This window comes from Rattus norvegicus, chromosome 19, assembly GCF_036323735.1.
Source record: "Rattus norvegicus strain BN/NHsdMcwi chromosome 19, GRCr8, whole genome shotgun sequence".
Lineage (NCBI taxonomy): Eukaryota > Metazoa > Chordata > Mammalia > Rodentia > Muridae > Rattus > Rattus norvegicus.
Window position 1 is genome coordinate 41741261 of NC_086037.1, and position 144179 is coordinate 41885439.

The 144179-nt window shown below is 45.4% G+C and overlaps 1 protein-coding gene and 3 long non-coding RNA genes across 7 annotated transcripts; 2 read left to right on the top strand and 2 right to left on the bottom strand.

Annotated features, from left to right (window-relative positions):
• Window positions 1-5471: 5471 nt before the first annotated feature.
• On the bottom strand, window positions 5472-114664 carry Tbc1d9 (TBC1 domain family member 9). 3 transcript variants are annotated; one of them, XM_039097678.2, is made up of 21 exons: window positions 114522-114664; window positions 62330-62440; window positions 52234-52352; window positions 42897-43125; window positions 42231-42492; window positions 40940-41147; window positions 37851-38051; window positions 36270-36440; window positions 35320-35470; window positions 28297-28511; window positions 24348-24465; window positions 23162-23447; window positions 22240-22369; window positions 18987-19085; window positions 18763-18831; window positions 16991-17231; window positions 13595-13660; window positions 12273-12359; window positions 9192-9266; window positions 9002-9105; window positions 5472-7513 (listed from the first exon to the last, which is right to left on the bottom strand). In XM_039097678.2, exons 1-21 carry the CDS (start codon window positions 114631-114633, stop codon window positions 6797-6799), a joined length of 3771 nt encoding a protein of 1256 aa, XP_038953606.1. In that variant the 5' UTR covers window positions 114634-114664; the 3' UTR covers window positions 5472-6796. The 3 variants fall into 3 exon arrangements, with proteins under 3 accessions (XP_038953606.1, NP_001402001.1, XP_038953607.2); NM_001415072.1 differs by lacking the exon at window positions 114522-114664 and adding an exon at window positions 105574-106423; XM_039097679.2 differs by lacking the exons at window positions 52234-52352; window positions 62330-62440; window positions 114522-114664 and adding an exon at window positions 45735-46798.
• Window positions 46871-53985, top strand: LOC134483334 (uncharacterized). The gene is made up of 2 exons (XR_010060189.1): window positions 46871-46995; window positions 52171-53985. It is a non-coding gene; the product is annotated as an uncharacterized LOC134483334 (long non-coding RNA).
• Window positions 72891-89035, top strand: LOC108348918 (uncharacterized). 2 transcript variants are annotated; one of them, XR_010060187.1, is made up of 4 exons: window positions 72891-80282; window positions 82168-82262; window positions 87208-87356; window positions 88877-89035. It is a non-coding gene; the product is annotated as an uncharacterized LOC108348918 (long non-coding RNA). The 2 variants fall into 2 exon arrangements; XR_010060188.1 differs by having other exon boundaries at window positions 72891-73275; window positions 77340-82262; window positions 87208-89035.
• Window positions 114665-116142: 1478 nt separating the features above from the next.
• Window positions 116143-123731, bottom strand: LOC102554553 (uncharacterized). The gene is made up of 4 exons (XR_361759.5): window positions 123496-123731; window positions 120366-123196; window positions 119368-119434; window positions 116143-118767 (listed from the first exon to the last, which is right to left on the bottom strand). It is a non-coding gene; the product is annotated as an uncharacterized LOC102554553 (long non-coding RNA).
• Window positions 123732-144179: the final 20448 nt, after the last annotated feature.

Genomic DNA, 144179 nt, shown 5'->3' on the forward strand with positions numbered 1-144179 from the left:
TGCTGGACCGTTAAAGGGAACCCTTGGGGTGTGTGTGTGTGTGTGTGTGTGTGTGTGTGTGTGTGTGTGTGTGTGTGTGTGCGCGCGCACTCGTTGGTGCATGAAGGTTGACTATCAAAATTGTACAAGGCTATCAGGAAGATGTGTCATAGTCAGAAGCCACTGGATTCTCAACTCACGGAGATTTTTTGTTTTTTAAACTAAAAAGCAGCTGGACTTGTCCTGTTGGGCACCCCAAGGCTGGTCAACCTTCCTAATTCTGACTTCCTGATACAGTTCCTTACGTTGTGGTGATTCCAAACCATAAACCTCTTTTCATTGCTACTTCAGTGATGGTTATGTTGCCATTGTTATGAATTGCAACGTAGATCTCTGTGTTTTCCCATGGTCCTGGGCAACTTCTACGGAAGGGTCGTTTGACTCCCACAGGGGTCGTGACCCACAGGTGAGAGCTACTGGTTTAAGTGTGGGCATCGATGCTCATCAATAAGGTGAATGGATGATAAAAAATGTGTTAGATTTTTATTAAAAATGAAAGATTTAATAAAAAATGAAATTACATAATTTGCAGCAAAGTGAATGGAGCTGAAAAATATTAAATTAGGTAGTCCTAACTCACAATTAGAGCTCAGCTTCTAATTATACACATGTGTATCTACGTGGCAGAAATTACGTATAGAGCCAGAGACTAGCTAGCAACCATGACAGGGAGGGAAGAGAGGATTAAGGGAAGGAGGTTGGGGAGTGAGGTGTAGTGGGTTAGGCTTTGAGCTGTTTTAACTGACATCCCAGCCGATGTCCCTTGTTACCTGTTTCTCCTGGCCATGCTCACAGCCCATCTCCTCTCACGTCAACTCCTCCTCCTCTGGTCTCTTCTCTTCTCCCTCCTGCTGGTCTCTGCCTCCAACCCCAAGCCTGAGAGCCTTTGCTTTCCCCCTTTCTTCTGCCCAGCTCAGGCTGTAGGCATGCTTACTAACCTATCACAGGTTACCTGGGAAGGCGAGGTTTATACAACAAAAGCTGGTATACATGAGGAGCTGCTCATCAACTTGGATTACAGAGTCTAGCATTTAAATGCAAGCAGCATCAGGCCGACTCCTTACAGTGTAGCACAACACACGATATAAAACTGGAAAGGAAGTGGGGGGTGGGGTGGAAGCTTACACGCCATGGGGAAGAACAGGCAGATAAGGAGGAGAGGGGGGTGGGCCAACAAATATTACATATTTGATGTAAGAGGGCTGAAGAGATGGCTCAGTGGTTAGGAACACTGACTGCTCTTCAGAAGGTCCTGAGTTCAATTCCCAGCAACCACATGGTGGCTCACAACCATCTGTAATGAGATCCGATGCTCTCTTCTGGTGTGTCTGAAGACAGCTACAGTGTACTCATATAAATAAATCTTAAAAAAGAAAGAAAGAAAGAAAGGAAGGAAGAAAGGAAGAAGAAAATGACCTAAGAAAACCTGTTACTTTATATGCTGACTAAAAATTAAATAAAGCCAGCCTGTGAAGTAGAGTATCAGACTATTCACTGCATAAAGGCATTTGCCACACAGGCTTGGCAACCTGGATATGATTCCCGAAACCTATGATGTGGGGGGAAAGTTCGCACCTGAAAGTTTTTCTCCAACTTTCATATAGTCTGCCTGGCATTTGTGCACCCACACTCAAACATACACATCATACACACACCAATGTGTATGCACACACAAGCACATACACACAATGATAAAAGATAGAATGAGGTTGAAAGTTTGACTTATAAATAAAGTTTGACATACAAGAGAGTAAAGGGACATGTTAAATATGATGGGTTACTGTTACCTGCTTGGGCCCATCAGCAGCTACAAGGCTGAGCTCAGTTGTGTCGCTGACACTAGGGGAACTGTGGACTCAAGGAAGAGAGGAAGAAATGGCGACTGGCTCGGTAGCTAGACGTGGATATCCTAATTCCGTTTCTGTTGCTTTCATAAACAATCCTGACAAAACCAACTTATCGGGAAAGGGGTTTGTTTGTCTCAGCTTTCTGGGGAAGTCAAGATTGGAAGAGGACATGGCTGGTCATGTCACATGCACTCAGGAGTAGAGAGAAATGCATGAATTCATGCTTTCAAGTCAACTAACATTCCCCACTCTTACAGTCCAGAACCCAACCTAGGGAATGGTGCTACCCACAGTGGGCAGGGTCTTCTCACATTAAGATAATCAGGACAAACGCACAGGTCAACCTGCTCTAGACAGTCCCTCACCGAACTCTCTTCCCAGGTGATTCTAGGTTGTGTCAAGCTGAGGAGGGAGACTAACCACCACAGTGGGCCATTTGCAATCAGGAGGTACTAAGAATGGTGCCTGGGTTCAGGTGTCAAATGGATACTGACTTTATTAATTCGGCGAAATGTTATGGAGAGAAAGCAGTGTTAGCTTTGGGGGGGTACATGTGATTCAGGCAGGGAGAGCAGATACTTTTTCTATTTCGTTATCATCACAGGTGTTAACAGTGATTGGAACACCCACTCTCTCTGTGGCACATTGAGGAGAGAGCCGTTTTAGGGGGGAGGGGTGGGCTGAGAGACATTGGAAGTCAGTGGTACTCAGAATCGTAAACATCACAGTGGGCTTGAGTGGGCAAGTCCCAGGAAGGGAGGTTGAGCAGATCTCACAGCGCCATCACCAGAAGGCAGGTGGAGGAATGCATCTTACAGGAGGCACGGGGGTATCTGTGCTCACAGATAACCATTAGGGGAACCCAGAATGTTAGGCACACAGGGTTGTTCCTCCAAGAGTTGTGCCCAGAAGGCTGATGTGGACTTGTTTCATAGCCTGGTGACGTTTGAGCTGTGAGGTCAGATCCTCCCCGAGACCCTTATCGTAAGCTTGTTTTACTCAGTCTACAGAACCTAACCTCTGTGGACCTTACAAGAGTTTCAATGTAGTCATGTCTGATCTGCAGTTAGCATGGTGTGTTCCCCAAGAAGATCTATGAACGCCTGTTATGCACATGGAATTGAGTCGCCCATCCCCAGAACCACTTTCACCAAACCATGCCATTAAATAAATATGCCTAAGAGAAATGGCTCGGAGTCAGACTTCTGAAGTTTGAACCCACACCTGTTTTACTGAGTGGAACTGAACTGCCTCCTTGCTTCCCGTTAAGGTCAGAGACCCCCTGGCAATGGCTCTCTGAAATTAGCAAATCATCCAGATGCAGGCAGGGAAAGGGGTTTCTCAGGTCGTTCTGACACAGTGATAAGACAGAAACTGCTCCAGGGCTGGGGGCTCCTCCTCGGGTAGTTCTTTACAGGAAAACCCCAATACCAATCACCGTTATGTAGCACACTGTTGCCAGGAGGGAGAACACTATGATGTGCCTGGAATCAGAAATCCAGCTCACAGCAGAGTTGTTCAGTCAGATGAGGGCTGCCCTGCTTTAGTCTTCATTCAATTGGAGGGAGTCCCTTCCCCCATCCCTTGGCTGTGCTGGTCAAGTGGGGTCAGATCTGAGACTCTTTCTTGAGGTATATTTAAATGATCTTTACAGAGGCAAACCCATGGGATTATGGGGCAAGAACCTTAGAGTTAATGTCAAATACTGACTCAAAATGACTCAGTTAAATTCGAGTCAAGGGGCACTGAAGTGTCCGGATAAGGACTAGACATGGGGATTTCTGCTGTTTTGACATATATAAAACAAGCATTTAAAATTCTTTTTTTTTTAAATTGTGGCATGAGTGGAGGTGCTCTGAGGTCAGAGGACTTGGATCCCCTTGGAGCCAGAGTTACAGGCTGCTTAAACAATTATTTATTTTAGAAATTATAAGTACATACATCTTTCCTCCTTTTGTTTCCTCCCTCCTAATGCTCCTATAAACACCCCTCTGACCAAATTCATGGCCTCCTTTTTTCACTAATTGTTGTTACACACTCAGACATACACATCAACATACAAAATACACAAGGACAACTCGTTCAGTCTATATAATGTCACTTGTGGGTTTTCAGAGCTAACCAGTTGGTACTGGAGAACTGATTTGTGTGCTCTTCCCTGGGGAAGCCTATTCCTCCCTCTCAGCACTCCTGAGGCATCCTATAGGCCAATTCAAGCTGCCCGTCACAGGGGCAGGGAACAGAACTCTGATCCTCTGAAAATGAAGTAGACACTCTTAATTGCTAAACCATCTCTCTAGCTCCAAGCCTTTAAAATGAGAACTGTTATGTGGTTGTTTGAATAGGAATGGTCCCCAGACTCATATGTTTGAATGATTGGCGGCAGGGAGTGGCACTATGAGGAGGTGTGGTCTTGTTAGGCGTGTCACTATGGAGGCGGGGCCTTGAGGTCTGAAATGCTCAAACCTGAAGACTGACATGCTTTCCCAACAGGGAATAAACCTCTGAAACTGTAACTCTGAAACTGTAACTCAACCCAAATTAAATGTTTGCTTTTGTGAGACTTACTGTGGTCATGGTGTCTCTCCACACCAATGGAAACCCTAATATAAATTATCTTACATATTTCAAATATTCTTGGAGTGCACTGTATTTGCTTTTTAAGAAATGCTTCTCAGCTCTATCCATTTCCTTATCTCAAACTATTTGCTCATAAAGTTTTACTTATTAGGAACGGTTGTCTGTTGTAAAAATATAAAAAATATTTTATCCCCAACTGGGTCTGTCACCGCAGTGCCCAAAGGTATCTGCTAGATACCCGGTCTGAATCAGCAGAGCCTCTCACCCGCTCTGCTCCATCCCCTATCACACTGCCGAAGGCCTCTCTCCGAGTCTGGCGGCCATCTCTCTACCTATCCAGTTCCCAAGGCAGGTTTCCATGCCAGAGACACACGTCCCAATTCCTGGGCGGCCCAGTGTCCCTAGTCACCACACGCTTTCTTACACTTAAATCACATAAAAGAACACACAACACAATAACCTCTGATCCAATTGATAAGGTATAATTGCCCCCTAAACATACAAAGCCCAGTATCACCCATCCCTTAAGAATATTCATAACAACCTGTAAAGGTACAGCGTGGGATCTTTTTTTTTTTCTTCTGGAGCTGAGGACCGAACCCAGGGCCTTGCTCTCTACCACTGAGCTAAATTGTCCTGCCCTGGCTTCTCTCTTTGGTGTCTTCCCTCTCCCCCCACATCTCTTCCTCCTTCCCATTCCAGTCTCCTCCTCTTCCTTCAAACTTTTCTCCCACCCACCATCCTTCCTTCTCCTCCAATGACAGGCCTCCTTCTATCCTGCCCCTCACCTGTATTTTACAAATTCAATGGGGAGAAGTTTCTGGTGATGTCACCTGACTCCTGAGTACTTGACTAGGCAGCTGTCCTTGGGGCAGTGGAATTAGCATCAAAATACAGATAACTCCAGGGCAAACCACAACAGTTATCTGCTGATAGTTTCCCTACAAAACTGTCAAAGAAACAAGGTACAGCCTCAGGCAGAAACTCAAGCACAAAGACACCAAGCCATATCTGAAGTATTTTATTTGTTCACATTTATCCTAGTCGAGGTTCATAACTACTTCATTTGACAGTTTAAAAATCATTCTGTAAATAAAATAAAAAAAAATCACAGCTGGGACAGTAAAGAAAGGACTCGGTATGTAATAAAAGAAAGGAGTGTTGGAAAATAACATCGGAACAAGCAGGGGTAACGTGGACATGATTGTGAGGCTGAGAGCGGAGCGGAAAGTCTCCCAGCGTCTGTAACGAACAAAAACCAAGAGCAGTAAACAGAAATAAGAATTCAAAGTGCAGGCGTGCGAGCTTTGATGGCCACGCCCCTTCAGGAGCCAGAACATCCATTCTGCCATATAAAGTGACAGGCTCTGCTTTAAACACTACGTCATCTTGCAGAATCCCTTTGCGGCGAACGTAACCTCTATAGTGACTTAATGGGAAGTTGGTCATACGTGATATATAATTTCTCTACAGAAAATATGGAAGTGGTAAAGACTGTTGTTTTAATTTTATTATAAGTATTTTGCTGTATTTTCAATGAGTAACAAGCATAAAAACCCAGTACGAGAAGTATCAGGACTTCTGGTTCTTCAAAAGCAAAAACTGAAAAAAAAAGCTGGATCCTGTGTCCTGGGGCCTCTCTGTGTTCACATTTGGTTGTCAGATGGATTGCATTGTCACCCCTCCCCCACAGCTAACATAAATAAACAGAGCAAGTTGTCAATGTCCACACTGATCAAATGTGTCCTTCCAGCATCATGTAAAACGATTAATATTTTCATAACCACCTGAAACCCAAACGTGTCCCCCTTGGAGGGGGACCAGCGTAGAATATGATTTTTTGGATAGAGAATTTTTACGAAATATATTTCAAATCTTAAAAAATAGTTTTAAGTCTCACTAAAGTACTTCGAGATTTACCCCCAGCTGACAATTCATTTCCTTCTAAAAACAGTCGTGCTCACGACACTCCATTTTCCTCCCTAGGTCTAATTTTATCTCAGAGCATGGCTGACTTTATTAGCGTCGAACAGAGCTATTTTCTTACTATGGATACAGCAAGAGTACTAAGTTATAATACACATTTCAATGACGGTTTGGTCTTTGGGGAGAAATCACTGAATAAACTAGGTTCTGGTAGCCATGCCTCGTAGGCAGACTGTTAGTGCCTCACTTTGGGGTATCTATTTTTCAACATTTTTCATTGTGTTACATTATGAAAACACTAGGCTTTTTAAGCCAGGACTAATAAATATTTAATTTAAAAGGAAAGAGTCCCCCCACCCCCCAACACAGACAGACATAAAAAAAATCCTTGGCTTCCCTTCGCATCAGCCTGACAGGGCAGAGATGTCGTAGTCACTGGCTGAGGTGAGGGGCTTGCCCATCATACGGATATTCTTCGCACTGGTGACCCTGGTCATCATGCACACCGGCTTGTCAAAGTACCTCACGAGAGCAGGCTCCGTCAGGAGCGAGGCTAGGAACTGCTCGAAGGTAATGGCCCAGTCCCGGTCCAGGCTGCTGCTCCTGGGCAGGGCAGCTCTCCCCTGACTGCTTCGCACCAGGACAGTGTCCTCCCCAATGTCCTCACAGTGCAGTTTGTCCTCCTCGTGGGAGCCGGCACTCAGCACCGAGTAGGATGACATGGAGCTGTCGTCCTTGGTGTCGTCATCGGAGATCAACATGGAGGAGCAGGCCCCGTTGTCCCTGGGTGAGGAGTCCTCTAGTTTAATGTCCTCCATCTGTCCTCCCAGGGAGTGCTCCTCCCTGTCACCCGCCAGGCTAGCTGGGAGTGGGTCTGTGGATTCCACCACATAGGACTGGCTGGACCCCTTCTTGGGGAAGAGCATGCCGGGGATGGCCTGGCTGCAGGGTGGTCCAGGAACCGCATCTTCCTTGGCGGGCTGAGTAATGAAGAACTTGCCGACCTCTCCGATCTCCAGTAGGAGGCTGGTCACCGCAGCCGTGGCGTGGTACAGCTCCTGTTCATTGGGGTCTTCACTGAACATGTTGTACATGGTCTTACAGAGCTCGATAAACTGCCCCTGGAGAATGAACAGGGAAGGTGAGGTGCCAAGGACAGGGACTACACAGCTGTTTAAACTATGACCCCAGGAAATGGCCTACAAAGAAGGGATGAACTACTGTTATGGCCTCTTTATTAGTCTCTGTCTCTCTGTATCTCTCTCTCTCTCTCTCTCTCTCAATTTGAAAATTTGAACCATCCACAAAAATAGCATTGAAATGGTTACAGCCTTCACAGACTCATGACCAAGAGGTGAGGATGACCATGGCAGAGGCTGGGGAGATCGCTCAGTCGGTCTTCTTCTCCCAAGAAGCCATATTTTAAAGGGGGAGGGAAGGTGAGGTAGCGTGCACTTCCTGTCTCAGCATCAGAGCATACAGAGACAGATGGACCCTTGGGCTCACTGACCGGCCAACATTGCCTACTCAACGAGCTCGGGGCCAATGAGAGACTGTCTCAAAACACAAGTGGGTGGTTCCCGAGGGAACCTGATAGCTGAGGTTGCCCTCTGGCCTCCATACGTGCACCTGCGTTTGTGTCTCTGCACATGAAGATACGCCCCTCAAGCACAGTGGATAAGCAGGGCTGTCGGCATGGACCACCAAGCTAGGCACCACATCGCCCTCCTCTCTTTCTCCTTTATTATCTTTTCCTCCATAGCTGAAGACTATTAAGGAAGCATGGAACTCATCGCTCCTCACGTCTTGGAAGTTAGACTTTCCCCAAGGTTAGCTATAATAGTGTCTCCCATGACCTCCTCACTTCCCGGTGCAGAGCAACGCCTTTGCGCTTAACCTGGAATCTCAGCTGGAAACTCACCATTTCGTGACTATGACCACTTAAACCACTCCCCCAGTACACGTTAGCATTCCAGGACGCTTCTACTGCTGAGGCAGTAGAACTTAGCTTCTGATAGCTGAGGGTGTCCTGACAGTTGGGGTGGAGCGTGAGTAGCCTCCAAGCTGAGTACTCTGCTGCTCAGTCTTTCTTTTAGGAGCAGAATTTTGATGCAAAAGAAATGAATCCAAGTGGGACTAGAGATGTAGCTCTATTGGGAGCGCTTGCCTGGCGTGCGTGAGGTCCAGGGTTCAACTCCCAGCACTGCCTAAACTTGATATGCCGGGCACATGCCTGTAGTGTTAGCACTCGGGAGGTGGAGGCAGGAGGATGGAAAAATTCAAGGTCATCCTCAGCTACATAGTCAGTCGGAGGCCACCCTGGACTACATTTTAAAGACATTAAAAAAAAAAAAATCCAAAGGATGGTGGTGGTGGTGCACACCTTTAATCCCGGCACCCAGGAGGCAGAGACAGGTGGAGCTCTGTGAGACAGCCTGGTCTACAAAGTGAGTTTCAGGAGAGCCAGGACTACACAGAGAAACCCTGTCTTGAAAAACAAAACACAAAACAAATCCAAGTAGAGGAGTTAAGTGCCCCCCAAGTCCCCGCAATCTTTTGGAGATATTTTAATCTACATTTACACATGGCTGGAAAGAACGGTCTCTTACCTGATTCAACTTGGGCAAATCTTTGGCATTTTTTGACTTTGACTTATTTTCTGCAGTCCAGAGTTTTAGATAGTGGCGGTTCTCTTGAGAATTTGCCCTTTTCCCTAAAACCCAAAAGTCAAAAGATGAGCATTCGTAGATCAGGAAACAAGAACAGCACCCTGGTAAACAGAGAAGGGGACACCTGTACCTCTGTCCTGCTTCAGACTCACGGTGACGAAACCCTCATCAGCACTCTGCTTGCCTCTGCTGTCCAAGCCAACAACTGTGAGAGAGCATTCAGAAGAAAGGGTGTTACCGTATAACCACCAGCTTAGTGTCAGGAAACAAAGATTCTGCAGGCAGGGCGGCCTGACTTAGCAAACAAATTTTAACACTGGCCGGAGAGACGGCTACAGTAACCATTGAGGCTACAGTGCTCTTGCAGAGAGAGACCCAGAGTTCGAATCTCATGAGCCACATCGGGTAGCTCCAAGTGATCTGATACCTTCCAGCTTCTACACTCACTCACACACACACCCATAAAAACAAATCTTTATACATACATACATACATATACACACACATACACACAAACATACATATACATACACATACATGCACACGAACATACATACACACATACACAAATATATACATGCACATACATATACATACATAAACACATACACACAAACATACATACATGCATACAAACATACATACATATGTACATATATATACATACTTAACAGCATTCCATGTCAGATAATCGGTTGGTCAAAGTATATTTCTAATATCACATGATGTATATTATACTAAACAAGTTATTTTTTAGAAATTTGAATTTCACTGGACATATTTTATCTGACAACTCCACCTCTAGGTGAAGGATGGCCCCAGATTTATTTCTCACAGCTGGGGTGTATTGCACAATTAAAAATTAAAAGGATGATGTCATGCAGTCAGTAGAAGCTACTGGAGATGGCGTTGCTTCTCTAGCACATAAGCCGCCATGCCTCCATCCTGTCTGAGATCTTACAACCTCAAGTATTTGCTGTGACTTGAAACACGATCAAGAACTTATTCTTTCAGGAAAATGGAACTGCTAATAGACGCAAGAGAACTTGTTTTATTTTTCTCATAATTTGGCAACCCTAAAATATGATTTTGAAGAACCCAGTTGCAGCTGTGTTTTCCTCTTGAAACTGGACACGGAAGGACACACAGACACCGGGGGGGGGGGGAGGACAAGAGTTACAAACCCCTCAGACGCTGATGGGGTTGGCTGGCTGTGAGTGTGTCCTGCACTTCCTCCCCTAACCCAGACGCTGCTGGTTTTCCAGCCTGCCTTAGTAGCTTTTTAGTGAGAGGGACAGAGAATCTCTTCCTGCTTCATAAAAAAGTAATAGAAAACAAATAGAAACCCCTAACGTTTAATGAGTGGTGAACCCATGCTGTGGCTATTTTGCAACCATTTAAAAACTAACCTTTTTAAAATTATTCTTTATCCTTTTATCCATTTAAAAACGGATTTGTTTTCCACACTGTGTATGAGATTTATTATTGAGCATAATTTGATGGACATAGGATCAGCACAGTGGGAGCCATTTATCTAGGGGGCTACAACCAGTGATAAGTTTCACCCCGTAGCTATCGGGGAGGGACCTCTCCCCAGCTACCATGTCTTAAAATTCATCTGCGTTAAATTGGTTAAGCCATACTCTTTGGGGATCCTGGGCAACCAGGAAACTTGATCTTGGTTATGTGAAAGGCCTTTTCCCTAGGCCCCTAATGCCACAGTTTGGTGCAGAGGAACAGGGTAACCTGGCTAAGTGAACCCCGGGCACTGTGGCCTGGGGGCTTCTCAGTGGCACTCTGCTTGCTGTCTGGAGCCTGTCAGCCCTGGCACAGAAAGTCCTGTTGATGCAGGTGACATGGAAAGCTGCCGTCTTTGCTACAGCTCTTTATCACGTGTTTGCTGGCACAAGCATAGGTGGCTTCCAAGGCTTAGGGACGTAGTTCCTTAAACTCATCTGACAATGTGTGGTCACAGAGTGGGACTTCATCAACTTCTTCCATACCAAGTCAGAGATTCAATTTTTGTATCAGAGACATCTTGGCAGAAGGACTTAGGGTACAGCTTGTTCTGGTAACACAGTAACATAGGTGTGTGTGTGTGTGTGTGTGTGTGTGTGTGTGTGTGTGTGTGTGTGTGTGATGGTGGGATTGGGAGTGACCCATGGATAAGAGATTTTTGGTGGGCATCAGAGGAAATGAGGTTTTCAGAAAAAAAAAAATCCTAATGACATCATCTTCTCACTGCCTTTTAAGGAAAATGATAATTAACGAAGCACATATATGTGTACACACTTTTATTTCAGAGACTAGCATCTAACATAACAGTAAAAAGGGGGCTGGCAGGCCGAGCTCATTCCTGCGGCCAAGCCTAATGACCTGACTTCAGTCTCTGGGACCCACATGGGGAGAGAAGCAGACTCCTGCAAGTTGTCCTCTGACCTCCAAACATGCTCTGTGACATACATGTGTATGCGCACATGTGATAAAGAAATGTAGAGAAGCCTTCCATGTGTGAGGACCTGGATTCGGTCCCCAGAATTTTAGCTAAACCAAACTCAGACGTTTCTAAGTAGCCAGATCCATTTTTTGATGGTAGACGGAGGGGCTGGAGAGATGGCTCAGCGGTTAAGAGCACCGACTGCTCTTCCAGAGGTCCTGAGTTCAAATCCCAGCAACCACATGGTGGCTCACAACCATCTATAATGAGATCTGATGCCTTCTTCTGGTGTGTTTGAAGACAACTTATATATAATTAATAAATAAATAAATCTTTAGATGGTAGACAGAACGTTACAGGAAAGAATGGAAAAGCAATATCTCAGGACATGAATTATTGTGTGAGTAAGATTTTCAGCTTATCCTGTGTATTTTAATCTATAGTTTGACACATCCAGCAAAGCAATAGGGATTCTGGAATTAGAAAAAAACGCTCCGAAGAAGACATTCCACAGTGTGACTGTGACCGTGACCACTTCAGAAGCATGGTGACCACTTCAGAAGCATGGTGACCACTTCAGAAGCATTTGCATATGAGAAGAACCCTCTCTAAACCGAGCATCTAAGAAGGCCAGGCCGGTTGACATGTGAAGGTCTGTATTAGGCAAACCTACTTACATACTTGTTAGACTGACTTTGGAGTTAAGTCTTCCCCCAGTCACAGCAGGCTCCACAGGAGACAAAACAGTCCCCGTGGGGTGGGAACGTCACCTACCATGTGTGCATTCTGGGGTGATATCTTCAAAGAAGTACTGGGTCGCTTCAAAGGCAGAGTCGGGCTCGTCTTGATCGCAGGATGGCTCTGTGGGAGAGGGGACAGAGATACACGAGGGGTTGGCTCCTCGCTCGGGAAATGACGGGGAGGATGGAGATACGAAGTTGGCAAAGTGGGGTGGAGGCCGGGAGGCCCTGAAGGCTTCGGTGGGGTCACCTTGGCGTTTCCTCTCTATTGGGACAATTTCCCAAAGACGTTGAAACGATACTTTCTGGGTCGATTGTAGGACATTCGTGGCAACTGAAGCCCACATTCATTCCCATCAGGGATGTGAGTGATAATCTGCCTTTGTTTTTATTTTGAACTTTTTAGTGTTCGATAGACCTACCTCAGCTGAGACCGGGCTTACTTAAAACTGAACTCCAAGCCTCAGCGACATGCCTGGCTGTTCCTTCCCATATCAAAACTGCCACTCAGAGGACTGAAGGAGCCAGAAGTAGAGACTTCTGTGTGTGTGTCATGTGTGCAAGGAAACCTACAGAAACAACTAACCTGGCCCATAGGGGCCCACACTGACTGAACTGCCGACCAGAGAGCATGCGTGGGGCGGACCTAGGCCCCCCGTGTAAGTAACAGCTGTGCAGTTCCGTCTTCCGTCTTCATATGTGATTCCGAGCAGCAGGAGCAGGGGCTGTCTCTGACTGTTGCCTTCCTTTGGCTCCCTTTCCCCTAACTGGGCTGCCTTGTTTAAGCCTCAATAGGAGAAGATGTGCCTAGTCTCTTCCTGCAATTTGGGATGCCAAAGCGGGTTGATATTCATGGGAGGCCTGCCCTTTTCTGAGGAGAAAGGGGCAGGAGGAATGAAGGGAGGATAGAGGGGCAGCTGTGATTAAGATGTAAACTAAATAAATAAATTAATGGGAAAACCCCTGCTACCATATGCTACCAAAGGCCTGCTGCACCCTTTCTCTTGGAGACAGCTGTGAGGCGTCAATGAGCTCATTTCTGAGACAGGCAAATGACAATCAAATCAAGGACTGCATTCAGGAACTCATGCGAAGTAGCAATTCAGCCTGGCCTTTGAGGAAGAGTGAATGATCGATCTAACATCTAAACAGGCAGAGAGACGCCGCTAAAGGAAGAGATGTGCAGCCAGGTCCTGTGTGCCAGTGTAAACGTGTACCATCAGTGTGCATGCAGTCACATCCTATGTGTCAGTCTACATGCAGATATGTCCTGTGTGCCAGTGTGCATGTGTGCCAGTGTGTGTGTGGCCAGGTCCTGTGTGCCAGTGTGCATGCTGCCTCTTGTAGTCCACTTACCAGGCAAGACGTGCATTTTGTACAGGAGTTTGAGTTTCTCTGTGAGGTCCCCATGGCACGCAGCACCTAGAAATTGTGAAAGAGTGAGTGTGAAATGTGTCTTGTGAGTTAGGGACACCCCTGCGCCCCCAGAACTAGCAAGTTCTTTTCTTTTAAAATATAGTGTGTGTGTGTGTGTGTGTGTGTGTGTGTTTATAGTTATATAAGTTAAACCAAGACATTGTGTAACAAAAGTTCTGCCCGGGACCTATTTTAGTTAAGACTCTCAAATCAGGAGGCTTGGCTTCAAATGCTTTGTGCTTAACTGTGCACTACAGAAGGGTCCACCTCTCTTTAACCTCAGTTTCCCTTCTGTGAGGTGAAATTGTGACAGAAAATAAACCAGTAAACGACACTAGGACCACACGACACATACGAGAACTACATATATTCATTCATGCATAGATTTTATAACTATATATATTATAACTTAATTTTTAATGGGAAAGACCCTAAACCTGGGCCATAACAACCTAAACAACTAAAAAATCAGAAATAAATGAAGAGTACATATAAGATTTACTCCAAATTCCTTACTTGAGAAATCCTTTCTCAATGCTTTTGAGCTCCCTGAAATACTTGTTTTAACTTGTCTAGCCTTCATTTTAACTTATCCTGCCTCAGTAAGGTTCAGTCAAAAGAATCCTGCCTCTCTTCTTAAACTCTGAGCCACTCCTGGAACCAGAAGAATCTTCTGGAAACATTTACCTAAGTCTGTAACTGGAGATGAACCAGTTCAGGAAGAGGGAAGAGAGGACTTGGAATCCCTTAGGGCTCTTATCTACAGACAGCATCTATGCTAACCCTGAACCGATGTCTCTTGGGGCTGCTCTGGAAGAAATGTCTTCTGCTCAGGAAACAAAGGGCAGGCTTTTGGGCTGGGTAACCTCATTGACACCATGGATGCATGGAACAGCAGGCACCATTCAGTTGGTTTTGATGGTGCCTAAAAAGTGAAGTCTTAGGAAGTGGCTGAGCTTTCGGTTTTTGGCTGTTTGATGGTTTGAATATGCTCGACTCAGGGAGTGGCACTATTTGAAGGTGTGGCCTTGGAGGAGGAAGTTTGTCACTGAGGGATGGGAGCCAGTCTTCTCACAGCCTTCAGATGAAGATGCAGAGCTCTCAGCTCCTCCTGCACCAACCATGCCTACTGGATGCTGCCATACTCCTGCCTTGATGATAATGGACTGAACCTCTGGAACTGTAAGCCAGCCCCAATTAAATGTTGTCCTTATAAGAGTTGCCTTGGTCATGGTGTCTGTTCACAGCAGTAAAACCCTGACTAATATGGGCCATCAGTGGGCAAGTAGATCATACTGTGACCTGTTGGTGTCACCCCACAAGGCCTGCTTTGAAAGTTGACCAACAATATGACGGTGCCGTTGGCTTTTGAGGGGTGAGTAGATCATAACAGCGCTGTCGTGGAATTGGTGTCCTTCCTGAAGGGACTCGAGGGTGGCTTCTTGTTCTTCCACCACACGTAAGTACATGGAGAGAACTACCCACCACAGAGTGGAATGCAGTGCTCCCTTAATCGTGGGCCAGTCTGTCAACTGTGGGCAACGCAGTTCTTTTGTGTAAAAATTACTCAGACAAAAAAGCATTTTGTTAGAACAGCTAGAACTGACTGAGACAGGTGATGGTTTCTCTCAGTGTGACAGTCACCGCACAAACTATGCCTGTGGGCTGTCAGAATTCAAACCTGAAGTTTGCAAGTTTGTGCTTCAGGGCAAATCAATGCATGCATAGAAACCACTGGATCAGTACCTGACATGAAAAATATTGTACGACTGTTAGCTGCTGCCATTAATTCTAAGGGCTGTTTGCATTGTGGATGTACTTTAAGATCCTCCATATGGGTCTATCCCAAGTACGTGCACAAGGTTTCATAGGATTGTGACAACAGACTTAACCTAGGAAGACTTCCCAGGTAACACCCTGCCAGCTTCCTCTGTCCTTCCAGACGTTATTCCTACAGAGGGAGAGTGCTGCCCGGAGCCAGCACTGGCTCTATGCCTAGTCTTGGATCGTTGCCTGGATATATCATTTCAAGCACAGGATGCAAGGCACAATCGGTGACTACAGCTGATTGTCGGTTTAATCGGACCTAGAATCACCTGGGCATCAAGGAGTTTCTAGATTAAGTTCATTGCGATTGCAACGTACATCCTAGATACGAGTGCCACCATGACATGGCTTGGGATCTGAGCTCCAGCATTTATGCCTCTGCTCCTGACTGCAGGTGACCAGGCAGATACTTCACATGCTGCTAACACTGTCCCCACTCTGGTGGACTGTCCCCTCAAACTGTCAGCCAAAACAAACACTCCCTGCTTCAGTCGTTAGCCATTGTTACCGGGGTGAGTAAAGGCATGGCTGCACGACTTAACAGACGGACGCGATTCCCTCAGAAGGCTTGCTACCCTTCCGACCTCACATCAAATGGGACAAGCTCTTACCATGCAACACTTTCTCCATCCAGTTATAAATGGAATAAAAGTCCAATAACAACACGGAGAAGGAAGCAAAGCTGGTAGACAGGGAGCAACCTGTATCCTGCCTGCCAGGCACATGGTGTGTGTGCATGTGCGTGTGTGCACGTGTGTGTCCTAGCTATAGGCAGTCCTTGTGTAAGTGTGTAGACGTCTTAGCTATAGATGACACTCCTCCAGCCAGGAAACAGACAGGAAAGACTTCCATGTATGCTGTGGTTTTCTAGTCTTTTATTAAAATAGATTTAATGTTACTTAGAAACATTAAGAAACCATATATTAGAAGGGTTTAGCTACATGTGATTACTTTATGTAGGATATTTTTTAATTATTATATTGTCTTATAAAACAATTAAATCCACCATCTAGATTTTCCTTTTTCTCTGGGAAACCTGTCAAGGTTGATAGGATAAGTTAGCATTTTACTATCACATGCATTCTCTGTTCATGCATATTTTAAAAAAGCCTACATGTTAGTTATTTATGTTTATGGTGTGTGTGTGTGTGTGTACGTATGCGCGCGCAACACAGCCCTATGTGAAGGAGGTCAGACAATACTCTGTGGAAGTTGGCCTTCCTCTCCACCATAAGGGTTCATGGACTGAACTCAGATCATCAGACCTGGAAGCAGGTGATAACACGTTTTGAACTCAGGTTGACATCTGCTTCATGTCTCAAGTGGGCTTTAGATGACCCTTATTAATACAGCCTATTAACCAGACACAATCTTACAACTAGCATGCCAACCTTGTGTGTGCCCCTCCTTCCTCTATACCCAGTGTAGGGGGCCCTGAGTGCTATCAAGGGGAACCCAGGCGATATCCGAATTGTTCCTGCCCAACTCATGCGAATATTACATCCTTACTCAGCCCAGAGACGAACTCTCGGAAGTTAATCAAGGAGTCCCCATTCTCGTCCAGTAGCTGGAACAAGCGGGAGGCCAGCACATCAGAATGAGTGCCACACGCCCAGGGAAAGAGGAGCACAAACATGCCCTTGAACTGCTCGAAGTCGATGCGGTACTGCTCCAGGTAAGGCAGGCTGGGGTCGTGCCGGTCCGGGGCATTGCTGCTCCCACCCCAGTAGCAGCTGGTCAGATGTTCAGCCTGAAAAGTGTTGCAAAGTGGTTACTGTCGTTCATACAGCCTCAAATCACTGCTATTTTCCTAGGCACAGTTTTTAGTCTGTAGGTGTGTGGGCTTCTCGCTATACACAGGAGAACCTAGCTTATGAAACCGGAAGTCTGGGATATACCATGGTGAGAGTGAAGAGCTAGGCTCAGGGGTGGATTCCTGGTGCTGTGTATAGAAATCAGTGTCTCCTTAGAAGAATTCAGGTTGAGTTGGTAAAAATTGTCACTAATGACAAAAAATTCACCCCCACTGAGTCTGGCTAATTCAGGAGCCTGATTAATTATGTATCAAGTCAATACACATCTGGTCTACCTACCAGGAGAGAGAGGAAAAAAAGACATTGGCGCCCTCTAGTGGTCAAGACGTAGGAGGGCACATTATGGAGACCCTTCAATCCTAAACTCTAAAGAGCCATGTTGAGATCTGTTGGTGGTGGCGTTTGCTTTTGAGACAGGTTTGATGCGATCCAATGATTGCCTCAAATGGTGGCCTCGAACTCCTGATGTTCCTGCCTCCAACTCCTAAGTACTGGGTTAACTGCCACATTCTAACCCGTGACATTGACCACAGATGATAAGCAAGACCTTTTGTAGAAGAATTACATTTAAAACTTATTAGGTTACATTTTTCTTCTTATGGACCAATACCAATAGTGGCGCAGCAAACAAATGGAAACCACAGAAATTTCAACCCGTGATGCTCTTTGCTTGACCTGTAGACAGTTTTTGTTAGGGTTTGGGTATGAACCATCCCCACAACAATGCTATAGGTTGATGACTCGGTCCCCAGAGGAGGATGGGTGTCATCACTGAGAAGTGACTGAATTGTGACTGCCTGGTCTTCCTTCAGCAATGGACTAATCATTTGCTGGCTTTATTGGAGCATGATGGCGACTTCTGGATGGAGCCTGGTTGGAGGACATGGGTCACATAGGACTATCTTGTCATGGGTGTCTCTTAGTGTTTCTGTCCCCAGCAGTCATGCTGTGAGGATTTTCTCCCCTTTACCATGGCATTCTGCATCGCCATAGCACTGGCAGGGCTGGCCAACCACCAGTCGGGAAACTTCTGAAACCGGGAACTCTACCCTGGCCTCCTACACACCACGCTTCTTCTTCTAGCTATAATTTATTTCCCTTAAGGGTGATTGGGGGGTTAGTAGGAGAAATTATAGGGTATAGAAATTTCAGGCAGGATTAGAATTTTTATCACCAATGATCTATGGAGTCTTGGAAATCAAGATTCCATGTTATAAGGTCCAAGAAAACTAACTGTACCGGATGGTGAGGGAGAGAGTTAAAATGTCCACTTAAATTAATTCTAAGAGTTGATTCACTCTTCCTACTGAGTGGGGCAACTTTGTTCTCCCAGCTCTGCCTTCTTATGCATATTGGGGGCCTAGGGAACCCCCAAATCGCCTAACAGAAAGACCAAGAACTCACTGAATGATTAAGGCAAGGTCTTTTCATTCCTTTGAACAGGTATGAGTTTACTTTGAAACGCACCTTGAAAAGCGCATATAGTTCTTCCAGCTCATCAATGGTGAAGGAGGTCTCCGTCACAATGGTCCGTACCTGTAAGAGGGGGAGCACCGTGAGTCCTACAGACCCACAACATGGCACACCGAGAAGGCCTCTAAGTTCTTTCTCAGGTTCTGCAAAGCTGGAGCAGGGGAGCCAGCAAGGAGGGTGAAAGTGAGGTGCCCCCATCTCCCCACTGCTGTCCTTACCACATTGCGTTTGGTGGTGTCCTCCAGGGTTTGGATCACTTTCAGCCTCTGCTTAAATCTCATTTGCTCAATCAAATCTGCCCGGATAGTTCCAAATTTCTGGAAAGGAGCAATATTGAGAAAAATGCGTTCAAGCACACAGGGTCACACACACAGACCGGTGGGAACACTTACAGAATAAATGGCTTCCTGATTTTATGTTGGAAAGCCACTTAGGGACTGTAGATTAGTAATTTAGAGATTGCCCCATATACAGTGGCAGAACTAAAGTCGCATGTGTTTCCCTTGAGTGAAAGCCCATCAGGAAGAAAGCTTGGATATGAGGCTGTGTGAGTAACCACTTAAGGGCACCGGAAGCTCTAAGGTCTTGAGGTGAGGAGGCTGGGAGGGACGGTTGCTGGTCTCCATGCTCCTGTGACAGCATAGCCATGTGGGCAGCACGCCTAGCACTGCCTGCCTGTCCCCCAACTCAGGCAAGAAACGAAGATGTGACATTTAGTTCCACTAATTCAGGAGTTGGTAAGAATTGTCACTAATGACGAAGAGATTCACTCCCACTGAGTGAAGCCATCATTTCCTTCTAGCTAAGTCTGTGTAGGAGAGAAAAGCTCCCAGGGCAGGAACATCTTCTGACCCGAACAGCAGCTCAGGAAGCCGCTGCTTTATAGTGGCTGCCAGGAAAGGGCTTGTGGCTCAGGGTTAGACCTGAATCGTAATCCCCAGAAGCCTTACAAAAACAAAACAAAACAAAGCAACAACAACAATAAAAACCCATAATACCATTACTGGGAAGATGGAGACTGGACGTGGGGTGGGGTGGTTATGGGCCTTTCTGGAAAGGTAGCCAAATTGTGGGGATCTGTGTTCAGTAGAAGAGCCTGTCTCCAAAAGGCAGGAAGCAACTGATGAAAAAAACCCACCTTGCAGAAGGCACATCATCTGTGCTCTCTCTAACTTAATAATTGTTTCTCTAAGTTTTAAGACCTAATGACTAGGAAATAGGTCACTGAGCAGACAGGTACTGAACCTTACAACCCAACTGCGTGCCAGCTCTAAGGTCCTGTGCCTGACTGACTGCATGGTCTCCTGACTCCTAGGCTGGAACACAGCAGTAGTTTGGACTAATTTGAGTGTATCGGGGACTAGAAAGCATCTTCCTTTGTCCGGGCGGGGCAGTCACACAGGAACCCTGTGACTGTGGTCTACTCGGCCCTAGTACACGGTTCTGCGTGTGTAAGCTGATGACCATAACACCCATCAGAGAGGGCTTAGGGAGGAGTGATTAATTTTGGCCTATGGTTTCAGAGAGTCCATTGTGGGGGCAGGACGCAGTGGAACACGGCAGCTCACATCAGAGGAATGCGGGGACCGAGGATCGGGGAGGGGCAGAGCTCCCTGGGAGATGCCCTACAGACCTATTTCCTCCTACAAGGCTGTGCCTTGTACCCTCTATCACCCCCGGTCACGCCAACCCATTGTAAAACCATCCGGGGAACGATCCGTTCACCAGCTCTAAGTCGTCCTGAGCTAACTGTGTCTGGAATGCCCTCAGACACATCCACCCGTGCCTTTCACTAAGATGATAGGTGTCTCTGATGACAGGCTTGGGGTTGCTGCCCAGCCAGCCTAGCTACTGAGCAGTTCCAGGGAGAAAGCCTGCCTCAAAAACAAAGGCAGGTAGCTCCTAAGGAAGGACATGAGGTTGTCCTTCACTTCCTACATGCACAAACACACATGCACTCAAAAGCACTCTCCCCCGCCTCATGGTAACCATCAAGGGCCAAATGTAGCAGCACAGGCCTTCTAAGGCTTCAAGAGGCTGACGTATGAAGATAGACTTTACTTCTGAGACAGGGCAAGGAAGTAAAAAATTCCTCCATATTATTTTCTTGCTAAGGCCATTGTAGGTTTGACTAGAATTGTCACCACTTGATGGAGAATCCGTGAAAAAGTACCCAACTCTGTTCTCAGATCCTAAGATCAAGGTGCCCCAGATAACCTTTCTAGCTTGTCTTAGCCTGTTTGTGCAGAAGCCCCTACAGCTAGCCGCTTATCTTATCTGCTTCTATTAAAACTGCCAAACGAGATACCGGGGTGTGGTTTCTGCCCTTAACGTCACAATGTTCTGGACACTTGGGGCCATATCTGGCTCCCTGAATACCTGGGTGTGGTCCCAGATGGCTGGAGTAAAGATTTTTAATTGATTATAAACTGTCTGCGTAGTCATCTATAGTGGGATAACTGTAACACTTCAAGGAGAGCCCAAGATCTGAAACAAGACTTTTTCTCGGTGAAAAGAAAATTAAATTAAAAACAAACCATTGTCACATTTGAAAATGTCTACTCCGGGTGTTCGAACTGCTTAGTGTGAGAATAGGCAATGATTTATTTGTGACGATTTCCCTGGACTTCTCCTCAATCCACTGAGTGCCGAATCTGACATGCTTCTAGATCAGGTGTCAGAAGGCCAAACCTTACCACACCATTTACAATACAAGTTAAGGCCCATGAGAAATCCTGAGATCCACTCAGCACCCCTCTCTGAGACCAAAGCTTTTAGCTTACAGGCAGTCACCTGCCTCAGACAACCAATGTAAAGGGGGACAGGATTTCTGTCTGTCTCCAAACTCTTGTTGAAACTGAGTGCCCCAGTGTTGCAGGGTTGATGAGAAAGGGCCTTATCTACAAGTCTTTGGGTTAGAAGAATTGCGCTCCTATGGACAAGATGCTAAGATTGACAGGGCTTGTGGAAGCAGGTTTTTTCCTTCTGAACTTCTGTTCCATGAGGACATTGTTCCTCCTGCCTGCAGGGCACATATGGTGTCCAAAAAAATAAAAAGATGTGTCTCTCGCCCATAAGCTCCTGGCCAGCCTTAAGGTTATAAGACTACCTAGAACAATGGCCTTCAACCTGTGGGTCATGACCCCTGAAGGAGTCAAATGACTCTCTCAAAGGGGTCAAATATCACATATTTATGTTATGATTCATAACAGTATCAAAATTGCAGTTATGAAGGAGCAATGAAAATAATTTTATGGTTGGGGTCACCATAACGCGAGGAGCTGCATTAAAGGGCCACAGTATTGGGAAGGCTGAGAACCACTGCTCTATGAGGAGTCCATCCTTAATCTTTACGAAGCAGCTGGATTCTTGTATTCTATGACAACGGCAGAAGCTGGATTGAGGCGGATTAGGAAAGGCAGTATGGTACCTGGCATACCTCTACCGCATGGGCTGGGAAGCAAAACCTACCTCGTAGGATGTTCCTATGAGTCTGAAGATGTCCACCGCAGGGTAGGGCCCCACGTCGTCACTGAGCAGGGAGTGGAGATGAGGGATGGGTGGCAGAGTGCTGTCTTTGTTGGTCACGCTGTCTAAGTACCTTAGACGAGACAGGAACAGGCTGTCACTGGAAATGAACTGGAATGCCTCAGGTATAGACCTCAAATTGTGCACATTAAAACAAAATCTAAGAGTTTCTTGCTTCTTTTGTTGTTTATCCTTTTTTGGAAGCACTAGGGATTGAACCTGGGTCCTTGTGGAGGCTACACAATTCTGTAGCTTCAGCCCCTTCTTACTTTCTATTTTGAGATTGGTCAGGTTGGCTTTGAATATGTAATTCTCCTGCCGTAGCCTTCTGAACAGCTGGGATTACAGTGTGCAACACCAGGCCTTATTAAGATTTTTCTTAAGAACAGAAAGAAACTCCCTTCATTTTTAAAGAAAAGAAATATTGGTCTGGGGAAATGGTTAAAGGCTTAAAGGCACTTGCTGTATTGTATCATCCTCCAGACAGGAGTTTGAATCCCAGCACCCACATAGCACGCTGTAACTCCGGCTCCAAGGGAGGCAAAGACTGGAGGATCCAGGGGACTCAATGGCTTCCAACCTTGCCAAGGAAACATGAGTCCCAGGCTCAGCGGGAGACTCTACCTCAAAAGAACACGTGGAGAGTGAGAGATGATGATACTCCATACCCTCTGTACATGTGTGCAGCTATGTACCACAGATGTATATTATAGAACATATATAAGATACCATAGACATCCAGATAATGAATACACATTAAGAATGAAAAGCATATGAAGGCATGTCCTTGGCCACAGAGACCAAGCCTTTTGCTGAATCAAGTCAAACTCACAAGGTGGGCCCAGAGCCCCCCATAGCACTGTACCTTCCCAGAACAGTCATAGCCTCCCCATCGTCCTTGCAGCCTAACAGTTTATCCACATTGGCATCCAGTACAGCGAGGGCCAGCTGGAATATCACTTTGATTCCTTCATAGAAGAAACAGTCCACGACCACCACGGCACTCTCAAATGGCATCACACTGAGAAAGAGCGTGAGGAACCATGACAGGGAGATGGTAGAGATCACCCCCAGGTCCTGCATGCAGTCATACAGCTGGGGGACATAGTCTCGAGCCAGCTCCTCGAAGACTCCCTGGTCCACCAGGGCACCTGAGTGGGTGACACAAAACGCTGTTAGCACTTCATTCTACTGCAGAACCGAAGCAAACCGATGGACCGAGCTCTGCTTTCCTTTCTGTGCCTAAGGCAAGAAATACCTTGCATGAACTGGTTGTGAACCACAGCAAGAACACGCAGAAAAGAACACATTCATGCTTAGCGCTCAGCTACCTTTCTCTATGCTTGAATAACCCACGGCCCCAACACAGGGAGAGGTGCTGCTGGACCCACTCAGGCTGGGTTTTCTTACGTACGTGAGTTAGGGCAGGAAAGACAATCGTCTACAGACAGGCTCGCCTGAGGAACTAGACAATGCCTCACAGAGAATCTCTTCCCAGGTAATCCTGGGTTATGACAAATTAACAGTAAGAATTGACCTTCATACTTACTAAGCCTTTATTTATATAAACACTCTGTGACTATGGGGTCCCAAGACATGGAGGGATTGACATTGCTGGCATTTTATGCAGATAACACTCGAAATGGTCAGTTTTACTGGGTTTAGAATCACTCAGGAGACACCCCTTTGAGCATTCCCAGGAAGGTGTTACTGGAGAAGTCTAACTACAGTGGTAAGGGCCACCCTGAATGTGGACATGGCCATCCCCGGGCTGGGATCCTGGACTACATTTAAAATAAGAGAGAGCAGGCTGAGCATCAACATTCACTCCCCTTTGCTCGTTGGGCCCCAATGTGACCAGTTCCTTTCATTTCCCACCGACATGTTGTGACTTGACCTGTATGGGCAAATTCTGAGCCACAACAAACCCTTCCTCTCGTAAGTCGATGTTTGGCTAGGTGTCTTGTCACAGCTCTGAGGAGAGCCAATACAATGCTACAATCTTTTTCCTGTCGAGACAGGCTAAGGTGTTTGAGCCAAGCCCCACATACCTACAACCCTGGTGTTGTAGTAATCCGGAAGCATGCGCTCACACAAGGCCACCAGCAGCCAGAAGGCCTCCTCCTCTTTGGCATAAAGCAGCAGCACTGAAGTGACAATGTTCATGGCCTAAAGGAAGGAGAGAGAGGGGACGCCATCAAACACAGTCTGAAGACAGCAAATGTACCCAGTAGCAATCTTGTTAACTGCTGGGGGGCGGTGATCACTCTGTGTTACTCCAAACTATGGGAAACCAGTGGTGTCTCAGGATGGGCCATTTGAAAAGCAGCCTCCACCATCTGTCTGGCATCACCCATGCAGCACAGAATCAAGAAATGAGCTCTTCCTGCGAATGGGTGCCTTATCAATAAAGTGGGCTGAGTTGAAATGAGGCATATGGAAGGATTGAAATTCTATCAGGATAGTGAGGCCAAGAACTGAAGAAAGGGTCTAACCCCCTCACCTAGAGCCACAAAGAGAAGGACAGCCAGGATTGCAGTGGGAAGAGCTGCCACCAACTTGTTTTGTGATACCTAGTACGTGCATGCCACCTAGTGTGTGCACGCCGGACCCATAGGCAGAGAACGATTGATTTTGCAGGGTTATTCCAGGGGCTGAGTTGTCTGGGCTCCTACTCATCCATCTTCCTGTGGGCTTCTTCCTCTCATGCAGGCCTCCCAGTTCGCCTCTGCAGTCAAACTGAGCTCTGTAGCTCTGTCAACCCTGTGACCTACAGCCCCGGATGCTACTGCAGTAGCTTCCTCCTGGCAGTCAGATGAGGTCCCTTATCGATCAATACGGCTCTATTTACATCTGTGCCAGACAGTGTCTGAGACACAGCCTCTTAAACCCTACCTGTCCATTCTATATCCCTGACAGACAGACAGGAAGCAGGCAGAGAGGCAGACAGACAGACTGTATCAAGCTTGACATGGGAAGTGGTAGTTGTAATCAAGGTTGGAATTAGAAAGCTGTATTCAGCTGGGCCAGATTGCCAAGAAAGAGGAAGTGTATGGGAAACTCCTGTCACTGAACCACTGGCACCTTATGGATTTATTGTTATCCACTAACTTCTGGCATTATGGAAAGATATAACTGTGTTTGTCTATTTTTCTGACATAGTTCATTCACAACACTGACCAAAAAAGGGGGGAAAAGTTCTTGTAGGTGCCCAGTAAAAGCCCAAGAAAAGCCAGACAAATCAGCTTCCGACTCCAGGCCACAAAAGCTTGGCGAATATTCTTCTGAGTTCTGTTTGCTTATGTCCCTTTGGAGGGGGAAAGCCACAAGTCCTCTACACCAACTGCCAAGGGTTGAAGATGAAGACAGCCTCACTGGCACTACAGCTGACCGGACTCAAGCGCGTGCAGGCAGGCCAGCCGTTCCAGCCCCTGCCCCAAGCCTGTTTGACAAAGCTGTCAGCCTGCTTAAGTCCCTCCAGTATTCTTAATCCTTAACTCAGAGGAGGAGGGAAGTATTTCCCTTTAACCTCCCATGAACAGCTCTTATAACCAAGCACACAGGGCTCCAGTCTGCCCTCTAAACAAGGAAACCTTTTAGACTTGGAGCTCTCCCCCCTCATGATCCTCCAGGAGAAAGATGCTCACGATAAGTAAAGGTGATTTAAGTTCTAAAGTAACTTTATTTTATTAAAAGATATTATCAGGAATTTTATAACGACTAAGCCGCTCAATGTTTTAACTGTCCCTTAATTAAACAGGAAGATCAAAAGGTAAAAATGAATTCTATTCTGTCAGAAGCCAAGCAGCTCGTGGGTTCCTTTTGATTTTCTAGAAATCAGGACCAATTCATCAGACTTGTACAATAGAAACCCCCTAAAAGGTGTTTGGCTGAAAAGGTTCTTTCTTAAAAGCCTTGGTATTCCAAGTGGTTATTAAAATTCCACAGGAGAATTAGCCTGCCAGGTCTAGTCCACGGTCTCAGTAAAGGTCAGCTCCTTAGCCCTTCCGGCAAGACAGAGTTCCGTGGTTCTGCTTTCTCATGGGTTCTGGGTGAGATGAGGGAGCGGGGGAAGTTCACCAGCCTGACTGCTGCTACCGACGAGAAAAAACAAAATGGAACGGTACAGTTAGTGAAGCAATTGGGGGAACGTATTTAAACTAGGTGCCATCAAAAACAAAAATAATGTGTCATAGGGGAAGTGTGTGTGTGTGCATGTGCATGTATGTGTGTATTTGTGTGTGTGGTGTGACTTATGCTCAAGGTACTAGTACAAGACACTATTTTGATTTCATGTGGGCAATAGTTTTTCTGTTAGTCTGCCTTAAGTATTTATTTTCCTGTATGTTCAGGGACATGACATGTTTGAGAAGAGGCATAGGATCAGAAGAACAATCCCAATGGAAGCTGAGGTGCTCCACTCACAGGCAGAAGGGCAGATCGGTGGTGTGCTGAGAGAAGACCCTTCCTAGCCACTTGGCTAAACAAGGACTGATACGGAAGCCACTGATGCCGTTGGCTCCCTTCTCAGGGCAGAGGTCATCAGTCAGGGAGAGGGTGCTCCTCTGAAGACCTCGTAACATCTAGAGGCGATTTTAATCCTCAGAGTGGTGGCTTCAGCTATTACCTGGGGGGTAGGTGACGAAGCTGCTGAAAATATAGCATCCGGGACATAGAGCTCTCTTGCTATAGAAATAGTACGTCCTCCCGGTGGGCTCTGCACCCTCAGAGGTGGGGGAAGAGCAGTTTATTAGAGTGTGTGCACGGCTGACTGGAGGGACTGCCCAAAACGGATTTCACTTTCAACAAGAGATCTTCCTAACTTGTTTATACCTCATAGACCTCAGGGTTATGCATGTCGCCATCCTAAATCTCCTTCAGGTCCCAGCTCTGGTTACACTTTGAACAATTTGAACAGACAAGTCTGCAAGTCTGGCTGCTGGATGGATACTTAGCACTGACATTGGCACCATTATTTAAACAGTCCTCACCTGGGGTCATCTCCCGATCTGGCTTTTTTCAAGAATAGAATTCGGGGGCTTGTGGTAGAGAGGCCTTAGCATTGGTTGGGACCTGGTGCTGCCCCCCTGAGCTGTCTGTTGGAGATGTGTTCTTGGGGGATGAGCCTGAAGGCTGCTCAATCCTGGTAAATAAATACATCCCATCCCCATAAACTTTGCTCATCTCTAACAGGTCTGGTTGGCACACTAATCTGTGGGGTACCTGGGGGAGAGAGTCCCCTTAGCTAAACTCTACTTGGTGTGATTTAATGTCTCCTGAGCCAAATCTATTCCCCAAACCCTTATAACATCAATCTCGTTTTTCCTACACCACTCGAACCCGCAATGCTGATAGCACCAAGGTTGAGACACCCCATTGCAGTGATCTCCATTACTCAGAGAATTTCCCTGTCTGTTATCTGCTGGCAAACAGAAACAAAGAAAGTGTTAGGAAGGAGGTTAGTTCTGCAGGAGACTGACCAACTAGGCCCCAAGACTGAACGTGATGGACAGCCGGCGGGTCAGCTCGGAGTCCCCCGATAGATGTAAGGGTCAGTGGCTGATGGTGGTGCAGCCTAACCAGGTCAGACTCCTCCAGGAGAAGAGGTGCAGAGTCCTGATGCCACTTCCTCAGTAAACTTCTCAACTTTAGGGATAAACCCTCAGACATACTCTGGCTTCTTACACCTCTACTTACAACAGACTAAAATCTGTTTTGGGAAAAACAGCCCCTTTGCTGTCGATGATGACACCGAGAGAGGTGGACAGAGGGAAAACCGGGAGAAGAGACTTATAAACCTGCTGCCTGCAGGGTTTGGCCCATCGCTGCTTGGCTGGGCCTTCTCGCTTGCTCTAACTAAACTCCTGGCTGGTCGATCTGATGCGGAATCTCATCTGAATTCTCCTCTTTCAGGACTGTAAGGACTGAGGTGGCAGGTTAGGTCTCGATTGGATGATATTTGGAGCCCTCCCTCCCCAAACACAAACTCTTGGTAATTACCTGGCAATACCCTATGTTGGGATTTCGAAAAGCATAAGCCGTTAAGACTCTCCTCAGAGCCGCGATGCCCATTTCGTTCTGGAAAGCTGGGTGCTCTGGAAGGGAACGGTGTAAGTCTCTCTCAATCTCCTCTGTGGCAAGATTGTACTTTCCCATAGACTTCTCCACCAGGTCCTCATAGTACCCGGGGTGTGTGGCCTTTTCATTGATGGCCCCTAGGAAGCACACAACAGATAGGACGTCAAGAAAGGTAAAATTCTGCTTTTCCGGCTGAAGACAGCACAATGTGCCTGTGGCCTCCTCCTCTCTCTCAGCCCCATAGCAACATGGTCACACCTCCTCCGGGCATGAGCAGAGGTCCGCAAAACTGTTCCAAGCTCACACAGACAGTGCTGCTCAGGGACTCAAGAGGAACGCCAGACAGTGAGCCAGGCTAAATTCTCACTCTTGGTTCCTCTCTTGGCTTTTATTTTACGAGAGGATCTTTTAAGTCTCACTTGAGAACTAGGGTTGCCTCTCAAAATAACTTTTAGCCTGTTCCTTAAAGATCTTCTGCAAAGAACGCGATAGTGATGTGAGAGACGAGGGCTTGGGCTTGCTAAAGCTGCAGGCAGCACTGAGTCCCTACCACTGACGGGAGGACCCTTGGGTTGTAGGGATGGGGCTGCAGAACAGAGCCAACAGTTACTGATTTGGGATATTTATGTTCAGGTTCTCAAAGATAGAAAAACCCCCATCTAGGTCAATACCTAAAACTCGATCTCAGAATGACTTTACATTGCCACTGGAAAACGTCAATATCCACACTCGGAAGAATGAAATTGGACCCTCACCTCACAGACATCCCCAGTCAACATAGCATGCATCAAGGGTTAGAGCCTGGGGCTGAGGATTTAGCTCAGTGGTAGAGCGCTTACCTAGGAAGCGCAAGGCCCTGGGTTCGGTCCCCAGCTCCGAAAAAAAAAGAACAAAAAAAAAAAAAAAAAAAAAAAGGGTTAGAGCCTAAGCCATAAGTCAAAAAGTACCAGAGGAGAGCAGGGTGGACATTTCTTACAGAGCAGTTAGGCTCTGCCTATGATCCACCGGGCATAGGCGGTAAATGTAGAAACGGTAAGATCATGTAAGTTCAAAAGCTTGACTGAACAATGAGAGAAAGCAGAGAGAAGAAGCTGACAGGATAGAAGAAAACACAAGTAAACCATGCATCCAATACAAGAGCGCTTATCCAAAATACATAACCACATAACCGTACAAGGGATCTGGGCGTCTCTGTAAAAAGTGTTTGCTCTGCAAGCCTCAGACCCTGAGTTTGATCGCTGGAACTCAGAGTGGAAGAGACAATCAACATTAAATGGGTTGTTCTCTGACCACCGCACACACACAACATATACACACACTAATAAATAAAACAATAAAAACATCGGGGCTGGCGAGATGACTCAGTGGGTAAGAGCACTTCATGCTCTTGCAGAGGACGGGAATTCAGTACTTGGCAACAGAGTCAGGCAGCTCACAACTGCTTGTAACTCCTGCTAACAGAGGATTTGAAGACCATACGGGTGACATACACACAAATAGATGTATGCTAAAACACAATTAATGATAATAACTTTTAAAATGTGCAAGAAAGTCATATAAAACCATAGTAAAGAAACAGACATTACACGAAAAGGAGGCCGACCACTGGGTAGCAGGTACACGAAAAGGCACCCACCCCCTCCATTACTCATCATTAGAGAAGTGCAAATAAAAACCGAGTAGGAAAAAATGAATATATTAAGATTCAGAACACAGGATAAATACACAGAAAGTACATGTGCGTATACGATAACAATCAATGAGCAACTGTTGGATGAAAGGAACAATCCCATTTATAATAGGATCAAAAATTAAAATATTTAGGAGTGTCCTGAAGTAACTGCCAGGCTTAACACAGTGCAGACTACAAACATAGCTCAGAGAAATGAACGAGGACCCAAATAAAGAAAGAGATGCTCTGCCCGTAGATTAGAAGACAATACTGCTAAGAGGGAAAAAACCCTCCCAAACTCACCTATGGATCAAACACAATACCTATCGCACTGGCTGATTTTGTGTGTCAACTTGACACAAGCTGAAGTTACCACATAGAAAGGAGCCTCAGTTGTGGAAATGCCTCCATGAGCCCCATCTGTAAGGCATTTTCTTTTTTTCTTTCTTTTTTTTTTTTTTTTTTTGGTTCTTTTTTTCAGAGCTGGGGACCGAACCCAGGGCCTTGCGCTTCCTAGGTAAGCGCTCTATCACTGAGCTAAATCCCCAGCCCCAGGCATTTTCTTAATTAGTGATGGGGGGAGGGGCAGCTTATTGTGGGTGGAGCCATCCCTGGGCTGGTAGTCTGGTAGTCTTGGGTTCTATAAGAAAGCAAGCTGAGCAAGCCAGGGGAAGCAAGCCAGTAAGTAACATCCCCCCATGGCCTCTGCATCAGCTCCTGCTTCCTGCCCTGTGTGAGTTCCAGTCCTGACTTCCTTTGGTGATGAACAGCAATGTGAAAGTGTAAGCTGAATAAACCCTTTCCTCCCCAACTTGCTTCTTGGTCATGATGTGTGTGCAGGAATAGGAACCCTGACTAAGACACCTATCAATATCACAGGAGCCCTTTGGCTGATTAGCTGATCCTAGATTCTTTGGAAATATAAGTGACCCCAAATGGCCCAAACAATCTTGAAGGGAAAAGAACAATTATTGAAGGGCCCACCCCACATTCCTTACAAAGTTACAGTAATTTTGGCTGTGTGATGCTCGTAGACAGATATAAATCATTGAACTTGAAATCCAGACGTAAATTCCCATATTTATGGTAGTCTCACCACCTTTGAAAAGGTATTGAGACAACTCAATGCAGAGAAGCAGAGTCTTTTCAACAGAAGACGCCAGGACAGCACGGCACTCAAACATGGAAGGAGTGAGGTTAGGCCATCCCCTTTACCACACAGAAAATTAACTTATAACAATCTGAACTATAATCTCAAGTCTCAGTGTCGAGCACAGGTCTAAGCCAGTGGTTCTCAACCTTCCTGATGCTGCGACCCTTCAATACAGTTCCTCACGTGGTGGTGACCCCCCCAACTGTGAAATTATTCCGTTTTTCTTTTTTTTTTTTTTTTTTTTCGGAGCTGGGGACTGAACCCAGGGCCTTGCGCTTCCTAGGCAAGCGCTCTACCACTGAGCTAAATCCCCAGCCCCCATTCCGTTGCTACTTCATCTTTTTTTTTTTTTTTTTGGAGCTGAGGACCGAACCCAGGGCCTTGTGCTTGCTAGGCAAGCGCTCTACCACTGAGCTAAATCCCCAACCCCCCGTTGCTACTTCATAACTGTCAGTTTGCTACTGCTATAAATCATAACTTAAGTATTTGTGTTTTCCAATGGTTGTAGTTGACCCCTGAGGGTTGCTTAGCACCCCTCAAAGGGGGTCATGACCCACAGGCTGAGAACCACTGGTCTAAGTTTTCATGACTTAAAGGTACAGTGAGTGACAAAAGAAAACTCATACCCCAGAATCTTAAAAACTATGCTTCAAGGTCAGCCTTTAGACAGAGAGAACGCAGACAGCAACATGGCATCGTCTGAATATTCTTGTAAGAGTTTTTATCCAAAAGATAAAAGATCCGTACAACTAAATCTTGAAATTATGAGCCAGTTAAAACCAGGCAAAGGACCTCAGCAGATATTTCTACAGAAAAACTATGCAGACAGCCAATAAAATGAGGACATGAACCAAAAGCACAATTAGAAAACTGGTCAAACTTCAGAGGTTAAGTGGGTGTGGAATGCTCAGCTCTAAAGGGGAGTGGGCATTTGAACCCCAAACCAAGCCATCACCTCCCTCCCACCCCCAAGGCTCAGGGAACAATGCAGAACAGGGAGGGACAGGATATTAGGGGCTGGGGAGCACTGCTGTCAAAAGGTGTCTTGATTGGCGCTCACCAAGCCATGACCCTAGCTGGCTCCTACTGACACTAGACAGCTGGAGGTGTGTGTGGCCTCCGGTATACTGACTGCACCAAACGTAAGGTCACAGCATGCCTACCTACAGGTAACACTAACTGGATTCAGCCGATTAAAACAAATGACGAAACCAAACCAACAAAAATAACCTCCCTAAACCAGAGTCTCGACTTAGAAAGCACTTCTCTCCCACAGGGACAGCAGTAGTAGAAGGCAGGGCCACTGAGACACCAGACACTCACCAGTGGGGATGTGACTGGATGAAGCTGCTCTGGCCAACCTCCTAGGGGTCGCTACCACTGATGGGGGAGACCCTTGGGTTGCAGAATAGAGCCAACAGCTACTGATTTGGGAGTCATTAGAAGGGCCAGAAATCGTGCTCCCATGTACACGAAAGTTTCCAAAAGTCACAAGTCAAAAGTACCAGCAATAATACCCAGGGTAGACAAGGAACAGCCTAAACCGCTCATCAGGGGATAAAGCATGAAGTGCAGTTCTGGGCTCTGTGGGAGTGTAATGTGGATACAGGGTGCAGCACGCTTGAAACCAGCAAACGTTATCTGATGTAGTCATTGGTAACGAAATGCTGAGGACTGGGTTCATCCACATGAGATGTCTGCAGGACCTCACTGGGTCACCACAGCTGGGAGGAGTCTTGATGGGAAGTGAATTATAATCAACCAATGGCACGGAGCAATTGTTTGAGAAAGGTGACAACTGTATAAACACTACATGCATGCTGACTACGACACGATTTGTGGGTATTCTAGCTCACTGCGCACACTTCTGTAAATCTTGAGTCATAGCTCCAAAGAGGTTTAATTTAAAATGAGCAGTAGCAAGGTGGTGGTGGCACACACCGTTAATCTCAGCACTTGGAAGGCAGAGGCAGGTGGATCTCTGTGAGGTTGAGGCCAACCTGGTCTACAGAGTAAGTTCCAGGACAGTCAGGGCTACACAGAAAAAACCAATAAAATAAAATGAAATGAAATGAAATAAAATAAAATGAACAGTAAAATGTGTACAGAAGGACAAAGTAAACATTTCCACTTCACTTTAGGAAACAGTGTCAGCAAACCAAGGGTTGGCCCAGCCCTTGTGCCTGACGATCACAGGCAGACTGACATTGGGGACGAACGGAACTTGACTTCAGTAGGTCCAGAGTCCAGCCTAGATCAGATAGATCAACATGGGCTTCGGAACCAGAAGCTGAAATACCTTTATGGGCAGGCTGGCTCCCACATCAATTCGAACACCCAACAAAGGGTAGTGTGTGGACCCTTTGGTCACAGAAAGCCCAAAACACTGAATAGAACTCTCCGCCCGTCTGTCTCCGTCAGTGGGCTGGTGGCTGCTGCTGTGTACTGGTTTCATGGTGAATTCATTTGAATCTGAAATGTGACTATAAATAAGTTCTAAGCTGAAGAAGGAGAGGAGGGAACTTTTCCTGTACTGTCAGCGCTTTGGATCTGGTTGTCAAGGTGACCAGTTCATGAAACACATGGAAGAGTAGGAGAAGGAAAGGGATCTCTAGAATAAGGGTTTTCTCGGATGTCTTAGAGAGCACCACGCTCGTAAGAGCGGTATTTGGTGTTTTCTGAAATATCACCTTTTGAAGCACTTGGTAGCCCAGGCTGGCCTCAGACTTGTAGACAGTGTCCTGCCTCAGCCTCCCTCCCTACTTTTAGGATTACAAATACCTACACCCATGCCTAGCTCAAGAGAGTTCCTGGGTCTGGTCTACACAATAAAATAGGGGGGTTAAAAAATCAAACAAACCAAATTTACACAAAATAGATAAAACCATTTATCTTTAACTTTTGTTTTTAGGATTTGATCTTCTTATTTCTAAGATGTATCTCATGGTAGTCAATTTTACCATTTCTGTCTACTTTTGGAAAGGTCTACAAGCATTAAGGTTTCCTTGTAAAGCCCAGTGACTTTATTTTTAAGTTTCAGTACCATTTGTTTTTAAGTGAAAAGGTGTGATAATGGTACTTGGGTGGGGCCACCTCTGGGTTCAAATAAAAACATATTCCCACGGGCTTAGACTGGTAACATTTCCTGTCTTCATCCAGCTGAGGCAGTGGTCTATGGTTAAAATGAAGATTGGTGATAGCAAGGGTGTGTGTACTCTGATGGTTGGGCTACATACAAGAATCCCGAGGTGCTTAGATGTTTCCAGATGGCAGAAAAATAGCAGTGGCTTCTCTGAAATGACTAAAATACTTTTTAAAAATCGAGTGCAAAAAAATCCACAGAAATTAGTTCACCATTTTAGATAACTTTTATTGTGGCATATTGTTATAACGGCTTTATTTTTATCGTTGTTGATTTGAGTGTGTGTGTGTGTGTGTGTGTGTGTGTGTGTGTGTGTGTGTGTGTGTGTGTAGGAAAATCTATAGTATATACAGGATTGAATACTGTTGCACGTGCTGGCTGAGGGGAAGGGGGTGTGTGTGTCTTGGAAAGCAAACCCTGAGGACAGAGAGTAGTGCAAATAGGAGAATAGCAGTCACTCCTCGCTGGGAGACCGTCCTTCAGTGGTTTAGATGCCAGGAAGTGCTCCATGCTCCGGTAAGTTCCCTCTCCCCCATGCTTGGAAAAAGAAGCCTAATGGAGCTCACTGGCTTGCTAACTAGACTTCAGTGAATTCTCCCTTTAGTCAGCCACTGGTCCCCTAGCTGGGGTGAGCAGAGAGATGAACATTCCCATCTCCACAGGAAACAACTGGGTCCACTGACGTATTCTCAATGATGTCAACATTGCCTGGAGGAGACAGCACTTCTACTCATAAAGCATCACACTTCTACTTCAGATTCTTCCTCCCCCTCAGCCTCGCTGGAGAAGCAGAGGCAGCCACTGGATTGGAGGATGGGAACTGTTGACCTTGGAGACCTCCCTGTGAAGGAAGGTTACTAAGGACAGACTTCAGAACTGGGTGACTTAGGTCTCTTATCTCAAAGGACTTTGGCAGTGTGATGGAGGCTGGAAGGAAGCCCCAGTCATCCCCGCGACGCTGCTCTTAGCTCTCCCTACCTGAAAGCAGCAGCCAGAGCTCCCCGCGCATGCGCTCTGGGATGCCCTTTAGCACCAGCTCGCGGGTCTTCTCCGTGCGGTACATGCAGATCCCCTGCCCATACTCAGCAAAGTGAATCTTCCAGGCTTGTTCTTTCAAAAACTCTTTGGCCTGAAAGACATAGTGAACATGACCCATCCGGTGACCGGAGGTCCTGAGACCATAATGAAAGATCAGACTGTGATCTGGTGAACCGACAGTTGACTCTGAGCAGAACTCCTGAGAGTGTAGAACTCTGGATGTTTAGAGGTCTTTCCGAATTTTATCCAACCATAGCCTGTTCTATCAGCGTCTCCTGTTCAGTATTTACTTACTTGAAGGGAGATTAACCATTAACCAGTAGAACGCTGATCATACTTGTGGTTTTAGGTGTATACCCCTGTGAATGTTTTAGATGTGGACTGAGAAAGCAGTCTTATTTGTCGTTTGGTTTACACAGTAGTTTAAAAAAAAAGTACCGAAGAAAAAGAAAAGTAGTCACACAGGTACTGTGACCCTTATGGTTTCCACAAGTCACTCTGCAAGCCAATGACACACTTAGACAAAAACTGTTTTCCTTTTCTTTTTCTTTTCTTTTTTGAAAAAAAAATGTTACAGGTATCTCTACAAACACTTAAGGCCATTTCTATTGATGGTGGTTTTAATTGCAATAAAAGTATCTACTCAGGGACAGGAGAGATGGCTCAGTGCTCAAGGGTAGACAATCAGAATTCAGATCCCAAGATCTGCATAAAAGGACAGGAATCTTGAAATTGCCTGCAGCTCCACCTCCAAGTGATCCCCTCTGACTTCGATCTGCTTATACACACGCACGCACACACTCATGTACAAAAATATCTAAAATCTTAAACCTTTTTGTTTTCTTTTGTTCTAACACAGCACGTTTCAGGGGACAGAAAGATGTCCCTACCAATTTTGGGTTGAATTCTTCAGGAGATCGCCGCCGGTACATGGTCATGAGGGTTTGTGTGGCTGTGGGGACGCTGTTGCCGTTAAGGTTAAAGGGGCGCTCTCCATCAGCGTCTGAGCTGGTGCTTCTCTGGGGACTGGAGGAAACAAGGCTGCTGGGCCGAGAATACACCTGTCAGGAGAGGGACACATAAGGTGAGGATGGGCCTGGAAGCACAACTTACTTTGCTGTTCTGCACAACACGAACAGCTAGGTGTGTTCTCCTCGTTGCTATGTGGAGAAGCAGGAAGTGCCAGGAAGTCAACACCTCTCAGAAGTCACACTGGGGCAAAGTCTCGAACTGCCATTCCAATGCTCCAAGCCAGCGCTCCAAGCTGCCTTCCCAGGGCCTGGCGAGTAGCTCGGCTGGTAGAGTGTTTACTTACTATGCACAAGGCCACACAAAAATGGAGTGAGGTGGCCTAGGACTATAATCCCAGCACTCAGGAGATGGAGCCAGGAGGATCAAAAGTTCAACAGAGGGAGGGGGAGGGGGAGGGGAAGAAAGGAAAAGGAACAAAAGAAAAACTGTTCAAAGATTTCTATCATTTGCAGAGAAATCAGAGTACTATTGTCCAGTAAACTTAAAACATTTAATAAAAACATTTCCCTTGGTTTATCTCAATAAAAGTGTTTGATTATCCGATTCACTGGTTTGCCTCCATGCATGACATAGCAGAAGCATTGACTGTTTTGCTAGTTTCTGGCATCTCAAAAATGTTACAGATGTGATGAGGCAGTAGCCTGCCGTCTTTAAAAAAGGGTTTAGCTAACTGAAACGTCCTCGGCCACTCCAGCGAGCTGCTATATTCTCAGGGCCCCGGTTTCTCTGGATGGTGGTCTGATAGGCAATCCATCACAGAAGAATCACCATAACGATGCTATATTTCAGGTCTGACCTCCGCACCCTTCCCACTGATGTCACTAAACAGAAGAGTCATTTTTCATGAACAAGTTGCTTTTACTATCTCCAACTTAAAGAGGTTCAAACTGGGCCAGTCCCGGCTGATGGAGAGACTAAAGGATTGTAAGTCAAAGCCTTTGTGGGCTACAGAGTGAGTTCAAGTCCAGCCTGGAGAACTCAGTGAAGGCTGAGGTCATAGCTCTGTAGCAGATCACTTGCCTAGTTTATGTGACGCTCTGTTTGGCGACCCTTTTGGGGGTCAAATGACCATTTCACAGGAGTTTCCTAAGACCATTGGAAAACACATATTTACGCAATGGTTCATAACAGTAGCAAAATTACAGTTATAAAGTAATAATGAAATAATTTTATAGTTAGGGGGTCACCCAAACCTGGGGAACTGCATTAAAGAGTCAGCATTAGGAAGGTTGCGACCCCCTGCTTTAGACTAAATACCAATCCCTTTAACTGAGATACTGCACTGGGCATGGGGCAGGGGGCTTAACACGGCTGTTAAATCTGACAGTCAGACAAGTTGGACAAAGAGATTCACACTCCAGGGCTGAGCATAGGAGTGACCCTACTGTCCTCAGGTGAGCACAGGAGTAGGCCTACTACTCTCAGGTGTCTCCACCAACCTCATCATCTGAGCTGTTGCAGCTTCCTGAGAACTCCGAGTAGATTCTAGAAGTCGTTTGCTGCAAGAAATCTGAGATCCTTTGCACCAGAAAGTCTCTGTCTTTCAAGTTGGCGAACAAGAAGGTCATCCTGTTTCTGGTGCTGATGGACAGAGGGCTGGGGAGCACACTGCAGCTGTCAGCCTTCTCCACGATGGTTACCTGGGGAAATAGGAAGCAGGGGCACTGTGTGGGAAGGACCGGGAAGGCAGCCCCTACTGAAGGAGCAAGCAGTTCAAATCCCACGTCCCTGCAGAAGCCATCCATGTCTGAGATAGATGGAGATCCTTCCAACAATAAGACACAAATCAAACTGGAGTCTCTAACAGAAAATAGAATGATCTTTTTGGGTTTTTCCAAAGTAGGGGACACTTTTCAGCAAGCAGAGGCATATTTGTTTGTCACCAGTGGAAAAGTGACAGCCGCCTGGTTGGGGATGCTGCCAGACATCTTGTGGGGCACAGGCCTGCAGTAATAACTGGTCCAGGATGTCCAACGGTGCCAAGACTGAGAATTGAAAAGGAATTCCCATTTTTCATTAAAATTTCATAGAGCCAAAGGAGACATCTTTCCTAGCTGCTGTATCATCAGTAATGAAGTAATTCCAATGCTGGCTCCTTTTACTAAGTAGAGGCTATGATGGCTTTCAAAATGCCACCAGTCTATTGGATACATCACTCAGATGCCAGGGCTTGGTATCTAATGCTTTCAAGGACTCATCCCTGAGCAGACAGGATGTGAACAACCATGTACCTGCAGAGTCTCTCTCATTCCCTCTCTCTCCACCCACCACCTCCCTCTTCTCTTTGTGGTGTGTGTGTGTGTGTGTGTGTGTGTGTGTGTGTGCATGCATGTGCATGTATGTTTGTGTGTGCTCACTCAAGTCTACTACAGTGTGAAAGAAAAAGAAAAGAGAAATAGCTGTCTTTGAACTGAAGACTCATGTCTCTGTGCGTGCGTGCGTGCATATGCATGTGCATGTAGGCGCATGCTGTATTTGTGAATATGTGTTTTATGTTTGTACATGTGGGGATGGTCAGAAGTGGATTCAGAGGACTATCTCCCTCAATCACTTTCTACCTTACTTTCTGAGGCAGGGTGGCTCGCTGAACTGGGGAGTTCGCCAGTTTGTCTAGCTTAGCTGGTCAAGGAGTGCCAAGGACCCTGCAGCCTTTGCCTTCCAAACAGGAGCATAAGCCATGCCTAGAATTAGAGATGGGTCCTGGGGATCCAAACTCGGATCTTCATGCTTGCAAAGCGCTTTACGGACAGTCATCTACCAAGCCCAATACCAATGGTTTTTAACAAGGTTTTCATCAACCCCAAACAAATGCAAATGTACCAGAAGTATTTTCCTTAGCACATTAAGAAAACAAATCTTAGGGCAAGCATTAAGTGGTGTGTTTGCCATAGCTCCAACTTTCTATCTAAAGCTAGAATCTCCTCTACTCTTCATCCTGCAGTCTGGCCACTGCACGCTGCACGCTGCACGCTGCACGCTGCACGCTGCACGCTGCACGCTGCACGCTGCACGCTGCACGCTGCACGCTGCACGCTGCACGCTGCACGCTGCACGCTGCACGCTGCACGCTGGCATAACTGTGTCAGTTCTTGATCCCAAAGCACATTTCACTTGCTGTTCCAGGTAACTGCTGAACCACATTGGGTTGTGGCTGGCACACACACACACACACACACACACACACACACACACACACACACACACTTTAAAACAAAAAATATTATGCTTAGAACTAAGAACTAAGTGAATTTGCATAGGTTTTTATGAGGCCCATTTAATTGATCTTCTCAGATTCGCCCTGGTAAATTATCCTGGCCTCAAAATATGTTGTAATACTACTCAGCTAAGCCTTTGATAAAGTGAAGAGCACTTTATCTGTCAGTTGTTTGATATTTTGTGTTCTTCCTGACTGACCAATTCAGCTTCATGGAACTGGTGATCTATAACCTGAGGGTCATACATGTGACTGGGGGGATCCAGCAGCATGGAGAGCTGCGGCCACAGGTCAACAGAGGAATGCATTATGTACGTACCCTTAATGGAATAATACACAGTCGTTAAATTTTATGCTGTATAAAGCGACTCAATGATTAGGAAAATAACTTACGGTATAGTTACTGAATGATGAAATAGAACTAGCTCCCTACACTTATTCTAAATTATATGACCATCCACAGTGACACAGGAAAGCTGAAAAGTCCATCCGGTCGGTTCAGCAGGGGTTGTCTCCAAATGGTGGAGCTAGGTGGGAATTTTGTCTTATTATCTGTACTTTTGCAAATTTGCTAAGACGATAACACATTGCTCTTAAAATATAAGGAAGGGGGGAGATTATTCAAGTAATACTTTAAAATCAAAGAGAGGAGCAGCACAGTGGAACGGGAACCTTTTTACCACAGGGCTCTGAGCATGGTGGTGATGAAGAGCCCAAAAGCTTTGATCACCTTAACTGAAAAGGATTGAAGCTCACAGGGCCCACCTCCTACACCGCCCACCTCAGCACAACCAGTAGTCACTGATGACAACAACCTGACCCATGCTTATTTAAAGAAAGAAGCCCTGGAGAGATGGCTTGGTGTGGGTAGAGCACTTAGTGTATATATAAACACAAGGACCAGGATTTGAATGCCAGGAACCCACATAAAGCTGGTCTCTGTGCAGCCGCATCTGTCTATAGCATGAGCACAGGGGGTGCATCTCAGGAACTGACTGGCAGCCAGTGTAGCTGAACTGGAGAGCTGTCAGTTTAGTGAGATACACTGCTTATGGCAGTCAGGCAGAGATGACGGGGAAAGCCAAGCGACAACATCTTGTGGTCTCCACCTGTGGGCATGGTGCACGTATCAGCATGTGCACACACATGTATGCACAGGCACAGGCATAGGCACAGGCACATGTACACACACACACACACACACACACACACACACACACACACACAGTGAATAAGGAAAATAAATCCCTGGTGTTCACACACAAGAAAGTATAGGCGGACATCCTAAAACATGGGTTTCCACTTGACACTTACTTCCCGGAGTGGAATTATGAGGCTGCAGAGGTTTTCCTCCTTGCTGGTAAAGCAGATATAATTTGTGGAGACAAACATCTGACCCAAAATGTGCATCTTGTTAAACGGGGTCCAGAGGGTGCAGTCAGTGTGCCCGTCCAGCTTTTCATCTTTGGGCAGCCGAAAAAGGGCGCGGTATCGCTCACTCTTTGCCCTGGCATCCAGATCACTGCAAGGCGATAACTTCTGTTCAGGTCACCGTGAAAACACAGTGATGCTGTCTAGTCACGGCCATGGAGGGACCCCAACCCTTGCCGCTTAGTCTTTCCAGACCCAGTCCTCCCATCCTTGGCTGTATGTATATTGGTGGGACCCCAACCTCAGAGGACATAATTTTACTAGAGTGAAACCTAGCCATTTTACAGTAACTATAAATGTTTTTTTTTTTTTGCTTGTTTTAAAATCTGGAGCTAAGTAGGACTTAAAAAGGAAGCCATTCTCTTTGTAAATAATGCAAGAATTCTGAAAGAGGTCTTTAGATTTTATCCAGCGTCATTCGTGGAGATTTAACCTTTTTGGTTGGTTAGTTTTATTTAAATTTTGTTTTCCCAATCCAGGGTTTCTCTGTGTAGCCCTGAAAGACCGAACTGCAGTGTGAACAGCAAAAACATCTGCTGAGTGTCACTCTCCACCCTGAGCCACAGGGCGAGGTGACCTGGGAACAGCATACTTCCAGACACCGAGGTTCTGGAAGTTACCTGAGGCTTTGACTGACTCCAGTATTTCCCCTGGCGGTGCCCTTCTCCTGCTCAGAACTCTCTATCCCACCTGTGCTCCACTGAAGGTCTAGCTTGACCCTTGGCTTTGTTCCCCACAGACAGTAAATGCAGAAGAGCCTGCAGCCTGCCTCTGCTCTGACTGTCTCCTCAGCTCTGGAGCTGCACATATCATACATCATGCAACAGCATACTTCATGTCCTACAAAGATCTTATTTGAAAACTTCTTTCTTATGCTTTATCCTTAGACTTCTTCATTATGGTACCTACCCTCCCCAACAAAGTTTTCCTATCAGAGCCCTTTTTTTGGGAGGGTAGGGGGTTATAGCCACTTTCCCTTAAACTGCAACATCCAGAGGGAGGAAGAAGACTCCTAAGGCTCAGGAAGTAAACAAAACATACAGGACCCAGGAAGTAAACAAGACTTCCAGGCTCAGCAATCTTACTACACTCAGGAAAGCACTGAGGATCTGGAAGTGAGGCAAGTGAATTAAAAGGATTTCCATTCCTGAGTTCTAAAGGTTCTCTCACCCACCGTTTCAGAGCAGACACTTTCTTGGGTGATTTCTTCTTGAGTTTTGGCAGGGACCGGTCTTGTTCAAATCCTTCATTGTCCAAGAGCTGCCTCATGGCTATGTTGGCAAGCTGTTCCATCAGCTTGAATGTCTCATTGATGTTGAGGAACACAGAGAAGAAATGCTCACTGGACCGTGTGCTCACTTTGATCATATCCGGCAGAAGCAACGTGGCGTTCTTCTCCAGCTGAGTGATGTCCACCCACCGGATCACCAGCTTGGCTGAGCACAGGCAACAAGGGTAGGTCAGTACTTAGCAAAGTGTCTTTCAGATGCGATAAGCTCACACAGCCCTGCCCCACAACCTGCCCCACTCTTTTGCGCTCCCAACCCTGTCTTTATTGTCACATTGGTAGTTATAACTTGTATTAACTGAACTCTGGGATCAGAATTATTAGACTTGAAGTCAAGTCTACTGAAACAAGTATTTCTTTAGTGAACCTCTAGTACTCAAGGAATTGCTGTCAAGTTGCTTACAGTTGCTGAACTGGACCTAATTGAGTTCACTCATTAAATAGTCAGGAAACAGTCTTGACTCACCTCTACATACCTGGTTTTGCTATTCTGATTTGGTTTACGAGCTCAGGGAAAACCTCGATGAAGGTTCCCACTGACAGACCACTCACCTTCCCTCCCCATCAGGAAGGAGGAAAAACACAGGTGGTTGATGCTTAAGTACATCCAGCCCTGCCGGGGGACCTTCCCCTTCCAGTAGCTACAGGAGTAATAGTTGACGAGTTTCTCTTCCTCGGGCATCCCAAACAGTCTATGGAACTTCACGATGGCCTCTTTAAACTTCTCTGTGTCCTCATCTTCTTTTACATCGTTGATCTTGTTGTATTCTGCAATGATGCCCTAATTGGAGACAAAGCAAACAGATGGGGTTATGCCTGCACTGAACATACTGGAAGGAAATACTTCCTAAGACCAGATTTGTTTTAAGGATTGATTCTCTTCAAAGGCAACCAACCCATCAGACTCTGGGCTCCTCCCTAGTTCCAGCTTGGTCTGGAACCCAACTCTGCAGTCCAGCTTGGCTTTCGATTCATTGGGATCCTCCTGCGTCTACCTCCTAAGAGCCTCCATGCCCAGCCGACTAACCAGTGGTGTTTGTGTACTAAAAGGTCATCAAAGGATTTTATCGCATGACCATTGTTACTCGTTAGTTTCTTATGTTCACAAGAAATGAAGCTGTTTTATTTTAAAATAAGGGGGGTTGGGGATTTAGCTCAGTGGTAGAGCGCTTGCCTAGGAAGCGCAAGGCCCTGGGTTCGGTCCCCAGCTCCGGAAAAAAAAGAACCAAAAAAAAAAAAAACCAAAAAACAAAAACCAAAAAACAAAAAACAAAAAAAACCAAAAAAACCAAAAAAAACAAAAAAAAAAAAAACACATCGCCGCACACGGTTTATTTTAAAATAAGGAAATATAAGCATCTCGCTGCTTAATTTTTACTAGCGTATCAAGACAGAGTCAACTTCTAGCTTTCTCAAAAACAAACAAAAAAACCCAACAAAACCTTCCAAACAAAATAAAAAACAACAATTCACCATAGAAGGCCGGGGGGGGGGGGGGGGGGGTGAGGCTGGATATATATGTCACTGAGGGACGTCTGTCCCGAGACCCAGTGCCCGAGGAGTTATAAAGGCAAGTGAGGATGGAACTTAGACTCAAGATTCTTTGACAGCTGCCCTGGAGGTAAAATATTTGCATAGCAAGCGACTAGTTGTAGTTTGAATGTGCTTGGCCTAGGGAGTGGCACTAGGGAGGTATGGTCTTGTTGGAGTGGGTATGGCCTTTTTGGAGGAAGTGTGTCACCATGGGGTGGGCTTTGAGACCCTCCTCCTAGCTGCCTGAGGACAGTCTGCTCCTAGCTGCCTTCCTGTTAAACTGCAGAACTCTGCAGCGCCCTGCCTACCCGGACACTACCAAGCTTCCCACCAGGATGAGAATGGACTGAACCTCTGAACCTGTAAGCCAGCCCCAATTAAGTGTTGTCCTTATTATATGAGATGCCGTGGACATGGTGTCTTCAGAGCAGTAAAACCCTAAGACACTGGTCTAATCTGTTATTGAATCATCTGGTAGTCTGAGAAGCCATTTTGTTGTTAGCCAGATCCTCTGTAGTTTCCTGAAGATTGTCTTTGTGCATCCCTGTGGAGAAGAAGCGGGAGGAATGGCTTGGTGGCTACAGGCACTTGCTGCCAAATCGGATTACCTGAGTTCAAGCCCCAGGATACACATGGTAGAGGGAAGTTGTCCTCCAACTTCCACAGGGGCACTATGGCATTCGTGACAGTGCACATATGTGTGTGGGTTTTCACACCCAAGCGTCGGTTTCTCTGATGTCACTCTCACTGGAAAGGCCTAAGCTTCGGGGCAGGGCAGCTGTGGGTTCAGGTCCCAGGGTGCCACTTGCACCTGTGTGAACTTGGGAAAACCCTGGGATTTTCCTAGACAGAACTGAGCCCTTCGGCATCCTTAGGATAAAAAAAGAAAACTTAACAGGATCCTTATTATCTAATTCCCGGCCTTTGGGTTCTGTCAGGTTCACATTCCTTCGGCACAGCCTGGAGTCCCTCAGACATCTTCTTAAGACAAATTTGGTTGTGGTCCTGGTGTGTGTGTGTGTGTGTGTGTTGAGGGGGGGCGTTGGGTGGCTATCTAGGGCAGTTAGCACAGTGGTCACTGAGCAAACATGAGGACCTACAAGGACCTGAATTTGACTGCCCAGAACCTACGTGGAAACAAGCTGTGAAAGCCATTCCTGCTGAAATGATGGGGCGACAGGAAGATCGTGCTGCTTTAGGGTCAACCTGCCTACTGGAATCACAGAGCTCCAGATTTCTGTGGAAGATGTTGTTTCAAAAAATTAGGTGGAGAGCAATTGAGGGGCATAGGTAGCATGACCCTGTGCTGCTTCCACACATGCATGCATCCCTACACATGCACCCTACTCACAGGTGGTGTGTGTGTGTGTGTGTGTGTGTGTGTGTGTGTGTGTGTGTGTGTCCCTCATGGTGCATACACCACCAAGGAAGCTGACTTTGGAAACTCGAGCCATAGCTCAGCAGTGAAGAGCACTTGTGTTGCAGATGGCCGGGGTTTGATTCCCAGACCCTTCATGGTGAACCACAAGTATTCGTAACTGTCATCCCAGGAGACCCAGCTTCCCCCTCTGGTCTCCACACACATCAGGTACACATATGGTGCATAGGACACACACTGGCATATTCACAAAACAAAACTGATTAAAAAACCAATTTGACTACATCATTTATTATCCATAACCCGAGTAGTTCACCACTCCTGTCACAGCACAAATACTGGGTCAAATTCAGTTTGAATCCAACTGACACTGTAACTTTTTCCTTCCTTGTGCAGTATCTGAGTAATTTCCCATGGGAATTCTGCCCCAGCCAGCCCAAGGGAACCTCTGGGCCTACATGTGTCCTTTTAACTCTCACCTTCTCCTCTGTGGCCCTGGTCATTGCCACACCTTGTGGCCTGCAGCGGTGGCCATGAGTGATGGTGACTGAAGGGAAAGCCTCAGTCTTCCAAAAGTCACCATTACCATTCAAGTGACTGAACATCTTGGACACACAGCAAACAGCCAACAGTGGAATCCCCATGTGAACACAACCCCCCCCCCCCATCTTTAATCTAGTCTACCTTCAGAATCTATTCTACCTAGACACTCAACACAGGGCAGAACTATCACAGTGGCTTCCTGTCAAGATTCTCTTGCATTCAGGTTTTCCTGAAACAGAGACTTGATAACATTCCTACCTAAGCCTCTGCTGAATCCACTACGCCTTAGGACCGTTCCCTGACCATTACCTCCCAGGGCAGCCTTCCCCGCTCTGTGAAACCAAGCAACACTCAATTCCATCTAAACGTTCTCAGTTCCACACTCTTTCCGTTGACATCGACGGGCAGATTCTGTTTGTATTTATATCGTATATAGAGATGATATACATCAACCATTAAATAAAAGTTCCAATGCTAACTCTAGCGTCTTGAGCATTTTACCAATACCTAACATCGAAAGGGTATTCAGTATAATATTCTTAGAGGAGAATATGTTGTCTTCACAAATTAGAATATATCTGAGCATATCTTACAGAGTCATATTTTGTTTTTTTATTGTATGATACCAGTTATGGATTGTGTAATCTGCCATGTTTCATACAAAGTTTTCAGTTGAGGACTCTGTCACCACCCAGGGTAGTTTTATGACTGACATCAGAAGTAGCAACCATTTTCCCTGGGAGACAAAAATAAGATTGCTTTCCTCTGCTACTAACCCTCTGAGAAAACAGAGATGTGGAGCTCCAGCCAGGCCAAGGATGTGGACCTGGGTTATTCTGGGAATGAACATAGTAGAACGTTACATGAGGGACATCAGACAACCAGAGGCACCCCAATGATACTGGATTACTGGCTGAGAAGAGTTCAGAAGGATCTTGATGAGGCCAGCCTGGGATACATAGTAACTTCTGGGTCAGCCTGTGCTACAGAGTTAAACTGTTTCCAACCCCCCACCCCCAAAAATACAGCTAAGAGAACGAGAACGATACAGCAATAGGAAGCAGCATCAGGGTTTCCTAGGCAACCACTGTGGCCTGGAATCATCAGGGAAACCTCAAGTGGGCTTATATCTGTTGTTCTAGACCAAAGTCAGAATGGGGAGAGCATTAAAACTAAGTGAGGTACATCAGGCCACAGGTAAGGCCCCATAATCTTGGTTACAAAAACTCGATGCTAAATACCAACATCTAGAAGGTTCACTTAAACTTAAAAATGTTTTAAAGTTTGAATAGACTTATGAATGTAAGAAACTAAAAAGAAAAAAAATGGTAGCTGTAAACGTGATAAGGTCTAATGTACATTTTCTAACAGACCAAATCAATGGCTCCCACAGAGCCATTCCCTGCCTTAGGAAAAGACAGTCTGGAATGCTGAGGTCTTCCTTGGCTTTTGTGTGAGTGTTCAGTCAGGAGCCCAGGTCAATGGGGCACAGGGGTGGAATATTTCTCTCCTCTAATCCCTATGGGGTCTACTTAATCTAAAATAAACCACTCTGATTCACAACAGCTCCTCACAACATCAGAAATTTGATACATCTGACATGTTAGATGTCCAATGTCAATTTAAATATGTAAAAGTTGTATTTAAAAAGTGAAATTAGCTTGGTAAACCAAGGGCTAGACATTGTGTCTACTTTAATCTCAGCACTTACAAGGCAGAGACAGATCTCTGTGAGTTCAAGACCAGCCTTGTCTACATAGTGAGTTCCAGACATTCAGGACTACAGACCTAGTCTCAAAGTGAAACAAAACAAATCCACATAAAACAAACAAAACTTGGTAAACAACAATGAAATATTTAGCTTCATCATCGGAGACAAAAACATTAAGATGTTAAACTTCCAGGCAATTTCAACAGAAGGCTGGAAGGAGGGCTCAGGTTCTGTTCTCGACCCACAGCAGGTGGCTGAGAAAATTATTAAAATGATAAAGTAAGTCTGTATAAAATCGTAATCAAGAAAGCAAGCATATTCTGGTGTAACAGCATATACTTAAGGTCTGTTAAAATATTGAACTAGTAAGATTTTTTAAAATTAATTTAGTCTATTAATCTCTATCCCAAAGGAGAATGGAGAAATAAAATTTGTGGCAAAAAGTCATGTGTCTGGTCATCCCCTGTTAATTTAGGAACAGAGGTAACTTCTAGGAGGGCAAAGCAAAGTCAGTTATGTAGTTATATTCTGTTAGTGTAGCCATGCTGGATGCGGGTCAAGCAACAAAAGGAGCAGAGGATTATGACCAACATGGTGAACATCCAGGAGGCCCCATACAAAATGCTCTGGATGGCACTTGAATTCCCGTTCCCTGCATAGTCATTGCCTGTATAATTTATAAAGTTAATTAGATCTCATAACAAATAAGCCCGCTGGTTCCCTTGATTACTGGGCAATTTGTGAAGCAGTAAGCCATTCATTTACACACAAATGACATTCTTTCACACATAACTGCCTTAGTGGGAATTCCCCCTCACAAACGGTTTCAGGGGAAATAAACCTGACACTTTTAATGTAGTGTGAAGGAAAACTATTTGACATAATTTGCCCTTCCTTCCTTCATTTGTTATCTAACTACTGTCCCTCAGAAGCTTCCTCTACCTCTGTTGCTTTGCATTAACCAGAGATGACAGTCTTGGAGACAAGGCTGGTTACCCATGCTGCTCCATGTCTGCTGGCTGCACTTTTTCATCCAGGCCCCCATATGTGATATAATTAGAAACTCTCCTGATCGCTATATTCACATGCATGAGTATACATAGAAACATTGAGTTCATCTCGCTCGCACCCCCCTACGCACGTACGTATGCATGCATGCACGCACGCACGCACGCAACCTCTAACTGGGCATTACCAATGCATTATCCCATCCCTTTCCTACGTTTCTTCTAGTCTCTGATAGGGAATCTCTTTTTTTTTTCTTTCTTTCTTTTTTTTTTTTTCTTTTTCTTTTTCCGGAGCTGAGGACTGAACCCGGGGCCTTGTGGTTGCTAGGCAAGTGCTCTACCTCTGAGCTAAGTCCCCAACCCCCCTGATAGGGAGTCTTAAACAGAGAACTGTGCATTCCTTCTGAGGGAGGCTGAGCGTGAGAATCAGGCTGTGGTGACTGTCTGTGCTTTCCTCAGTCTATTGTCAGAGTTGTCCAATCAGCTCCTCGCTTCAAACGCCTCAGACCCTGCTTCCAGTATTATGTGCTGGTGGAAGAGGTTAGTCAAACAGAAGAAAGAGAACACAGACCATTCTACCAGTAGTATTCTGTCAGACCAATTCCTGGAATCCTCCTTACTTTGGGTCTAAAAAGGTTTTTTGTTTTTGTTTTGTTTTTGTTTTTGTTTTAAACATGTCTCAAAACACACTTGCTAAGACAGAAAGAATTGATCATTTAGAGCCTCTCCTGACAGACAAAAAAAAAGTCACCTTACAACCTTTGCATGACAGAAATTGTGGTGAGCAAAGTTTGCTGGCCAACGGCTACAACGCGTGTGTGCCACCAAAAAAGCAAACGGCCTTCCGATAATAATTTTTGCATTAAAATACAGGGCTGGGAAGATAGCTCATGTGGTAAGGCGCTAGCCTTGCAGGAACAAGGGCCCAAACTCATCCCCTAAAACCCAGTGAGGCAAAGCTGAGCATGGAGCAGCCCGCGATCCCCGGGGCTGTGGAGACAAGACAGGTGGATCCCTGAAGCTTGAAGGCCAGCAGCTTAGTGCACATCCAGGTCCCAGGCCTGAGACAGATTTTGTCTTTAAAAAACAAAAGCAGGGTTGGGGATTTAGCTCAATGGTAGAGTGCTTGCCTAGCAAGTGCAAGGCCCTGGGTTTGGTCCTGAACTCCAAAAATAAACAAACAAACAAACAAACAAACAAATAAAAAACAAAAGCAAGCAAACCAAAAGAGGTAGACAGCACTTGAGGAATGACCCCGAAATATCCTCTGGTCTGTACAGAAGTGTACACAAGCATGCGCGCGCATGTGCGAGTGCGTGTGCACACAACATACAAATTCAAGAAAAGCACTACCCCAAAATCTATGAAAGAGGAAGAGGAAATGCACACAGCAGTGTATGGAAGCGAACTGTGTTCCTTAACCATGGGAAGGACAGCCCATGTTCTTGTACAAAGATGTCAGCCACCAGGTAAGCCACCTTCCTCCCCTGTAAGGCGGCGGAAGCTGAAAGCTAGAGACTCTACACTACTGGAGTTGCTGTGGGGAAGATGGTGCTGGCACACACACCAATGGGTCCATAAAATGATTCTGCACCCCGAGGGGAACTGAATACTTAGGAAGACAGCACACACATTTACCCTTCCATCTAGCAGTTCACCCTAAAGATAGAATCTCTGTCGTGTGCAAACGCAGATTCAAGCAGTAATAAATGGAATTTATAGTTGCAAAATGTTGGAAGGCATCTAAATATCCAAGCACAGGTAGCGGCTGAACCAACCGGTTTCAGCACACACGCCAAAGACAGAGAGCAGGAAGAACAAGGAGACAAGGAAGCCTCTGATCCTGAGGTAGTCTGTGATTTGAAAAAGGACGTGGAATTTTCAAAAATGATAATGTTAAAATAGAGTCTATAGTTAAGCTAATAGTAGTCTGTTGATGCCAATTTTCTTAATCAAACCACCATTGGCAAACTAGGACATTGAAAAACTATTCAGACTTTTAAAAGTCAGTAATGGATACTGTACCGACAGGGAACTTTTGACCAAAACGAGGGGGAGGGGGTATTTGTGGTTTAAAATATTTCTTGTAAAAATTTCATTATTTGTAAATATAAATAAATGTATGGATTCTACAGCAGAAAGAGTGGACGATGCTTTGAGTGGATGTGTAACACCAGTGAGAGGCATGTGAGCAGCGTGTGCTACAGGACACAACAGGCTGAGGAGGACACAACAGGCTGAGGAGGACACAACAGGCTGGGGAGGACACAACAGGCTGAGGAGGACACAACAGGCTGAGGAGGACACAACAGGCTGAGGAGGACACAACAGGCTGAGGAGGACACAACAGGCTGAGGAGGACACAACAGGCTGAGGAGGACACAACAGGCTGAGGAGGACACAACAGGCTGAGGAGGACACAACAGGCTGAGGAGGACACAACAGGCTGGGGAGGACACAACAGGCTGAGGAGGACACAACAGGCTGGGGAGGACACAACAGGCTGAGGAGGACACAACGTCGCTAGTCTAGGAAGGCAAAGTTGAATCTGATCACAGAGAGACATCTGACAGAACCTCAAATGACATGATATCCGTCTATGAAAACCAGAAGTGCACACACTTTAACATTAATGTCATGAGACATAAGGCAAGGCTGTGGAAATGTTCCAGACTGAAGGAGATTAAAGAAATACAAGCTAAATTCAATTCCCTCCTAGACAGAAAAAAACCCCACCAAAGCTATGAAGGGTCCACTCAAGCCCGTTTAGATTAGACTATATGGGACTAGGGGAATGGCTCAGTGGTTAAGAGCATCTGCTCTTGCAGAAGACCCAGTTTGGTTCTTAGCACTTTTTTTTTTTCCGGAGCTGAGGACCGAACCCAGGGCCTTGTGCTTGGTAGGCAAGCGCTCTCTACCACTGAGCTAAATCCCCAACCCCGGTTCTTAGCACTCACATGGGAGCTCATAAGCATCTGGAACTCCAGCTCCAGGGACTCTAGTGCTCTCTTTTGACCTTAGAGGGCATCAGGCACACACATGGTGCACGTACGCACATGCAAACAAGACACTCATATGCATAAGACAAATAATTCTATTTTAAAATTATAATACATGCTAAACATTAAAGCAATGTAATAATGATACAGTTATAGTCGTTGCTAAATAATGTTCAGTTAGTTTTTTTTTCTCATCAAGTATCACTATTGGAAAACACACACCAAAGGATTTCAGAGGAAGCTCCTCTCAAATGTTAGCCTTAAGAATCCTAAGCATGGGGCTGGAGAGATGGCTCAGTGGTTAAGAGTACTGACTGCTCTTCCAGAGGTCCTGAGTTCAAATCCCAGCAACCACATGGAGGCTCACAACCATTGGTAATGGGACCCGATGCCTTTTTCTGGTGTGTCTGAAGACAGCTGCAGTGTACTCACATACGTAATATATATATATACATATATATATATATATATATATATTTAAAATAGATAAATTTTAAAAAATCCTAAGCAAGTGGGCTGAAATGTTAGCTAAGTCTGAGCAAAGGGGACACAGGTGGGTTATATATAGTTCTTATTTTTGCAATATTTCTGTAAATTTTAGATATTTTCTAATTAAAAGGCTTTGGTCTGTTTAAGAATTTTTTTAATCCTTCAGGAATTTTTACACATGCATACTACGTATTTCAATAATATTCATCCAGAACAAAGAAGACACTACCTGTATTTTTCCTCTTACAAATGTGGTGACATCATTCTCGTTCTCAAAGATGGAGAGCGTCTGCAGTAGATTCTGCTCGAGCCATTCCCAGTGCTCGGTAACCTCCTTCCTGGAACCACCTGCATGGACGCACAGAGCACAGCAACAGATGTCAAGTTTCTTGTGAAACACATTAAGAACCAAACTTCCTTCACCAGCTTTCAACACCAGCCCGGGAGACTGTTCATCATTCCTGGAGTTCTGACTTTAATCCTCCGGAGAAGAGATGCACAAGACAACAGATACAAGGACACCCAAGAGCAAGGACTGTGTTCTAGATTATTTGAATGAGGTCAGTCCAGAAACTGAGACTGATTCAGAGTTGACATGGGCCAGTATATGACATAGGTTCATATACTGCTTGGACCTTTAGGAGCTTGGAATTTAGCTCTTTTCTTCTCTCTTCTAGAGTGCAATTTACAGGGTGACATAGATTTTGTCCCAATGTGAGCTTTCCACCCATGATCCGCAGTGTGCCCGTGGAGATATAGAACCATCTCATATAATGAGTCTTGCTCAATTATGAATGAGATGTGAAAATGGACCGGTGGCCGGAGGACAGCAGCCACCCCTCCCTATCAGCTGCTTCGAAACACAGAGATGAGGTCATACTTGTGGCTTCCAACCTAGTCACCACATTTCTATCAGTTGCTAAGAAACACATGTCACCTCACTTGGAAATCTTTTACTAAGCCATCCTAGCCTTGTAACATATGCAACTATCCTGCAGGGCTTAACAAGATGAGTGTCAGGATGAGGTTAGGCAATGCGAGAATAAATTCATTTTATCGTGATCTTATGGGGAGGGGGAGCTTTATAGATAAACTAACTGCCCACAGTTACACATCTCGATAACGTGTGCTTCCTCTCTCCATATTGAGGAGAGAGCCTGCGGTTTCACTGATCCTTTGGGTGTTGCCTACGATCCCAAGTTATCTTTTAATTGAGATCTCAAGAGCGTCCGTTTTCTCCGTTCTTTGTCACAAGGAATTCAAGATATCGCGAGTGATTTCTAACAAAGAAAGGTGAGGGATGCGGGTGTTATCTGCCATTGCACTCAGATCTCTGGTCTCCAGACTAAAGTATCCTTGACTGCTGATAGGCGTGCTCAAGGGACTTCAGGGCTACTGTTTGAGGAAAAGCAAAAAAGAAAAGGGAATCCAAGTTCATGTTCTTTTAATTTAGGACTAGATTACCAAAATGGCTGGAAACAGATGCTTACATGGGGCTGAGGCAGGTGTCCAGTGGCAAGGATTTCGGTAAACGGTGAAATGGTAAAAGTGATGCTCTCATAAACGGGAATGAGAAGGGGTGTCAGCAGAGCAGTTGTGTGAGACCCTAAAAACAGACCTTCTGCATCATAGGTATTTCCCGTGGCTCTGGACCAAGGGCCAGCCCATGTAACCATGCAACGCTGTGGCAATGTCTGGAACTTAACCTGGGGCCCTCCACTTGGCTACCATCACTTGGCTATGTTTAAACAGTTCTTTGAGTCCACCTCAAATTCGCTACATGTGAAATGGACAGCTATGTACAACAACGGCACCTCTTTCCCACCTCAGACCAGCCCTGTGGGAAAGGGCGTGTTTCAGACACAGATTAGAGAGCAGGAAACTCGTTCAAACACAAAGTGCATTGACAGAGGATTTCTAGCCCTTTGCAGTAATAGATTAAAATAATGTAAATTTTTCTTTAAAAAATGTTTAAAACAAACCCCCGGGCTTCTGTGGTCATTTCTTAAAATTGCATGAATTTCTCACTGAAAACCTGAACCCTTCTTTGTTGAGGTCACTCATCCCATGAGCTGGAGATGCTCTAGTATCAAGGACACCTTGCAGGGCGAGAGCCAACCAAGTGCCCGCCATCCCACAGGTCCATCTGTGCTTCTTGGCATGGCCAGATTCAGTGAGCCTTAGAAAAGAGGCACACTGAGAGGTGCGCAGGATTACGGGGCCTCTTCACATCCACACTGTACGGCTCCTTAGCCTCTGCCTTTTCACATCCACACTGTACGGCTCCTTAGCCTCTGCCTTTTGCCTCCTATGTATCTTATGCCCATCATGAATGTGCCAGAAGCTGGCCGTGGCTTGGCAACTGAGGTCTGCTTTTTGAATGGCATTATTACCAAAATCTGCCCCTTACAAAACAAAACAGAGTGACCTTTATAATATTCTCTCTCTCTCTCTCTCTCTCTCTCTCTCTCTCTCTCTCTCCCTCCCTCCCTCCCTCCCTCCCTCTGAGTGTGAGTGTGAGTGTGTGTGTGTGTGTATGTGTGTGTGCAGGTGAGAAGTTAACTACACACCTCTGGCCATCACACCTCTGATATCATCTACATTAGTTTTGAGATAGGGTCCCTCCTTGGCCTGGAAGAAACTTAAGTTTCTCCTCCTACTGGTGTGGCAAAACTTGAAACTTGAGAAAGAAAGCTTATTCTGGCCCACAGTTCAAGGGCACGGTGACACATGGCAGGGAAATCAAGGCTGCAGGAACTGAAGCCAGTTGACCTGAGTCCCATCAATAATATGAAACGGATCGGGATAGATGCAGGGGTATGACTCTGGTCCCTTTCTCTATTTACACAGTCCAGAATCTCAGCTAGGGGATTGGGCCACCCGTAATGGGTGGGGCTTCTCACCCCATTAAAATCATCAAGAGAGTCCCATACAAATATACCTAGCTAGAGGTCTGTCTCCCAGGCAATTCTAGACCTTCTCAAGCCATCAAGTTGACTAAGCAAGGAAGCTCAGCTAGGGCTCTTCTCTTCTCCTCACTGGATGCTACCGCACTTGGTTTTAATCCCATGGACACTGGGGTTAAATTCACATCATCAGGCTTGTGCAGTAAGCACTTTATTGACTGGACTATCTCCTCAGCACAGCAGTTACACTCCCGTTACACCTGCGTGATTCAACCCATTGGCTCTGCTCAACCCCAGTACTCCTTGGTTGTCATGGGTTGAAACAACTTACCAGGTTTACGGTTTAGGACGGAACAGATACATCTTAGCTTTGCACTGGTTTGGACTGCTCTTTCTTTCTTTCTTTCTTCCTCTCTTTCCTCTCTTTCTTTCTTTCTCTCTCTCTCTCTTTTTTTTTTTTATAGAGAGAGTGTTTCTCTGTTTTCACTCTGGCTGGCCTTGAACTCACAGAGATCTGCCTGCCTCTGTCTTCCCAGTGCTGGGATTAAAGGCTGTGCCACTACCACCTGGCTTCCCTACTGTCTTTATAGAACTCTCTATACCCGACTCTACCACACCCTTACCTACAGCGGGAATGGTGTGTGCGTGCACACACTAACTGGACAAGCATCTACCTATCCCGCATGATGCCTTGCCATCCCTGCTGAGAGCCAGATTCAAGCATGGTTGTACATGTCTGTAATCCAAACACTTGAGAGGCTCAGGCAGAAGGGGTGGTGTGAGCTCGAGGCCAGCCTGGACTACACAGTAAGGCTGTCTTGAAAAGTGTGCAGATGTGCGTGCCTGGTGGCTCAGCAGGTGACGTCACTTGCTGACAAGCCTGATGGCCTAAATTCCATCTCTAGGACCCACAAGTTGTCTACTGATTGTGACACACACCCACGACACGCTCATGCCCAGTCATCACAGTTAGCACTGTTTGGAGGGGCCTGAGAAGGAGCCCTTCCACCGTGAGTGACAGGACCTGGTCTATCATGGAGTACTTTGTGCAAGATATGTCTGTGAAGTCAAAGGAAGATCCCTTTTACTAAAACAGAACAAGGAAAAAAAACAAGCTGAGCTGTCTGAAAAAAGCTAGGAAAACAAAGAAAGCCAGGGGCAGGGTGAAGGTCACCCAAATAGCTCTGCTAAGAAAAAGCAAGGCCCACATGTGATGTCCTTCAAGTTGATTAGACATTAGCTTCTGAAAGATGCTTTATCACTTAGAGAGTTTATGGACGGCCATCGGGAGGTCTCACACACGCATCACACACATGCTAAGTATGACAATGACAAAAACCACAGTCATTGTGATGATGTCTTACTCAGCCGAAAATGTATCTTCAAGTCTGGGTGTTTACTGAAAATTAGAAGAAATCTGAAAACAGACCCACAGAGTCACTTTATCCTGCCTGATCTCTAAGGGTTAAAAACAAAGGCTTGGGGTTGGGGATTTAGCTCAGTGGTAGAGCGCTTGCCTAGGAAGCGCAAGGCCCTGGGTTCGGTCCCCAGCTCCGGAAAAAAGAACCAAAAAAAAAAAAAAACCCCAAAAACAAAGGCTTGTCCAGTGTCTACCTCCTGTGCAGGGCTGACATGGCGCATGGTGGACTTTGGTCCTGACACAGACTACAGCACTGCCCTGAAATTTCTGTTGGAAGAGACTGAGAGAAAATAAGTAATTCTGCATATTAAAACAAACAAACAGTGCCAGCAGAAAACAAGCCCACTAAACCTTCCAGGGACAAAAATAGCAGTGTGGGTTTTCAGATGTGAAACAAGCTGAGTAGATCCCTGACATGTTTCAGTCTTCAAATGTGCAACGTTCAGACTTCAGTAAAAGGAAACCAACAAGAACGTCCCTCGTGGTTTTCTCCAAACTCTAAGCATACACAAAACTTTTTTAGTTAACACAGTAAATCAAACACCCAGTGCCCTGCACATTGTGGTATTGATGGTCTGCCTGCCATCACTGGATCCTCCTCTCTCCAGTCTCTATTGAGAGATGTGGTCATGGCTTCAAACCCAAGTCAGTAAACACTCAAGGGGGACCTCAAGTGACACACTTGGAACAGGACAAACTTATATATGACCTTGTATGGAAAAGGAACAGACTTGTACTTGGAGGACAAGGCAAAAGACAAGTGTGTGTGTGTGTGTGTGTGTGTGTGTGTGTATGTATGTGTGTGTATGTGCATGTGTATGTATATGTGCGTGTGTGTATACATATATGTGTGTGTATGTGTGCATGTATATGTGCGTGTATGTATATATATGTGTATGTATGTGTGTATGCATGTATATGTGCATGTGTATGCATGTGTATGTATATGTGCGTGTATGTATATATATATATATGTGTGTGTATGTATGTATGTGTATGTATATGTCTGTGTGTGTGTGTATGTGTGTCCGTATTGATGTGACTTAAAAATGTTTGGAAGTCTACCTTCTCAAAACCCACAATTTAAACAAATGATTAAGACAGCAACTGCTATTTGCTCTCCCCAACACCAGGCTAGAGCAGAGTTGGTCCCAGAAGCAAGCCCATAATAATTCTTTACAGGTAAGAAGGCGGGGTCTCTCACATTACTATGCATCGGGCCCCAACCTTCTGGCTCTTAACCCCATGGTCATATTTGCTGCACACTGCCATCCTTCCTTCCCCTGCTTCACAAATATAGGTCAGATTCTCTCAGGTCATAAGGTCAAAGGTCAGACTCTCCAGGGCCATCAGGATTCCTCAGGCTATTGAAAGCCATTATTAAATGAGATCTCCTATTAAGGACAAGAACGTCGATGTTTACAAAGAGGCTCTGCTGGCTTTAGACCTCTGCCATGCCATGCCTCACAGATGGGATACTGGGTATTATAAAAGTCTCTTGAAGCTTCAGGTCCATCCTCTGCACTGCATAGGTAATGACACTCGCTGTATTAGTTTGTGCTAGAGCCTCAATATGACAGCATGTGGCACGTCTTTAGCACGGGCCCAGAGCATAGAAAGCACTGAAGAGTTCCTTTGCTAGGACCATCACAAACAGCAGCAAAGTACCTAACCTTACCTTGAAACAGGATTCAGAAAATGTTTCTAACTTCTGGCCCGGAGGACACAAAGAAAACAGCTGCTGGACCTCTGCCCAGTCACATGCACTCTGCAGGTCTCTGCTGCCCTCGGCACCCCCACATCTGTGCCCAGATCACCACAGGAAAGCAGTTCTCTGGAGCTCCTGGAGCACAGACCGTGAGCTGCTTTCATAACTGCTTCTAATCTCTCATAGATCCTAACAACATGCTTGCCACACTGTAATCACTTGGAGAGCTGCGGGAGCCTGTCTGGCTTTGGCAGTTCAGATAAGTAGCTAGTGTCCTTTACTAAGGGCCAAACCACCTACGATTAGGTGGGGGTGAAAGTTCCTATCTTTCTGGAAGACAATGAGGCTGTAGACATTAGACATTCTTTCTGAAACACCCCCCCTCTCTGAGTGTGAGTGATAGGGGTTGGGGGGGGGGGTACTTGTCACCTGTGCCGAGCATATATAAGGAACTTACAGTTTTTTTTTTCCTTCCACCGTATGGGTCCCTGCACGTAGGTCACCTGGCTCAGCAGAAAATGCCTTTACCCACTGAGCCATCTCGGCGAGCCAGCGTGGGTGGTCTTTGACTCCTAGCACCTATTTCAATAAATTTATCCTGAGGTGCTGTAAAGGACTGTCCAGAGATTCGGCTAAGACAACTGTTTACTGACAGTACATTGTTCAGAATGCAGTTGCAAAGAGAACAACCTCAGATTTCTTTTAAGAAGAGTAGAACGGCAGGTTAAATTATGTCGTACACCCAACAAATCAGTACCTATTAACAGGAGTGCTGCGAAACGTTTCATTTATATAGAAATTGTTTTCAGTGTTGTACTTTTATTTTCATTTGCTTTAAAATACCTATGTTTATACATTATATATTTTATATGACACATAATATACATGCATATAGATGTATATAGTAGATATACATTGTATATATGTTTACCTGTAAAAGTATGTAAAGTGTGTATCTAGTCTTATGTCTGAGGAAATTTGATGACTTTCTGATATGCTAGCACAGTTTTATCTTTTTAATGCTATTTTCTTATCTATAATTTTATTATTTTTGCAATGAATATATATGAATTAAAGAAAAAAAAGCAAAACCAAATATATTTCCTTTAAGTCATTGTATTCCCAAAGATATAAGAGTAGTCCTTGAAGTGAGTATGTGTTTTGTTTTGTTTTGTTCTGTTTTGAGATATGAGGACTGGAGTTCAGTCTCCTAGAACCCACTTGACAGAAGCTGGGCACAGTGGTACAAGTCTGGAATCGATGTCCTGGGTGATGGAAACAGGTACATTTGTGAGGCTCACTGGCCAGCATAGCTTACTGGTGAGCCTCCCTCGGGCTAATGAGAAACAAGGCCACAGAAAGCAATGACAATTCATGTTGCATTCTAGCTAGCTCTCAAATTCATGCTTGCACATATATGCACGCTGTCACATACATGCACCTGCACACACGTGAAAAGTCACATACATGCACACACATAAGAACAGCCTTTGAACTACACAGACTGAAAGAATTGTTCTGAAAATGCCTTCCAACTTCCACACGGTCTATCTCATGTGAAAGGAAAATGAATAATCTGACTTTTTTTTGGTCTACTGTAGGAAATAATGAGAACCATTAGCGAGTTTGATTATTCTCTGCGTCTTACAGCTACTGACTAAAAGAATGTGTAATCATGAAGCCAACATGGTGCCCCTGACATGGTGCCCGACAGAGCACAGGGACGTGACAATGAGCACTGAGCTCTACATAAGAAGCTATAACTGGGACTGTGCACACTGCACCTCCCTGCCCCTCCCTGCCCTCCTAAAAGGTGATGGTTGACAAAGTGATGGTTAGTGGGTCTGTCTGTTCTGAAACCAAAGCTCTGAAAAGACTCTGATGAGATTCTGGGTTGGCAAAACAAAGTGAGACCGGATCAATGGGCAGCCAACCTATGGCCCTTTTCAGGACTGTGCAGCGGGAGGGGTGTCCATCAGCGGGAGGGGTGTCCATCAAACAGTGCAGTTGGTGACACTCCGGGTCAGGTGATTTACCATGTTAGCAAGAAGCTACACTGATCCACAGGTCCAGAAAATTCCTCTTGTCTGGTTCTCTGAGTCAAATCTAAGGCAAATCATATATCCAGGATTTACAGTTCAGAATCTTGCTGATCTACAGAGCATCCATGTCAAGACATAAATGACAAACAGGGGCAGGCGATTAACGCCCTCCTAATTCAGTTCACTCTGATAGATAACTTACAATGCCACATAGGATAAGGCTTTGTGATCTTTACAAGGAAATGAGTATGTCTTATAGTTTTATTGCTGTGAAGAGACACCATGTCCATGAAAACTCTTATAAAGAAAGACATTTCGGGGCTGGGGATTTAGCTCAGTGGTAGAGCGCTTACCTAGGAAGTGCAAGGCCCTGGGTTCAGTCCCCAGCTCCGGAAAAAAAGAACCAAAAAAAAAAAAAAAAAAAAAGACATTTCATTGGGGCTGGCTTATATTTTCGAGGTGTAGTCTATTATGATGGTGAGACGTACAGCAATGTGCAGTCAGACATGGTGCTGGGGAATTCTACATCATCATCCAAAGGCAGCAGGAGACTATGAGCCACACTGGACATAGCTTGAGCATAGGAGACCTCAAAGCCCTCCCCCACAGTGACACACTCCCTCCAACAAGGCCACAACTTCTAATGGTGCCACTCCCTATGGGCCAAGCATTCACACACTATGGGGGGACATTCCTATTGAAACCACCATAGGGCCCGATTTTCTCATGAAGTTTCTCGTGCAATAATTCATGAAATACACATAAATTTAAAAGCCTCTGACATATTTTCCTACCAATTACCAACTTCGCACTTTCACATTAAGAATGAAGGCAGATGTTTGTGGGGTAGGAGCCTCTACTTTTAAAATTAGTAATTCAGATTCCATAACACAAGTTGGAAGGAATTGGACAATCATTAAGAAAGAATAATTAGGTGGGTGGATGGGACTTTGTAATGCTTGTCACTTCCTTGGAGTGTTCTGCAGGGAAATTCTGGGCTATCTCTACAGGTAATCAATATACATAAAAGATGAAGCCATCCTGGGTGTATTACAGTGAGATCATGCCGTCGTGACAGGCATTACTTATTAGAAAAGCAGAGGTGCATCTTTGGGGGGTATAAATTATGCCACCGGCAATTACAGCCTACTATTCCTTACTCTCAGCTCAGCAGATAACTAGGGAGCAACTCAGCTTTGTAGATCTGGGTTCTGCCCCATGTGAGTGTTCATGGAAGAGCTGCTCTGTGGAAAGGCCATGCCCCAAAGCCCACTGAAGAGCACTGGTGTCATGCAATGAACAGTAAAGGGACAACTGTAGACCAGAAGAAAGTCGGAGGCACAAGGAAGGTATCCTGGGAAACTTCCAAGACAAACCTAAGAGGCTATGACAGATAAAATGGTTTGCTGGTGTGATTCTAGAACAGAAAAAAAAAAAAAATTGGGGATGCTCTAAGGAATTTTGAGCAAGCTGTGGCCTTCTATATTATACTCACCAGTTTCATACTGTCACTGACTAGAGTGGGTTATTAATAATAGTGGGAATGATGGTTGGGAGGTACATGGAGTAGGTCTTTGAGCTACCTGTTCGATTTCCCTATAATGCAAAACTATTCTAAAAATAGAGGCTCTCAAGGTAAAAAATTAAAAGGTGGCAAAATAAAAAAAAAAAAACAAAATGAAACCACAAAACTTTTGCCTTTTTTTTTTACTTGCCTAAGTAAACAGTGAATGTTAGTGTTTTAGCCCTGCTGTGAGATTCAGCGCTGGTTTGGTGCTGTAAGCACAGGACACCACAGAGACTATCCAAAGAGAGAATAATCTCACTCATACGACCTACTGTGCTGATACATCAGGGGTCACTGAGTAAGCATGTCTACGTGTCGCCCAAGTTCCTCTTCTATCCCAGTTTCCCTTGCAGTAGTGAGGTCCATCTGAGTAGTTCTAGTCAGGGTGAGCCTACATGTTGTGTGGCTGAGGAAGGAAGTGAAACTCAGCTGGGCCCCACCTTTCACTCCTCCCTTCAAATCATATGGTCCTTCTCCTTTAGGTGGAGACTGTGTGACCCCAATGAGACTTCAGAGTGAGAAATTTTACCATGTTAAGCCATCAACACTTTGGTGCTAAAGTGACCAGGGTTCGTTGCCCCACCCTGACAAAAGACGGTGTTTAGCAAGCACATTCCTTCCAAAGCTGCTGCTGCTTGGAGGTTTTTTGCAAACATGTGCATCACAGAGTACTGGGACTTACCACAGGCGATGGTCCAATAGACTAGAGAGTCCGGAGTCTGATAGAGGATTCGGTACGGTGCGACACGGGCACTGGAGTCCAATACTACGTCAAGGGTACCCACGAGGAGGCCTGAAGGTGGAGAAGTGGGAAACAGGTCAGGATTTCCATGGCATAATCCCAAATCAGACAGCGTGAGCAAGGCCCTCCAGCTGGATCTCCTGACGGCCACACCTCTCCCCTCGACACCTTTGTTTGCCTTTCTCAGGGCGCCTTGACAAAGCTTTCCTCTTACAGTATGTTGGCTCTACATCACTTGTTTCAGAGATCTCCCAGAGGACCTGGAAAATGGAAGACTTCCCAAGAACATAGAGCTGATGTCCTAGCACAGTCCCTGGCATGGCGCGCTTTCCACGGGGGCCGTTAATGATAGGAAAGGCCATGAGTACGCACATGGTGGAGTCTCTGCTCTAACCATCTTTATGTCTGCTGCATGTACATCCCTTTGGGGGGTGGGTAACTGGACAGAGCCCTAGGAACCGGACACGAGGAGTATCTGACTTGGTTTACCCCGGTGCTCCACCTGTATTTTAATCTGCCAAACTTTTCTTTGTCCTGAAAAGTTTAGTACAATCAGCCTAAAGTGCTAGCTTCCTACTGTGTGCAAGACAAATCCTGAGGGGAGAGAGTCTGCAGGGCACCTGCGATGCAGCAGAGAAAGTGACCTGAAGCTGCTTCCATGAGCAGGTGTGAGGCAGGGTCGCACAGGTAGAAGTTCTGTTTTTTTGTTTGTTTGTTTGTTTGTTTTGTCTTCAACGAGAAGTCAGTTTTACATAAATCAGGGCTGCCCAGCAAAAACATTGCTAGCCATTCATGATCTGAATTTGGTGTATGACTTATGGTATACATTAAAGCCATGAGACATCTGTTTTGTAATACATGAGGCAGTGGAATTGCTCATTAGTAGCCCTTTTAAGATAAGCTATACGGTCTGCCCTTTCTCCCTTCTTAATTCCAGCGAAGATCATTTTTGTTCCAGCGATCTGTGACATCCTCACGATAGCCAGAGGTCACAGGGGCTGGCTCAGAACTCTGAAATAACACATCAGTAAGACTGAGGGACTGTAAAGGCTGGTGGAGCCCTTGTGCCTTTCTTCCTTTTTGCACCCTGTGAGGCAAGCAATTTCCTCTGTGATGTGCTCTTACAATGATCCGTCTATCCATCTGCCAAAAAAATAAATAAATAAAACGGGGTTGGTCTGATTGACAGAGTAGGTAAATAAACCTTTCGTTTATAAGGTAAATTACAGTGACTCAAGTTGACTCAAGCAATTCCCATTTAAATGTCTCTAATTAGCCCAAAGACGCATAGGACCCGGCATACAGTAGGGCTTGGATTTAGAAGGGGCAATTAAGGAGTCAGAACAGTTAAGTAACCTTAGGATATGATACTTTCTATTTAATTTTTATTTTTCTGTTGTGTGTGGAAAGAGGTATTGAGATGAGGGCCCCAGCTGGCCTCAAACTCAAACTGAGACTGACTTTGCTCAGAAGGCAACCCTCTTGCCTCTGCCTCTCATGTTATGCAGTTTTGGGGTGGAGAGGGGCGGGGGGGAGGTTGATGTCAAATCACTAGCTAGTTTCTGAGGACTGGGGGAGCAGGTCCTAAAGCAAGGTTGGCTGTCTACTTTTATGCAAGTGTCTAGGTTTACTAGGAATGGCATTGGGCCACATAAGGTTAATGCTAGGAGGAGGAGACTGAGACCCAGCTGTGGCTTGCTTCATCAGCAAGCCTCCAGAAAGTGCCCTCCTGAGAACAGGCAAGCTTGGGGCAGTCCACAGTAAACCTCCACAAAGCTCTCTTGAGGCAGAGCTTGTGTGTTCTACAGAAAACACCACCCATTGGCTCTCCCAATGCCACCTTCCAACCGTGTCTTAGGCTTTGTTTCAGACCACGCCAAGCAGCATCTTGGCACACACGATACCCCACAGAGCACCTCAGCTTGGTTTTGGTAGTCTGAGTGATAGAAAGCTCCATGCCAGGTCTGAATGGGTTCCAGCAGTGGAGCTAGGCAAGCCATTCAGCTGCATATTGGTCTGATTTCCTCGGCTGTAAAGTGACCACTGCACTTTACAGGAAGACCACGTGTCTTCCTGAACTAGAATCATTATTCAAGAAGCCCATGTGAAGTCGATCACCGGGAAGGCAAATGCCCGTCCTCGGTCACCGTCCAAGGGCAAAGCATCCATTTAGAGTGCCCTGCAGACCTCACTGATCATCAGCCCACCTAAACATATCAGGGGGAGAAAAGCATTTCTTTCTAAAGTGGAAATTACCTCTCTCCAAATTAGATATGTAAAAACTCTTTAAAAATAAAAATAAAATCTGTAGATCCTGCGGGGTTTGGGCTAGGTTTCCACACAACGCCACCCGAGAATGCATTTTTTTTTCCAGAGCTGGGGACCGAACCCAGGGCCTTGTGCTTGCTAGGCAAGTGCTCTACCACTGAGCTAAAACCCCAACCCCACGAACGCATTTTTTGTTTGCTTTACTATGATGAAAATTTTCTGAAGATCTTTGGTTGTTTTTATCACCCACAGGTGGGAAAGTGTAGCAAAGTACATTAACAGGAGAGGCAGAAAGCAGGGCTGAGAAAAGCTGTCTTCCTCCTGTGCTAGCCAAAGATCATATCCACACGGTCAGGAAACATGTTTGCCAGGAATCCAGCTATATGGATGATAACTGTGCATGGACTGCATTGATTTCCAATGCCCACCCTTCTGTAATGCTTACATGCCAGTTTTCAGACATGTGGACTTCAGTTCAAGGTTAGAGAGCCGGAGGCAAGGATCAGTCACCGTCTAATGAACGGCTATGTCCATTGAGCATCATTATATGTTGACACTTCCGGAGAAAGAGTGGCGTGTGCTGGCAGCCCTGGGCCTGAAGCGCTTCACTCCCTTTCTTCAAGACCCTGCCTCCAGGACTCAGTTTCTCCATCTTTTTGGGTTACTGACTAAGCCCCAATATCAGAAAGTTAATATCAGCACCAGGTATCAATAAGAGATACAGAAAGTGGAACTGGTTAAAGCAAAGCCCAGCTAGGGCTGACTGGAACTGCCTGTTCTTCTGAGTCTGCCTTCACCTCAGCACCACCAACTTCCACTAAGAACTAGATAAACTAATAAATACTTATAAAATATATATGCATTAACATATAAAATTACACAAATATGTATCGTGAGGCCCATGCTGAAATATTTTATATAAGTAGCATAATATTGAGATAGCCCATTAAGTTAGAAATTTAAGACAACTTTTTTTTTTTTTTTGCATGAAGATTCAAAGCAATAGATACTCAGAGAACACTGCAAACTAAGCCATGATATCGGCCACTGAGTTAATTAATATACACTTTCTGTGTTCAACAAAATCTCAGCCCTTTTCATTCCTTTATCAGTGATCAGATAGCTTTAATATTTATTTTACTTTTTCTGTGTGTATGTGCCTGTGTGTATGAGAATGCAGGTGAGACCAGAAGAAATTGTCAGAACTCCTGGAGCTGGAGTTGCAGGTGATTGTGAGGCATCTGACGTGGGTGCTGGGAACTGAACTAGGTCAGACCTCTGCAAGAGTGGGACTCGACCCTAACCACTGAGCAATTTCTCCAGCCCCACATGATCACGATTTCACCTGATTTGAATTCTGTCTGTTCTCAACTCTCACGCTACCTCTTTCTAACTTGACTCTCTCTGGCTCTGTCTCTCTCTGTCTCTCTCTGTCTGGGTGTCTCTCTCTTCTTCCCTCCCTCGCTCATATCTGCCCCCGCAGTGCTGACCACATTTATTTGAAAATCTCCACACACATTGCCTTGCATATCTCTGGCCCTTCTCACAGGGAGTTTCCTAACTGTTGGGTCTAATAGATTCTGCAGGGCCCACAGGTCCGGCACATTGGTTGGAAACCAGGAAGTCCTGAGCATGTGTTTGATAGAGAAATAAGCTAGGTATTTTTGAAAGTCTAAGTAAGTTATTCTAATGCAATCTAAGTTGATTGATACAAGTCAAGACTACTGTATCTACCCTCTGTTCCTTTAGAATATTGGAAGATGGGGAATCTGGTCTAGGGAAAAAAAGCAAGACATAGGGAATGGGGGAAAAAGGAAGAAAGGGGTGGAGGAAAAGGAGGTGGAGGAGGAGGAAGAAAAAGAGGAAGAGGAGGAGGAAGAGGAAGAGAAAGGGGAAGAAGAGGAGAAGGAGAAGGAGAAGGAGGAGGAGGAGGAGGAGGAGAAGGAGAAGAAGAAGAAGAAGAAGAAGAAGAAGAAGAAGAAGAAGAAGAAGAAGAAGAAGAAGAAGAAGAAGAAGACGATGACAAGGACGAAGAAGAGGAGGAAACAGCAGCAGCAGCAACAATCAGGATTTTCTTAGAAGTCTTTTTACTTAGAGCTCTGAAGTAGCTGTCAAAACACTGCTCCGTCATTATCTCCCACACAAAGCATTGTCTGAACAGCTGCTCTAGTCAGCTATTTCTGGTGTTAAACAATCTTTGATCGCCTGAGATAACGAAACCAAATTATGGCCCTCAAAATAACCATTGTCAGCATCTTCAGCCCAGGAGCATCTTACGAAGCAGCAGGAAACTCGGTGGGTGGGGAAGCGATGTGCTTAGCCTTTCCCCTTGGTTGAGGTGACTGGAGGGTCTGTGATGCTTGGTCACCCTAGATAGAGGCTGAAGGTGCGACAAACTATTGTTTAATAGAATATTAAACGACATAGAAATGTATCAAGAACTTGGAAATTACATGGGCCGTTCCTGGTGTGGGTTTGTGTCTTCAAGGGAGGAGAATGCAGTGCACATGGCAAGGTGCTTCTGTGGTCCTACCATGCAGACCCTTATATAACTTTCATTGGCCCATGTGTGTACATATGTTAACAATAATGTATGTTGCGATATATATGTATATATGTGTGTATATGTATATATATATATGTATATATGACATAGTAGATATACATATATATGTGTGTGTGTATGTATATATATATATATATATGTGTGTGACATAGTAGATACCCTGGGGGGTGGGAATGTAGCTCAGTGTGCCTGCCATTCCAGAGCCCTGGGTTCACTCCTCTATAACTGTATAAACCACAGTGACTGCACATATCTGTAATCCTAGGCCTTGGGAGGCAGAGGCAAGAGGATGGGAGTTCAAGGTCATCCTAAGTTATGTACTGATTTCCAGGCCAAATCACCACCAACCACAAGGAAGGGAGTGCTTGCCTTCCCTGTACTGTAATTTTTAAATCTGATAAATTTGATTAGCTGACTTTAATCATGCAGTGTTTTCCTACATAACTAGGCCATGCCATTCATTGTCCTAGGAGAGGGCATTTGAATTTATCACCTGTTTTTGTTTATTATAATAGGTATGCGATTATATTCTGGATAATAAATCTTAAGGCACCTGAGCATAGTTCTTTGGAATGGTTTTGCGGGATGCTAGAGTAAGTGTATCCCTAAGCCTTATTAGATATTACAGAAATATTCTTAAAGGTGGCCATGCTGATTTTAGCCATTCCAAGAACTCGGTAGTGTCTGTTTCCCCATGACACCGCCAACAAGATTTGTTTTTAGCCAATCCAAAGGGTTTTAAAAACGCTGTGGACAAGTTGAATGCTTCAATTTGCATGTCTCTGGTTCTTCAACAGCCAAGTACATTGGCCTGTTCCTTCTCAGAGCGTAATCTGCCACTCCTCCTGTGCTGGCATTTGTTGAAGGGGATCAGGTTGGACCTTCTGAGTCTACTCCTTCAGAGACCTTGATTGGCGCACGCAGTCCATTTCTATTCGTGTCAGCAAGGGTTCATTGATCATTCTAAAGCTAGAGAAGCAGTATGCCCAGGCTTCCATTTTGGATTGATCACATCCTGCCTTCTTATCTGGGGTAATGGAAGGTTTCTGGAGGTCTCCAGGCTGCACTTTATTCTAGCTGCTCCTCTCTGGATGTCAACGATCGCTCCCGGGACACTTTAGCGCTTGTGCAGGTAACATGATATAGCACAGAACCTAATTTTAAGAAGCAGTGGAGAGCCCACCCAGGAGTCAGTTTTACATTCCTTTCAGCCTGGTCCCTGTGCCTGCTGATTTCTTTTCATGCCATTGCCCAGGGCGTCAAGTGCTCTGAAATTTCCGTTTTTAATTATTTTCTCCTTCCTAGTTTACTTCTATACCTCTCACAGTCTACAAGGTTTACCCAGCTTATGGGTGTTGGCATTTAGTCTAGGCTCTGCCCCACAGTTACCTGGCAACAGCCAGATATGTCTGACTCACTATAAAAGGGGCTGCTTACCCCCCTCCTCTTGCTCCTTATTCCCTCTCTCTCCACATGCTCATGGCCAGCCTCTATTCCCCATGCCCAGAATAAACTCTATACTATACCATCCTGTGGCTGGTACCTCAGAAGGGGAAGGGATGCTTCAGCATGGGCCCACAGGGGCGCTCCCTTCACTCACACCTTACCTTGTCTCCACCAAACATATCTCTCTTATCTTTTTGTAAAACACAGCAGCCAGGTACTACTTCTTTTCCATAGTCTTCCTAGGTCAGCATCCAGTGTGACCCACTCAAGTGTTCTGGTAACTAACTGCTCCCTTTTCTGGGCTCTGGCAACCGCCTTTCACTTAATTATACACTACAGGAATTAGCACATTGTTTTCCCATTGAAAATCCTGAGGTATTTTCTTCCTGGGAGTCCTTTGAAGGAAAGCACTCATATTCAGAACATGGCGATGCCCAAAACAAGAGAACCTTCAAGCTTTTGGATTAGCAGAAGCCAAGGGTCGCTCCCAAACTTACACATCTTCATGGCAGTTCTTCATAGAATAAAATAATTAAAAACAAAAGATCACACAGTCAATGGAGACTGGATGTAGGAGCCTGAAACTCCATTTCAAAGAGGTGGTATTCAAATGTATGTGAAGAAATCACTCTCTCCTCTAATTTCAGCACTAGTTTGAGATTTATCTATGGTTAATTGCGTCGAAAGCGGGAGAATTTTAGGGGAAAGGCAAATCTTCCTGGCCCAGTTTCACAACTCAGCCTGGTGGTGAGCAGTTGGCAAAAGCAAAACAACCAAAAGCCTTCAGACCTCAGACTAGCCAGCCCATCGGCAGGCTTGTCCCCAACACAGAGGCAGCGCGAAGGGCTTCCTGGCGATGGCTGGGACCGGGGCAAAGGTGCTGTGTTCAGATGCCAGGGCAAGCATCGACAGCCCTCTGACTGTGCAAGCACCTGGGTCCATGGAGTCACCATGAACAGCATGATGGCCCCAGAGGTCAAGGTGGCCAACATTGTGCATGATGGAGAAGGGACACAGGCAATGACAGTCCTCTGTGTGAAGAGGTGAGAGGTTCAGAGAGAGGCTTGTCACAGGGGTGGCTGTGGCCTGAAATGGCACTGTGTTTCCCTCTGTTTTATAACCTACAACATATTAGTTATTTTCAAGTTTATGTATTACTGGGCATAAAGGAAAGATTAAAGGGCTATGAGAATTTCAAGGTAGAACAGTCTGAGGATAATTTCATTGTCTTAAATATCATTTATTGTTCCACTCCTAGCATCTTCTGAGAAAAGAGCTCTCTACAGCTCATCTTAGCTTCTAACTGCTGCTCATGATGTCACCCTAGCTACAGACCTAACAGGATAGTCAAGGAAAAGTGTGGTTGTCTCTCTCTCTCTCTCTCTCTCTCTCTCTCTCTCTCTCTCTCTCTCTCTCTCTCAGAAAGAGAGGGCAAGACAGAGAGAGACACACCACACACACACACACACACACACACACACAGAGGGAGAGAGAGAGAGAGAGAGAGAGAGAGTAGTCTACTGTTGATGGAGAGAATACTCCAAAGCGCAGCAGCGTCAGGAATACACCACTGGGTCTGTTAGCCATTCCAGTATTTCCCAAACTGGCCGTGGCTAAGAAGCAGTTTGTACGTATGCTTGTGATTTTCAGTTTCTGTGGCAGTCCAAATGAAAATGGCTCCCATAGGCTCGTGTTTGCACATGTAGTCCCCAGTTGGTTGAAATCTTTGGGAAGGATTAGGTGCGGCCTTGTTGGAGGAGGTGTGTCCCTGAGGGTGGGTTTTGGGTTCAAAAGCATTCCTGTCACACCATTGCCAGCCGGCTTCTCTACCTTGTGATTGTGTCTCAAGCCGTGATAGACACTGTTAGAGCAATGTCTGCCACCACGTTTCTTACTCTGATGATCACAGACTTCTCTCTCTGAAACTATCAAGTCCCAACTCCTCTTCATAAGTTGTCTAGGTTCTGGTGTTTTGTCACAGCAATGAAAAGTAGCTGAGGTGGTTTCCAATGAACTGAAGACTTTTACAAAATGCAGCAGTAAAAGGGTATATGGCATAAAAAGCAAGGACCATGTTTTGTTGTTAAATTCAACAGATAAATTACTCTAAATTTCTAGATGCTCAATCTCAAGTTTCTATTCATAACTGGGAGCAAAAACGATAAACAGTTCAACGCTATGTCTTTTAAGTAACACTAACCTAGCCAAGCATGGTGACAGATCTAATAATGACTAATGCGAGAAGCCTCAGTTTGAGGTAAGCCGGGGCCACATAGTGAGATACTATCTTAAAAGTAATAATAATAAACTAAACACGTCCCACTAAATAAAGGAAAGGAAGGCTCTAGAGCAGTGGTTCTCAACCTTTCCAATACTGCAGCCCTCGGGTCGCAGTGACTCCAACCATGATATTATTTCATTGCTACTTCATACCTATAATTTTGCTGTTAGGAATTGTAATGTAAATATCTGATATGCAACTCCTGTGAAGGGGTCATTTAGTCACCCTCCCCCACAAGTGACAGTGACTCACAGGTTGAGAACCACTGATCATTTTCTCGGGGGTCTGCTATCAGACTCCTGTGTACAGTTTTTAGAAGTACCCTTCAGTTCTAATTTTTTTTTTTTTTCCGGAGCTGGGGACCGAACCCAGGGCCTTGCGCTTGCTAGGCAAGCGCTCTACCACTGAGCCAAATCCCCAACCCCTACCCTTCAGTTCTATAACTCAGCTTCCAGTCTGAGAAAATATGCTGTTGTCGAAATGCAAATGAAAACAAAAGCCTACATCACTTCTCAGTCGAGGGCAGGAATACATGAATGGAGGAGAAAGGTTTTATTCTCTGGGCGTTGATCCCACAGGGCACTGCTTTCAAAGTGTTGAGAGAACCTGATCTAGTGTATCAGGTGATCCCCAGAGACCCTTACCTCATCTTGCAAAAAAAGGAAACAGGTTTAGAGAGTCGAGAGCCAGGGCAGGTGAGTACCCTCAAGTGGTTTTTGGAAGAACACAGCAAGTGAGCAGTCAGTAGGAGAGAAGGCAGCTGAAGCTTTTCTATTTCCTACCTCAAAAGAGAAAGCACAGACTGGCTTCTAACTAAACAAACAGAGCAGGAGGCTGCCGTCTGAGAGCGCTTTATCTGCCGAGCCTTTGGGTAAAAGCCAATTAGTGTGTGCTGCTCCAGGCTCCCAGGAACCTGGAAGGCCAAGTCTTCCAAGAGCTGCTCCAGTCTGCCCAGAAAGGACATCCTTTTAAAGTCGCACATGCCACATTCAATTGCATAAAAGGAGAGAATCTGGAAGGACTTTTTTCCTTCCCTTTGGGGCAGTGGCTTAAAGGAATCACCAGAATACAGTACAGCTCAGTGCAAACCTTGCCTTACCTCCCACTCAGGGCTAGTGAGGCCAGCCAGGCCTTGAACGCAGCTAAGGACAGCCATGAAACTGGCCAACATAAAATCATAAGGTTACTTAAAATTTTATGAGATTTTTTTCCCTTCTCCTTTGTTGTGACTCAGCTGTGCTGTTCATGAACTTCGGAGAGGACAATGCTGTCACACTACCAAATGGTTGGATGTGCCTGACTGCTACGTCATTGGCAGGGTCCAGCAGACAAACAAAAGTGTGGGTTCTGCACGCAGCTAGGGGGATGGCTCAACCAGTACAGTACTTGATGAGGTTCAGATCACCTGAGTGAAAAGTCAGCAAATGTCTGTAATGCCAAAGCTGGGGAAGCCAAGACACAAAGATCCTGAGGGCTTGTGGGCCAGCCAGCCCAGCCAAACTGGCTACTTCCAGATTGAGTAAGAGACCTTGTCTCAAAAACCAAGGGCCATTGAGGAATACACCAGACATCAACTCCCGGCAACACAAATACAAATACACACACACACACACACACACACACACACACACACACACACGCACGCACACACACTCGCACACTGCAGAGGGGCAAGTGTTAGGGTTTAAATCTCGCCCCGAGCCCGGACAGAACATACCAACACAACATGGTTTCACGTGGAGAGGTTTAATGAGAGAAGAGGAGAGGAGAGGAAAGGTGGCCGGCCATGGGGATGTGGAGGGAAGGGGAAAGGGGGGGGGGGGGCAAGAAGAGAGAAGAACAAAGAGTAAGAGGGGGTAAGAGGGAGAGGAGGGGGCAAGCAGTTCCTTATATAGTCAGGCAGGCTGGCTGTTGCTAGGCAACTGTGGGGCGGAGCATACCTGGCTGTGGGGGTGGAGCTTAGACAGAATACCAACAGCAAAGAAGCAAAGAATTGTCTTTGTTAGAGACAATTTCCTTTTCAAAGATGGCGCCATTAGGACATTAAAACACAGTGCAGGTACCTCTGCCCAGAAGTTTCTCCAGGAAGCATCCCTGACCCCAACTGGTGCTCTCAGCATGTCACAAGGGAGCTTGCTGTCCTCTGCCTTTCAATTGGGATTAATTCTGCTCCAGCACAGACCAATGAGATGACAGGACTGAAGTCGGATAAAAGGCACGCTGCTACAAGCCAACGGCGGTGAGCGGACAGCCGCTGTTTGATTCGACTCCAGCGGCTTCCATTCGCACAGCAGGAAGGCGTGCTGATTCTAATCTTGTTTACAGGTAGGTCTGAAAACCCGAAACTGATCCCCTGGGCCAGCCAAGGTCATCTTGGAATTACTGGGAGAGGAGCTTCTGGTGCTGGGAGTCACTTTCCATTTTAACAGCTGAGAACCACTCTTCCTGGATGCCCGCGGACCTGATGCTCCCCAGCCTTGCCTCTCACAGAGGTGACATTTCTAAGAACCACTGTATCAAACTTCCTCCTAACCCCATAGAACTTCTATCTCTGAAAACCCACCAGCATCTATCAGCTATAGAACGCTACCTCTATAAGGAAATATTGCTGCTGTTATTGACAGCGTCATCACCATCGTCATCACCACCATCATCATCATCATCCAGCGTGTTTTTTGAGAAAGGGTTTGTCTGTGTAGCTCTGGCTGTCTGTAGACCAGGCTGGCCTCAAACTCAGAGATCCAGCTGCCTCTGCCTCCCAAGTGCTCAGACTAAAGGTGTGTGTGCACCACCATGTCCAGCATAATGAAATGTTAGGAAGCAGAGTAGTGCTGAATTAAAAGTTAACCTCTATGGTAACTTAAATATTTATTACATCAGTAGTTCTCAACCTGCATGTATGACTGGGGGTCAAATGACCCTTTCACAGGGGTCGCTCAAGACCATCAGAAAACACAGATAATTGTTTACATTATGATTCATAACAGTGGCAAAATTACCTATATGAAGTACCAATATTTGTTAGGGGGTCACCACAATGTGAGGAACTGTATTAAAGGGTCACAGAATTAGGAAAGTTAAGAACCACTGGAAATAAATCACAATATATCTATATAATAATAATGAGACATTAAAAATTCCATCTCCAAACAACTGTTTAATGGCATGGTGAAATGCACCTACTATGTTGGGGGGTGGGGGGAGCAAACCAAAACCTAAAACTAATATTTGTTTTGTATGACCTAATTTGTCAAAAAATATTATTTGTGTTAAAAACCACAAAGTATATATCAGATAAAGATTACAAAATAGATTTAAATATTAATATTAGGAGATGGAATAGGAATTTTAAAGTTTTCTCGAATCTGGGCTCTTGAAGTTTGGTCTGTTATGTATTATAATGCTAAATTCTATATCCGGAGGTCTGGTTGCCTCAAGCCTAGCTGTGAATTCTCACATATGCCTTGCTCCTTAGTTTAAAACTATTGGTTGAATACAGATGCCTACAGCCTATAGCTGGGCAGAAAGCAGCTGGGCAGGGCCTCCGTTCCTGGGCTTGGAGTCTGACGCAGAAATCACACCAGGAGAGAAAAGGAACTCTGGGAAAAAGAAAGGGGAAGAAGAAAGGACATCTCCTAGCAAAAGACAGGAGACAGGAGACAGGCATTACTATGGGCCTGGAAGGTATAGCTAGCCATGTGGCTGGATGGGGCTAGGTGGCCGGGTTAACTTAGCTGGTTGAGGGTCTGATCAGCTAACTAAGCTTTAAAATACTAAGAGGTCTCTGTGTGGTTATTGGGAACTAGCAGGAACAATTAACTGCTAGTTAACAATTACTGCTATAATTTTCAGGATTAATTAATATCTACAGAACATTAATGACCATTAATTTACACTGGATTTTTAAAATTTTTCAAGGGCCAGAGATAAGGCCGAGGACCCAAAGTCTGTCCCAGTGCACGTGACAGACACACACACACACACACACACACACACACACACACACTGGGAAGCTTATGACTCCCTGTGACTCAAACTCTAAGGGATTTAATTCCTTCTGCTTTCCACAGGGCATGTGTGCACACAGGGACACAGGGACACACACACACACACACACACACACACACACACACACAAATCTCAAATGTTCACTTAGTACTTTTATAATGAGAAAGTGAATAATTAAATATTTTTCCTAACCATATAGGTTGCACTGTCACTCAGGGAGATCACACAATCAAGTACACACAGGGCTACTGTCATTTGCGATGACTGTGGCAGCCTGAAGTAACCATCGGTCAGCAATCTCATTACAGGAAACTGGGGAGGCATCTCGGACCGTAGAGTGTTTGCCTAGCATTCGGGGAGCTCTGAATCCAATGCCAGCATCGAAAAAACTGAGCACCTGACAGTGTACGAGCCACGTGCCTGTAATCCTACTTTAGGGAGATGGGGGTGGGGGAAGTGAAGGAGTGGGTCAAAAGTTCAAGGTTATCCTCCTGCCTGGGCTAAGTAACATGAAAATACTTAGCATCTTCCCCAAAGCGCACTTTAGTGGAAAAGGAGCTGACCTTGCATTCTAGGGTAGACCGACCATCTCCCCCAATCCCCCCCAGTGTGTGTAGTTCAGAGCGCTTATCCATCTCACTGCCCTGTGTTGCTTCCCAGCTGTGGGAGCAGGGTGTTTCCCCGCTTGCTCGCCTAAGCCTTAAAAGCTATGAAAATGGAATGAATCAAGTGAATCGCACATTTCCACCATCGTGTATTCATTAAAGGCACAGTCTTTGGGCCGCTAGGCAAAGAAAAAGTTCTCTGCACTTACACCAGCTCAGGGAACTTCTAGGAAGGTGGATGCAATAAGAAATAAGTCTTCTAGTCGTGTGCGTGTACGTATGTCCGTGGGTGTGTGAATGTGATTGCCGCTGCATTCAAATGTGGAGTCTAGAAGACCGCTGTTGGCATCTCCCTCCATCACTGTCCACCTCATTTCTTGAAGCAGAATTCTGTACTGTGTTTGGAGCCCAAAATTCCTGCTAGCTGGGATGGTAAGCAAGTCCTGACTTTACCAACTGAGGAATCTCCTCACCCCTAAACCACACTCTTTCTTGACTTTGTAGTGATGTGTTTTTATTCATCTGTGTGTGAATTTGTTGGGTGTGTGTGTGTGTAAGGTGGGTGTGTGTGTAAGGTGGGTGTGCATGCACACATGTGTGCACATGTTTGTGGAAACCAGAGGACGATGTCAGGTGTCATCCTCAAGGACATGTCCTTGGCATTTCCTTTGAGTCAGGGTTTCTCCGTGGCCTGGGCTTCACCAATTAGACAAGGCTGGCTGTCCAGTGAGGCCCAGGGATCCTGTCTCGGCCTCTGCAGCTGGGTATGCACACTTGTCACCACACCTGGCACTTTTACCTTAGTGCTGAGATTATCTTGGTTCTCGTGGTTATTTGTGAGGTGAGCTCTTTACCCATTAAGCGGACTCTCACACTTAATTGTTACACTGCCAAAATCATCATAAGTATTGTTATAGTTATGAAATGTGTACATATAACATGGGGAGTACAGAAATGGACTACTAAACAAAGAACCCACTGGAAGAGTTTATCAACAATGTCACTAAAATTGGCTCCTACTTCCTCTGGGCTCCCTAAGAACTGGCAACTTCTAGAGTAACACCTGTAACTGGATCTGGAGAAACAATGTGTCACAGTGTAGAATAGGCCGCCTTGGACCACCCGGTTAGAACAAAGGATTGATCGGTAGCCTCGAGTAAAGAGAGAAGGCACCTATCACCATACCCTCTCAGGGATGTGAGCTGAGATACCAGAAGAAAAAAAGCCACATGGGGCCGGGGAAAGGGCAACATGAAAAAACAGAACGCAGGGAGCCAGGTAACAGACGCAGATGCTGAAGAGAGAGGAAGCCAGCCCCGAAGGGCATCGTGTGACATCCCGGAGAACCAAAGAGCTAGAGTAGAAAGCCACTTCCGCCCATCTGTCTCCCATGGTCGTTTTGGTGTTCCAGATCTGGCTCTGGGTCCAGGTATCCTAGCAACCAAGCCCAAGTAATTGGATTCAAAATAACTTGAATGAGTCCCCGTTTAGTGTTACTCAGAGCCCAAATAAACCCCGGGCTGTCCCTGTGGCTCCATGGGCCTTTTGGAGTGTGCGCCACCTTTTACACTACAATGAGCCAAGTTCCTCAAGGTGCCCAGCATCAACCACAATTTAATAATACGCTTTCCTGCTTCGCATCCAAACATCCTAAAAGATGAAAAGTACAGCTGCAGAATAGACCAGCCATGCTAGCTACACGGGGGAGACAGAGCAGCAGTTTGCATTGGTGGTGGGACATCTCGTTTGACCTCAGCACACTGCACTCTCTCCTAGGCAGACTTCTGGCTCTGGGTAGTGTCAAGTGAAGGGATGCTTCTCCGAGAAAAGAAAACGTGAGCACAATCTCCATCAAAGGCCTACACTGAGTTTCAACACAGAAAATGGACTGGAAGACCAGGGCACCAACAAATGGCGTGAACGGAAGGAGGTTGTGAGCTGGGGTCTGTAACCAGCACCCACCCTTCTCTTCTCAAGGGCGTCTAGGGTAACATCAGTATCTTTCAGTATCTGAAAGTGACCGGTACGCGTAGTGGGGTTCCTTAGAGAACACACTGGACGCCAGTGGGATTTCCTAAGACGTCCAGGCTTGCATAGAAACACCACGTGAGCTATTCCTCTGAAATAGGCCCATGTTTGCAGAACTCGGGGTCACTGTGTGGGAAAGCAGTGTGCTGGGCTGGAGAAGCGTTTCTTTTCAAAACTCACTTCTGAGAAAGTGGTGTCTGCCTGTGCTGCTGGCTGTCAACCTGTCCCACGGACATGCTGCGATCTGATCTTACAGCAACGGTTGTGACAGCAGCAATTGTCCCATCCCTTACGTCTTCAGTGAGGAAACGGTGAGCAAAGATGAAGGGAGAGGGATTATTTCTTGTGTTACTGTTTTATGTATGAATGAGGAATTTTAAAGTTATGAAAACCGCGTTTGGTTGTTTTCAAACCTCACATTACATCTACAACACTAATATTATTCATCTTATGGAGGAAACTGCACAAAAATACACACATGGAGTCTAGAATTCCCCAAGGACACCAAAGCTGCCTGGACTCCTGGCACAGTGTTATGATATCTCCTGTGAAGTTCCTCCCACGTGGTGCTTCAAGACATCGCGTTTCCGTCAGCCAATGAGGTGCAATGCCGCATAAGGAGCTCTACAGTAGCCTTGTAGGCAGTGACTCTGAGAGGAAACATGTGACCTGTTTGTTATAAAAATTACCTTTTCCTCAACACTTTCCAACAACCACCTATGGTTGGTTGGAGCCCACAGATGACGAGGGACATTGGTACTACTTTGCTCATTTAAAGAATTTCCCCACAAACCAGGTCTGGAGGAGGAGGGACTTAACACTTGGTCTCAGTCTACTTTTGGATTTAATGAAATACAGTGACAGTGGGAGGGAGAGTCACATAAAAATAAATATCGTGGGACGTTCTTAAAAGGTAATTGTACGCATGGATGCCTTCCCGCTAGTGTTTCCCAACCAATGTCCTCACTGAATACACAAGGGAGTTTCTGCTCTTCCTGGGGTGGTTGGGGCACCCTGAAAACCGGTTACAATGCTGCTGCCGAGGGTCAGCCAAAGTTCCCTGATGCAGAAGCAACTCTCTGCCGTTTGGATTGACAGAGAAGAGGGAAAAAAAAGAAGAACTCAGATTCCTTTTCTGTGGTCTTGCTCTGTTCTCGTGAGAGATCTTCCCATGTAGCCCGAGGTGACCTTGGACTCTCAGGCTCCAGCCTCTACCTTCTCAGTACCAGGGTCACAGGCCTGTGCCACCACACATTGCTTTGGTTTTGTTTCTAGTTCAAGGCGCTTCTTCAAACTGTGGGGGCCTGCTTACTACACAAACGACTACGGAACTCAGTGATTTACCATCCCTGTCCTTTTATATGTGACGTGGCTCTAATTTGCCTTGGGCACAATATTTCACTTAAGTCTAGCACAGTAGTTCCCAACCTTCCTAATGCCGGTGACCCTTTAATACAGTTCCTCATGTCCTGTAGACCCTCAACCAATTATTTCATGGCTACTTCATAACTAACTTCATAACTACTGTTATGAGTTGTAGTGTAAATCTCAGTGTTTTCCCGTGGTCTTAGGTAATCCCTGTGAGGGTTGTGAACGCTAGTCTGGTATGTAGTGGTCACATTAATCGTTCACCTCATCTGAGCATGGTCAAGGGCAGCACTAGGCACCACACCCCAGCTCCTGCTCATTCCCAAACTGGCCCTGGGCTTGGCGAGGGACCAAGCCTCTGGAATCTTGGGGAGAGATTGGGAAGTCGGGTTCTTCCCAGTCATGGTGGCCTGAAGATGTGACTGGGAGAGGGGTGTGCTCTGTCCTTTTGGGGATTTCCCTGGCTGCAGCAAAATATGGCTATGACTGGCCAGACAGGAAAGCCATTGTACTCTGTGCCCAACCCCTTCATTCTCTAAGTCCGTTTGCCACAGCTGCTCAGTGCTGCTCTGAGAAACACCGACAAGGACCCCTCAACCTCTGTGGCAGGTTACTTTGGAGCGTGCTGAAACCCTTTCCCTTCCTAGGTGTGTTATAATGCAAAGCAGGTGTCAGGGCTCTGTGGTGGCCTCGACAGTGCACATGAAAGCCATTTAGTCACTACTAGGTTAGATGCTATTTCTATACCTTTAACTTCAGTGTGTATATGGCAAATCAGAATTGAGAGCTTATTATTTCCCAATGTTAGCCTGTATATATGTTTGGCTTGCATATGTTTACAAACGATATGGCTTTTTTTTTTCATTAGCATGGGCATAGAAAAGACATCTTCCCTATCTTTGCCTTCGTAAGGGCAGACAGTTCCACTTGTAAAGGTGTTCATCTCTCTGATGTCTTTGCTCACCCCTTTGAATGAGCCCCAAGAACACTGGGTCAGAGTCCCATATATGGTCTACACCAGAGCCTCCATCCTCCTTGGCACCTTTCAGGGTAGTTCATAATGTATGTGCCAACAAACATGATTGAACTCTTTCTCAAAGAGCAAGCCAAATAATTAGAAAATTATTCCCCCTATAAAAATTGAAATAATTTTTAAGACAATCACTAGGGAAATTTCCAAAATAACTAACCTGTTTATCTTAAATTTGGGGGAGGACTCAGCAACCCAAAGATGTTAACTTGCAAGTTGTACTGGTCTATCCTGTCGAAACTCATATACACTGTGACTGTGAAGAACCCACGGAGGGCGAAGCAACAGAGGAGGTAGGTGTAAACTTCAGGGTTCTGTTTACAGGCTGCACAGCTTCCGAAAGTCACTTAGCCCGGCACAGCTTTCTGCATCTTTCCTAACACTCTCCCAAGGTTGTGGGGATGATCAGATAACATTCTACACAGATGGGTTTCATAAACTAGAGAACAGTGGTTCTCAGCCTTCCCAGTGCTGTGACCCTGATTTAGTACAGTTCATGTTGTGGTGAGCGCCAACTACAAAATTGTTTTCTATGTAAATTGATTTGCTGCTTCATAACCGTGATTTTGTTATTATTGTGAGGTAATGTAATTATCAGTGCTTTCCAATGGCCTTAGGTGACCCTGTGACAGGGTCTTTTGACTCTAAAAGAATCCAGAGCCACAGGTTGAAAACTGCTGCTGTGGATGCTCCTACTTGGGTAGTGAATTAGAATGAATTAGACAAAAGAAAGGAAAGCTCTAGTTACTTTTCTGTTGCTGTGATAAATGCCATGACCAAAAGCAACTTCATATTTCAGGGAAGAAGGAAGAAGCACATACACACTGCAGCTACTATGATGGCCACTTACTGAGTCTATATAAGAGGCAGAGACCTGAGGTAGCTAACCTGGTCTATCTGGCCACGTGACCAGCTCAACCTTATTATGACATAGTAAGAATCCTTCACGAAGTGGGAGAGTCATGCTTTTCCACCTCCCAGAACCATGGTCAAATAAACCTCTGAGTTAGCTTCACATGACTGCCTCGAAATGCATGAGGTATTACCTCAGAAGTGAAAAGGTTTATCATGGTTCACAGAGAATGCGGTCCAAAGCTGGGCAGACCCGCTGCTTCGGGTCTCTGGCTGAGGTGTCAAGTGGCAGTGATAGGAGACACGTGAGATAGAAAATGGCTCATCTCACTGTCAGAGAAAATATTCCCAGAATCCCTTTGTAAGAGCACGGCCCACTGACCCAAGACCTCCACTCATTTTGCCTCTTGGAGATTCCACCATCTCCCAAGAGTGCTACCCTGGAACCAAACCTTTAATAAGTGGGCTTTCAGGGACACTTATCCAAACACTGAAGCTGTTTTCTTTCTCTCTGTCAAGCAACAGAAAATACACTAAGGGTGTTTTGATCAAACTGTCCCAAACCCTGGCTAACTACCCAGGCTACAAGGAATACTGTAGCTATAATAGATGTTCTCTCCTGTTCTGTCTCTATTCTGAAGTGTGACTACAGGCCCAGTTTTGTGAGGGATTCTCCGAGGAGTGCTTACATTTGTAATGGTCTTACCACAAGATCATCTTGCTCGATGGTGTCTAGAACTATGGCCCAGTGCACAAATGCCTATTCTGGTAGCTGCCCCACATTCCATTTCTCCAGACCCAGAGTCTTTTTGGTGGGTAGTACCTGCCTCTCTCCACCTAGACCCTTGCCAACCCTCTATGAGAGGCACAATGTCTCCATGCTAGCTTTAATACAGGTCCAGTCACTCATCATCCTACAAGGCCAGGCTCCATTGGAATTAATAGGTGATGTCCAAGGTACAGTGATGGGAACCTCTAGGGAGTGACATGGAGACGATAGGAAGGAGCATTCTGAGATGCTCCAATGGCCACGGCCACTTCCCAATAGACTCGTATTCTTGAAAACTGCAGGGGAACACCTAAAGGCTAAGAAACCCTGAAGGCATGAGGCACTCACTAGAAACCACATCCCGGAGCTGAGTTTGAGTTCCCTTCCTCTCGATCTTGGTATTTGATCCTGTGGACATGGTAAGTCACCAGAGTGATAACGAGACCACAGGGATGAGCTTGGGTCTGATAACGAGACCACAGGGATGAGCTTGGGTCAGAGGTGTGCATACGTATGCTGCAGCTAACTCATGTGTTGTTCAATCTTCTGTTTGTTAGCAGCACTAGGTGAACTGCCAGGCTGTTGGACAGGTCTGGTTACTGGCGGCCAGCCCTCGGGACCCTAAGGAGTAGTGCTTCCGACCCTTATCAAAGTAAGCTTTGGAAATGCTAAGCCAACAGATTCCATCCCGGGCTTTCTCCTCTCCCCTTGGCAGTCACCAAAGCGTCATTTCCTGCTCTCTGGTGGCATCCCACCTTTTCCTTTATCACCTTTCCGTCTGAAAATGCCACTCTTGTCCCTCATGAACGTGCCTGATAGTCCTCTCTCCTCTTCGGAACTGGATTCTGTCCACAATTCTCCAAGCTCATGGAGTGGGACCTCGTTACTCTGTGGCATTTATAATCTCTTACTTCCTCTTGTGTTTCTTACTTATCTCTCCCTCTCTTTGATGACTTTCAACCTCCTGGTCAGGGATGGAACTTAACCTTTTCTCAGGCTGTTGAATTACACCATATTTTGTAAATCATCACAGGCCTTTCTGATGACAAAGGCCTCACTGTGAGTGCACGTTATAGATATCTTCAGTTATGAACACCAATGATTCCTATAATTACCCCAGTGTGCTTGGCACGAAGGAGAGGAGCACCCCTCCCCTACAGCTCAATCACGACTGGACTCACCTTGGGTTATCTTCCTGCCATTGTCCCTGAGAGTTTGAAGGAAACAACATCCCCAACAGAGACGACATTTTACTATTTCCCAAACTTGGTCAGAGCTTCCTTTTAAAATGGGTAGACTATTAGAATTACCTTAATAAGAAATCTTGGGGGTTTACTGGTGCCGTAAAACTTTCATTTAAAAAGCAAAGTGCATTGTCACGCTGGCAGCACTTCTGGATTAAGTTTAAAACATTACAAAGCCAAACAAGTGGTAGTCTCCTTGAGCAATGGGATCACATGGCTGCATTAATTCAGGCTCTCTAATTTCTCAGGGCAGATGACCACTCTTATTCCACCCTCCTTCTCTCATAAAACCGCCCCTCAGCCTGTGGGACAGTGTCACCACAATTAGGTGGGCCTTCCCACGTCAGTTAGCCAAGCCTTTTAGAACACCTCGCCACCCCGGACATTCTAGAGATCCTAGAGCCTGTCCTGTTAACAGGAATTGCCACCTGAATGTCAGTAATCATTCGTGGGGCGGTCATTCTGATGATCCAGAATAAACCTGTATTGAGGTTACTTTATTAATAATAATAACATGATAAAAGTATCAAAAATTTAAAAATCACAGAGCTGGGGACATAGCTCACTGGGTTCAGATCCTCAGACACACAAAAGCTAGTCATGGGGACACGGATTTGTGTTCTCAGAGGTGAAGGCACGGTGATCCTGTAAGTTTACTGACCAGCCAGACTGGCCAGAATGACCAGCTCAAAGTTCAGAGAATGACCTGTCTCAAAAACTAAGGTGACGGGATTGGAAGAGGACTCTACGGGTAAGAGTGCTTGCTGCAAGAGTAGAAGGAACTGAGTTCGAATCCCAACTCTTAAAAAGCTAGTTTCGGCTGCAGTTGTCTGTGACCCCAGGACCACTGGGGCAGAGACAGGCAGGTTCCTGGGGTCATCAATCTAGCTCCGAGTTCACTTAGAGGCTCTCTCTCAATGGAATACTTGGAGAGCAACAGAGCCGGGCAGTGATGCCCTTCCTTTGGTCTCTCTGTGCAGGCATGTGAGCATGAACCCTGCATGTATGTGAACATGCGTGCCTGCATGAACAAGCATGTTCACCACACACAATCCCATACAAATATATAAAACTACACACACACACAAGGTGCGGAATAACAGAGGACACCGACACCAACCTCTGAGTTTCACACGTGCATACACAGTAAGCACATACATGTATACACCACACACGCACATACAACACACATACACCCAGAAATAAAGCAAATCACTGGGAGCTCAAGACTGATCTGTGTGTCAGGACCTAGATGTGAAACTGCTTCCTAAGTAGCTGGCTATAACTGGTTTACAAGGATATGAGCACCTCCATTCACTGCCCCAAAGGAGGCTTTTCCCAGGGACCTGATTTTCTAGAGCTCAGACTCTGGCTCCTGAGTTGACCTTCCTCTGGTAACCACGGCAGCCCGTAGCTGAGGTAGGGATTCCTGTTCCCACTCCTCACTCCTCAAATCCTTGCCTGGGACAGTCGACCCACGAGGGGAGAGCCTGGAGACCATCCATGATGGCATCATTTCAATTTTGAACAAGCAACAATCTCTCCACGTGTGCACTTCAAAGCCTCTCTCACTAAGCCCTAACGAAGCCCCGCACACTGGTTTCAGTATCCAGCATCTGCAGTCCTGTTGAATCGGGTCTCTCCAGCATAGACGATGCATATAATTTTGAATCCTCAGTGAATGTCATGTGATGAGCATGCAGCATCTGTCTGTCTGTGGGTGAATGAATGCATGAATGGCAGAGTGGTGAATTGGCCAAAATGCAAAATTAGCGCCTATTAAAGAAATTCATGGTGGCGGGTTCTATCTGAGGACTCGGCCCGTTTATCTCCAATATCACCCTTTATATTTAATTGCACCGAAGGAAGATTACCTTTTCCTAATTAAAACCTTTCTCCATAGAAAATGTTTTTTAAAAAACAACAACAACAACAACAAACGCTTGTTTCTGAGCGAGGCATGAGTTATCCTTATAGTTCCAGCATCTGGGACCGAGATGGAGGGTTCAAGGACAGGCTGGAACACAAGGCTAGACTTGGTCACAATAAAAAAATAAGTTTACACCATGTAAAAGGGGGGATGTGGGTTCAGTATTTGTCTCAGTAACAAAGCTCTGGACCAGCTCACAAAAGCCTCTGGGTCTTAGTCCTCAGCAAAAAGGATAAAAGCAGTAACAGAAGAGTAGTCTCCAAGGAAAATACGATCCAGCTTCTGGCCAGGAGAGATGGCTCAGTGGCCACTGCTCATGCAAAGGACCTGAGTTCAGTTCCCAACACCCACATTGAGTGGCTCCAAACTGTGTGTTAATGCCAGCTCTAGGAAACTCTGATGCCTCTGGCCTCTTTGGGCCCCTGCACTCTGCGAACTGAATGTACCCATTTTATATACATAACCAATAATGAAACGTTTTGTTTAAACATTTAGTTGGTTTCCATTCACAGTTATTTTAAAGTTTTTTGTTTTTTTTTAATTGCAAAGCACTTGGATGTGCAACCCAAGGAGTGATTCTGGTATGTGGCCCATCGACACAGCAAAAACTAAAGCGACATTCCCACAAGCCTGAAGCTAGCAGGAATGTGGCACTGTGCACAGAAGGGCGGTGGGCACTGGCTGCAGACCTCACACACACTCCTTAGACAGTGCTCAGCATCACCAGAAATGCTGGCCACAATTCAACGGAATGAAGAACCACCACTCTCACTATTCAAGCAACGCTCTAGTTGTATAGAGAATAACTTACAACTACCTTAAAGAGGTGTGTGTGTGTGTGTGTGTGTGTGTGTTTGTATGTGTGCACACGTGCACGCTAACAAAACTTTCAATTAATTTCCAACAGATACTTGAGGAAATATAGAAATACACCTCCTGTTACAAAAGTTATATGGATATAAAAACATTTCTAGTGGTTCTGGGGTATATGGGAAACCTTTATGGGAGGGAGTCAGTTCCTTTTTCTATCCTAATTCTTCTGGTTTTGGGCTTTTACCTGCTGTGTGAGCATCATCACCATGGCTACATGCTATCAATTGGTTAATCCGGTTTCACAGCTGACATTAGCATTTTCACGTAAGGACAGAATCAAGGCAGGTGAGTCGACACAGGGCTTCGGAATCCAAAGTTCTCCTGGAAACAATGTGGGGAAGAGGAGGGCTAGCTAAAGTGGGGGGGGGGGGACATCTCCTCACCAGGCCAAACTCTTTCCTCTCGATTTTCAAAGCAGAATAAAGAATAATGAGGCAAAAGTATCGCCTCCCTCTGCACATTCTCTGAAGGGCTACCATGACCAGTTTACCGAACACTCTGTTGCCGTCTCCAGGGGCCCAGAAGAATTAGGACAGGGTAGAGATGCTTACCCACATATGGATTAAAGCAGAAAAAAAAAAAAAAAGCTTAAAAAAGACTAGTTAGTTTTCCATCTCTACAACAAAACGCCTGGAAATCAGATTCCGAGAAGACACGGGGAAGTCGTGTCTAAGGACGGAGGGTCCGCTTTGGGTCACAGCTGTAGATGGTTCAGTCCGTGTTTCGGTTGCCTTTGAACTTGAGCTGACACAGCCTTGGTGAAGAACTACTTCCTTCACAGAGGCAGGGAAGGAGTGGAAGGCATGGGGTTGGGGGTGTGGGTGGGGTGGGCACAGGTGACGGGAAGGAGAGGGAGAGATAGGGAAAGACAAGCAAGGAAGGAAAGGAAGGCAGGGAGCGAGATAGACGACGGAGACAGAGAGGAAGGAGAGGAAGGCATGAGGGTGGGGGAGAAAGAGAGAGAGAGAGAGAGAGAGAGAGAGAGAGAGAGAGAATGAGAGAGAGAGAGAGAGAGAGAGAGAGAGAGAGAGAGAGAATGAGAGAGAATGAGAGAGAATGAGAGAGAATGAGAGAGCGAGAGTAAGCTGGCCAGAGGTGGGGGGAGAGAGTGTTCATGAGTACCTGTACCAGACCCCAGCTTACCCTCTCACAGCCGGTCTTCAGTGTCCTAACGTCCTTCACTAGGCTCTCTACTTCTTTTCCAAAGATCATTATTAACGAATCAATTGTGTATGTGATGCACTTTGATCATATTTTCCCCCTTTACTTTTTACTGGTTCACGTCTCTTTCCTTCACCTGCAGATCCTCCCCCCAAATCAACCTCCTTCAACTCTTATGTCTGCTGGTTTGTTGTTCTTGCTTTGTTGGTCTCTGTGTGAAGCAAGGATTTGAATACAGCTAGAGAGCTGTATTCACAGGAGCAGGGTGGATCCCACTTCTTTAAACCCAGTAGCACAGGCTGGCAAGGAAGCCTTCAGCACATAGGCCTTGGGGGGACACTAAAGGCGCCCAACTGCAAGCCTTAGCAACTCCAGTTTTTTCTCCCCAGAACGTCACAGAACTTTAGCCTACAAGACACCGGAATGCTTTTGCCTGCTACAATTGCTAAGCCTGGAGCCATCTGAGCAGCCTTTTATCATTGGTCTACACTGAGGCCTGAAGCCTCATGTGTGTGGATGGAGACTCTGGAGCTCAAAGGTACCTGACATGAAAAGGTCACTCACCTTCAAGCAAGACAAATGGGCTACCATTTACAACTCCCAAAGGCAGCCTGGCAAACAGTGAGTCTCGTGGCAGTGTCTGTGAGACATCCAGAAAAGGACACAGATAACACCAATGCCACAATGCACAAAAAAAGACACAGGGTATCTGAACGCCATAGAAAACAGGTATGAGTCACAGGTACTCCCCTGCCTCAACCAGGCTCAGTGAAGATTTTCTTCCTAGGAAAAGGTGGGGTCCACTTAGGACACGATTGGAGCCTTTATTCTAAGCAACCAGTCTTAGAATATGGCTTGTCATTGAGGAACTCAATTTAAAAAAAGATGTCTGCCTTTTATACTGGGATCTGGTGCGTGTGCTCATGGGCTCTCTCTTCCTCCCCACCTTCGGATCAGACTCACAGTTACTGTGGCTGTGGAGTTTTGAGGCTCTGTAAATCCAAAGGGGAAGAAGAGGGTGGATGGGGACTCTGGGCAGATTGTCTAGGCTCACAGAACCACCACCCTTCGGCCCTCACTGGCTGAGGCACCACCGACTCTCCCACCCCTTCCCTCGTAGAGGTAACAGTCATGCCTCTCTTGCTGAATGAATGCTTGGGCTAAAATCCTGGGCAACCGCACAGTGACAAGAACACACACACCCAAAAGCACAAAATCCCTCTGGAGTCCCTCAGCGCACTGACTCACAACTCGGGGATCATAAAAATCCCCTACAGAGTTACCCTTTCACCGTCTACCTGTAGCAAACAGCTGGAGATGGTGGAGCCTGGTCTCCAAGCCAGATTTCTCCAGATCCTCTACTCCATACCCTACCTTACCTGACTCACAGGACACTCCACGGGGAAATCCTCTAGCTTCCAGCTTTCACTCTAAGGGATCAGGGCCACCACAGTGTCTGAGAGCTGGGACTGCACTTCCTACTCCCTGCTTTGTCCTCCACTCTTCACAGGTTCCAAGCACTTTGCATTTGTAAATGTAAGTAGCTCTCTAGGTCCTCCTGAATTGTCATTTGACAGCTGGAAGCTGGGACACTGAACTCTCTCCTCCAGCCCGAAGCCATTCCACTCCTCTGAGCATTGTAGGCATTCTTAACGCTACCTGGACAGTGAAATCTACATCAGGAGCCTCTTGGTGTCCCCACTGCCTGGTGGCACAATTTAGCAAGGATGCCTTTCTGTAAGCCCAGGGCTGGACTTGGTCAGGCTGCAACTCCAAAGCCATAACCACCAGACTGCTGTCCCTTGGGGCAATGCCAGCAGAAACTATAATTTCAGCAGATCCCTGAGAAGCACATGAATAATGTATATGATGTAATGGGCTTTGAGTTATTAGAGGGGAATGGGGCTGGGACAGATAAATTAGACCTTAACATTTGCAGCTGACTTCCAGGACACAAGTCTTCATGTGCATTTAGTTGACTGTCCTTGTCAAAGACCCATCACAGGCTTTCTTTGGAGAGAAAGCTGGACACTAACAGTTTTCTTGGTGCTGTTGCAGACATGTTTGTATTGGAAGCTATGTCGTCCCTGAAGAGTAAGACACTAAGGTCTCTCAGCCTACTGTAAGACTTTGGAGAAATCAGGACACCTTTCCCAATTAGGACGCTTCCTGTTCGCTTCTGCTCCTCCAGTCCTAAATAAAGCCTGTTCTGTTCTCATTAAGTCCTTACTTAATTAGCTCAAATAAAATCAGGGCTTAGTGTAGTACGGTCAGTCACGCTATACCAGTCAAAACCTCATCCAACCAGTTCTGTAAATTATGATCGTATGCATCAGGGTGGCACTTTTACCATTGCTAGTATGAATGACAGCTATATCCATTGGACACAGACTCCCTAATTACCCTGGTCCCCATCAGTCCTTATCATCTCCTTACACGGCTGTTTTTGCTTAGCAACTCATTCTTCAAGACTAAAAGCACTGCTCAGAATAGAAGCAGACTTCTGTAGTCAAAAGCTAACCGTCTACCTACAGGGAGGATAATGAAAGCTCACGTGGTCATTCAAAACATCTGAGGACACAAGTCCTGTTGTGCAGTAAAAAAATATTCCTAAGCATTTAACATTTAGTCAAACCGATGTTTACAATGCACCCCCTCTCCTCTCCTTTCTTAATCTCCCCCTTGTTCTCCTTCGAATGATTATTTGATTTTTAAATGCCAGACGTTAATAACACCCAGGTACTAATCCTTTACTTATTGGCTGTCAAGACCAAACCTGCCCAGGAAAAATGTCTTTTCAGAAAAATCTCTAGGGGGGATATTTTCTGGGGAGGCCTGAACTAAGTTGATGCCTATTCATATCAGAAACTACCTTATGAAATAAATCCGAGCAATATTAACTTCTTTTTTTTCTTTTTTTTTTTTTTTTTTTTGGTTCTTTTTTTCGGAGCTGGGGACCGAACCCAGGGCCTTGCGCTTCCTAGGCAAGCGCTCTGCCACTGAGCCAAATCCCCAACCCCTCAATATTAACTTCTTACTGCCTGTGTTTACACACCCGTTCTCCTAAAGCCATATCATCCTGCCTGCAGGCTAGACAAAGTCTCAGATAACAGCTGGTGGCTTTCTCTCCATTTCTAGACCGGAAAAGGCACTCAGAATCTCAAGGAACTCGGTATGGGGATGAGGTGACTGGAACAGTTTATACCTTCTGCTTAGTTCTATGGGTAACTTAGAGTTCATGCCTTTTCATTTTCAAGATTTATTTATTAATTATATATAACTACACTGTAGCTGTCCTCAGACACACCAGAAGAGGGCATCAGATCCCATTACAGATGGTTGTGAGTCACCATGTGGTTGCTGGGAATTGAACTTAGGACCTCAGGAAGAGCAGTCGGGTGCTCTTAACCACTGAACCATCTCTCTAGCCCTAGAGTTCGGGCTTTATACTCTCTACAAAGACAGACCCAATAGTCACTCTGCTTTGTGGAGATTAAGAGCAAAAGCCGGGACAGTTACCAGAGTCAATGCTTTCCCATCTTTTTCTTCCCTTCTGCCCTCCACCATCCCTCCGAACCTAGTGAAAATCTGCTGCCTATGAGTGAGGCCACTCCATTTGCACACTGACCACACTGGCTGGGTGATGTCACAGAGCTTAGTGGAATTTGGAAGAGGCATCCGAAGGGGCATAGAAACAGAAGACGCCCTGATAAGACGCTCATATGCTGATACCATTTCCAACAAGACTAGTGCTTTTGCTCCAAAGACATTCCCAGGGTCTTTCAAAGATGAATGTCCTCTACAGGGCTGTTGACTTTCCTAAGCTTCTGACCCTGAAGGTGTGTGTATGTGGGGGGCGTGGTTGTTGTATGAGGGTGATACATGTTTATGCATGTGTCTGTGTGCTCCCACACACAGGCCAGAGGAAAATATTCTCTTCCACTCTGTGTAAGTGTTGTGGGACCTCTAAATCAAAGATCTAGTTCACAAGAGTAGGGAATAAGGAAAGATATTTCCCCAAGGACTTTATAACAGTCAGTGCTCAAAATACTGTACTGAAAGTTGATTATCAGCAAAGAACATTAGACCTGCAAGTGGCCTTTACAAGCATACATGCTCAAGTGTACTACAGCTTAAACATGGGATTGTGGGGGCTGGAGAGATGGCTCAGTGATTAAGAGCACTGACTGCTCTTCCAGAGGTCCTGAGTTCAATTCCCAGCAACCACATGGTGGCTCTCAACCATCTGTAATGGGATCCAATGCCCTTTTCTGGTGTGTCTGAAGACAGCTACAGTGTACTCATATAAAATAAATAAATCTTAAAAAACAAACAAAAAACCATGGGTTTGTAAACAGTCCCTGTGACAAACTGAAAGGCAACACATGAGGGTGCAAGGTATGATTTTTGTTGGTCACCAAAGATTTATTTTTTTTAATTTACTTTATGACTGTGTGTGTGCATGTGCGTATGCATGCATGGGTATGTGCACGTGTGTGCAGGTGCTCTAGGAGGCCAGAAGAGGATGTTGGAGCCCTTGAAGGTAGAGTTACAGGAGGTTGTGAGCCACCTTATGTGGGAACCAGGAGCTAAACTTGCAGTTATGAAGTACAGCAAGAATCTTAACTGTTGAGCCGTCTCTCCAGAACCTTCAACCAATGTTTTTATTGGCACTAAGGAAGGGGAAGGGATCACAAGCCATTATAAATATGTCCACAAAGCATGCAAACGAAGGTCTTGAAATTATGAAGGTGTCATGGACCGGTCATGTGGGCAAACACCCACTCTGCAACTGAGAGGTAACGACCCGATGACAGGCTCTGAGAAAAGGCCTGAAGATTTGTTACTTTATACAAAACCAAACAGCATGACACCCTGTAGGGATGCCGCAGGACCTTCTGCCAAGTGGGCTGAGGAAAAGGGGAAATCGGCTTAGCTAGGGAGCAGGGAGGGCAAGGAGGCCCATCTCAAGGTAAAGGCTAGAGGGCCAGTGACATGCCTAAGGGTGATCTGCTGTTCTTCCCCAGAGGATTGACCTCCAAAAAATTTAAGTAGGGAATGTGGGGCTGCCCTGTAGAGATGTCACAGAGATGCAGCTGTAGTCGCCAGTCAAGGACAACAGTATGGTGGAGATGGGGGTGGGCACAGACTCAGTCAGTCTCCTAATTTGCATACTCAAGGCTCCATCTGAGGCCTGAACTGCCTTAGCTCCCTTGCTGGCTTTCCCAAGCTCCTGACACTACTCCTCTTTTTGTCTCCCTTTTAGTCTCTTCCCTTCTAATATCAGTCAAAGCTAAGCACATAAACTCAACGGGCGCTTGCTACTAGCATGTACTTTTTCTGAGCACTTAGCTTCCTCACTGGTCACAGAGCAAACCTATTACAAAATGAAATTAGTGGATCTATGGAAAGATCACAGCAGAAGGCCTGAACTACAGGACTTACATAAATGTTATATCCTCCTCCCTTCAGCTTCTGTTAACTTTAGTTAAAAAATAGTAATACAATCATATACTAATGAAAACAGACAGCTACAGTAATTGTGTCTAAATTTAGCTTTAGACAACTCAGATTTATTATGAAGATGCTTCTAGGAATGTGTTCTGCATTTTTCACTGCACAATTGACAAGTAAATGTGTTAATATGTAGAGTGTCAGACTGAAGTGAACTCCCCATTTCTCCCTTGTACTGTGGTCAGAGTTCACATGTAAGCCTATTAATTTATAATAATAAATAATATTGATAAATATAATATAATTAATTAATACAATTATATAAATACATCATATGATTAAATAACATAATCAATATATTTTATATACTTATGTATAAAAAGATAATAAATACTAAAATAGTAAATAGTGTAATGTAATATATAAAATGTATAATACACATAAAGATAACATGAAAAAACAAATAATTCATCTCAATGTTATAAGAAATAACTAATATAATATTGATAGTTAATGGTTAATATAATAAAATGTTTTTTATTTTTTTTATTTTTTTCGGAGCTGGGGACCGAACCCAGGGTCTTGTGCTTGCTAGGCAAGCGCTCTACCACTGAGCTAAATCCCCAACCTCTAAAATGTTTTTTATTAAAGATTACCTTCACTACTAGATTAGTAGAGGTTCAAAATTTCTCTCCAATTATTGAAACTCATATGATTTCTTTTATTAGGAAGGGCTAAGGTCAAGTGTGGTAATGCTTCCTACAATTCTAGTGCTCAGAGGGCCGAGGCAGGAAGATCAAGAGTCCAGATGAGATGGCAAGGGCACTGGCCAAGTTCACTCCCCAGGTTCTACAAGGTGGAAGGAGAGAGCAGATTTCCTTCATTGTCCTCTGACTGCCAAATGTGCATGGTGGCTTGCAAGCACATGTGAGTGCACACACACACACACACACACACACACACACACACACACACACACACACACCAAATGCAATCAGACTATTACACAAGAGTTCAGAACAATCCTGGGCTGAAGTTTTAATGTCACTAATCATCACAGCATGTGGGAGGGGTGGAGGAGAGCCAGAGTTCACCTTTCGGCTTTCCGGTCTGAAGTGTAAACAGGGATCAATCCTTGAGCTGCCTTTGACCTTCAGTCAAGCAAACACCTGCCCAGGGAGCCTCAGAACGAGACCAGGAAAAACGTGTTCCGGTTTGCATTTCCCAGGCTGGCATCACGCCAAGGTCTGTTCACCTGACTGTGTTCCAAAATCAAAATCAGAAGAGTTGATTTCACCCAAATGGAAATATCTCAGCCCAGGCTGCAGTGGAGATTTAAGAGAGCCTGGTGGCTCTGAGAATTAACTCACCTTCCAACAAACGGGGTCACACAGGACATAGGCAAAGAAACAAACTCAAAGATGTCTTCAAAGCGGGGCGGTCACTGAGCCCGCTGGGAAAGAGGACAGAGAAGAGCAAAGAGAAAGGATCAAACGGAAGTCATGGGTCCCGCAAAGGGTTAATCTAACAATGGCTTTGAGGTCGGGCAGCCTGTCTGCAAACATACTATGACATCAAATTAACTTAGCTTGCTGTAAGACGTTAGCCCTTCTCCCACAATGAGAAGTGCATACACATAGACTGTCTGTCACTTAAACACTGGGCTAGCCTTTACCGCATAATAGTAAGGAATGCACCACAGGCAGAGGATGTACCATCATAATGAGGTATGCCATACATGAAGAACCATGACAGAGTGGGGCAGGGCTCATACCCACATGCAATGACTCTGGAAAACCCTGACCATCTGGGAAACATCCTTCTCTCATTTGAGTCAGCCTGAGATTCTCTCTCTCCCTTGTGCTCTAACACAGTGTGGAGTCTTGTTCCTGTGGTCTGTACCTCTGACTCAACTCATCAAGAGAGCAGAGGGCCACTGGGCCCTTAACAGACCTGCTGCATGGATCCCATAGCTCAGAAGCCCAGTGATCTAAGCTCACTGAAAAGATGTGTAAAGTGACCCAAGAGAAAACTAAAATGCCATTAAGTGTGAGCTAGAGGTTGAGGCCATGGTGGGACACTGTGGGAGGTGACTGTGCTGTCATCTGTGCTCCACAGAACACACAGAACAGGAGACTGGTGGATCTGAGGTCCTCTGTCTCCCACCCAGTCCTCCCCATGGTCATCAGTATCCAAGGGGATCGGTCCTGTGAAAAGGGTGGAGGGAGGGAAAGAGGTGAGGAACAGGAGAGCCACCGAGGACTGCTGAGTGACAGAGCTGGTGAAATGTGCACAAAGGAGGGGGTGGGGGAGACAAGGTGGGGGGAGGTAGGAAAGAGAAGTGAAAGCAGAAAAAGTGGAATGAGGTAGAAACAATGGTGTCTCTGGATCTAAATTCTCTTCAATGCCTAGTAAAGATACTTAAGTGTGAGGCTGCCTTAATGTCGCACAGAGAAACATTTACTTTAACATTATGTTTTAAAAGAACACCCCCCATCTGTCTCTCCCACTCCACCCCCCATCTGTCTCTCCCACCCCCACCCCCATCTGTCTCTCCCATCCCCCACCAGCTGCAGAGGTCTTCTTTTACTCACACACTGGTGAATTACAGTAACTATTCCTCTATATCCACCTGAGAACACGGGCCAGGGGAGGAAGACAATGGACTGACATCCATAAAGGCTCTTTTTACAAATTTATTGCTACCCTTAATTCATACCAATTGTAGCTATCAGTGGTTTTGCTGCGGCAAGCCCATACACGTATATGTTGTCCTTTGGTTGGCCCCATTTTCCCAACCACCCTTCCCATGTTTCCTCTACCTCTGATCTTCCTGGTCCCCTCACTGTCCTGAGTGTCTGTCTACTACTTTCAAATCATCTTTTGTTATTATCATTCTGATCTCCACACATGATGGATGAGAGAAAACCCAGCATACTTGTCTTTCTTTATTTTGCTTAACACAATGACCTACAGCTCAATTCTTTTTCCTGCAGATGGCAAGACTTCCTTCCATTCTTCTCTCTACAGAGTAATATTCCATTGTGTCTGTGTGCCATGTTTTCTTTATCCATTCATCTGCCCATGGGCAGGTAGGCTGACTCTAGTGCTTGACTGTTTTGAGTAGGTCTACCATAAGGATAGGTGGGCAGATGTCTGCTTTTTTCTGACTCCATTGCTTACAAATACACCCAGCTGTGCACACACAGCTGGGGAGCATGCAGCTGTGCACTTACAGCTGGAACACATACAGCTGTTCACATGCAGCTGTGCACATACAGCTGAGTCACATATAGTTGTGCACATACAGCTGTTCACATGCAGCTGTGTACATGCAGCTGGATCACAGAGCCAGGGATGCTTTTTACATTTTCTTATAATGTCCCTGAGACTCTTAGAAGCATGTGCTAGATAGAAGGTAAGCAAAATCTAAACTCATACAGGAAGAGAAACTTTGCAAAGCACATTGACCACAGTAGGGGAAACATGTTGTCTGCAAAGCTGCGCCAAGATGAACATATGAAGCAAGGCAGTGGGAGGGAAGGACTGGAAGGCTTCAGGAAACAAACAGCGCATGCTCAGGCAGGCCTGCAAAGTCTGCCAGCCCCTCCTTCCCTGGGCTTCATGCCGCAGGCGGCACCAGAAAAGTCTGCTAATGGCGTACAGGAGCAGGTGCTATGTAAATGGCTGTTAAGGACTGGACGTCTCCGGCACGGTGTTTTGGGGTTCCCTCAGCTCCCATCCATTCCATCCATTCTTAGGAAAGCTTCTCCATCACTAACAACTGTTTCTATTCCTGACCGTGTCTGTGGTCCAGTCCTTTACTGTAGGATACAAGAACCTATCTTTCAGCAGAGACCTAGATCTGTCCCTAGATAAACCTCCCAGCTCCGAATCCCTGACACGTACACACATGTGGGAACCCTGACCTCTTGAGAGTGGGTCCTGTCTGTACCAACCAGGCTGGACAGAGCAGTCTGTCAGGCTCTCAAACTCCTCATCCATCCACAGGGGAGCTGCCAGCTGCTTGCCTCTTGACTTGTGTTTTAGGCAAGTTCAAAAGCACCTAAGTGGTGTCAAAAATCCTGTCAAATCCTCTGCAAATTATACACATTTGTTCACACTGACCCTTTGAGGCATATTTACATGGTGACCACGTTGAGAACAGCAGCGGGAGAGGAGATCACAGACTAAGCAAAGGAGACCTATCTGCTCAGGGCACAGACTGTCTCTTGCTCGTAGCACTTACTTGGCATGAAATTTTTATGAGCCAAGTGTCACATAGCCAGGGACTGTTACATACAGAAGTCATGAAATCATTAAGTTCCATTAGGAGTTAACACATAATTGAACTAAGAGTAACATGTATAAATATATACATACGGATACATGTATGAATAGAAAGTATACACATATTATATAAATGTCTGCATGTTTAAGGAAAAACCAATGAATTCCTGGGTTCTATAAAAATGGCAACTTTAACTACAACCACATTTCTTAACAGCAACAGGATTCACACTCTGATTTTGGGCAGTGGCAACCTGACATCTTCTCTGGTGATATCCACCGGCTTGAAGTTTCTAAGTCTTAATTAACTCACCTGCAAACTAAGAAGCTTCTAAAGGTACAGGTGAGGTCTTAGAATCCTCTCTCTCTCTCTCTCTCTCTCTCTCTCTCTCTCTCTCTCCTCTCTCTCTCTCTCTCTCTCTCTTTTCCTAGAAAGCTCAGGGCTGTTTTTAGATTCTCAAACACAGTGGTTGTAACATGGAAATTAGATTAGCATATACCATACGCATCAGTCTTGCAATGACTGTACAATAAATGTAAACTCTCCCGGACTCCACTATTAACAGTGGGACCGAGAACAAGTCCCTCAGCCTCTCTGAGCCTTAGTTTCCCTTTCTAGAAAGTGAAGGGTACAGTGTCTGGTGCATGTGACATAAGGTAATAATTTGTACGAATACCCAATCCTTAGAATGACCATACAAGCTGGACAAAATGCACCTTAAAAGAGCAAACATTTCAGAGACCAATTAAATCACCCAAGGAAAAGAAAGGCTGATGTGGGCGGGCAGTTTGGACCCACACCTTTAATCACAAAACTTGAGAAAGGCAGATCTGAGTTCAAGGCCAGCCTGGTTTACAGAGCAAGCCCCAGGACAGCCAGGGAACTTGCAAAGAAACCTGTCTGGAAAAACAAAACAAAACAAAACACAAAACTTAAAAAAGAAAGAAAGACTGGTGGGTGAGCAATGTAGGGGGACTGGGGAGGAAGAGGGACAACAACAAAAACCCCAATTTACTTGGGAGGCCAGACCCAGCAGTGCTGATAACCAGCTTTTAATAGAATTATGAGCAGATGGGCAGACAGACAGGAGTCATTACCAACAAGGGAGGGAGACGATCCCTGATTACTCTGGAAATGACTAAGGTGTTACGAGCACACGACCTAATAGCATCAAACAAAATCACCCATGTGGGAGCTGAGCTTCATATTTTTCAATATTTAAATTTAAACTTTGATTTGTAACAGCAACAACAACAACAATAACAACAACAACAACAAAATTCTCTACTAAACAATAAAACTACCATCTCCTGGGACTGGAGGAATGGCTCAGAGATTCAGCTCACTGGCTCTTTTTGCAAAGAACCAGGACTCAGTTTCCAGCACCCACACAGCGTCTCACAAACATCTCTAACTCTAGTTTCATGAGCTCGAGCTCTAACGCCCTCTTCTGCCCTCTGGAGGTACTGCATGCCTGTGGTGCACAAACAGACAGGCAAAACCCTCACACACATAAAATAGAAATCTTTAAAATGAGAAGTCTAATTGTCAAAATAATGAAATAAGAAGGCATGAATGAGAACTGAGAACAGCAGGGAAAGAGACCTGGAGCACCTCAGGCAGCTGAGGCGAAAAAGACTCTCAGAAGAGCAATGCCTGCTCAGTAAATTAAATAGTTTGAGAACTGTGGTATATGGAAATTATAAAAATAAACCAAATGGACTTTTCAGATTAAACACAGCAAGAAAAACCATGAACTGGAACATAGATCAGAAGAAAATAGATAAAACATGTAAAGATTGCTCTGTGGTATGAGAGACAAAAAAGTCAGACATAATTCAAGTCGTGTGGCAAGAAGAGATGGAGAAATGGGAGATACACACAGACAGTGGGGGCTGGGATGGACAGACAGACAACATAGTATAGAGGATATATAAAGAAACCATAGAATTCCCCAAATGGGAGGTGCTTTAAAAACAAAAACAAAACAAAAACAGAAACAGAAACAAAAACAAAAACAAAAACAAACAAACAAAACCTCGAACAAACAGGAAAACCACCAGAGAAAAACAAAAACAAAATCCCAGAAAACAAAGTAAAAAACAGGACGACTGTAAGCCGGTGGTGACAACATGATCCCATAGGGACAACAAAGTGATAGACTGAGCAACAGTCGGCTTTTCAAGAGAAACAATTCATTCAGAAGACAACGAACAACTTCTAGACCACACTAAAAAGTCTGCCTGCAAATCAGGTCAGTCCGGCTAGCATGCTCCCAGAGAGAGATGACCTTTAGATATAATTTTAAAATCCACGCTAAACCCGGGTAGGCACGAGCATTGGCGATCTGCCTGTTCCTAGCCCGGAGCACCGGTCTGAGACCGTGGCCAGAGACCATGACCGCAGCCTCTGCCCATGTGTTTCTCCTAGCCAACGCCTCTCCCACAAACACTGGCTCTGCTTCTCCAGAGCTCCGAGACCTCTCTTGCCAGCCCACCACCCTGCGGCCGGCTGTGAGCGCGCTCTCACCAACCTGTGCTCTACCCCGTTATCTCTTTAGTCCGGCTAGCTCAGTCGGTAAAGCATGGGTCTCTTAATCACAGGGTCTTGAGTTTGAGCCCCACAGTGGGCGCCATATGTAGTGGGTCATTTTAAAAACCCCAAGTTTTGTTCGACTAGACTCTTGGACCACCAGCTGCCCTCCTGCTTTGCCAAGCCAGGGCTCCAGTCTGGTTGAGCTCCACCCAATTGCCCACCTGAATCGTCAAGACAATCTTAATATTTAAAATCAACAGATGACACAACTGCTGGGCGCGGGATCTACTAAACTAATCAACTATTCTATGTTGGAATTCTTCCAGTGGACACCACTGGTCTAACAATTCCGGTCTACACCCTGCACACCTCTTGCTCTCTGCCTTGCTGTAAGGGGCTATTCCTTCCTTCCGTGTCCCCTCTTCCTCTCTCGGACCTGGGAAGCCTGTCTTATCTTTGCCCGATGGTTGGCTTCTTGTCGTCTTTATTAGCTGACCAAATAATTAGTAAAAATTCCCCTACAGGGTACTTTGGAGGAAATAGAAAAAAATGACTTTAAAATAAAAATTAAGGATAGAAGAAGATTAAACAAGCAAATGATAGTAAAGCGAATGTAACTGAATATGTAAAAATAAAAATGGCTTAAATCCAGTTCCGGCCATGCCCTCTTCTGACCTTGTGGGCACTGGGCACACATGTAGTGCACATAAATGCATGCAGACAAAACACTCAAACAAAAATAAATCTAGAGTAAAATCGTTTTTAAATAACAGTGATTGTATACTGTTGGAATGAAAATGTACTAATTAAAATGTGTTATAAAAATTTGAGGACTGGGGGCAAAGAAGTTAAAGATAATATATATTACCCTAGGATATATATAACCTCCTAGGATACACACACACACACACACACACACACACACACACACACACACACAGATTAAAGAAGGATAAAGCATAAAAACTTGCCTACAATGCCAGATGCAGTGACCCAAACCAGTAATCTCAGTATCCGAGGCTGAGTGGGAGGATCTCAAGTTCAAAAACCCCAATAAAAAGTTTTTAAAAAGGCCACTGAGATGACTCAGTGGATAAAGCACTTGTCAAGCCTGACAACCTGAGTCTAATGTCCAGCTATCCTCTGATCTCTACAGATACACTGTGGCATGTATTCTCCACCCAGTACACAGACAGACAGACAGACAGACAGACAGACACACACACACACAGAGCTGAGGGGTGCAGGCATACACAATGATAAATAAAATTTTGAAAAAATTATTGAAGTTAAAAAACTATATATAACTGCTAGTGTACATTGCTAAGTCAAAAACCCTTTTGTAATTTCCCTGTTTTCCTACTAAAATAATACTGGAGCACACATAGAAGTCTTAGCTGAAAAAGCCTTTAGCAAACATAACCTTCAAAAAAGAGTAGCCCAGCCAGGCATTGGGCACACGCCTTTAACCCCAGCACTATGGAGGAAAAGGCAGATTCATCTTTGCAGTTCAAGGCCAGCCTGGTCTACAGAGAGTTCCAGGACAGCCAGAGCTGCACAGAGCAACCCTTTCTTGAAACAAACAAGCAAACAAACACAGCAGCAAAGCTCTCACATCTCGCCACAGGGCAGGGGTTATAAGTAAAAGAAACCAGAGCATTTAGTATAATGGCATGTGTATGCTCAGGAGATGTGTGTCCTGACTGCACAAGCCAGGAGAAGCAGGTCTTCCAAATGGGTCAGGAAAAGGAATCTTATCAATTTGCTACTGATAAGAAACAAGCCCAAAACACAAGATAGTAGGTGTCAAAGCAAGCAGTTGGAGTTCGGGGTTGATTCTGATCCAGGAGTCCGGAGGCTCAAGTTGAAGAGGGGTTGCCACAAGTTCAAGGTCAGCTTGGGCTGCATAATGAGAGCCAGGCCAGCCTGAGCTACAGGACAAAGCCTCAGATAAGGAAAAAAAAATTTTTTTAAATGAAAAAAGAGAGTTCAGCAGTCTAAAGGTGCTTGCTCTGGGAGCCTAAATTCAATGCTACTGAACCAATCCCAAGAGAGCAGATGAGAGCAGGGGTCCGTCAGCCTGCAGAAGGAAGCAGAGTGAAATCAAAAAGGAGATCTAGAAAACCAATGTTGGGACACACACACACACACTAATAAGGAAGTAAAATTTCAAAAGGTAGCCTAACCACTAATAAAATAAGTCCTTATACCGGTCAAGCAAGTCAGAAGACACAGGTTTTTTCAGTGAAGAACTCAACTTGGTAAGAGCTCGCTGCAGCTATGAGTGTGCAAAGACATCTATAACCCCACCTCAAGGCGCGCAAAGTAGACAGGTGAGGGAGGAGCAGCCAAAGCTGTGCCTACCGCGAGCACTCGAACGAGCTCTCTGTAATTACACAATCCAACTTTATTTTTGATTATTTATTTGCCTTTCTGATTTAATTATTTATTTATGTTTTTTCGAGATAGGGTTTCTCTGTGTAAACAGCCTGGCTGGCCTTGAACTCAGAGATCTGCCTGCCTCTGCCTCCGGACCGCTGGGATTCAAGGCTGGCATTAAAGGCGTGCACCCCCACCCCTGACAGACTTCGATTTTAAAAGCCGTCCAATTGAAAACGCGAATGGCTCGCTCAGCCGCCCTAGATTTCCGCCCTCCTCCAGCAGAGTCCGCTGCTGCAGGAAGCCTTTCCCACCAGTAGGGAGGGCTATCGTTTTCTGTGGTAAATTAAACTAATTCTAAAATATTATCGTTGTGAAAGTCAAAGACCGGGCAATAATTCCTAAAGAACAAGAGCTGGGGGACGAGTTCTACTTGATCTATTCTTCCGGAAACACAGGGTGGCTCTTGGCCTGGGACGCCCACCTCTCTCGGTCTGAGGCTTCTCTCCCGCTCTCCCTCCTGCTCTCTCCTCTCATGGTCCGGAGTAATCTGCCGGCCATGTTCAGCCTATTCGCTTTGCTCTTCCTACTCTCTCCCTTATATCTACAATAAGAAACTTCTTCATATTTTAAGCATAAAAAAAGAAAAGAAAATACCGTGTGGCATTGGTAGAAACTTTACTAACAGGGACAAAGTCACAGGTGCACACACTTGGCCTCTTGCTTTGTAATAAAATCAGACCCACAGTGAGACTACAGTGAGTTTCTGGCAAATTATGCCAGATTATTAAACATGTACACACTTCTTAAGTAAAACTTGCCTTCCACATCGTATGGTGTGCCAAAATTAAATCCGAGTGAATGTTAGACACCAACTTGGAAGTTAAAGCTCAGAGTTTGGGGAAGATATTATCGATAATTACATTTTATCTCTTAGGAGGAAAAGAATAAGTTACTGGCCAACACGAAGGCCTTACCATAAGGGGGAAGGGATCTCTAAAGGATTTGGATGTTAAAAGGAAACACCTGTTCCCATTTAGGAACTGAAAAAGCAAAAAAGAAAATGAAGATTCTACCACACTTAAACAGACTCACCTCCAGAACTTTAAAGAATCTCCATATGTCAGTAAGAAAAAGGCAGAGCAACTCAGTGGAAAGGACTAAATATTACAGCAATCATGACACAAAGAATTGCAAAATGGTCAGTGGGTACGTGTGAATGTGGTCAACTTATTTTAGTTAGAAAATAAGTCAACTCTGCCACTCGTTATTACTAAAACCCAGAGAAGGGAGGTGGCCCACTGGTGCCATGAAACAGCTAAAAGCTGCAGACTCAGCATTCACAGGGCCCCGGTGAGCCACCAAGGCCCAACCAGCAGCCATGTAACAGAACAGATGATGAATGGATTCTCCTACACTCCTAAAGGGCTTTGCACAATACACAAACAGCCACAAGCAACAGTTTTTACGAGTATCACCAAGCAACACACAAGTTTGTACAGTTCCATTTCATCCCTTTCTAAAAAAAAAAAAAAAAAAAAAAAGCAAAGCCCAAACAAACAAAAATTAGAGACCCAAATTATCGTGGTTTAGGTCTACGTTCCTTGTTGAAAAACAGAAGTAAAACAAGATGTGTTAACCAAAAAGCGTGAGACAGCTCTTAGCTTTGAGGGTGGGTGAGAGTGAGGCTTGGTTGGGTGTTGGTAACAGTCCCTCGTTTTGTCCTGGTGATGGTTTGCAAAGTGTTCACTTTCTGGTAAATTCTTGTACTCTGCGCCTTATTTTGTGCAGTTTTATTTAAAAAATACTTTAAATTTTTCAGATAAAACGACTCAAGGAAGTATTCTGAAGGCGTGTCCACTGAAAGTGACATCAGTAACAGTGGTGGCACACGCCTCCAATCCCTGCACTCAGGAAGCAGAAGCAGACAGATCTCTAAACTCAAGGCCAGCCTGGGCTACGAGGTGAGTTTCAGGACACCCAGGGCTACCCAGAGAAACTGTCTCAAAACACAAAACAAAACAAAACAAAACAAAACAAACAAAAGTCTATGCAGAGCATTTCCAATGGAGACCAGCTGGTGGAGGGACGAGGTAGATGGTTTGCCCGTCCTCCTTTCTGGCAGGAGGAGACATCTTCCAAGATGGACCACCTCCTCCCTGGCTCCATCGGTTTTCTCTCCGGTGAAACGGTTGCTTTGTGTCTCTCAGGCCTCACACAGTGCCAGCCTCCTTTGCTTTGCTTTGCTTTGCTTTGCTTTGCTTTTCGACTCAGGTAACCAACCCAGTCTCTGTCCGTAAGGCCTCTCATTTGACGGAAGCCGAACTCTGCTTTTTGCTGGTGCCCTGCACACTAACAACTTTAAATGGATTTATGATTTTTTTTTGTCATCTGTCTTCTACTCAGCTGCAAGCATCGTGACACTGACGCTGCCAATAAACACTTGTTAATGATCGCACAAGTTAATGAATGAACCCCACACTATTACATTCGAGACACGGTACGACGACTTCCAAGATGCCCCTGCTATCAATTGTTATGAGTACCAATTACCGGACCAGGCCCATCACCACCACTGGTGGAAAACAACTTCTGTTGGCAGGAGTAGTTTCAATCGTTCCTAAAACAACATCTACAAAAGCATCTAAAAGGCAGAAATTTAAATCTTTGCAGACTAAAGTCATCCGGGACAGATTCTAAGTGGACAAGATGAGATGCCAATAGACTTCTAAATATCAGAATACAGTAGGAAGATTAAAAAAAAAGAAGACCCCCTTAGCCCCCCTGCCTAATTTTCACATCCTAGTGCAAGTGACTGGGAAAGATCGGGCATGCTACAGAAACTCAAACTCAACATGTATTCATGTTTGTCCTAGGCATGTCCCTGAAATTACAATGTAATACATTAAAATGCACACACAGTCCAAGACCATCTACAAAATGAACTGGAGCATTGGAAGACGCTAGTCAGGACTTTCACAACAAGGTCTGCAACCCTACAGATTTTCTGTATCACTGTTTTGAAAAAAATGCAAAGAACAGCAGGTTACCTACAAGCCATTGCTTGCGCTAGCCAAACATTTCAAACGTAAGCACGCTAGCATATGCTCTACCAGAAGCCATCTGCACTTTAATGTGGAGAAAAGCAGTTTATAAACACAGTTATGTACACACCCCAACTAGAACTACCATTTATATACAGCAGGTCATTGTAGGGGCAATTTACCTACCTAACACTCACACTGGGAAATGCAGTCTCAACTCTGCCGATGTCAGCAGGCCATCCCATGTCTGCAGTCTCTTTCCTAGTAAACCCTCTATTTCTGTCACTAACTTTGGCTAGAATAAATATTCTAGTAACATGAAGGAAGGTCTACTATCTCTTAACACTGTAAACCGTAACCTCCCCCTATGCAAAACAGCTAGTTGATATAGCAAGATCTTTCTAATATGGAAATACTTGGGTTATACGAAGAGATTTGCTAGTAACCTTGGTAACATTTTGCTTAAGGAGTTTGAGAACTAACCGAACTAGTTAAAACGCAGTTATACACCTACTTCTTTTCATGACCAGAGCCAAATAACTTGCTTTGTTTTATGCCGGATCTCATGCAACAAAAGAATTCCATTTTCCTTATTCATTTTCATAGGTCATATGAATAGAGGAAGTGACCACATCAACCTCTGAACAGATTGCTTCCCTGGTAACAAAAGGTATTTTACACCTGATTGCCCATAAAGACAGCTGAGTCCAGGCTAATCACCTCCCGTCTCTCTTCTCAATACATTATGTTAAAGGTGGGGGAGGGAGAGTGTGCAATCCGGCGTTCGATTCTTAATAATAATTCTCCATTCACTCATTGCTAGTCTTATCCTAACCCTCTGTGGGTCACCCAGAACTCGAAGACCCCATCGCCTGAGAGGGTCAGGAAAGAGGCGTTTCTCTCCTAGTCCGGGGGACAATAAAATCACAACTTAGACGCCTTCCAGGCCCCCAGTCAGGACGGGCAGGCAGCCCAACCCGAGAGACCGGGCGGCGTCCCTGGTGTCCGAGGCAGGGCCCCGGGCGGAGCCTCCCGCAGTGCCCGGTTCTTACCCGCCAATCCGCCGCCGCCGCCTCCGTCGCCCCCGTGGCCCTTCCTTCGTTGCAGAATGAAGTAGGGGTTGGCTCTCTCAGTGATCCACAGCGCGTTGGCCAGCAGCACCTCCTCGGGATTCACCCACATGGTCCCGGTGGCCTCGGGCAGTCGCACAAAGGGGCCCAGACACTGGCGCGCTCTCCCGGGCACACGCGCGCCCGCCCGTCTGTGGGTGCGGGGCCGCGATGGCCTTCAGCAGACTGCGGCCCGCGGCTCCCGGCCCGCGACAAAGATCCAGCGGGCAGCCGGGAACGACGACGGGGATTGGGACCGAGCAAGTAGCATCCTCTCCGCGGCGCCGCGCTCGCCAGGCGCACAGCCTCGCAGCCCGGCCCGACCCACGGAGGGGCGAGCAAGCTGCAGGGCTCGGTCTCGGTGCGCGGCGCTGTTCAAGGGCGAGCTTGTGCGGGAATCAGAGCCCTCAGGGCGCGGTGATCTCCAGTAGCCCAGCCGGAGATCACTGCTCGTGAACACTGAGCGTCGGGGCAGCTAGCTGGAAGGACGCTCCGGGAGCAGCGAATGAATGACGACAGCGCGGCTCAGTCGCCGCGAGCCCGGGTGACGGCGGGTGGCTTCTCGCGAGCCCGGTGGGAACTGTGTGCGGAGCGCAGGGCCCCACGCCCATCCCAGCGTGGAGGAAGCTGCCCCGATCGCAGAGCCTGCGTGTGTCGTGTGTATTCAAGGTTGACGCTCGACGGGACAGCGCCACCCCTGCCCTGGAAACGTGTGCTCCAGGTTTTAGACCCGGCTCTAGAGCCAGGAGTCGAAGGTGGACGCAGCCAATGGTTGGTAATGTTTTTGTTTCCTGCATCCCTGGATCAAGTCACGCGCTAAACTTGTCACCGCCGGTGGCCCCTCCCCTCCCATTCCTTTGTAATTAAAGCGGCCCCGCTAACTGCATTACATCACTTCTTTCCTTGACCTACAGGGCGTAAGCTATAGTGAAGTTGGAAACGGCCCAAAAGCTTAAACCAACTAATTCTCACCACAGCTGTTCCTATATTGGGCATTAGAAGCTTTGAGGAGCACTAGTATGGCAGAATTCAGAGGTGGATTCTAACTTAATGGATGCACTGTTTGTTTATTTGTTTGTTTGTTTGTTTAAGAAAATTAAACCAGAGATCCTCAGACCAGGCACTTTTATCCTTAACAATTCATCTTTCCCTGCATTCGTGGAATCTCTTTGTGGTCTCAGCTCATCTACCGCATATCTGATGCGACTAAACGCATCACCCAAGAGATCAGAGAAATGTTGTCAGCAAAAGAGGTTTCCTTTTTCATATGATGAGAGGTTTACTAGACTCTGCAATGGCCCAAACTCAGGGATTAAAAGTCTGCTCTACACTGCCCAACTTGTAAACTAGCATTTTCAAAGAATCTACAAAGTCCCTTAATTACGGCATTTTTAGGATCCTTATCTTGATCAAACACCTGGCTTGCTGGGCGTGGTGTCACACGCCTTTAATCCCAGCAGAGGTATTTGCCTCTCTGTGAGTTCAAGGCCAGCCTGTTCTACAGCGGATTCCATGACAGACTACACAGAGAAACCCTCTCTCCAAAATCCAAACCAAATAAACAAATATGTGACTTAACACCAAAACCTCTACATGACCTAAAGTGCAAATTTAGCTTAGCTTTTCATTAGTGTCTTGGCCCCCAAATACTATTTTCTTGTGCAATATACACATTCAATCACCTACTCATTCATTCAATAGAATGTCTATTATACCTATGGCATAAGGAAAAACTGAAAAAGCATAGGAAAATCTCTGCCTTTGTGAAGTTAAAACATAAAATTATTAATAATATGACAAATCTTGCAAAAATGCTTGGAGAACAAACTTGGACTTTGAGCAGAATAAACACACACACACACACACACACACACACACACACACACACACACACACACACGGAGGTCATAAGGCAAATTTTGCAAACTACCAGATAACCTATAGAGGGGCATTGACCAAAATGGGGAATTACGGGCAGTTTGTGGTGACCTTCAGGTGCCAGGCTTCTAACAGATTTTAGGATCAGAGCCTGGGCCCTGATAGTCCTGACAAGCTAGGCCTCACTGCCCAGTGTCTTAGGCCACTTAAACAGGTAAGAGGCGCTGCAGAGGAGAGAAAGGAGATTACTCAATGTGGCCTCACTGGGAACCGGAACAAAGATGTTTGGTGGCTTGTTCTCCTACCCCCAGTCCATTTTCAGGGTCCTGGAATGCTGTAAGGTGTAGCTTTAAATGAAGGAGCAGTGGCATGCATAACTAAGCAGCCCTGGTCAGGGTATAGTCTTGTTAATCATCACTGTCTTGCTCCTGTCTACCTCACAAGGTGATCTGACAAGGTATTACAGTGTATGGAATCTATTCTTTGGACCCAGGGCTTTTTTGTTTTGTTTTGTTTTGTTTTTGGCTGGCACCAGGCTTCAATCTGTTCCTTCCAGCATACGATTTTGGAGGAAATTCTAATTGGGGGGGTGGGCGGGGGCATTATTTCAGTATCTAGAGGGGAAAGGGTGCCACAAGTGTTTCTTTAGACTGCCTTCTTTCTGGTATGACCAGGAGTGTTGTAATTCTGCATTCTGTGCCTTTTTTTTAGTGTGGCATTGTAATGAACAGGTAATTAAATGGATCTCAGTTAGGACTGATGCATGAGGGCCCTAACTGTTCTAACAGCCTGCAAGATGAGAGAATATCTTTAGTTCTCTATTCATTTTGTTTTAAAGCCCCCGAAACGATTTCATTTCATGTGAAGAGAGAAGCAGGCCACAGATGCTTAGATAAGGTGCGGTCAATGATTCAGCTGTGTGTGTAGGGGTTGCCCTGAGTTCTCCCACTTTGAGAGTTGGTTGAGAAGAACCAGCACACAAAGGTTCCTGAGTAGTCAGACAGTTTACTGATCAGTACTGGATCTGACCCAGGAGACCTTCATCCCTGGCTGTTCCTGGTGTGCTCTGTCAGTAAAGAAGTCAGTTTCAATTACAGCAGAGGGAATTTACCAGGGAGCTAAAGGGCTACCACTTCCCAGAAGAAGCTACTCCTCTCATCTTCATGAGGAGCCCGTGTTGTTTTAAATGCCCCCCTCTTCCTTGCCCAACCTGGAAGGAGGGTAGCTTTAGCAGGCTCCTTGGGATTTCTCCTGTCTAAAGAGGGAAGAATGCCAATATTTTAGGGTTTCCATTGCTATGAACAGACACAATGACCAAGGCAACTCTTATAAGGGACAACATTTAATCAGGGCTGGCTTCCAGGTTCAGAGGTTCAGTCCATTATCATCAAGGTGGCAGCATCCAGGCAGGCAAGGTGCAGGAGGAGCTGAGTTCTACATCTTCACCTGAAGGAAGCCAGGACAAGATTGACTTCCAGATAGCTAGGAGGAGGATCTCAAAGCATATCCCCACAGTGGCACACTTTCTCCAACAAGGCAACATCTACTCCAACAAGGTCACACCTCCTCATAGTGCCACTCCCTGGGCCAAGCGCATTCAGACCACCAAAGGTGACTATAGAAAAGGTATAATGGGGGCTGGGGATTTAGCTCAGTGGTAGAGCGCTTACCTAGGAAGCGCAAGGCCCTGGGTTCAGTCCCCAGCTCCGAAAAAAAGAACCAAAAAAAAAAAAAAAAAAAGAAAAGGTATAATGGATGTAAACCTTTGCAGTAGCTTTGATGTTGGTTATAGAAACCTTCACTATGTGGACATCTGGAAAACCAGATAGACCAGTCACAATGGCAGGTCTGCAACTAGTACAGCTCATCCATGTCATAAAAGCCACCTTTTTCTTTCAGTTTTAAGATAGCCAGGACCATCCTCACAGACAGGATTGAAAGAGCAAGTGAGAAGACTAGGCTGACTCCATGACGGGCTTCAAATGGGAAAACTAGGCCTAAATCTCTGTCTCTAAGAGCTAGGCAATTCCAGGCAATTCCAGGCCTCAGAAGCTGCCCCACCACCTGGCCTGAGGCAAGGACAGTGGGTTAGCCGCAGTTTCCAGACTTCCTCAGTAACAGTCTCCAGACCTCCCAGCAAGTTTCCAGGCCACACAACTTGGTAATGGAATGTCCATAGAGATGGACCCAACAGATTAACATAGAGGTCAAGTACCCCAGAGTTCCCTCATGTGCTTTAAATCAGGCCTGCAAGCTCACTTGGTTGTCTGTCCGTCTTGGTAATGGGAGACCCTGTCATGCTGGACTTCTGCAGAGTAAAACACTCTTTGCATTTACATACTATTTGAGTCCAAGGTGTCATTCTTTAGCAAATAATGTATCCTTACATAAGGAGAGTCCTCAAACTGGATTCTGACATGTAACTGTGGTACCTTCCTCCCATTCATTCAATTCATTCATTCATTCTATTTTTGAATTCTGAGATGTTCTGGAAATAAAAATAAAAATAAAGATGAGGGCTGGAATGATGGCTCAGCGGTTAAGAGCACTGACTGCTCTTCCTGAGGTCCTGAGTTCAATTCCCAGCAACCACATGGTGGCTCACAACCATCTGTGATGGGATCTGACGCCCTCTTCTGGTGTGTCTGAAGACAGCTACAGTGTACTTATCTAATAAATAAATCTTTTAAAAATGAATAAAATAATAATTTTTTCCATCAGAGTCACTTGGGGCAGACCTTCATGGAAGGAAGAAAGAAGCTTCTTTAGGGGGAACATGAAACGCAAAATGAACAGAGAGGCATCGCCAATTATTTGCCATCAGAGAGAGCAAGTCAATGAGTGGGAAAGAGTGTCACAGCAGAATAAGGGACTGGTCTACTTCAAATTAAGTACTATGGCTATTCTCAAAGCAGATGGAGAATGTTTTCCCCAGACTTAGCATTTGTGAGTTTATAAGTGGCCAACAAAGATGTATTTACAGAACTATTGGACTTCTAAGCTTCAACTGGATTTAGGGAGAAAAAGACCCTAGGAAACCCTTGAAGGGGTTGGTCTGGCGCTGCTGTGTATTCAAATGCTAAATACTGTGTCCTGAGACCTGGTTGCCTTATGTGAACTCTCATAAACACCAAATGAAGCTACGTAAACATTGCCCCTCATGTTACCCCTGACTGCTTAATAAAGATGCCCATAGCCTTGGGCTGGGTACAAAAGAGGGGGCAGAGCAAGACTGAGGTCTGAGGAAGGGACAGAAGGAAGAGAAAGGAAGAAGGAAGTCCCCATGGGGTAGGTGGATCGTGAGCACATGGCCACAAGGGCTGGTCTGATGGAGGAGGAGTGGCCCAGGCAGAGCAGGGCATCTCGAGGATCACCACACGGAAGTAGACAAAGTAGCATAGAGGGTTAATATCTGCTTATTATAAATCTAAAGGCTCCTGTGTCCTTTATCAGGGAGTAATATCTAAAGTGGGGTAGAAGCCCCTAGTTGATATTTAAAGACAACGGGGGGTATAGCAACCCCCTGCACAATTTTAACTACAACAAACCCTAGTTATAGTTCTGAGTGTCCTAGTTCACTTTTATTGTCAATCAAAACATACTTTGGAAAAGAATTGCCCAGATTGGGTTGGCCTGTGGTCATGTGTATAATAGATTGTCTCTCTTGATGGTTGAGGTAGGAGATCCTAGCCCACTGTGGATGGGAATATCCCTGGGCAGGCAGGTCTGGGCTGTGTATGAAAAAACGAGAGAACTTTGTGGGCCTGAACAGAAAGCAAGCCAGGAAACTCTTCTTTATGTGCTTGAGTTCCTGAATGAGTTCTGCACTGACTTCCCTCACCAACTGACAGTTAACTAGAAGCATAGGATGAAAGAAACCTTTCCTCCATAAGGTGCTTTTGGTATTCGTGTTTATCACTGCACAGAAAGGAAATGAGAATACCGAATTCTTCACTTCCTATGCGAGGAAATGAAGGCTTAGAAAAGCAGAGAGACTTAACTGGGGTCATGTGGTACAGTACTGGTTAATCTTGCCTTACTATGACAAAATACCAGACACAAACAACTTAGGAGAGACATGACTTGTTTTGCCTCGAGGTTTCAGTCTGTGCTTGCGCAGTTCCATGTACCTGGATACGTGGTAGCAGCAGAAGCCTGAGGCATAGGATCGCTGTCCTCTTAATGGCTGACCAGGAAGCACAAGGAGCAGGACATGGCCAAGGATAATTTGTCCCCAAAGACCTGTGACATACATCCCAGTGACACACTTCCTCTAACTGCTCCTTGCCTTCCTAGTTTCCAGAATCTCCTCAGAACAGCACCACCAGCCTGAGTTATTAACAGCTTGAAATTCTCCCTTCATTCTACTCTACCTACCTCACTTTTCCTCAAGACAAAGTGTGACCCATTTATCTACTCTTATGGCCTTGACCCATCATTGTGGTCTAGATGTTAGGAGTTATCTGTTGATAGACCAGCACTGAACCACATGCCTGCCCTGCTGAAAATGGTGGCAGAGGATTGGAGTCAGCGTGTGGGACAATTGTTCATCCCAAGCATTCAAGGAAAATGACCCAGAGTCATCATGACCAAATTAACTAATCTTTTTTTTTTTATCTGTACATAGGCATTCTCCTGGGACAAGAGACCGACACTGGATGTGAGAAAGATAAGGTTTTTATAGCCCAGGGAGGGGAAGCTTCCAAACAAGAGGGGTTTGGCAGGCAAAGTGGGTGAGTTACGGGAGAGCGCAAGAGCAAACGTGTGTTAGTCCTAGTGATCGCCTGAAGCAAAGACAAGATTGTAAGGTGGTCATAACAACTGTTGGCTTACAGGTGATGCCACGAAGCTCCTTCCAGGGACCTAGCAACAGCTTATGTCATCATCTGCCACTGCCTCCAGATGTACTGGACAGGCTGCTTACGAACGGACAGCCTGCCCCTCCAGCTGGCTCTGTTCCCAGTTTTCCCAGCTGGTCTCTCCCTCTCCCTTTTCTGTCCTTCTCTGTCTCACCCCTTCTCTGCCCTCATGGCTCTGCACCTGTCTGTCTGTCTACCTGTCTGTCTGTCTGTATACATGTCCACTTGTCTGACTCTACCCCTTCTCCAGGTCCTCACTCCTCTCCCTTTCCCCAGCAGGACCCCTTTATACCAGATCTGTTGCGTGGCATAATTACTCAGGGGTACACCTTGCATGGGTACCCCTCACCGTATTATATTTCATAACAACAATAAGTAGTCATAGAAAGCTTTTGAGACAAAGCTAGGTTTGCAAGATGGTTATACTAAGTCTTTGAAACAAAGGCATGGCTGCCGTTTCCTGAGACAGGCGGTACAGAACCATTTGTAGTTAAGGTTACAGGTAGGGCATAGCCCAATCCTTGAGAAACAGAAGTTTAGTCACAAACAGGAATGAGCCTGGTTTGTGTTTGTGATAAGATGGCTTTCAGATGGAGGCAGGCTGGTTCACCCCAATTCCTCAAGGTAAGTCAGAGGTAAGGTAGGGAGGAGTATTTACAGCCCGAATATAAGAGATCTATACAGCCTGCATTGACAATTGCTTCAAAAATCCTGTCTACTCTTGAGTGCACGTTGGTATTGCATAAATATAATGCATTTTGTTTTGTATCCTTCTAATGTGGAGAGGGTTGCCTTTTGACAATTGGAGTATAAATTATCTAAATTATCTATACCTATGAGAAGAAGAGGAAGAAGATGAAAGAGAGGGCACCAGGAGGTCCTGTGACAGGTACCTGTAGTCACATGTGTGCAGGGAAGGCTGGAACAGGAGATCTCTTGAGTCAACACCAGCCTGGCAAGTTGGGAAAGTGGGATAATGTTGTTTCAGGGAGAGAAAAAGTATCTTGTGCCACACTGCCAACCTAATGTTTTAAAAGGAAGTGGTATTTTTATTGATCTTTTTGACATAAAGTACTTTTATTTGCAGACCTGTATTTTTACAAAAGAAGATGCCAAGTTTTGCGGAGGCATCTACATCCCAATCAAGTCTGGCTGTGTTTTAAAAAAGAAAAATCACAGAGAACGTTCTCAATACAGAAACCCCATATTCTCCTTGAATCTCAGTTTTTATGGCATGTTTGACTAAAACGGAAAATATTGTTTGGCTTGTTTGTTTTGTTGTTTGTATTTTTCAAAACAGGGCTTCTGTGTGTGTCCCTGGCTGTTCTGGAACTCGCTCTGCAGACCAGGCTGGCCTTGAACTCACAGAGATCCTCTGACTCCTAAGTACTGGGGTTGAGGGCATGTGCTTTCACCACCTGGCTTGGAAAATAATATTTTAAAAAGCCAACAAACAAAAAAACTTAACTAACTAACTAACTAAAAAGTAGAAAAAAATGGCCCCAAACAATAAACAACAAAACCCGGTGTTGTGGCATACACTCAGGAAGCATAGGCATGCAGGTATCTTCAACTTGGAGGCTAGCCTGATCTAACACACAGAGCTTCAGGATAGCCCGGGCTATGTAGTGAGACCTTGTCTTGACAACTAAACAAGAAAGCAAGCAAACAAAACTCAAACAAGGGGTTGGGGATTTAGCTCAGTGGTAGAGTGCTTGCCTAGGAAGCGCAAGGCCCTGGGTTCGGTCCCCAGCTCCGAAAAAAAAAAAGAACCAAAAAAAAAAAAAAAAAAAACTCAAACAAACAAATAAACAAAAAAAAACCAAAAAATCCACCCTGTACAGCAACAATCAAACCAAAACCAAAACCAAACCAAACCAAACCAAACAAACGGGACTACACCAAACCAAACTGAACAAAATAGTTATTCATCAATATTACCACAAAATGGTGCCTCTGGCAAAAGCCCCCTAATTTACCACATACCTGATTCATAAAATAAAGAAACAAAATTCTTTATTTCTAGCTTTTTAGGGTTTTAAAACAAGACTACAAAGCATAGCCTATTAGTGGAGGCTCTCAAGTCTTGGAAGAAACTTACAGTATAAAACATAAAGAAGAGAGACCCAGTCACAAGATGGAGGAGAAACTCACCAGCCAAGGTCAGGAGTGCCAGTAGCTGCAGAGCAGTCTTTCTTAGGATTACAGAAAAGCTAAAGCAACAGCCAAAAGAAAAGTCAGGTTTGTTTGTCCGAGGTCTGCACATGAAGCGCTGACTCTATGGTCTTCCCACTGAGTTTGCTTTTGAGGATGTCCTGCCTTGAAGACGTCTTTTGCTTCTGTAAAATACGGACCTAAATAGACATTTTCATCATAAAATTGGGCTGTTGAGGACGTTACTTTTCTTGTCACTTGCAATCTCCTTACGGGCTGTGAAATATAATCTTCTATAAAAAGGGAATGTGTTAAATCATCCTGATTTCGCTTTCAACAAAAATTAGAGTTCACTTGTAATTCGAGTGACTCAGTCGGAGTGACATTCTATCTCTGAATCGAACGTGTTTAAACATATTTTCCTCCTTCTCCCCTTATATAGAGCTAAATCTCACTCATCTGTGGCAGGTCCCTCAGGAAATTCCCTTTCCCAAAGTTAGGCATTTAGACAAAAGCCAACATTCCCTCCTTGAAGAAAGTTTCTACTTGCTAAAAGGGGCCATTCTCCTCATCTCCTGCAGACCAGACTTGTGCTGTTTGCTCCTCAGGGGCAGTGCTAGTCTCTAGGCTCCCTCAGTCTCTACTCTCAATCCCCTTCCCTAGCTCACAGCTGTCTTCCTCCCAAGTAGCCATTCCCATAAAATCCAGATCCCACCCCCAGCCCTGCTTCTCTCCACTGTCTCGGAGACAGCCTTGGCAGTTTGCAATAAACTTTCCTGTTTTCACCCAGGAGCAGCTATTTTGGTTTCTTTACTGTACCCATTTTTTTTCAATCAATCTAGAAAACACTGAAGAGGCAGCCACATACAAAGAGAGAGTATGTGTATGGAGAGAGAGAGAGAGAGAGAGAGAGAGAGAGAGAGAGAGAGGGAGAAAAGAGGAAGAAGAAGAGGAAGAGGAGGAGGAGGAGGAAGAGGAGGAAAGAAGAGTGGGAAGACCAAAATATGTGGATTATATAAGAAAGAGCCCCCCCCCGGGGGGGAAGGGCAAGAAAGTTCAGGGTTGGGGATGGGGTAGGCCAGGTAGAGACCAAGGGATTCTGGGAGAACCTGGAAGCCAGGTCTGTTTTGTTTTGTAAAATATGAACCTCAGCCCCCTATCCTGGGTGTGAAACCCAACATTAAAGACAAAAATAAGAAGAATATGTTAAAATGCAAATCTTTGCGTGTTTACTTCTTGATTTTTGTATACACTGCCAAAGGCCAATTAGAGTAGACCCTTTCAATGGTCCTGATGCCCACTGACAAATGAGTTTCCAGCCAGACCGAATGCTGTCCTTTAGAGAAATAGGCCCATAGCACCTAATCCCCTACAGCCGTGTGCATTTCTGTCTGCTGAGTTGAGTTTCACACGATCCAGCATTTTGATTATATTTTTTAACTTTCGGTGGACACCATGCTTTCTCTAAGACTAGTTTAATTTTTCAGATTATAAAAATACATTTACATTGGAGTGTGGTAAAAATGTATGGGAGAAAGCAATGTTCCAAAATACCAAACAAAACATTGCCACTCAGAGATAACACTTGCACCTTTGAAGGCCTTTCAAGTAACAGACTACATTTTTTTTTTAAAAAAAATTTATTTATTTCATGTATGTGGGTACACTTGTGAGGTCCGAGTTGAACCTCTTCCAGGATCTCTTGAATGAGACTCACAGAGATGATGATTGATGCAAAAGCAAGAGTAGTTTAATCATTCCAACATGTCGGGGTCATCCCACTTAAGGGGGAGATGACCTTGAGCAGATTCTAACAGGGAGTTATATACCTGCAAACAATTGGGGCAAAATTTAAACAATGGTAACTAGGCAGGGTACTATTGATGGGGCGAAGTGTCCTTCAAACTGACTCGTGGTCAGTGAACCATTCTGGACTTTCAGGGGGCGGGGGTGATGATTGGAAGTCAGGAACTAAACTAGCCCTACCCTCCCTGGAAGGGAGGAGTCTTTGTTTTTGGAGGTTTGTGGTGGAATTTTCCACTGGCCTTAGATTGACCCCAACTCTGGCTCTTTTACACTGTCGCTGACTTCATGCACACCAGAAGAGGGCATCAGATCCCATTACAGATGGTTGTGAGCCACCATGTGGGTGCTGGGACTTGAACTCAGGACCTCTGGAAGAGCAGTCAGTGCTCTTAACCACTGAGCCATCTCTCCATCCCAACAGACTGCATTTTAAGGAAGACTGATGAAGAGAGATGCTTCCTTTCTGTGGACAGGGTTTTTCAGGTGGCACAGGTTTGCACCCGTTTGCCAAGGATACTTCTGGTGCTTATTCTAGAGAATTGATACTAAAGACCAGGACCATGGTTCTGGATATGGATGAGTCAATGGCTTCTGAAGAAGGGAGACAGATTTATGCTCCACTTCCTATATCTGTGTAGAGAAAACCTGAAAAGATTCATGGTAATGAACAAAAATGGGAGGAAGCCTCCCCTGCACCTGAAAAGGGCATCAGGGGACAATGCAAATGACTTTCCTTCTCAAAGTCTGTACAAACTGTCCTCTGCAGCTGCCAAGCAGACTCAACATGGGGTGGAGCCTCCTTCTGCAGAAAGCTGAGGATGGAAACTGAATTTAAAAAGAGATAAAAACAGAAAGGACATGACTGCTCCTGTAAGGGCCCATGATTCGCCACTGAAGACTGACACCCCAGACTCGGATAGTATGTAAACGCAAAGAGGGTTTTATTCTGCAGAAGTCCAGCACGCTGGGGCCTCCCATTACCAAGACAGAGAGATCACCAAGTGAGCTCACAGGCCTGATTTAAAGCACATTAGGGGATTCCTGGATGGATGACCTTTACCTTATCCCCTCTCTAGGGACATTCCATTACCAGAGTATGGGGACTGGAAACTGTCGCTGAGGAAGTCTGCAAACTGCTGCTGACCCATTGTCCTTGCCTCAGGCTAGACAGAGAGGCAGCTTCTGATGCATGGACTTGCCCAGTGCTAAACTGCAGACTGAACCCTGTCATGGAGTCAGCCCAGCTAGCCTTCACATTTCCCCCTTCAGTTTTGGGCCATCTTGAGTCCTTGAGATGTTTCTATGGGCTGGTGGTGTTGTTTGAGAATAAATCCGTTCCTTGACAACTCTAACTAAAGCATTGATTATGTGGGGACCAAAAGTTGAAGCTAGCATCAGTAGGCGCTGTCTTGTAGTCTCTTCCTGACTAAGGCCATGGATTCTTTGGCCCCTGAGTGGTCAACATAGAAACAACATGCTGCATAGAGTCCTCCCTGTGGAAGAACAGCGAGTCTTCTATTCTGTAGGACTACTTCTGCCAGGGAGGATAGGGAATCCTGCAGGGTCAGGATGGACTTTTCCATCTCCTATATATCTGTACCTGTCGCTATCCATAGGGCCTTTCGATTTTTATTTTGGAGTATTAGGGCTGAGGCCCTTGCACTAGCAGCCCCAGCCAGCCCTATGCCAAGGAGAGAACCTAGAAACACAGCAGAAATAGTCACTTTTAACTCGATTGTTTGGAGGTGCCAGTTGGTTGAAGACATGCTCCCCTGAATAATAAGTCACTTTGGGTACAAGCTGTATTAGAGCTTAGAGATCCTCAGTTCTATTTACAACCAGGTCATAATGCATGGAGTAAGCCCTGAGGTACAAGCTCACCAAGCATTCTCTGGTGGCAGCATGTATCCTGCAACAGTGGGGGTTACAGTGCAATTCCAGAGGTGGGAAGAGGCCGGGGGTATCTTATTTCCATTGCAGGGTCACTGTCAGACAACCAAGAGTTCGGTGTTAAGTTCGGGGAGAGAGGAGTTAAGTACCAGCAATCCAATTAGCCTTCTTGCCACCCACTGTGAACTTGCTGTATCGCCCCCTGCTGGTACCCAAGTGCAAGAAGGGCGCTACTGGCTGGTCTCAAAAAGCTCAAAGCGTAAACAGCAAGCAGCAAGCGAGCAGGATCAGGAGCACTGGAGTCACAGTTTCAGCAGATCGACAGGGTGTGGGGTGACCTTCTATCATTCTTGTGGCTATTCGCCTGGAAGTTTCCTCGGATGGAACCTTGACTGCTGGATCGTCTCTCTTCTGGCAGGCTTAAGGTGGGAGTGGCATGTCCATATCCTGATCCCGTCTGTCATAGGCGTTGTCAGGATCATGGTGTGAGGTCCTTTCCAGCGATGTCTTAGAGTTTTGTGGTTATGTCTCTTAGTCTAGACTTCTTCACCTGGTTCAAATCAGTGGGGGTTAAGGGGAGGAGCAAACTCATACACCTGGGGGATGGCAGGCCTCTATTGCTTCTGAACCCTATGGAGGGCTTCCAAGGATTTTAAAAACTTACGTTAGTCATACGTTTAGGATAGGGGGTAGGGTATATAACAGGACTAATGGATGCTGAGAACCTGGAGGGTCAGGTCTGCTTTTTGATATATTAAATAGGCACGCCAGTCAGCTGTTTGTCCTGGGCTTGAGATCTAACAGAAATCTATCTGCTGAAAAATTTCATATGATAGTTATCTAAAGTACTGATTTGAAAATAAGTTAAAAAGATAATTTTAGCAAGAGTAGAGATGCCTTAGTACATTACCCAAAGCCCAGGAAGTCTCTGTGAGTTGCTAAGAAGAATAGACTGTATGCCATTGGAATCTCATGTTTATTCCTCTATGTAAATGGGATTATAAATTATAGCTGGTCTGCATAAAACACACAGCCAGGTATTTTATTTTCAAGCTGGAAGCCTGGATTGGGTAGGTGTTGGAGTTATTCTCACTGACATCCCAGCCGTAAGTCCCTTGTTATTTACTGTTTCTCCTGGCCACATACTCACGGTCCATCTCCTCTCATGGCTGCTTCCTCTTCTCCCACGGCCTTTCTCCTCCTCTCTGTCCCTGTAACTGTAAGAAGGGTAACTGAAAACCTGCCTACCTCTGTCGACTGCCCAATCACAGGCTTTCTCTCCTTTTATTGACCAATTAACTTGGGGAGCAAGGCTGCATAGCATCACTTGGTGTACATGACGATTTTCTCACCAGGGGCCAGATCTCCGGCCAGTACTTAGCATTTGAATACAGAGCAGCACCAGACCTACTCCAGCACCTCTCAGAGCAAATTGCCAATTGCTTACATTGTCATGGATCAACAGTAAGAACAAATCCAGGTAATTTATTCAGCGGCTCCTTTTTTTGTTAGGAAAAAAATACACTGCAGACAATCTTACACGTTAATGTCTTTGCTGTTCAGAAGCCCATTTTGGTGTTGTACTCCAACACTACTGAGGGAGTAAGAAAAATTGAACATTAAGATAAGGAAGAAGTCTTATAGATAGCACTCTACAAAGAGGCCCAATCTGGTTCAACTGTAGATGAAGACGCTTGGCCTTTTCTTAAATATGTAGTCTCTAAGACATTATCAAAGACTCCTAAACACGTCTCCCTGTAGACTGCTAGTAAAGCACAGTCCTTTATTCTCCTTGACTTGAAGAAACTAAGAAGACTCTGGGAAGTTGGGTTAAAATTCCCACAGCACCAGAGGAGAGGAAAAGGACCCCAAGGCCCTTTGTAGTGACAGAAGGAGGGCATTGGATCACAGCGCGAGATGACATCTCTGGTAATTGGCACTGGAGGATCATTCCTCTGTCAGGTGAACGTGACTCTCAGGGTGTGTGGCATGAGGCATGCAGTTTGTTTGGAAAAGACCTTTGAGAATGACGTCATGAAGAGGCGTGGTCATTCAATTAACTAAATGCTTCCTGGTGTCGGGAGAATGGTAAGGAAGACAATACTCACACAATAGCTAAGAATGAAGGGTCTTCTCCTAAGAACTTACCTTATACATTTGTGCAAACGGGTGTATATCCATTTCACTGTGGTATCAGTCAGACTGGAACACAAACACCCTCTCAACACACGGTGGGTTATAGACAGTGTGCTGTATACCCTTGTGGGTAACATAGGTCCCAGCTTTTAAAACATGAGGCCGCTCTTCACGGACTCTATGGAAAGCTGACAGAGAAAAAGGCAAAGTTAATACATGTAGATTGTTCTCATTCACGACAGCAGTGGTTTGTCTCCCCTGTCCTTCCAGTCTGTCTGTTTCCCTCCATCCAAGGCCACTAGTGCACTAACTACTCTTATATTACAGTTTACTAGGAGTTAGGTGCACTGGGGCCCACCAGCGTAACTGTTAGGAGCTTTCTGGAAATAAAGGTAGAGGAACAGGTCTCAATGGAAGTAGTAGAGAACAGGTAGGAAGGAAAACTGAGATTTTTACTCCAGGATCTGAGTAAATATGTATGTTCCTACGTCCGTCCATCCATCCATCCATCCATCCATCCATCCATCCATCCATCCACTCACTATACACTCACATACACTCATTTACTCATTCATACTTCCAATTATTCCCTTCATATCTTATTCATTCACTATTTACTTGCTCATGCATTCATTCATTCATTCATTCATTCATTCATCCACGTATACATATCCATTCATCCACTCACTTACTCATTCATTACTTTAGCTAGAAGAAGTCTTTCTTCTAGAACCCGGATGATACTTCTTATAGAGTGGTTGAGGTTGATAAGGAGAGACTGCCTGTGAGAACGGACTCCAAGCTGAGTAAGTGAGCTGGAGTAACGACCCAACATTTCATGCAGCTAGCTTAATCTCTTTGATCTTCATTTCAAAATGTAGATTTTTAGAAACTTCTAGTGTGTTTCTGGGAGGAGAAAATTAAAATTTCTACCATATTGTATTTCATAAGAAAAATGTGTGTCTGGGGGCTAGAGAGATGACTCAGTGGTTAAGAGCACTGACTGCTCTACCAGAGGTCCTGAGTTCAAATCCCAGCAACCACATGGTGGCTCACAACCATCTGAAATGAGATCTGATGCCCTCTTCTGGTGTGTCTGAAGACAGCTACAGTGTACTTAAATATAATAAATAAATCTTAAAAAAAAAAAATCCCAGTGTGGGCCTTCTTCCCTGCCTTAGACCATTTAGTTCCCAGATGAAACACACACACAGACACACACACAGACACACACACAGACACACACACACACACACACACACACACACACACACACACACACACACACGGCCTTTATAAAAAAAGAAAAAGAAAAAGAAAAATGTGTGCCACAGTCATTTGTAAGGATTTGGACATGTGGGAAGATTTCAACATGCTCCTGTAATTACTGGGTACTATAGTGGTGTGTGTTTGTGTGTGTGTGTGTGTGTGTGTGTGTGTGTGTGTGTGTGTCTTACAGAGAGAGAGAGAGAGAGAGAGAGAGAGAGAGAGAGAGAGAGAGAGAGTTTTTAAATGTATTATTTATCAGTTGGAAATTTCATACATCTCCACAATATATTTTGATTATTTCTGCCTTGCACTCTGTCCTCCAACTCCTCCCAGACTGCTCCAATTTCTTCTCAATTTCATGTTCTCTTTTGAACTCACTGACTTCGAGTAGTGCTGCTTATGTGTACATGGGTACAGCACCACCCTCTGGAACATGGGCAGCCTTCCAGGGGCTGCATCCCTGAAGAAACTGACTCTCTACCCCAGCAGCCATTGACGGTCAGAGCCCCCTCAGGAGGAGGAAGGCGGTACAATGCTCTAAGATCTTAACAATACCTGGGAAAGGATGGGCTGGAAGGAGAGGTTCTGGGAATAGAGCAAAGCCCCCTCTTAGATAATTTATTTCATGTTCATTGGTGTCTTGCCCATACGTATGTCTGTGTGAGGATGTCAGAAGCCTTGGAACTGGAGTTACAGACAGGTGTTGGTTGCCATGTGGGTGCTGGGAGTTGGACCCCGGTCCTCTGGAAGAGCAGCCAGTGCTCTTAGCCAGTGAGCCATCTTTCCAATCCTGCACAGCCCTTAAACTCCCAGCAAGACTTAAAACTGCAAATGTTGGCTGCAAATAGGAAGCTCCTCCCTACAGAAGTGGGTTTTGAGCTAAAATCTAGGGTCTTCTTTCTCCAAGAGACACATCCTCTAGAGTTTAGACAATGTAACCCAGCCTGACTATTCTAGCAGGATCTGGTCCCTGGACATCTGGTGCATCCCAATAAGAAAATGGCTCAGTTGGCAGTCAGACTGATACGGTGGAAGTGGGGAGACACCTGGCTTAAGACTCCGGGTCATTCCTGTTTAAACTGACTCCTCATGGCAAAGCAGAGCAGTGTTGGCTTACATTTTTCAAAACCCACTTTTAATATGGGTTCTCTTTTTTTTTTTTTTAAAGATTTATTTATTTCATGTATGTGAGTACACTGTCGCTGTCTTCAGACACACCAGAAGAGGGCATCGGATCACATTACAGATGGTTGTGAGCCACCATGTGGTTGCTGGGAATTGAACTCAGGACCTCTGGAAGAGCAGTCAGTGCTCTTAACCGCTGAGCCATCTCTCCAGCCCCTAATATGGGTTCTTAAATGCTTCAACTTCCCTTCCAGCCCACCAACCACCAGAGGTAGCAAAAAAGAAAGGTTATTAGGATGCAGGGGAAATGGGCCTGTTTAGAAATTGTTCTTTGGGGCAAATCCCATCTGCACTGTCAGGAAATCAGCAGTTCAGTTCACAGGATTCGGCAACAGCAGCTTGATCCGCTTGAAAACACTTCATGACTATACCAGCAGTCCAGTTCAGTCCTGTCAGGATAGCAAACGTGAATCAGTAACCGTGGCACGACCTAGCAGAGACAGCCAGGCCTCAGCTGAACTGGCCTGAGTCAGCAGGATTGATTAGGACCAACAGGGACATCAGAAGAAGTTCTTCCCTGTGCCTCTCTTAATAAAGTGGAGATCAGGGAAGACAAAGACTAAGAAGTGTTACAAAGTTAGCTATGCAAACCCTGCCTCTATCATTGTTGGGTCCCATTGAGACTTTTTCCAAACAACACGCCCCCACCCCAGTCGTGTCCCCCCCCCCCCCGTGGGTCTTGCCTCACCACTGAGTGTGTCTTATCCATGTGAGTCTGTATCAGCTGACATTGCTCTGCCAATTGGCCCAGGTCTGAGGAAGAAGTTACCAGAGCACCACCAAAAGTTTCTTTCTGTGGAATCATGACAGACGGAGCTCAGCAATGAGGTGTAAGGTGAACCAATTCATGCTTGCTTTTAGGGAAGAATTCTTCATCACTTGTCCTTTCGCATGCTTGCTAAACATCCTTTCACCTGAGTCTGCTTCAATGAAACGCTCCTTCACGTATCTACAACAGCAAAACACCACCTAACACAAGTGCCTTTCCAAAGAAACTTAAGTTTCCACTTGAGAGCAGGCGGCCTCTGCCTCAGTGGCATGCCTTGCTCTGAACAAAACTCTGTAAATACAGACTGTCGGTGGCTGAGTAAATAAAGCTAAGTGTGATTCCGTCTTCCATAAAGCGCATGTCTGACTGACTGCTTTAGAGGAATGTAATAAAAATATAAAAGTACTGGGCTTTAGAAGCCTCCCACTAGGAAGCTGATGCATGCCTACTACAAATTAGTATTTACAATATATAAATAGCAATTAAGTATTGAATTTGAGTTGTGTAAATTTGGGAAGTCTTGTACGAGTTGTGTGAATTGGATTTTTTTTCACACGATGAATGTGATTTGCATGTGATGAGAATTTTTCAGAGCCCATACGATTTTGAGAGTGGCGGAGCTCATACCCTGGCACACTTGTCTATAGGGTAAGAAAAGACGGTGGAAATTCTGACAGATTTTCTATAATTAAGTCAATTGTAGCTAGTTTTGCTCTAGACTATCCCACAAACCTGAGTTCATGATATTATATCCTTAGGCTTAAAAACAAAACAAAACATCTCTGTCAATAGTGCTTGTACTCAACACAGTTCAAGGGTTAGGTTGGTCAAATAAAAGGAAGCCTGAATAGTCTGGGCCTAGAAATAATTGAAACAGTAAGCTGGGCTCCTTTTTAACAAGTTAGAGCGTCACAAAACAAAAATCGTTCTGTAACAAGGGAAAGTCAATGTCACGTGTTTTAGTGAAGCTTAATAAGTCCAGGTTAGCAACCCTACATTCCCCTTAAATATGCTAACAACGAGTTTATCTCTTTGAAACACTCTCTGTGTACACGTGTCTGGGGGTTGGGGGGTATATATGTGCACATGTTCCTGGGGTAGGTAGCATGCATGTTTGTGTGAACATGTAGAAGCCAGAGATAAATAACAGAGGTATTCCTCAGTTCTCCACCTTATCTCCTTTCTTGAGACAAAGCCTCTCAGTGAATCTGAAACTCACCAGTTTGATTAGACTGCCTGGCCAGAAAGCCCAGGATTCTATATTCCGAGCACTGGGATCACAGGCATGGACACCGTTCCTCTGGTTTTAACTTGGCTGCTGGCGATCAGAACTTGTGTCTTAATGCTTGAATGACAAGCATTTTGCCCATTAAGCTGCCTCCCTAACTCTCAGATGCTTTCGATGTTGATTGAGGATAAGCTATTTGACTGATAAACTCATTTTTGCCAGTCTACCAACAAGTGACTGTCAACTGACACTTTTCCCATCGAGTAAACCATGATTTTAAACTATGACAGAATGCATGCTCATGGTTGCTCGAGGCACCAGGGAGTTCCTTAGGCTCCAGGTAAGTTTTATGACCTTCTGAAAAGACAGTAGTGGGAAAGGAAGAAGGTTGGAGGTTGGTCTAGTGCTATTGCGTATGCAAATGCTAAAATTCTGGTTGCCCCAGACAAGCACATTTTCACATACATTGGCCTTTGCTGTGTAAACCTTGCTCCCCAATTTAAGCTCTTGGTTAAATAAAAGTGGCTACAAACAATGACTGGGGAGAATAGAGGTAGGTGGGGTTTTGGTTACTAGGCTGGGGGGTCAAAGGTAAAGACCGTGAGGAGAAGGAGAGAAAGAGGAGGAAGAAGGAGAGAGGAGACGAAGGAGGATAAAGAAGACAGAGAGAACAGGAGGTCTCCACTGGATGTAGTGAACCAGGAACGCTCACCTGAGTGAAATGCCCTCCTGCCCCAAGGACAGGCTGACGGAGTAAGTACTTGAGGAGCTTAGCTGGAAGCAGTCAGTCTAGCATTAGAAGAATAGATTAGGGGTAATTTGACCAGCAATTGTGCTAAAGCTGAATAGGAAGTCCATTAGGTCTCAGTCTCGAAAAACTGGAGGACTGGCTGGGTTATGTTAAGAACTAACAGAGTTAATAAAGAGAAAAGAAATCATTGAGGAAGTGAATCACATGCTATTTCCTCTTGGAAAGACTGAGTTGTTAGACTTTTTCTGTGGATACCGTTAAGGTTTGATGTGTGGTTCAAACTAACCAAAGGGATCTTCTCATGACTGTAAAGATGGTTCCGGGAGCCGAGGACAAAGCCGGAGTCATGATGTGCAGTGAAAGGGTTTTCAAAGGAGAAAGAGTTAAAAACAGTATGTCTCAAGACATGGCAAGAGATGGGACATCCTCTTCAGAACTGAAACTAGAAAACTGGAACTGGGCAGCTCAGCTTCCAGCAAGTGTGGACTTGCACAATGAAGAGTTGCCCTGTGCCCAGTGTGTCTGGCTGTGAGTAATGAAGCTGTATGCTTGACACGAGGCAGATGATGCGTTGTGATTAACGAGGGACACCTTCCATCCTGACAGGGAGCAAGCTGACAATGCGCAAGTGAGGCCAATGAGATGAAGTTATACTTTTAAAATGTGTCTTGGGGTGTTGGGGATTTAGCTCAGTGATAGAGCGCTTGCCTAGCAAGCGCAAGGCCCTGGGTTCAGTCCCCAGCTCCGAAAAAGGCAGGTGGATCTCTGAGTTCAAGGCCAGCCTGGCTTATAGAGAGAGTTCCAGGACATCCAGGGCTACAAGATTAAAAACAAAACAAAACAAAACAAAACAACAACTACAAGAAAAAGAAAAAGAAAACATAAAAGGAAGGATGGATGGAAGGAAAGTAATACAAGTGGAGAATAGAAAAGTGGTTTCCTGTGGTGGAGGACCAGGCAGGAGGTAAGGACAGGGAGATGTGGGTACTAGTTAGGAGTAAATGTTGATATGCTGTTTCACAGTAGGGTGCCCTCGGATAATGATAAAGTGTTGTGCATTTCAAAAAATCTAGGATAAGGGTTGTCTTAGTCAGGATTCCTATTCTTGCACAAACATCATGACCAAGAAGCAAGTTAGGCAGGAAAGGGTTTATTCAGCTTACACTTCCCCATTGCTGTTCATCACCAAAGGAAGTCAGGACTGGAACTCAGGCAGGGCAGGAAGCAGGAGTTGATGCAGAGGCCATGGAAGGATGTTACTTACTGGCTTGCTTCCCCCGGCTTGCTCAGCTTGCTTTCTTATAGAACCCAAGACCACCAGCCCAGGGACAGCACTACCGACAACGGGCTGGGGCTGGGCCCTTCCTCCCCCACCCCCCTTGATCACTAGTTGAGAAAATGCCTTACAGCCGGGTCTCATGGTGGCATTTCCTCAACGGAAGGTCCTTTCTCTGTGATACCTCAAGCTTGTGTCAAGTTGACACACAAAACCAGCCAGTACAAGGGTCTTGAAAGGTTTCTATCACAAAGGAATGATAAAGATAATAAGTAATAGATATGTTTAAGCCAACTTAACCATGGCACAATGTGTACATATCTTCAAGCACCATGTGGTACCACAATAACATGCATTGTTATTATGCAGAAGTTAATAAGAGAAATTTAATTTATAAAAGGAGAGGAAAAATCCAAGGAAGAAGTGCCATTTGGAGGAAACAGGGCAAAAGCAAAGGAAATCTAATACTTCAGACGGTCTCTTTATGCATCCTGATATCATGTCCACCCTGTCTCCTGGCTGTGTCCTTAGTTTCTTCCACAGCAACTTGACCTGTTAGTCACTGACATTTATTTTTCCTGAAGGTTCTCTTCTGTGCTAATGGTTACTACATCAATTATGGAGCTCCAGCTATGTCAGATAAATATCAGACAAAGAGCAAAGTCAAGGGAGAAAATGTTTAACTTGGCTCATAGCTCAGTCTGTCTTGAAGAGGGCACAGTGACATGAGGAGTTTGGTCTGCAGAAGAGCCTAGGAAGCAGGGAGTCAGAGGGGGTGTGTTTGTTACGCTGGCAATCTTCATTTTCCTCTTCTGTTTGGTGCAGTTTCAGCCCACAGTATGGTGCTATCTGGATTCAGAGAGGGTCTTCTTTCCTTAGTTAAACCTCTCTGAAAATGTCTTGAGAGACTTGCCTACAGGTGTGCCCTCCAGGTGAATTCAAATCCAGCTACCTGGACAATGGCCATGTGCTGGAACACTGGGTGCCCTAGATGGCAAGCACTGCCTTGGGGTGTTGTGGAACCACTTAGATGCAGAGGCTAGCAGAAGCGGGTCACCATGGGCAGGCCTTGAAAGTCATATCTGTCGTTGGTTCCTGTATGAGCTCTTTGCTTCCACATCCACTAAGAAGTGAGGAGCCCTCATGTTCTGCTATAGTGAAGACCACTCCACCAGGTCTCCATGGCAGATCTCAAACTCTGAGCCAAAACAAACTCTTTCTCCCTAAATTGCTCTGTTGGGTGTCTGGGCCCAGTAACTAGAAAGCAACCAGTTGGGGGTCTGTGTGTGTGTGTGTGTGTGTGTGTGTGTCTGTGTGTGTCTGTGTATGTGTGTATGTGTACCACTGAGGATTTTTGACTCGTTACTAGTTCAAAAGTGCAAGAAATACTGTCTCATCTGTTGCAATTCAATTTTAAAAAAAGATTTCTTTATTTAATTTTTGCATGTGACTACACTGTTGCTCTCTACAGTCACACCAGAAGGGGACGTCAAATCCCACTGCAGATGGTCGTGAGCCACCATGTGGTTCTTGGGAATTGAACTCAGAACCTCTGGAAGAACAGTCAGTGCTCTTTTTTTTTTTTCTTTTTTCTTTTTTTTTTTTTTGGAGCTGGGGACGGAACCCAGGGCCTTGCACTTGCTAGGCAAGCGCTCTACGACTGAGCTAAATCCCCAACCCCTCAGTCAGTGCTCTTAACCACTGAGCCATCTCTTCAGCCCTGTGATTCAATTTTTCCTTGTGAAAGTGTTTTGCTGCTTTATTAACTCCTTTGAAGAATTATAAAAACGATTGCGGGAGAAAGAGGAGGCAGAAGATTGTCTGTCCACTTATGCTTCCAGAGTCATTGACATTAGAATGTAAGCTCACAGTTATGTTGAATTATCGGGAAGTTGTAGCCTGGATTATTGCTGACGCAATTATTGAATAATTTGTGATTCACTCAAACCATTATTTACTAAATAAATTAGGTGGGCAACAGTCAGGATAAAGCAATGGAATTGATAGCTAAAGAACGGAAGGAGCAAGAAGAGAAAACACAGCAACTCTCGATGACAGTGTGGGAAACAGGCTTCTGGGAAACTGGAGGACTCCAAACCTTGCCTGTGTGGAGGCTTGGGCAGTGGGAAGTTGGGCAGTGGGATACACTAGCAGATTAGCCTCTTAGCTGGTCTTCTGAGCAGATTCCTTAGTATGTTCTCGAATCTAACTACAAACACTAGGATTTGCTAGAGACATGCTGCCGTTAGCAAGTCTTTATAATAAGGATACGGATGAGAAGTTACACTTTTGAGTGCCAACTGTCAAGAGCGTTTTAAACAATTGAGCGCATTCTTTTCATTGTTCTCAGATGGCTGAGAGTTAAAAATCTGACACACGAAGAAGTTAGATAACTCACTCCAAGATGCAAAGTAAGAAGTTGTGAATCTGGAGGAGGAAGCCAGGCCGCCTTTCAAGAATAAACGCAGAGGGCTTATACGAGAGCACTAGTTGGGAAAGAGTGGTGTGGGACACAGGAGAGGGCAAAGATATCTTATTTATCTTTGGCCAAATTGGTGGGCTGTCTTACAGAGCCTCTGCCAACAGAGACTGGCAGTAAGACTTAAAGTCTCCCCTTACATTTAGCAGCGTTGAAGTCCCATCTTGGGTGGAATTAAGGGAAAAAACAGAATCATAGTTGCCTGGTTGCTGGTGGGTTCCTCTGTGGGGCCAGGAACCAGTGGGCTGCTGGGTAGGGAGGACAGTCTCCAAGAGACCGATTACTGGAAATGGGGAGCTCTGATTTCTCCAGTTGTGAAGATCACCAGCGGCAAAGGATGAATAGTGATGAGGTTGGTTTCTTTAATCATTGTGCTGGCCCAGCTGTGTGCAATGGCGGGACTACAGATTCAGGCTCAGGACGCAGCCACCTATGGCTTTGTCTCCTGCTGCTGGTTTCCTCTCCCCTCCTTGCCTGAGGTGGGGCTGCCTGGGACAGAGCTGCTGTCTGCCTGAAGGACTGAATAAGGTGGGGCTGCCTGTTGTCTGCGGAGAAAAAGTTTTCCTAATGGTGACAGAAAATGTTAGTTGTAACATAGTGGAGTTGAAGGCATCTGTCCCATGTTAAATGTCTGTCAGAAAGTTGCCCTGTAGCATAGACAATAAAGACAAAATACAAGAAGAATTCCAGACACTCTGCACTCATATACAAGAAAAGAAACTTATCTCTTCTCTGTAAGGAAGGAACAAAAGTAACCAGATCGGTGGGTGCCCTTGGCTCTCTGAGCCCACTCCCACCACAGACAGGGACTCAGAACATCCTCTGGTCCTCTGTGGTCATGGTCCTAGCAGGTCTGCTATAACCGCTTTTGACCACAGAGACAGATTTAAGGCCTTTATTCAGAACAGAATTACAGATGTGACACCACTTAGAGTTCATGAACAAAGACACAGACAGGAGTTACCATATATAAACACACAGACAGACTCACAGACTCAGACAGACATTACTGGTATGGAGACTTTCTGGGTCAGGTCCTAGAGGCCTTGGAATTCCTGGCCAATGCACCAAAATGTTGTGCTGGGAAACATTCGTGAACCCCAAAAGGACCACCAAGGAGCCAAATCTGATGCAATCAAATTAGGGTCTCTTTATTCAAGCTCAAGCTTGGGCCACATGTCTCTGATGCAGAAGAATGGGAGAAGCCCAGTTTTATTTTAGCATGGTACACATCTGATTGAAAGGCCATTATGGCCTTTAACATCATTGGCTGGTGCTGGGAGCCAAACCATAAACTTATCTTCTGCTTTTCTCTTGATTGGTGGTTGTTAGGAAGTGAAGAGCTGGGCTGGAGAGATGGCTCAGTGGTTAAGAGCACTGACTGCTCTTCCAGAGGTCCTGAGTTCAATTCCCAGCAACCACATGGTGGCTCACAACCATCTGTAATGGGATCTGCTGCCCTCTTCTGGTGTGTCTGAAGACAGCTGCAGTGTACTCAGATACATAAAATAAATAAATAAATCTTTATTTAAAAAAAAAAAGGAAGTGAAGAGCCAGGGGCAAGCTTGTAACCTGGGGGTGCAGAGTTGGGGTGACTAAGCCAGCTCAATCAGTCAACAGGGTCTCGGGAGAGGGGTGGGGGGAGCGAGGATTGAAAAGAAAAAGACAATTAGACAACACCATAACATGATTCCAGCCAGTGCTGAGGCTGAAGCGGTTTTGTTTCTTTTCAGTCTGCTTTAATACCATTCTAAGTACACACGAAGAGTACTGCAGCATGTAATTATTAAAAATCAATCCACACTTGCAGTCTCCCATCCCCGATTGGAATCTGCAAGCTGCGGTCTTCCCAGGCTCCTGTGCGAGTTCCTGTCGAACTGCGCGCATTTCCCAAGCCATCTGTCCCTTGCAGCTAGCTGTCACAACCCCCCCATAACCCAGTAAATGAAAACTCCAGAGGCTTGTAATTTATCAGCCAGATTTACAATAGTAAATCTTCAACCCCCAAAATGCCCACACAGCACACTCGAAACTCAATCGATATAGACACAAACTGCACACGTAGATCGAACAGATATGCCCTATATTATTTAACCGCCTCTCTAAGAAATCCCTACTTATGTCTCCCAGGACCACGTGGTTCTGCTTTGTCTCCCTCTCCTATAGGTTCCATCTTGTCTCCTCATCTCTGTCTATGTCTGTTTGTCTGTCTGTGTCTGTCTGTCTCTGTCTTCATCTCTCTCTTTTCTCTGACCTTCTCTTTCTCTAAAACTGTCAGCCCTGCTTCTTTTTCCATTGCCCAATCTCAGGCTCTAGCCTTATTTGACTAATTAAGATTTCACCTGACCTCCTGTGTACAGACAGCCATCCACAGAGTTGGTCAGTCCTAAGGCATAAACAGAGTAGTTAAGAAACAAACAAAGCATAAACAAAGAGCCCCGTGATTACTGTACTCGGGGTATTAACAAGACCCAAGAAGCTACAAAGAACACAGTCCTCAGCTGTGTTCATCTTAAGCCTACTTCCTAGTCCTAGCCCAATGTCAAATTCCTTGCCTGAGCCCACTTCCGTGTCCTGGTCCATGTCAGATTCTTGCCAAATTTCTAGAAGTGGCCCCAAGAGCTCTTCACATTGGGGAATAACCTAGAAACTGGTGTTTGATGCAGTTCTTGTTGGGGGATAACCTGGAAACTGGTTCCAGGTACTGGCCTGTTAGCTAACTTGAGTTCAACCTTAGGTCAGGTTCTCTAAGATGGCATCTGAACCCAAAGATTTGGTCTCTCAGCCCCTCCTGGCTTCTCTCCTGTGTGTACAGAGATGCTTATCTCTGCCCCCATACCAATGCACATCTACTCACAGACACACAGACACAGACTGTGAAACACACTGTTGTAGGTTGCTCCAGTGCTGTTTGTATTCTGATATTAATTCTGCTTCCTCAAGAGGGGCTGCCCCAACACAGAGTGGCGTGCGTACTCAGGTGATCTCAAGTGAATCTTCTTTCCATTCTAATTGGTCAAATAAAGGCTGGAGCCTGTGATTGGGCAGGGGACGGGAAAGGTGGGGGTGGAGGTTTTAGAGAGTGGAGAATGGGTAGGGGACTATGGAGGAGAAGGACAGAGGAAGAAGAGGAGAAGCTGCAGTAAGTGATCTCATAGCACCAGAATGGGTTGTGTAGTGGTAGATCTGCCCAATCTAGATGAATGGCTTGTAAATATAATACCTGAGTTGTGTGTTTCTGCATGGGCTTATTGGGGTTAGAAGTTTACTGCGACGTGCACGTGCACACACACACACACACACACACACACACACAAGCACAAGCCAAGTAAATACAGAGAAATCCTCAAAAAGCATTAGAAAGCAATGGGGGCAGTTTAAATTATCCCTCATGGGTCATTCTCTCTGATGCTTAAACTATTGCTTCTTCCAGAACTGATATATACAGCTAGAAATACATTTATGGGCTTTGCTGAAGTTCTACGATTTGGATTCTAGACACCAACTGTCTTGTTAAATTATCAGCTCCAGGAGGTCAGAGAACCTTTGTCCATCATTGAGTAATGTCTCAATATGTTGAATATTATTTCTTCAATGCCTTCACAGCAGAGCTGGCTGCTTCATTGTACTTCTCTGAGGATATCAACCTTTATTCTTTAGTAAATATCTGTCTAGCATCATGTAACCAACCTCAGACATAAGGACATAGTGGTTATGGCCTAACTCTAACTCGAGGTCCTACCCTCAAGGAGTTTGAGGTTTAATGGAGGAGTGGGGGATACATGTATTGAAGGGTCTGAAGATGATATGAGATCTCTAACACAATGTAAAAATCATATACATGACAGCTGAGCATACAGCCAATGGGCTAATCCCAAAAACAGGCCAGGAGGGAACTGTGGGAGGCACGGACTTTGAAAGACAACTGATCCTAAGGCAGGGGACAAGGGAAGGCATGCAGAGAAGCTTGAGAGAGTATCCTAGGTAAACAGGCAACATGTTGAGAAAGTACATAGAGAAGCAGCACAAAGCACGTGTATGTCCTCAAGGATTTCATTAAATGATTAAGCCTGCAGGACAGGAGGGGGAATGGCCAGGCATCCAGCTTGAGAACTGAGCAGAAGCCAGGCCAGAAGCGCCTTGCTGGTCTTGTTAGGAGTTTATCTCTGGGCATGGAGGAACCACTGCAACATTTCAGACAGAACTGCTGCCTGGAGAGGATTTGTAGCCGGTATGATTGTAGGCATCAAAGTGCTCAAAGTTCTCTGTAGGGAGAGGCTAAAAAGGAAAGCTTGTGCTATGGTGATGGCCCTGGTGACAGATGGTGTTGTGGACAGGGCCTTTAGGAACAACTCTGATTTCCTAATGGGAGTGCTGGAGTCTCATCTTCTCTAGCTGCCTCACATCGGTGATCTCTGAGAGGGAAATGCTGTGCTATCCTTTAATTCTAAGATGCTCCATAGGGCAGAAGAGCAGGTCCAGGGCTGAGGATATAGCACAGTTGGTAGAATGCTTGCTTAGCAGCTTAGAAGCTCAGGGTGAGATTCCCCCAGCACAGTGTATGCCGTCTGTGTGGCCTGTAACCTCAGTACTTGGGAGGCAGCTGTAAGAGAATCTAAAGTTCAAGATGATCCTTGTCTACATAGAAGTTCTAGGTCATCTGGGACACATGACATCCTGTTTATAATATATACATATGTGTATAATAATATATAGCTCTTTTAAAGAGATTCTCTTTCACAGTGAGGATCAAATGGATGGACATATTTAACTGTCAACCAATAGTGATGGCAAGATGTAGATGAGAGGTCAGGGGCTGGAGGCTGGACTGTTATACCAGAATTGTACACAAGATTGTCAATAAGTCTTCTAAAAGTACAGAAAGGTCACCTTGGATCTACTGACTCATAATATCTACAGGTGGGGCGAGGACTGTGCATTTTTGGAAGTTCCATAGGTGATTTGCACACACATCCTTTATGAATTTGTCTGCTAGGCAGCAAGCACAGAGGACAGAGTGTGTGGATTCATAAGGAAGTAAAAATTTCAGGGCTTGGCAACCAGCTGGATGCAGCCCAGAAGAGAAAGGCAAAATATCTGTAATCAGCCCCTAACCTAGGCCCTCTGTGCCCTGAGCTGCTCTTTCCTAAAAAGACAAAGCCACTCCTCTCAAAACAGGGCTTACTTAGCTGAGCAAAGCTGGTTTAGGCCAGCCTTTCCCCTCTGCCAGGTGACACAGGTCATGTGGCTTCCCCCATTTGAGCTGTGGAGGTTTCAGTTGCATAGGTTTCTTGAGTTGTTAAGACTGAGGGGTTGGGGTTGGGGATTTAGCTCAGTGGTTGTCCCGCAAGCGACTTCCCGCCGGCAGGAAACACACGGGTACACAGAAATCCTTACTGTGACCAACTTTATTAATCTTAGAAGAGGAAGCACCCACCTTGCCAACATGGTGCGCTTATAAACACCCTAGTGCGGCGCACCCACACCTGATTGGTTGTTTACCCATGATCTCATAAGGCACGCCCCGGAGTGGGCAAAGACCTGGCACGAAGGCACTCTTGCACATGCGCACAATTAACTTCCTGAAAGGGAGCCGGCTGGCGCGGCAAAGGCTGGCGCCATCTTGTAATGGCGGAGGCTATCCTGGCCTTCCACGTGGGGTGCAGTGGAAGCCAGCGCCATCTAGTGGTGGCGAATGTTATTGCGGCCCTCTACAAGTGGTAGAGCGCTTGCCTAGCGAGCGCAAGGCCCTGGGTTCGGTCCTCAGCTCTGGGGGGTGGGGGGGGGAGACTGAGGGTTATAGAATCTTTGTTTGCAAGGGTTAGAAGAAGAAAGCAGAAATGGCCGTGGGGTCCAGCTTATGGTCAAGGGAAATGAACAGAGTTGCAAAGACTGAAAGGGAAGATGCTGAGTAGAAAACAGAATCTTCTGTTTCAAAGTAAATGGACGGTTTGGAGAGATGGCTCGGTCATTAAGAACATTGGCTGCTTTTCCAGAGTGATCTTTCAAGTCCTAGCACCCACTTGGTAGCTCAAAATGGTCTGTAACTCCTATTCCAGGGGATCTGACATGCTCACATAGACATACATAAAGACAAAACACCCATGAGCATTAGGAGAAGGAGGAGGAGGAGGAGGAGGAGGAGGAGGAGGAGGAGGAGGAGGAGGTGGAGGAGGAGGAGGAGGAGGAGGAGGAGGAGGAGGAGGAGGAGAAAAGGAAGGAAGGAAGGAAGGAAGGAAGGACGGACGGACTGAGTGGTTGTTGTGAATTAAATGCACACGGGCAGTGTTTGGTGAACACCTCTGTAGAAAGCAACCGGCAAAAGAATAAACCCCAGCCTTAACACTCCCTTTCCTGATAGCCTCGGGACATTTCTGTTGGACTTGAGAAAGATGTGGCACGTTTCAGAGAAAAGTATGGAGAGAAATTATTCTTTAGGCTAGAACTCTATTCAGAGTTATTCACGTCATGATTCAGGCAGCTAGATGGGATTCTGAGGAGAGAAAGCAGCCTTCAGTCCTAGGGGGCTATGGTTTCTGAGGGAGCAGGGAAGGTGACACTCCACGGGACCATAGAGATCTTTCTACTCCTACAGAGAGCCGTGAGAACTTAGGTTCTGCAAGGCACTCAGAGCATGTGGGGGCCTGGTCTAGGATTTATTGCTAATGATAGCACCAACATTCTTTAATCTTTCTAGGTGCTGATCGCTGGGTTCTGTGTTTTGCCAATGTGCTCCTTGCTTTTGTGGCAGCATTGCAAGACACACATTGTTATCGCTGTTTTTGAGGTGGAGAAATTGGTTCAGCTTATAAAATTTAGTAGCATTTTATAGAATTGAGGTAGAATGAAAAGACAGGGAAAATAAAGAGATCACGAGAAGGTGTTCTCGGGTTTGCTTTTTTAGGTTGGGGAAGAGAGGGTTTATCTCATCTTACAGCTTATTGTCATTGAGGGAAACAAAGGCAAGGAACCAAGACTAGAGCTTAGAGAAGAACACTGCTTACTGGCTCGTTCTCAGCTCCTGTTCAACCACATTTTATGCACAGCTCAGGGCTATCTGCCTAAGGATGGCATTGCCCGTATTGGGCTGGGTTAGTGGGGTCCCACGTCCGCTCCATCACAGGGCTCGGGAAGCAGGACTGGGACGTTGATGCTGCTTGCCCCATGCTGTTCCTGAGGTGTCAGGCTGTGGGACACCCAACTGCTCTGGGGTTGGGGAAGCGCAGTCTGAGAGCGGACGTAGCCAGAGCTGGCTAGGGGTTCCCGGGCCTGCAAGGAGGCCAGGGCCATCTGGTTCTCAGGCTCTTGGGAATCCAGGGGCCACTGGGAAGAGCTGAGAACAGAGTGGGGGTCCACAGGGCTGGATCTAGCCTGGGCCAAGAGGGGCAGAGGTGGACGGGGGTGGGGTAGGGGGGTCAGGCTCTGGCTGGTCTGTCAGGCATAGTCTTTGGCTGGACAACAGTGGCCAGCTTAAGTTTAGTGGTGGGCGCCGCTGGGAGCACTAGGAAGCTCTCTTGGGGAGATTAGAGGTGGCTCTGTAAGTGAAGAGCTTCTCTATGTCTCCCCACAGCAGATCCCAATGAAAAGAGGCAGTGCATGGTTCAAGGCGTTTATTGTTATGGCAGAGGTGGAGGAGTAAAACCATCCTTACTTCTCATGGTGGGCCTGAGATTAAATACCTTTGCAGGGAGGAGTGTCTGGGAAGGGAAATTCATTGGGAAAGCCTCCAGGCCCTTAGGTACCTCATTATAATGGAGATGTGTCTTGAGCTAAGTGACCTCTATCTGTGAAGGGACTGGAGTGTTTCCCTTACATGACTGATGGTCACAAATCTGTGGAGGGCTGCAGGCCAGTGACAGGCCTGGTTTCCTGGGAGTCAGGCAAAACGCCCACCATCCCTCAGGGTCTCAAGCCTCCTCAACCAGGAACCAGGGTGTCTTTCACTGTCCTACACAGTATGAATCAAGAAAATGGCCTACAGGTCAATAGGATGGAAGAAATTCTTCATTTGAGTCTCCTTCTTCCCAAGCTGACAACCGAGATTGGCCATGCAGAGGAGAAAAATGCTCTTCACCTTGGGGTCTCATTCGTCTCTCTTTCTGATGGACAATCAACGTCACTGCTAAAGCCACAATTCTCTCCAGAGATAAAGTGTGTTTTCCTAAAGATGCAGCCAACAAGAATATTCAAAACACAAACAAACCGTGCTGATGTAGGGCTAGGATGTTCGAGTTTTGTTTTAGTGCCCTCTCTCATCTTTCAATCTAACGGATGTACTCCACAAAACTGCCTTACAATTTCCTTTACAAAAGAACATTTTTAAGGAGAGTAAGTTAACCATCTCATCGGGTTTAGTCATTCTGAAAACTTACTGAAATTGTAAACTTTGCTTGATTTTTATGGTTTGTTTAAAAGTAGAGTCCTTTGAGGAGTGTGATTTAGAAAGCCACATGTTTGCTCACACAAGAGCACACATCACACCCATACCACATACATACATAAACATAGATACACAGAAAACACACTCGTACACACACACACACACACACACACACACACACACACACACACACACGCATGCATCGTTGCCTTGAGTCTTTGTACGGTCCTCTTCCTAAAAATTCCTCTCTGTCTGAATATTTAATAAACTCACTAACTTCCCTCCCTTCCTCCCTCCCTTTGTCTCCTTTTCTCTCCCTTGAATTGTAAATTGTAAATTATACGAAATACAATTATAACAAAGTATACATGATAGAAATGTATCTTCTTAGTCCTATTTAGGGTACAGTTTCTGTGGCATTAAGTAGAATTTCACTGTCTTTCGATCACCATCCATCTACAGAACGTCTTCGTTACACCAAACTGAAGGTGAGAATTAATGTTCTTGGAAACCGTGTGAGAGCCAGGGGGAGTGAATGGCTCTAAGGAAGCCATGTTTTCCATATACAACAGGGCAGTTGCACTTGTGAACTTGTCATAGTGGTTGGGACACCATGCAGAAGACCTGTGAAACCCAAGTCAGACAGAGTCCCAGGGGAACGATGTCTCTTGTCACTCTAAAGAGTTATTTGGAATTGATAGATGCTGGGGGTGGGGCAGAATTAGTTTTCTTTAAGGGCATATCCTCTAATAGCTGTAACCCACTCCAGTGGCGGCCACACACCTAAGAGAATACAGGCAGTACTGATGTGTCACCGAAAAAGAAGACCAAAGTTGGGTGTGTTTGGAATAGCAGTGGATCTGAGAGGAGATAGGGGAGGGGATGGAATATTAAAGATGCATGGTCCTGTGCCTAGCTCAAACAGTATTCTGTTTTACATGCTGCATTTTATCTATCCTATATATACAGTGTGATATATATACTGTTTGTATACTGCATTTTGTTACCCAGTTACCCGCTGATAAACAATGGTTTTCTTCTACTTCTTGGCCATATCTAAACACCAGTTAAAAGTCCCTGAGTATTAAGGCCACTCCGCGAAGCAGAATCACATTGCTGATACAGAGTTCGAGGGTCTGAAGTTTTCCCATGGAGCACAGCACCAAAGGCATGGCCTTTTTCTACAGAGCTTCTGCTGCAGGCTTCTTTCTGGTTCAGAGGTCAGTCTTTGTTCTACTCGGGCCTTCCTCAGATTGGATGAATCACCCACATTATGGAGGGCGATTAGCCTCATTCCGAGCCCCACATTTATGTGAGTTACATTCCAAGCATACTTCAGAAATGCCCAGAAAAGCGTTTAACTGAATATCAGGTCCCCTTGGCTCAGTTAAATGGACACACAGGATCAGCTATCATAGCAGAGAGGAAGGAGGTGATGTCACTTTGTTTCTAAATGAGGAAGCTTTGGCATGGGCTAGATTGATTTTAACAACAGAGCTTTCTGTGGAAATGGTCTGAGAAATGTCTCTTATTAACAGCGGCTGGATTTTCTAGTGGAAAAGGTCAAAAGGGAGAGAGAGGCACCGTGCGGGTTTCAGCTATGGGTGCTCATGCGATGCCCACAGAAGGGAGCCCCAGCTGAGGGAAATGAGCTTCTCCGCCCAGACCCAGCTGGTGGCTCCTGTTTGAAGCAGTCTGAGCAGGCTGAGGGCTTCTGCACCACAATGCATCCCAGTGCCCTCTCCCTGTGCCTCCCATACAGAGTGACTGGAGACCATCTGAGAGAAGACGTCTACCCTTTCCCAAGCCTCGGCAGCAGTGTGCACTCTGTGGCTTTTGCTAGTGCTTCCAAGACCATGGCTGAACTTTGAAGATAGCTATAAGTGGATTTTCTGTGTTCCCATCAGGAACATAATAACTATTTGACGAAGACATGTTAATCATCAGCAAAACATTGTGCAGTGCATGTGAATGTCTAAATATCATGCTTTGTGTAACAAATGCGATTTTTGCTTATCAGTTACAAAGTAAAAGTTTGCCAAGTGTTTCATATGGAGTTCGTCTAATTAAAATAAGAATTATTAGTGGTAAGTGGGGTCTGGGAATTGCCACACAAACCACTCAGACATCAGTCTCCGTCAAATAGGAATGATTTACTGAATGCCACACCTCAAGATTGGTAGATCAGAGCCATGTTCCCAGCTCAGGAGCTGAACTGTGACACTGAGTTAGGATCCTACAGGATTTTTAAGCCTAAAACCCACAAACATCTATGCTAAGTTATTCTACCAATCAGGATTTAGGGATGGGGGTTTCCTTAGGAACATGTCTTTGTTGTAAACTCATCCTGCTCCCATTGGTTAGGATATTTCGTTGTGGCAGGGGACTTTCCTTGTCTAAAATTCATGTCTTGCCAACCAGGATGTCAGTAACCCACATACGTGTCTCTTTCTGTCAAGTAGGATGTCAGTTCCCAGGGAGATCTTAGAAACTTAAACTTTACTTGACTGTTACTCAAAACGGAAGTCTTATCCTAAGTAGGTGCAGGTGTCTCTCTTATGCTGGGGTCCATCCCAGGGGCAGCTTATAAAGGCAAGAACCATGAAAGCTCTTTTACAGGTGTAGAAAGTGCTGATCAGTGGTTGGTTTGGGTCCAAGCTTATTGTGGGTAACTGTACAAAGCAGTTCCACTGACTTCTATTGTGATTGGTTTCCAAGAGCACAAAACATAACAGAATATGTAATCATCTTGGGCATGAGAAAGTTTCCTAGTAACAATAGAAACAACATAGGAGACAGTTTCCTTATAATATTAGTAGCAGAACAAAATGGACAAGCAGGTGTGTTAGCTAGGATTCCCATTGCTGGGAAGAGACACCATGACCAAGGCAACTCTTACTAAGATAGCATTTAGTCGGGGCTGGCTTACAGGTTCAGAGGTTCAGTCCATTATCATCAAGGCGGGAGTATGGCAGTATCCAGGCAGGCATGGTGCAGGAGGAGCTGAGAGTTCTACATCTTGTTCCAAAGGGAACCAGAAGACTGGATCTCTCAGTCAGCTAGGAGGAGGGTCTCAAAGCCCACCCCCACAATGACACACTTCCTCCTACAAGGCCACACCTATTCCAACAAGGCCACACCTCCTAATAGTGTCAAACGTGCAGCTTGTTATCTCCATAAACAACAGCTCCCAGCATCTCAGAAAGTATTTGTCCTTGGGCCAGGAGCTTATATGTTAGAGGCAGCTTTGTTTCATGACTCTCTTAGACACAGTCATTAAAACTTAAAAGCTAACATTGGCTTTCATAGTGTGTGCCTGTGCGTACTTGCGAGTCAGAAGATAGCTTTGTGGAATCATCTCTCTCCTTCAACTTTTACATGGGACCTGGGGACTGAGCTCACACCATCAGCTGTGTGACAATGTGTTTAGCACGGAGCAGACTTAGCCCTTTTAATGGACTTTATACTGAGCGTTAAGCTTTTCTCATTTGAGCATTTTATCTTACCATAACTTTCATATGTGTCTATCATTAAGATTTTAGACCTTGGAGTTGGGGATTTAGCTCAGTGGTAGAGCGCTTGCCTAGCAAACTCAAGGCCCTGGGTTCGGTCCCCAGCTCCGAAAAAAAGAAAAAAAAATTTTTAGACCGCTGACAGTCCTCACTACTGACCATCAGTGTCTGGTCCCTTTGGTTCTTCCTTTAAAATCTTATTTATAATTGAATTTTTTTTCATACGATATATTCTGATCACTTTCCCCTCCCACCAACTCCTCACCTTCATCTTCTCTCTTTAGGAAACAAACAAAAAACCCAGGCAAACAAAAGAATCTCTTGCGCACCCGCCACACAAACCCACACAAAAACACTAAATTGGAAACCATAATAGAGCAATGAGACAAAAAAAAAAAAAAAAAAAAAAAAAAAGCCTAACCAAAGCAGTGTGAGACAAAAAGCCAACAAAAATACCACAGGGCACCGATGATCTATAAGCATAAGTTCTTCCTATGAATGTTCTGACAACCCAGGCTGACGCCCTTACCCATAAAGACAGAGTGGGACTGTTGCAGGTCTCAGTTGTCTCGTTGGTGAAATCTTGTGTTGTCAGGAAGAATGGCCTCTGGGGATGTCTGCCTGAGGTTAGGTTAGTTGACGAGGAAACACGGTCTCCTGTGGGTGGCCCCGCCCCCTGGACTGAATAAAAGGAGAGTTGGCGCTCATTTCTGTGAGTCTTGCCTTTAGAGTCTATTGTGAGCAGCTGCTGGTGGCGCCCCACCCTGACGGACTGTGCCCTTGAGTTGTGCGCCAGGATTTTTTCGGCTCCGTCAAACTACTTTTGCCAGAGCACTTTATCACAGACCATGAAAAGAAGCCAAGTCAGCCTTCGTTCCAGCCATGGGAAGTAAAGAGAAAATGGAGCCTCAGTGACTTTCCTCTAAGCAAGTGGCAGACAATTCACTCCGTAGCTGTTCTCGCCTTTCTTGAGTCAGAGTGGGAACTCATGGCGAGTCCAACTCTGGAGTAACTGAGGGGCACAGGCCGTAGATCGGCAGCCTCCCCTAAGTCAGCGTTAGGTCTTTCTGTAATGGAAGTGGAGGAGGTGAAGGCCACCAATAAGCAACCAGCCTGCCACACATAGCTTCGGCATCTGTGGCTCTGACTTCATTACTCCTACAGATTGTGCTATATACAATTTGTGAAAGGATGGTGTCCCCTCTTACGATTCCCGCCTGTGCCCAAAGTGCTGAGGCATAAATGAGGTTTTGCTAGTTGTTTTAATAATGTTTGTATTGAGTTCTGTGTATTAGGTAATCATCACTATTCTTCAAAATTAGGGGTCCTTTCATTTCCAAAACAAATTTTACAATTAGCAACTATATATTAAATTAAATTTTTTTTTTTGTGGGGTTGGGGATTTAGCTCAGTGGTAGAGTGCTTGCCTAGCAAGCGCAAGGCCCTGGGTTCGGTCCTCAGCTCCAAAAAAAATTTTTTTTTGTTTTGGTCCACTATGAATTTTTGATTCGTTCTCAAAAGAATGCACCATTCTGATTAATTAAAAAAAATTAAGCCTGGGGCTTGGAGAGATGGCTCAGCAGTTAAGAGCACTGACTGCTCTCCCAGAGGTCCTGAGTTCAATTCCCAGCAACCACATGGTGGCTCACAACCATCTGTAATGGGATCCGATGTCCTCTTCTGGTGTGTCTGAAGACAGTGACAGTGTACTCATATAAATAGTCCTTTAAAAAAAATTAAGCCCAGTAAAACATCTTGGAAATTATGTCTTGGCTATAAAATTTTTGTTGAGAACAAGTAAACATTTTTAAACAATATTCCTTGTAAAATTATTTTTAAAATTGTTCTTTATGTTGGGTCAATAGGCTCTCACCTGAGCTTGGGATATGTGACCCTTACTGACATCTGTGCCTCTGAGTCCATCTGTTCAACTTTAACCTTATTTCTTTGCATACCTGCTCATAAAATTTTTTTTCTTTTCTTTTTTTCCGGAGCTGGGGACCGAACCCAGGGTCTTGCGCTTGCTAGGCAAGCGCTCTACCACTGAGCTAAATCCCCAACCCCATAAAATTTTTAAGTAGTTACCAAGATTTTAACATTCAGCCTTCCCTTTTCTACAGCTCTTTCCAGGTGATGTCAGCCATTTTCATACACGTGTCTCATACATGTGTCATACACGTGTCTCATACATGTGTCAGACATGTGACCCATATTTCCTGTTGTGCTTCTGCCAAAGTTTCCAGGGGCAGTCAGACATCACCATCTCCGACACTACAACTAAAATGGAGGTTGTCGGCCCTGCCACCCTGCCTTCCCTCTACCCTGCTGCCCCGCTGACTTGCCCGTGTGCTCTTTGTTCTGTGCTGTCATCTGAGAATGTCCAAACCTCTCAGCTAGGGACTAAGATGAGAGGTTGGACCTCTGTTTGCTCATGGCCGTCTCCCACTAACCATCCCCAGATTCTGACTGGTTAGCAATGCCTGTGACTTCTGATTTTGCATCTGTTCCATTCTCTTCATCCCACACAGGCTTATTCAACTGTAAGAACATTTATTTAATCATTATAAAATGTGCTAAACGCATGCAATACTTTCAGTCATAAAACACAAAGGGTGGGCTTTAAACGGGGGATGACCTTGTGGCAACCTTAAAGCATCCTCTCTGTTGGTTCCCTGTTAGTGGCTCTGGGCTTTCTCACCTCGCACCCGAGCCTGCTACTTTCCATTAAAGAGCACTCTGAGGCTTTCCAAGGACAGGAGGAGACTGCATGAGTGCTTTGCAAGGGAGTCAGTGATCTTGTTCTGGGTCAGTCTTTGCAATCCTTTTTTCCTGTTTTCTATTATGCAACCCACAGCCTGACCCTTTGCCTCCCTGGCATTTCCCCAAAGGGCCTCCGAGTCCTATCTCTGTCTCTCTGTCATTCTGTCTGTCACTTCCTTTGTTTTTGTCCCCCACCCTGACACACTGGTCCCTCTAC

Bases quoted from the DNA above. Each gene is read 5' to 3' on its own strand.
- Tbc1d9 (NM_001415072.1), bottom strand. From the start codon at position 105,703: ATGTGGGTGAATCCCGAGGAGGTGCTGCTGGCCAACGCGCTGTGGATC. The intron at 62,441-105,573 runs GTAAGAACCGGG...CTCCACCTTCAG, and splicing joins CGGCGGCGGCGGATTGGCGG to GCCTCCTCGTGGGTACCCTT. The intron at 42,493-42,896 runs GTGAGTGGTCTG...GCCTGTGCTCAG, and splicing joins CTTCCTGATGGGGAGGGAAG to CCAAGCTGGTGATCCGGTGG.